At 35.5% G+C, this 119,536-nt stretch overlaps 4 protein-coding genes and 1 pseudogene across 4 annotated transcripts; 1 reads left to right on the top strand and 4 right to left on the bottom strand.

The window, feature by feature from the left end:
* Positions 1-2,546: 2,546 nt before the first annotated feature.
* LOC136797631 (uncharacterized) lies at positions 2,547-51,234 on the bottom strand. The gene is made up of 7 exons (XM_067054217.1): positions 51,175-51,234; positions 50,877-50,897; positions 46,196-46,296; positions 24,234-24,353; positions 5,045-5,412; positions 4,126-4,229; positions 2,547-3,196 (listed from the first exon to the last, which is right to left on the bottom strand). Exons 1-7 carry the CDS (start codon positions 51,232-51,234, stop codon positions 2,951-2,953), a joined length of 1,020 nt encoding a protein of 339 aa, XP_066910318.1. The 3' UTR covers positions 2,547-2,950.
* Positions 50,992-67,502, bottom strand: LOC136797630 (protein transport protein Sec24C-like). The gene is made up of 20 exons (XM_067054216.1): positions 67,094-67,502; positions 60,716-60,757; positions 59,920-60,429; positions 59,371-59,752; positions 59,021-59,181; positions 58,618-58,729; positions 58,084-58,211; positions 57,671-57,809; positions 57,371-57,486; positions 56,754-57,070; positions 55,810-55,903; positions 55,380-55,496; positions 54,768-54,938; positions 54,294-54,473; positions 53,616-53,936; positions 53,241-53,420; positions 52,799-52,892; positions 52,247-52,350; positions 51,761-51,850; positions 50,992-51,404 (listed from the first exon to the last, which is right to left on the bottom strand). Exons 1-20 carry the CDS (start codon positions 67,340-67,342, stop codon positions 51,261-51,263), a joined length of 3,651 nt encoding a protein of 1,216 aa, XP_066910317.1. The 5' UTR covers positions 67,343-67,502; the 3' UTR covers positions 50,992-51,260.
* Positions 67,503-69,723: 2,221 nt separating this feature from the next.
* On the bottom strand, positions 69,724-70,734 carry LOC136797629 (adenosine deaminase-like). The gene has a single exon (XM_067054215.1). The coding sequence runs from the start codon at positions 70,732-70,734 to the stop codon at positions 69,724-69,726; it is 1,011 nt and encodes a 336-aa protein (XP_066910316.1).
* Positions 70,735-82,612: 11,878 nt separating this feature from the next.
* LOC136797655 (zinc finger CCCH domain-containing protein 13-like) lies at positions 82,613-93,780 on the bottom strand. The gene is made up of 4 exons (XM_067054239.1): positions 93,569-93,780; positions 92,889-93,157; positions 91,842-92,048; positions 82,613-86,201 (listed from the first exon to the last, which is right to left on the bottom strand). The coding sequence occupies exons 1-4, from the start codon at positions 93,735-93,737 to the stop codon at positions 82,695-82,697; spliced, it is 4,152 nt and encodes a 1,383-aa protein (XP_066910340.1). The 5' UTR covers positions 93,738-93,780; the 3' UTR covers positions 82,613-82,694.
* Positions 93,781-98,929: 5,149 nt separating this feature from the next.
* LOC136797654 (heme transporter FLVCR2-like) lies at positions 98,930-106,805 on the top strand (annotated as a pseudogene).
* Positions 106,806-119,536: the final 12,731 nt, after the last annotated feature.

The following is a 119,536-nucleotide window of genomic DNA, read 5'->3' as shown; positions in this document are numbered from 1 at the left end:
GCCATGCAAACTACTTTGTATATAAATTTTACGCGGCCTCAAGAAACTTGTTTTTCCAAATCAAAATATAATTGGGACACACCACATTCTTGAAATGATTTCGAAATAAATCATAGAAAGCATTACAAAACAGATTCGCCACAAAGACGTGTTATAATGCCAAGTATCTTATCAACAAAAAATCAAACCAAAACATGTTTTGCACTTCTAAGCAGAATTTAAAAGATGACTTAATATTTTAAACTAAGTAGAACTTTGAACTACCTTTAAACGTTACTGTGGTTAGTAGTTAGCCATGCCCACGCCAAGTTTCTATAAAGTGACCGTTAAATCACTCAGAAAAATTATATTCCATCTTTTCAACCAAGTTAAAAAGTGGAAAAGTTAAAGAAAACGTAGTATTTGTTTGATTGATTTACCCCCATCGCTAAGAAGGCCTTCCTCGCTTAGAGGGGAGAGGAGCGTACGGTTTTTTGCCTTTTTTCCGGTATGTCGGTGCCATTCCTACGGTGACAAAATAAGGGTGATTTGAAAAATGTGTTGGTATCCCTTTGTTCGAAATCCCTTACCGTACATAACAATCTAAAAGCTCCCTCAACAATCAAGTGCGCAGAAACGAAAAGACGAAAAAGACGAAGTTCGGGTGGTGCTGCGGTACAAAACCAGATTGGCGCTCTATTCACGATAAAGTTCTTGCAGAGTTTTTTTCTTTTAGCCAGCCAGCTTGGCTCGTCTCTCGATTTTTTTAGAAATTTTAATTTTTAGCGGAAATGTTTTCATTTGATTGTTAAGGGAACTTTTGGATTATCATAAGTAACTCAAAACTTTATACCCCATGTCTCACCAATTTGATCTGGCTTTAAAACCGATATTTCGGACTCAAATAGCCTGATTTCCCGCTTCGAAAAAGAACGTAATTTCTGAAATTCGATACAAATTTGCATGGGTAAACGCACTATTGAAAGATTCAAAAATAAAATATTCAAGATGATATATGTTTTGAAAAGTGTATTTTAAAATTTTGTATTAACCGTATTCCTTTCTAAATTTCTGTCTTATAAATTAGAATTCCACAAAAAATGTCCTTTATTTTTAATATATATCTTACAAAAATAAGAAAAAATTGAAAAAGATATTGAAACCTAAAGTTTTAAATTTTTTTAGCTTCAATAAAGATCGTATTTACAAATTGATTGATAAAATTTTTTAAGGTTGCTGTTTTCTACAATAATCTGTCCTCTTCTACAACGTGAAAAATTGCGATATTTTTGCTAACGTCAGCAATTAGGAAATAAAGCCTCAGACCATGTTCGCACGTGACCGTTCCGTTTCGCTCCGAATCGAAATGAAGCCATTCTATTGGTTACATTCAAGTGTTACGTCACTTCTAACCATAATAGAATGGCTTCATTCCGTTTTGGAGTGAAACGGAACTGTCACGTGCGAACATAGTCTCAAATATTTAAAGTCTGTCCAAATATAATTGGCAGTGGAAACAAGAATGCCTGTAACTTTTGATAGTGAAATATAATTATGGAAATTTTTCTGCTTGTTTTAGAGAATTAAAAGCGCTATATTTGAATGTATTTTTGGTTGAAAAATTCGCGTTTTTTAGCGGTTAAATTTGCGATTGCAAAAATTGAGCTTTTTTTCTACTTATGCTGTAACTTTCATTTTTACACCAGTGGTAGTTCAACCTTAGGTTAAGAAGTTTGTTAAATTTCAAGGCAAACAGAAAAGTCCTTCGGAAGATATGGGACCCGAAATACCCCTTGGTAGCACTTTTCTGTGAAATATCAAATCTCCAACTTATTACTAAAAACGGGGGTTATGTTATCTTTTTTGAACAGTGCAATTAAAAGTTGGAAGGTTGGAAAATGTTAAGTGTTGGTACATTGGTATTATTGGTATCATTGATTATTTCAAAACGAAGTGAAATCACAGTATAATTGTTTTTATTGAAAAGATAAGCATGAACTTATATTGCCTTGTTTTAAGTCCAGAAAGAACTTTGCTAATTCCCAAAACACCAAACATAGTTTGGCTATGAGGTCATTAAAGAGATCGTAAAATGTGTTATGATCGAAAAACTGTTTTATCAATCATATCACTACCCCCGTTTTTAGTAATAAGTTGGATATTTGATATTTCACAGAAAAGTGCTACCAAGGGATATTTCGGGTCCCATATCTTCCGAAGGACTTTTCTGTTTGCCTTGAAATTTAACAAACTTCTTAACCTAAGGTTGAACTACCACTGGTGTAAAAATGAAAGTTACAGCATAAGTAGAAAAAAAGCTCAATTTTTGCAATCGCAAATTTAACCGCTAAAAAACGCGAATTTTTCAACCAAAAATACATTCAAATATAGCGCTTTTAATTCTCTAAAACAAGCAAAAAAAATTTCCATAATTATATTTCACTATCAAAAGTTACAGGGATTCTTGTTTCCACTGCCAATTATATCTGGACAGACTTTAGTTTAGGTTTGAAAGCTGGAAAGCAAAAAAAAAGGTTCTCTAACCAACTGAGAGTCCTAACCAATGCCCCCTCCACATATTGGAGTGGAAATTCGGTCTCGTATCCTGACGTTAACAATGCAAAAAATAACATAAAATCCTGTTACTGATTACCACAATTCCAAATAAAATGAGATTTTAAAAATGTTCATTTCTTTAAATCTTTATTTGTAATATTAATCTTGTGTTTGTGTCCCCAAAGTGACAAATGTTTAAAATAGTTTTTTGCCAAACGGCGCGGCAATGGATCAAAAATTCAAAATGGTACCATCTTCACCAGGTGTGTCTAGATGGTTTCCAACGGTAACGATTCCAAACAAATCGCACCAAATCAAAGCTCCATTCCTTTCATTTTAAACCCATAAACACTTCTCTCCATCAAGAAGGTTTCAATGAAATCCCCTGCTCTCAATTCTCACTTTTCCGCGCTCATCAAATAGAGCTGACGCGACTATCATCACTATCGCATGCGGATGAGGTTGAAGCTCTTCGCTGTACAATCTCAATCATAAAAGAAGTGTCTTTTGCAGGTTTCGGTTTCCGATAAAAACTCCTGGTTTGTTGTTTATTACGTAATCCTATGCACCATCTTTTATTCAAATACATAGCTGAGTAGTAGACATTGAAAAAGTTTTCTGTTAACGTTTCTTCGAAGATACATTCCGCGCTATCAACATCCTGAAAAATGAAAAATTGAAAATCTCAAAAAAAGTTCTTTAAAATGAGCTCTTTGCAATCTAACAAGAGTCTTAAAATAACGCATATCTAAGGGGGCCCCATCTAAGGGCTGGTTTACATGGCAATCTCATACTGATTTTAACTTTTTGGTGTCGCTCATTTAAAATGGTAATCGCATTTCGGGAGAACTTTCGACCCTGTATTGAGATTTCGGTTATTTACAGAGAATGGAAATTACATTTTAAAAAGTCAAAATCAGCACGGTCTGTTCATGTAAAGTCCCGAGTGTTTTGGTGAGGTCTTGCAGCCTATTATGTTCAATGAATAAAGTCATCGCCGGTCATTTTCTTAGGTTTTTTTTCATATTTTTAAACCGATAAACACCTCATGGAATAAACCCATTACGCATTAGCAAGTTTACAACTTTGAAAAGAAAGCCTATTAAAAAAAGGGAACAAAATTTCCACGATGAGTGCAGTCTTTGTAACTTAATGTAATTAATTGAAGGAGGCAATTCATTTTGATTTTTGATACGATCAAGGAATTATGTAACACCAAAATTCTTAATTTAAAAATCTTGTTATTATAGAGATAAAATGTAAAGAGATTTGTGGGAAAAATCAGTTTTCACAAAACACCATCCCACACCACAAGGCTGAGGGTACCACAAAACCGTTTGAAGTCATAGGTGGTTTTGGACTAAGTCGACCTTATCAGAGGAAGAGATTTTTGATTGTAATTTAACATTGTCTTTTAACGAGCGTTGGACTCCTTCGCATGTTTCCGACGCACTTCCTCTATTATCTTAAATCCACCAGTGTGCAGCATTAGGATTGTATCACTGTACTTTCTTAATTAATTCCATCGATTTTTGTATATCATTGGATAAAGAAGGGCACTAAAATGCAAAAAAAAACAAAAATACTTACAGTGCCTCTCATTTGTCCTTGATCGTCAATCATAAGAAATAGCTCTGATTCCACACCCCATACTTTGACCAAATCTGCACCTACTGGTATCACGTCTATATCAACTTTAAAATAGAGAAAAAAAGAGAGATTAGAAGGTCATTATATGCAGAGCTATAAGGTGACAGTCAAAAATGGACGAAATCTATGATTTCGTGAACTTTGCTTTATAGAATGAATAATTTGGAGTTTGGAATTTTTAGTGATTTCTTTTTCGTAGTCTTAAAGCAAAGGTAGTTACAGGCAATACATTTTAGTAATTATTGGAGTATTTTGCTTTAAAAGAATGCAAGCTCATGGTAACGGTTCAAAAATTTTCCTTTTTTTTAGAAGAGGGTACTCAAAAGAAAGAATTTCAGAAAAAATGCTTTTGTTTCATAAAAGATTCAAGTGAAAATACTTGAAGTAAGATTGAGAAGGGTCCACTTAGAAGCTCCACAGTTCTTTCTGTAATGGCAGCAAGTAAACATTATGTCATAAGCATCAAGTGTTAAGGGAGTATGACAACATTTTAATGACAGATTGTCAAAGATCGTCTTATTTTTCTTTTATGCTATGCTTTTGAGTACATTGACTGTTCTTTTCCGTTGCATTGTGCGTGTTTCAAGGGGCTAGATTTCCGCTAGCAAGCATCTTGTTTCACAATACGAACGTTGAGAAATCATCGTTTTTATTTTGGAAAGAATTTATGTCAAATAAAATTCTTTTAATATCATTTTAGAGAACTTTGCCAAAAATCAGAGTCGCTAATTTAAAAATGATGACCCAAGACAAACTCCACAAAGATTTTTAACATATTATAACGAATTTACTACTCCAATTGACTTTTCACCAAAAAAATACTGAAAGAGAATACAGTAGAAAATGATAGGGGACTTACTGTAAGGGCTGTTTTTATCTTTGATCCCCATTATCTGTCCATTGGGCATTATTGCCAAATAGTATCCTGATTGGCTCTTAAAACGTCTCCTTCTTGCTGTTTTTGAATGTTTCATACAATAACACGAAGCTGAACATGGTTCCGCCGTAGCAACGTCCGCCATCTTGGAATCTTGGTATCCATGCGTGTTAAAGGAAGATGAACGCTCACAACAACGTGTTGCTTTACCAGGTTTCTCGTTTAACATGAACACTTTCCAGAATCCATCTTGATAATCATTTTCACCACCTTGATCGTGAAATCGCATCCCTGATTCGTATTCATGACAATGATCTATTAAATCATACATTGTAGCTGGTGTTGATCTCCTACGGGGTGAAGGATTGGAAAATAAATTCGTAACCGCTGCTTTCATTTTCTATTTTTGACCACGTTTCCAGATAAATTTTTTAATATGTTTTCTGGCAACCGCCTCTATCTGAAGTCCTTATTCAAATGACAAGTGTAGCTTCTCTCTCTATTTAATTTGAGACGAATTTTTGTGTTCGTTGATTGTATACTGTAAAAATACCTCAAAGTCAATTATCAAAACAAAGCGCAAAAACCACAAGTAATCAGTACAGACAATAGCGCAAAAAGAGACAAATATCTACTCATTAAGAAAAGTTATGATTTTGACATCTCATAATAAAGGTCCAAGAGGTAGACTGACATTTTCATTAGATTGACAGATTGTCAAAAAATTTGGTGATTCTTTTTTAAATGTGGACTGAAATGAAATGAAATGATATCATTATTCATTTTTAGAAATTTTTAAAAGGCTAAATAAAATGCTACTACGATATCATCTATGAATAAGGCACATATATTCAAATCAACGGTGTTTTTGTAGAATGATTTCTAGTGAATGTGCGCGAATCAGAAAATCACGACAATAAAACCCCGAACAAAAATATATCATTTAAAATCCGGTCAATTCTTTATATTAACCAAAAAAATCCTAAAAACTAACTACGTTAGTTTTAAAAGCTGCTCAAGACTGACTTATATATGGTAAAGATTTAATTTTCAAAAACTAGAGGTTTTTTCACCTTCACTCACTAACATAACATACTGAGGTCAAACATATCAGTATTTTTGGACACAGTCATTTTCCATCAAACTCTCTCACACCTCACATACTATACACATAAAAAGCGATTAGTTCATCAAAAAAAATTTATATCATGAGAGAAGCTCAGGTAATTTCAACGAAACTGTTGAGTAGTTAATGAGGCTTTCGTTTAAAACAAAAAAAAATCCAAAATAGAGTTTTATTGGCAATCTTCCAATAATTAAGGATCCAAAGAACATAAAATAGCCTGTATCAAGAAAAAGAAGAATATTGAATCAAACCAATTCTATCCGCTACAGGATACTCACGACATAAACGAGAGCCCATCAACGTTGGCAGAAAGATTCAAAACGAACTAAGCCAAAAGCTGAAACTAACAATCTAATCCTTTAGAGAAAGACCATCTTTAGACTATAGCAAAGATAAAAACTTCGGAAAAAAACATTTTTCAACAACAGTTATTCTTTTCATCTACTAAGGAACAGATTAGCAATGTAAGGAACTAAATTTTGATCTGAAAATCCACCAGGATAAGCTGGTGAAGAAAACCACCATTTTTTGACTTTAGCTCATCTATGAAAACCAGAAATCTTCTTTTATATAGTTTAATACTTTGTACAAAAAGTTTAAAGTCCTAGGATTGGCAAAAAAAGATTCAAACTCAACAACAGAGGAAAGCTTATGTTTAAAAAAGGTGTTAGTTCCTAGGACTAATCTTGTAGGTTGTAAAGACTAGTTGAAAATGTATATAGTAGGACTCTAACTAAAAAGGAAAGGAATTTCCCAAATCCAAAGCCAATCAACAATATAAAACACATCAACAATAAAACATTTAGAAAAGCCTAGTTGCTGCTTTGTTTTGAAAAGTCGTGTTCTAGACCAAAACCTCATCAAAAAATTCAAATTCATCCAAAAATACTTTTGAAAAGTCAAATGAAAAATAGGTACCATAATATTCAATTTCATAAAACATTGAAGACAGAAATTTTAAGCATACACAGCCATAAAGGTTTTCAAAACAAAACCTTCAAAGCTGAGTTTTAACCCTGCTAGCAAAATATACGGCTTCTATACAAGCAAATGCTGACGATGTCTCTCAATGATATAACACAACCCTCTTAATTGGCATCATGGTATTATAAAATGGTGTGTTGATCATATAATCTCATTAACGAATATTATGATCTCCCCCCTGTTTCTTTTAATTGATGTCAAATCATCAGGTGGCAAAGATTTCATTAATTGCACAGAAAATGTAAATTTGAAAAAAAAAAAAGACATTTTAAAATGCATCATAGAGTTTAAGGACAATATAAAAGTTTTTTGAAGTCATCCGAATTATCATAATAATATTAAAAGCGAATACTAAAGTTTCCCCAGTTAAAGATTTACCATTTCTCATGTTTTCCTAAGAACCATACAGTCAAATACTCAATGGTTAAGGAACTAGATAAAATTGCAGCTATCGGTCTGTATTTTGATGAACATTTTGTCAAAACATACAAAATAAAATGATCTTCCTTCCCCGACCAGAAATCAAAAACCTGAATGATGCCTCCGGATCATCAAAACGGTTTACAATTCAAATATTTTGATTTCTATCTTTTTATTTTCCTTCCGAGCTTTTAATATGTCTACGATTAGATATCCAATCCAGAGAAAAGGAAATTATCAACTTTTGATTTAACGTCGTAGAAGGGAAATCAAAAACTTCAGAATGTTCGGCTACACGTTTTTTTTCTCATAAGAACAAACTATAAGAACACAAGGCTTCAATGGCCGAAATGTTAAGATCAAGTTAAGAACATTTTAAGGCTTAGTGGACTCAAAAACACCCTATTTCTTAGGAAAATGGTCAAAAATAGTTCGCAAATTGGTCAAAATAAGAACATGTTAAGAACATCCGAAGGCTTCAAAAATTTGAATTTCCAATTAAAAAAAAAAACGTATATAAAGGAAAATATAGGCTGAAAAGAAGAAATTTCCTGATCTAAATGTATTCTTGAGGGATTGGAAATGAGTTAAACATAAACATTGGAGATTAACAATCTGTAAAATTCTTTGAAAACATTCCGATCGACCAATTTTATTAAGAAATCATCCATTCACCAAATCACTTTGCTGGCCGCTATGTATAAATTTTTTACCGGACAATACCACAGTTAACCATACCATCCTAAGCTTTCTAGTAAATACAACTTAAACTTAAGTTTGAGTTTATCGACCCAGTAATATTCATATTAGAAGTCTTTTGTGGCTTGGATCACACGATTTACGTTTGGCTTTCAACCAAGTTTGATTTTAAGTGAAACGTAAATCACACAATAAACTTCCAATACAACTTAAACTTGTATACGAATAACAACTAATCTTGTTGATTACAATGTGGAATACTTTGTATCTCGTCGTTCTTATCGAATATGTCCATCATCGAGCTACAGGTAACCTGAGATCAGATTGTGAATGTTTTCTGCACACCACGCTGAAGCTCTAAAGGGATGTGTGAAAACAAACAATCTGACGAATATGCAATCTCGAAATCGTAAGGACCGCGTTCGTCTAAAAGGACTGGGAATGACAACAAAGTTGCGCGATTGTGTTTATGAATAGGGCGCCGTATTAGTTTTTATTTTTTCCGGCGCACAACAAAATTCTTGTTGTAGAATTTTCCGCGGGAGGACTATTTTCCTCAGATGTATAATTTTCAAGTGCCTTTAGAGGTTTACCGTGCGCGTAAGAAAATTATGAACATCTGTTATCAGGTTAGCTACAGGCTAATAAGAGTGTGTATAACAAACAAACGTATAATGATGACACAATCAGCAAGTCATTGACAAATGAGTCACATTATCAGAAAGTTTGTTTTGAACTGGTGATGAATAACCTTATTGTTTTGCGAAATAAGAACGATGAGCTAAAATATTTGTTATCGAGAATTGCTAATTGGTCTAGTCGTTTAAAGTATGAAAAATATCCTAGTCCTAAAAGTTGAATTTGGACCTAAGTAAAACAAGAAGCCCGTAGGGCGTGAATGCCAAGCGACTCAAAAGTGAGCAAGGCGCCATTTCTTCTAAAATAAACTTGAATCGACAAAGCGCTACTTCATCAAAAACGGACATACAGCACAATGGGCAGCGACATGTTAAAATACCAAAAAGGACAGCAGGACTTCAAAATACTAGTCTTTATTAGTTTAAAATGTAACATCAAAGTTCTTGTAGACTGGAACTGTCAATCCAGGTAGAGACAATTTTGTTGTGGCATTATTATGTATCAAACTCATCAAATATTTTTTACTAAAGAAGCGGTTCAAATCAAAGAGGTAGACTTGACGACATTTTGATACCATTAACTTTTTAAGTATTGGAAATTATTACAAACCAAACCAAAACAAACACAAAAAAGGAAAGAAAAATATGGAATTAAAAGCTATTAGAAGGTATTGTATGGAATTTTTAATCGACTGGTCATTTTATGATAAAAGCTCACCGATTTGACCGCAATCATTTTAAAGAGAAATAAAATGGTTTACCAGATGGAATATTAAAAAATTCCATAGAAGTTTAACTATGAAGTAATCCCAGTAAAAGACATTTGGTGATTGGTGCAATGCTGAAGACATTAAGAAAAGGATAAAGGGTAAGGGTAATCCAGGGAAAAATGGTGGCACCCTCCCCTTTTTTCGGGTAGATATCGATCGAAAAAGGAGCCTTCGTGTCGTCTTTTGACTGCTGTCGTAGATTCACCTACTTAACGGCCTAAAATCGTAAATTTACGATCATTTATTTTTAAATTTATTTATGCACTTTTAAAACAGAAGATGACAGAAGCATTTTTTAAGAAAGTACTCAAATTATTAAAAGGTGATCAACCGACGAACCGCCAAATTTTTTGGCCCTGAAAGAAACCCTGTATCACTGATCCAATTGGACCAACTATTCATGATATTCATGACGTAATGTTTTCTACGGAAATACCCCGGTTTTCAGCGGTTTTAGCCAGTAGTGGCAACTTCAAACTAGACAAAAGTTGTATAAAGTTAGCCACTACTGGCATAAACCGGGGTCTTTCCGTAGAAAACATTACGTCATGAATATCATGAATACTTATCATTGAAACACCCTTTAATATCACTATCCACTTACTCTCTTCAATCTTAGTTCTAAGCTTTCAAGTACCGTTAGTTAATTTTTTAAAAAGGGACGTAAAATTCTGTATTTTAAAACCGGCATCCGGAAAACTCACCGGAACTCCATTTCGAACGGTATGTAATACACACTTTATATTGATTTGAGATTTAAAAACGAAAGTTCTTGAGAAAGTAAAGTATTTACTTACCCTAAATAATACGTTTTGGGTCTTTTACTATTCCGATTACGATAACTTGACATTTTGTATTTAAAATTTATAAAGTCCTGTACGTAAAGTAAAACAGTCTCTGTGGGCTCTCAAATCCAAAATGAATGTAAACTGGACGATCCCAGCTCTCAGCAATCACAATTAATCAGAATGAAGTGTAATTATCCCAATACCACTTAAGGAATGTGTGCTATTTTTCTTTCAACAATTTTCCTCTCTCTCTCTCTCCCTCCTATCTGTACAAATGTCTATACCAAATTAATATGAAATTTCTTCTTGTATAGTGTTATAGATACCTTTTTATATCATAAGGTTCGTTGCTAAGGGTTACTGAAGATGTCATAGAATGATAAGACTCCATTCAGACACTCAAAAAAAGACGTACTTTGATATAAGGATTAGATGACGTCACTGCTTCAAATGAAACTTAGGGCCAGAATATTGACAAATCAATGCATTGTCAATGATTTATCGTTGATACTATTTTTAATTGAGAAATCTTTTTCTTAATGGTATTGAATCATACGTAATCTAAGTTTTAAAAAATTTAAAGAAAAGAAAAAATTTCGACATGTAAAAAAGCTTTTGGACATTGATTTTAGCAAAGTAAGCAGCTTTTGATGATGATTCGAAAAAGGTGGCTTCATCAACGTCCGAAACTAAAATGTTCAATAGAACATTTCTCATTTTGCAATAATACTATTCCAGAATTTTTAACAATTGAAATCGACAGTAAGAATTGTATGCTAGTCCATATGTCCCAAATTAAAATACATTTTAAACTTAACAAGCTAGATGCTGAATGGACCTACCTGATGATGAAAGTTAGGTAGCAATGCGAGGAGAAAAAAATCAGTCAGAAAATATATCGTTTAGCGAAAATGCATAACGCAATAAATTCATCATTGATTGTTGATGGGGGGAGAGGGAAGGGTTGTAGGGAAAAATTAATAGAAAGTTCTGGTCGCAAAAATCAGTTTTATTGACAATTGAATCATGCTTGATGGTGAGCATTGTTATCAATAATGTTTTTGTGTGAAAAAACAACGAAATATAAGGAAAAAGTCCGATGAAAATCTGCAAAAACGGCGATTTCCGGGATATTTCCGGCATTTTCAGCCGCAATAGAATTTTTCTCAAAAATCGGACTAGGCCATGTTTTAGACATTGTTAATACGCATCTTTGTGCAAAAAATCAGAAAAAACTAATGATGAAATCTCGAGAAAATGCCAAAAAACCGGTTTTTCCGGCATATTTCCGGCATTTTCGGCCGGAAAAGTACGTTAATTGAAAATCAGGCTCTGTCATATTTTAGGTATTGCCATTTTGCATCAGTGTGCAAAATTTCATGAAAAAATATAAAGTACAGCTCGAGAAATTCAAGAAATACCGTTTTTCCGGCGAAAATAGGCTGTTCCGGCGATTTTTAGAAAATAGGCTGTTCCGGCTTCAAAAATCACTTTTATTGACAATTAAACCATGCTTGATGGTGGGCATTGCTACAAATAATGTTTTTGTGTGAAAAAACAACGAAATATAAGGAAAAAGTCCAATGAAAATCTGCAGAAACGGCGATTTCCGGGATATTTCCGGCATTTTCAGCCGGAATAGAATTTTTCTCAAAAATCGGACTAATCCATGTTTTAGGCATTGCTAATACGCATCTTTGTGCAAAAAAACAGAAAAAACTAATGATGAAATCTCCAGAAAATGCCAAAAAACCGGTTTTTCCGGCATATTTCCGGCATTTTCGGCCGTAAATGAATTTTTTTCGAAAATCGGGCTCCGTCACATTTTGGGCATTACCATTTTGCATCTTTGTGCCAAAAATTAGGAAAAACTAATGAGCCAATCCCGAGAAAAGCTAGTAACGAACGGACGAACGGACGAACAGAGGTTAATTTATAGGACCTACAGCCCACCGGGGTAGGTCCAAAAATGAAAATCAGAGTTTGGCCCTTGGTTCTTCGAACTCGAGCGACAAAACTCATGTCTTCGAATCATTTAGTCTGAATCACAGACCTCCACAAAACCGCAGAAAGTATATAAGGAGTACGAACCCGTTAGTAAATACCAGCAGCCTAAATCACTGAGAAATTCTAATAATAAAAAGTATCAATTAACAAGAGTCTATTCCTCTGGAAAAAAGTTTTAAAATATTACCTGCGATAAACAACAATGGCTTTGTTTCGATTAAATTGCCAAAAAGTCAACAACAGGCTTCGTTTTTATACCAAAAAAATCTTATCTCTGACACGTCGTGACAAAAAGCAATCAAGAAATGAAACTCTGTATAACATCGTTTGGAGGGGTGGTTAGTTAGTTTAAGTAGTAAACATTGAAAAAAGCACATTTTTCATCTAATTGTCAATTCCTTCTTAATTGATCGAGCGATATTAGTTAAGTAGTTTCGGAAATCTATCAACACTAATTTAGTTTGTTGATGTTATAAAACGAAGCGATAAGAATTTCTTCGATCTAAGCCCTAGCCAGGGAAATGATTTGTCCGATTTCAATTTCTTGTTTAAGACAATGATTTCTTTGAATTAAAAATTGCACTCCAAAATCTCAAAAAATTTTAACCTCAGAATAATAGAATTTTTATCCCCATTGGGTTTTCAATATAAAATTTTACCCCCACTGTGGGAAAAAGTTTCACCGGGGCTGCGAGACAGGGGTGTGAAGAACGAAACTTTTTGTTGGATAATAATGTTAAAAGTTCATGTTGTAGAGAGAGAACAATCGCTAATTCGACTCTCAATTACTGACTGGACAATTCAGTCTTAAGGCTGTGAAAATGTACACGGAATGGTCGAGAATTCGCACGCGGTGTTAAGGTTACCAGGGCTAGAAGGACCAACCTTTCTTGGAATGAATTCTCTCACTTGAAAGCAACCGCAAAAGAAAATCTAAAAATACTTTTAAACCTCTTTTCTCGTTGGCAGGTCAGCTTTTAGTACGTCAAAAGGAACAGAGTGCAATATTTTTAAGTGCGCCGAAGAGAAAAATGAGAGAAACAAAAATACAAGATAGATAAGAAAAATAAAAGCGCTTAGTATGAACGGAAGAACGTTATTGGCCTTAAAAAATCAAAACCTCTCGTAAAAGTCAATTTGATGACGTATGTTAACGACATATATGACGTAGCCGTTTCTGATTTATGAAAAATGATTGGTCATGATGAAGATATATCACGTTTTTAATGACAAATGATGCAGTGATAAAAGTTAAGATTGATTCGTCAAAATTATCATGTGCACAAATTAGAATGGATGAAAACTTGGCAAAATCACCAACTTTTTCTATTTGATTATGTTAGGAACTGGTTCACGCCTGATCAACACATGTGATCCAAAAAAAGCTGCTTGTCAGTGTCTTACAAGCTGGTTGGCAGTATAAACTACAGCGTAAGAAGGTACTAACGAGATGACTCCCTAGACCACTCAATACAGAGCCATCCTCTGTAAGGAGAAGCCATTAATCATCATGTTAGAAACTGCTATCATGAGATGTGTCGTTCGAAACTCTCACAAGCAAAGTCTTCAGCCCTTTTTTCTACTACTCAAACTTTAACCCTAGCACCAACTGTACATATAAAACATTAGATTTTTTATGTTTTTGCTTAAAATGATACTTGCTTTAGTCTTTTTGCTTTAGGTAACAAATAATTTCCATACTAGACAAGTATAGTTGAATGTAAACGAATTTGACATTTTACATAAATCTTGACAGTTATTTATTCATGCACCATCACTTTAAATGAATCGACCATCCCCCTTTCGCAAAACGGTTTTAGGTATGATAGTTACAGTTTCTGTACATTGCACAATACTTAATCTTTTGGATCGATTGAAATTTTAATGGCAATCAAAACCTCCATAATTGATTTGAGTTTCATTACATAAACATTCAGAAATTACAGTTGAACGCATCATCACGCCACTTGTGACGTTTTATATAGAAGAATGGTTTAAAGAGGTGGCAAGGGCGTTGAAGGGCGTTTAGAATTTGCTGATGCATTTCATACTTTCAACTGAAGTCTCGATAGTGAGGTTAAGTATCGAGGGATAAATCACGACGACGGACGAAATTTCTCTAGCCTTCATTCGCGCCACGGCACTTTTTTACATGCTGATCGGAAAGCAACCTAGACTTATCCCGTGCATTCTATCCGCTATGCTTATAGAACGGAAAATCAAGCGGAAAATCAAGCGGAAATTCGCTCTGGAAGCAAAGTTGATTTCATTGCGGGGTAAGTCTAGCTTGCTTTGAATGAAGGCTAGAGAAAATTCCTCCGTCGTCGTGTTTTATCTATAGATACTTAACCTCACCAATAAGTTATATTGTTCGCATTACTGAAAAATTCTTTTGATAAAGCTTCAAAGCTGAAGGAACTGTTGTTTTTTGAATTTAAGATTCTAGAAGTAAAGCTTCGAATTATAAGAGAGTGAATTATTAGGCATATCAAATTTTAGGATAAGACAAACACAATATCAGGTATCGCTTTTCTCTTTGTGATGTCATGACAGAATAATCAGCTTTGATAGTTTTCAAAAACGATATTGGTGTTAATCTAAAGTGATCCCAAAAAAAGGAAGGAAAAAGGTAGGCGATTTACATTAAAATCCTTCATTGATTCTCAAGTCCGATTTACAAATACACTAAACTATACTAAACTTTTTTTAAGAACGTGAGAATGATTTTTACCCCGAAATCTAAGAACAAGTTAAGAACAATCTGCGCCTCAAATTCAAATAAACGATTCTAAAAAATTTGTATATTAAGCCCTTTCTATAAAAAGCAAGATGTTCTAAGAGTATGAAGTCTGAATATTTTGATCAAACAAGAGAAACTGAGGTCCTTGCAAATTTTTTTACAAGCTCTAATAAAAAAAATACAAACGACCTTTATATCCTTGTTGATTTAAATCGTGCTCCTTGGTGAAATGAAAAGAAGGATTTAAGAAAAGCCGGAAGAAAAACATCAATCCAAAGATTTCGCTTTGAAAATGTTTAGTAAGTGCTTAAGGGACATGCCATAAGAAGACTTAAAGATTTAACGTTTGAAAGCTTAAAAGAAATGTATGGTAAGATGGGATGAGATTTAAAATGAAGTGAGTAAAAACAAAACAACATGCTTCGGGAAAGGTATCTTTCCTATGTTTGAGCCAAAACCAAGGAAAATAGCACAGATTTCTGTAAAGCAACAATATTTTTTTCGATATTCACTTTATTTGCTTGGAAAAGCCTAACGCACTCTATCTAGCCCTTCGGGCTTTACAGAAATCTGTGGAAAATAGATTCCAGAATCCTGTTACCGCTGTCAAAAGGAATTCCTCTTCAAGTCAGACAGCATACAAACTTTAGCCTTGGTTCTTAAAATTCATTCTTCGGTTACGCTCTATATGTTGTTGTAAAAAAGCGTACATTAGATTTTGAAGAGTCCGAAGAAGAGAAGGCGGGTACAAAATCTAATGGATCTAATGGACACAACATCATTAAAAGCGCAACCAAGTAACCGCATATAGAATTAATTGAAACATAATAAACCAGTAACTATAACTCTGCCGATACAACGACCAAAAATTGCTAAACATTTAAAAAGGGATTTCCTATCTCCAGCCTACAATAATCTGTTGAAATTTCACAAACCATTTCCGTTGAAGTGTGGTGTAATTAAAATGCGATTGTTGAAAAGTGAAGAGATTTTAATCAGTAATAAGATGTCTAGCCTCACCACCGCAAATGGACACAGTCAGGAGGATTTTGTTTTCTTTGGTGTCAGATAGGGCTTCCGCTGACCACACTAAAAAGTGCCGTTAATGTAATATATGAATTTGCGCCAGAGGATTGTCAAGCAAGTTTGCCGACACCAACATATATAGAATTAAGAATTTATGAATTCAGATTTTAGTGCCCCTGCTGGTTTGACCTGTAAAAAACTGCCTTGTGAATTGAGATTTTCCTTAAAATACTTTGTCTACTTAGTGTCATCCCAGCCGGCACACAACGTCGTTTTTCTAATATATTCACAACGTCCATATAACGTTGAATTAACGTCGAAACAACGTTGTGTGTCAGCTGGGATGTTAAGTTTCTCAAGATGACGGAGGAAATCAGACGAATTCCCTTGAATCAGTCATCCACGTGATTTACAAATAAATGAAGACCTGTGCTCTCAACTTTACCCCCGTGTATCCCAGACTTTAGTACTTTAGTTTAGTATCTTTACGCCAGAGAATACCCTGGTGTTGCCTCAGGTCAGTTTCCCCTCTAAGGAGCGCTATTAGTACGCGTGAAAAAGCCGATAATACACAGGGAACGAGGTTGTTGTTACTCTCTCCTATGAACAGAGAAGTGAAAAAACAAACAAGAACTATGGCATGCAATTTTAGGTATGTCAATAATTTACAGAGTATACATAGATCGCGGCTGAAATAAAGAAACTCAAAAAGTGGGTGGGTAACAGAGTTTTTAACAGAGCGGTTTTAATAACAGACAACTATTTAACCAAATGCCTCTTAAATATACCCTTTTTGATATGAACATATACCGCCATTTTGTATTTAAAAATGCCGTTGCAATTGAGTCAATATCTTATTATAAAACAGCAGTCCGCAATAGAAAGAGCCATCCACGGTATCAAATAGTTCGGTCCTTTTCAGCTGACCAAGAACCCATTTAATTTGTTTATTCGACTGCTGATGACAAACATTGATTTTTCGATGAGAATTATGTAAGATTTAGCAAAGCTAGCCATATGTGTATTATTCGTCACAAGGCTTCTTTTAGCGTTGTTTGAAAAGCTTTATAGCATAATCTAGTACGTTAGGTAGCATGTTTCGCACCGTCAAATGCATTCATTCATTCATTCATTCATTCATTCATTCATTCATTCATTCATTCATTCATTCATTCATTCATTCATTCATTCATTCATTCATTCATTCATTCATTCATTCATTCATTCATGTTACCACCTACGAGATGGGTTAGTCGGTAAGAAAATCTGGCCTAAAACTGATAATTATCAACCGACATATGTTAATAATCATAAAAAGCTGAGCATAGAGCTACTTCCAAAAAATTTAAAGGCTTCAGTGAAATATTTATGAGTAACCACGTTTTTCTTGAAAGCGTCTGATAATCTGTCATCACTATGAAAGGAATCAAGTGATTAAAGGGGCGGTCCTTACGGTCTGACGAAAAGTAATCGAACACCTAACCCTACTAACACTGTCTTATCGAAAACTTTCTTCTTTAGGGCGGTAAGGTGACATCATAATCAAGAAAATTCAATATTCTTTGTAAGTTTTATCAAGAATCATTTGGTAACCAAAACCTTTTCTTTTCGGAAATCATTGAAAAACAACTCTATATGTTAAGGGTCTCCTTTGATGATACCCATTAGATGGTGAAATTATGAGTTTTTTTCCATTTCAATGAATTAAGTCAAAAATTAATCCAGTGTGATTGGGAGGAATTCGAAATTTCATCATCATCAAGTGATATATTCCCTTTTCTCTCAGATTATAACGTTTTGCGACTTTCATAATGGCGGAATTTATGAAGTAATATAATTTTCTTCGTCACGACTTTTAAAAATCTAGCTTTTTAGCAGAAAAGTGAAGGCAGATCTGGATAGAATTTACTAACAAGGAAGTCAAGTGACACCATAACACAAAGCCCTTCAAATGTGCCAGGCCAATATTATCAGCTAATGGAAAAGATAATGCTGTCAAAGATCTACTGCAAAAATAGACAACTTTTTATTATCCAATTCTCCTGTTCCTAGTTTTTCCGTTTAGTTTTTGCTCAATTTAAGGCGAAAATATCCCAAAGAAACGACAGGGAACAAAGCATATGGCAAACATTTAATAGTGGGAAGAAGGCAAGGATTTTAACATCTCATGCTTCTACAGTTTCACTTAAACGCTAAGCCCAATGTTCTTGATGACTCACACAAAAATAATAAAACATATAGTCTTATAACCTGATCTCGAAATTTCTCCTTATTTTTTCTTCCACAAACATAAAAAAGGATTGTCTGAACTGATTGTCTAATTCATCAATCAAACAAACGGTTCAAATTACACCACAGTGTAAGGTCATCCGTTGCTTAATCAAGCTGAATCAAGTCCATCTCATATGTTTAATTAAAACTTAGTACAGTTGCCTTACATTACATTACAGTTCTCATATTCTTATTAAGATTATTAAGAGACAAAAGAGACTCAGGCTTTTCTTCGAATTAGAGAAAAATTGGAAACATGAAAAAGATTGTATACGACTTTCCAGCGGAGAGGACCAATTTCTTTGCTCGAATTACAGAAAAATCGAACTATATTGACACAAGTTTCGTGTCAGAGTGAGTGAGTGAGTTAGTGGAATGTATGAGAAAAAGGTACACCTAGTGTCATCTAATTATACAGCTTACCCCGAGCTTACCCTTAAACCGAAAATTTCTTGTTTAAATAAATGAAAATGAAGAAGCTTTTGATGAGTTTGATATGAACAAAACCCAATAAAGTGCAGATAAAACACCACAAAGTCTACAAAGCCTCTGTTTATTCCACCCATTTTCCTCAGATGATGTATCAGTTGTCGAGCACTACATTAGTGTAGCAAAAAATTCAAAACTTACTTACTTACTATATATGCAAAATACAGTAGAATTTATCTCACCTTTTTAGTTCCATCTCCATAATATCTCATCTAAAAGGTTTGCAAAATATCGAGAAAAAAATTTCAAACGGTCTTCATTCACATCACCGTTCTAAAACAGCGAAAACAAATCATATCTTCAAATAAAATCAAAAAACACATTTCTTTATCAATTAGACGAGCAAAACAAAATTAAACCCCAGACCTCCTCCCTTTATATCTCTCTCTCACTCTCTTCTGATATCTTTATCACTTTAATCACCGTTACTTTTCAAACTTTATCTGTAAATCCAATCAAAAAACGGGTTTTTAATAAAAACGTCTCTTGGCGATCGGTTCTTATCCTTTCAAACATCCAAGAAAATTGACATGACCCCCTGATCGTAATTTACTGTGGCAGTGTTGAGTCTCACATATCATTGAAAATACGGGGGTAACACAGTTTGAAATTCCCTCTAAATCTTGCCTTTATTTGGACGATTTTTGAGTGTATTTTTAACCTTTTCAACTTTAAATCTCCACCCCTCGAAACAAATCATGGTTCGCATTCAAGGTACGGTGGCAAAAGTTCTAAAAGTTAAACTAGCTAGCAAGCTATGAAAAATAAAATATGTCTTATTGAAAAAACTTTCCCGTTATAAAAAAATCCTTATAAGCGATTCCCAGTCTATGACAAAGTTGATAACGAACACAACAGTCTAGACAAATTTGACGGATTAGCGTAAAGTAATGAAGGGATTTCAAGAAAATCGCATGTTTTGTATACGTTTTACTGTTATCAAAAAATGAGATCACATGCAAATCGTTAAGTAATCAGAAAGTGATTTACTCTTTAAATTCGAATTCGAAATTATCATTCGAGAAGTATATCGAAGTAAAGATTTCGTTAAAATTCTTGAGGTAGCCTGAACTAAGTGGTATGGTTATGCTCAAGTCAAAGGGTGGAAACAAATACTGCGGGCTCTCACTAATTCGAACTTCTATTACTCGAATTTTTCTATAATTCGAATCAATCATTAGTGTCCCGTAAAGGGGGGACGTAAAATATTCTCTCTGTAACTGATATAGAGTGGACTTCCCGTTCGAATTCGAATTACCGAACGTTAACTGTGTAAAAAAACCGAAAAACCCTTACACCTTTTAAAACTAACATCCTGGACCTATAAGGTTGGTAGATATGTAGCATAACAAATTACGTAGCTATTACAGTTGCCTCTCTCTCTAACTCTCTAACTCGATTTTTAAGGGACTCAGACTTTTCTTCGAATTAGAGAATGATTATACGACTTTCCAGTTGAGAGGACCAATCTTTTGTTCGAATTACAGAAAGAATGGAATTATAGGTTTTCGAATTGGAGAGAATGTACTGTATGTCAGTCAGAAATGCAAAGTTGCAAGCTACCATGTGTAAACAATCTGATCGCACCGCGTGAGAATTTTATCAAACCTTGTACAATCTTGCAAATTAGGTTAGAAGCTTTTGAGCTTACGACGATACATCAATTCTAACGGTGAGGAAGTGACACTTTGTAGAAAATTGGAATTGGATTCCAGGGCCTCTGAATCCATCAATTTTCATTCTTGTATAAAAATATTTCGCCTCCTTAGTAATTCTATCGAGAGTGTTAAACCGAGTAGCACTTTTTCGTTATTCCGTACTATGCAGCTTGAAGAAAAAAGTTTGGATTTGTAGTTTCAACTTGACAATAAGTCCATCGTAGAGGTAGCAAGTTTTAGTCTACAAGACAAATTAGTCTGTTTTACAATGATCTTTAATCAAGACATGACCATCCCCTCTAATCCTTAATCTATACTAACATACTTAAAAAAGACCTCCAAAAGGTCTTATCGAGGTATTTTGTATGTTGCGATTTCAAACACAAGGTCATGAACTCACGAGAGAGCTCGCGTTTGGCGACAGGACTTCAAAATGTGATCCATTAACTAAACAAAGGAGGGCAATTGATAGACAAAATATGAGACATGAAAATTGATAGATTTTTGCACCAGGCTTTACCAACCCCCTTAACACGCAATGTGGATTAAACATAAGCCCTTTAAAAATATCTACTGTATCGGACTATTTTCATTTTACTGAGGGTTTAAACATGACCTATTGCAGATAATCTGAGAAAAAAAAGTTTGGTACAGTCTAAATGTTTTGATTGACGTTTTTTAATATGTTACATAGACGAATTTAATTTGATACCTTCAAAAGATTATAAAACCTCAGTCTGTGATAGACCTCTAACGTGATTTACGACTTCAAAAGGGAGGGCTGTGTCAGGCAGGCCTTGGAAAAGTTATGATATAACTTCAAAATATCAACATCCTCACCATCACCAATTTGAGATTTAACCAATATCGATACAGTGGGTAAAACCTAAGCAAACTACTAGGCAAACTACGAATCTCCCATTTCAAGGTCTAAATGAATCATGGATATAAGGACTGACTGCGCCCCCGTAACGGCTTCCCGCTGGTAAGAAATCTCGTACCCTGAGGCACTTGCACCACTTTTTGTTGATTTTACTGATAATTAATCAATTAAACAGAAAGTGTTTATCAAAGCGAAGTGGACCTGATTACTCATGATTCCTTTGCACCATGAAACGGCCTATGGGTGAAAGTCAAAATGCTGTTATCAGAGTTAAAGTTTTCTAAAAACAAATGTTGGTATCCTAAGAAAAAGCGTTGTCTAGCAAGGCGAAATATTTCTCTAGATATTTAAGTAAGATATAAATTTCGAAATTTCAAAACTATCAGTAGAAAACTTGCACGAAATGAGTAATAGTAATATCTATTGCGAAATAAATCGCATACCTCTCGATGATTTCTGATAGACACGAAGATAGATAATGAAACACAAAGGAGACTAAAAATAATCTAGCATGACGTAGTAAGAGTGATAAGGTGATCTGGTATAATTAACAAACTCTTTAAAAAAAAATAAAGTTAATTAAAATAACATAAACAAAGAGTGAGCCCTGGATTAGCAAAGGTGGCGTCGCCAATATGCGATTTTGGTAATCTCCAAGACTTTAGATTTTAGTCAGAATGATGAATTGAGATATCAATGGTTTTTGTTTCCATCGGTCATCAGTTTTTGATTTTGTGATTGCATATCGATTGATTTCTTTAAACTTATTATTCACGATTCACCAGCTTAAAGCAATCTAATACCGAGACTACACTCAATTATTATCTACAGCTCCCCACACCTTTTCAATACAGTTTGGGTGAAGAAACAGACTGACTTTCCTAAGCTGAAAGCAGTAAGTTTAAACAATCTTGGCAGTCCAAGGCCACTTTAAGGAGCCTCTTCCTTAAAACAGGTATTGCTATTTTCTAAAACCTTCAGTTTCTGTTAACTACACCACAACATGTAAAAAACCAAACTAGAAAACAAATTCTTTAAGGCATTACAAAACCCGTGTCAAACGAGAATAATCATATCCCTTTATTCCTAAAAATTCATATCCTGTATCAAACTTCAAATAAAGGTTTAAAACATACAGAACATTGGAAAAGGGTATGTAAAGGCCTGTCTGTACCTTTACGAAACAGGATATATCTTTCGCAAATCACCAAATGGGTTTTTCGCACTATTTGATAACGGTCTTAACATTATTTGTTCCTTTTCCATCCCTAAGTCACTTAGCTGGTGTACATAAAGACCCTCTTAAGCCGGAAAGGACTTTTAGGAAAACATTTTGACGTATGGCTTGACAAGGCTTTGTATATGGACGAAGACTTTTAGAATGCATGCAAATTCCCGTTGCTCTGCCAATGCAATTGAGCTTGTTATTTAAAAAGATTATCAAAATCATGAGATAAAATGCCATGCAATGGCGACAGGTCCATAAAATGATTTTTTCTATTAGAGCAAGAAATCTCTGGGGCTGAATCGAACTCAATTGGTTCTAAAATATATAGCGCTTGGCTCTAAAAGCCCTCTGTCACGTGCGAAGTAGAGCTTGAAATTTTTCTTCCAAATGGCGGGTTATTTTTTCAAAAAAACCTAACAGCTAAGTACCCAATTCTGGACCATATTCTAGACTAGATTTATTGTTCATATTACAAGCGACATGTTACTGTTAAATTACTGTTAAATTACCATTTTGATAATCGCATTGGTGCCTCCAAATTAGATTTAGGGAATTATCAACAAAAATTACTACAGCAACGCTATCAGTATAAAAATAATTCATCTTAGAAATTAACTAAAAATTTGACATTTTGACAATTTGTTTTAGTCAGTGATAATTAATGAGGAGATTTTCTAGGGTCTAAGTCTCAAACGTAACGCCTTAACCTGGTTAAGAATACATTCACGTGAGGCGAGCAATAAATATCAAAAAATTAGATTTTTGTTTTGTCGTTTGTAAAGAGATTTATGGATATTCATGATAATAAGATTCTGATAGACATACATCATCGATTCGGAAAACCAACGAAAAGAAAATATCAAAAAAAGTATTAAAGCAAAATTAATACCTAAATTCCGAAAGAAATAATTTTTTTGTTTTTTGGATTTTTTAGCCAGGTAAGTGGCATTGTTCTTTGTAAAGAGATTTCTTAATTTAACCAGTGTTTCATTAAAAAATTCAAGAAATTAAGTATTTGGATAAAGAATAGCTCAAACTAGGCCCTTAGTTCCCTTTTTATGATTCTGATAGCGCTCACAAAAGGTTATTGTAGTACTAGTACGCATATCAGTAAAATCAGAAAGTGATGCATGTGGCCTTGAGTAGGAGATTGGAATATTTTCACTTCACCACACACCATTTACTGATTTGAAACCTTCTAAACAATTTATTCCCACCGGTCTTCAGTTTTGGACTTAATTTTTTACCCTTTTGATTTTCATAAATAATATTCCCAAACCTTTTTTACATTTTTGCCAAGTCTGTGCACATGATTTTTTAAATTTTTCCATGTCAGTCGAACTCCGAGAATCAGACACTTCTAATTAGCTGATAAAGGTATTTCCACTAAATAGATTCGAAGCAACGTATATCCGAAGATTTCGAAAATAATAAACGAGCATACCTTTTGTGTCGGATTTTGAATTTCTTGATGATATCCATTTTCTTTAGTTTGATCAAATGTATAAATGTTTCTTTTCCACAATGTGTTGTTATGCCAACCAAATTTTCTTTCTTATTTTGTCTGTAGAGATATAAAAAAAACAAAAATTTGGTTACTTAAAAATAAAATGCTAAACCTCGGAATATTGAGAATCTTTCACACAGCTCTTAGCCAAAGTGTAGGATCTAGTCTGTTTGAAACCATCCAGTCAGGTTTCGAAAGCAAAAAAACTAGTCTTTCCACAAGTTTTGAGATTGTCTCTTCACAGATTTTACCAGAATTGAAAACAAGAAGATGAAAAAATGATGATTAATACCATCTTGAATAGAAATATAAAAGTTAATATTGATTGAGAAATGCACACAATTCGTCATGGCAGATATATCAAAAGAAAGCGATTTACGTCCAGCATGTGCCTGTATGGAAACCTGCTTTTTCATGCAAGCCGCGTAAAAAATAAATATTTGGAAAGTGAAATTTGTAAAATTCACTTTCAAGCGATTTTAATGAAAAGAAAAGAAAACTGAATAAAAGATCACCAAGGAATATAAAAGGGGGATTCCGAGAATCTGGCGCTGACCGGTATTCCGGTACTGTGCTTGTCGGAGGAATTTTGACCTATACGAGACCGGTATTAGAGAAACTTCTGGCCAGAACGCCGGTATTTATTTGTACCCTCGGAAGCCCCCTTCTCCCCTTGAAATATCGAATGTTGAAAAATTTAAACTATGCCGACAAATCCCCTTACCAGCCCAACCACACCCAAGTTGATTGTTTTCATCTATATAACCCAAAAAGTGATAAAAGCTGAAGCCGCATCGTATTAATAAGTACCTAAAATTTGAAAAAGGTAACAGTCCAGTATCCCATACTCTTCGGGTTTTTTTCAATTCTAAAAATGTCGACTTATTTTACCTCGCGAGGAATCATTTCATCCACGTAAAAATTTGTGAAGTTCTAGAAAAAATTGAGAATTATGATCCACTTCCCTCTTTTCCTTCTTCCTTTTTGAAAAACCTGAAAATCTTCACAATTTCATGAAAAGAAATATTCAGATTATTACAAATCTATTTTCTTTTTCAAATATTTCTATTTGTTATCCCAGGTTATCAAAAAATAATTACTGTATTTTTCAGTTTTTCAACTACAATCTTCAATTTCCCTCATCTTCAAAAGAGATGAAAATCTTCATGTCTAGTCTTTTCATAATATTAATTTAAATTTCATTTCAATTTCAATCTCTTCGGATCTTTACAAGCTAGTGCTATTCCAAAAAGAATCACAGACCAAAACAAAACTACAATGAAAAGGAGGATAATACGCTAACTAAATAAAAGTAAAACTGTCTTATTTGAAAAGCTCACTAAAATTCCACCCATGGGGCTAAACTAGGTCACAGTGTGGATGTAAACCACACTAAAAACGACCGCTTTCCATCACGCATCACGCTCGCGAAAGAGCGCGCGCACATTATTAACGCCTACATGTCATCTCCAGTACATTTTAGATTTTACATTGAAAACAGATTACAATTATTCAATTCCGAATAAAAGCCATTCAGGGAAAAAAAAGAGAAACACCTGGGTAATCTAGTAAAAAAAACCGAAAGTAAATGGTAGACAAAGTAATGAGTAAAGGCAAAACGACCGCTTTCCATCACGCATCACGCTCGCGAAAGAGCGCGCGCACATTATTAACGCCTACATGTCATCTCCAGTACATTTTAGATTTTACATTGAAAACAGATTACAATTATTCAATTCCGAATAAAAGCCATTCAGGGAAAAAAAAGAGAAACACCTGGGTAATCTAGTAAAAAAAAACGAAAGTAAATGGTAGACAAAGTAATGAGTAAAGGCAAAACGAGATTAGCGTACCACTGAAAGAAACCCCCTCCGGCGGTCGAAAACGCCAAACAATAACAGCAATTTAAGAGCAATGCTTAGCCTAGGATGGTCGATTTTAGGGTCAACTAAGTAAAAGCAGGGGATTAAACCACTACCTCAGTTTTACCGTAGAAATAAGAACAAGATAAGATAAATTTTAGGCTCAAAGTGCCAAAAGATAAGAACAGCTGAGTTCCATAAAATATTCAGTTTTTATAAAAAGAGTGTTCCACAACTTCTAAGGTATTCGCAACTGATCAGATTCTAATACACCTTTCAGTATCCGAATTATCACGAAACGAAACTTAAGCTCATACATTGTCGCCTTCATCTGAAAAACGTCCACACAGTATTTCCGAAAATATCATCAAAAATTTCAATATAATTCACGCACTAATGACAAAAAAAGTTAGAAAAACAACTTGAGAAGCAACTTGATGATAACCAGAAAAACATAGCGAATGAAATGACGTCATACGGCAATATACCAAAAATAATACCACAATTTAAAAATAGTCAGGAAATGAAAGAGGTTGTCCGTTACACGTTGGCGATTTCAAAGGTAATATTAATGAGAACAGAAACATTTTTCAATACTCACAATTTTCCATCATTTATAGCAAAGCTACGAAAACTATGAATTTCTAGATAGTTCAATCAACATCAGGCCCGTCTCTGTGGACCTATGGGATCCAACCAAATAAACATACGGCAGCCCAATGTAAACTCTTTCCAAAAAAATTGCTCAAATGCAGTCTTAAAATGGTCACTTAAATGGTCAAATGAAAAGCCACATACCACGCAAGTACCCCATAAAATTTTCACATCAAATGTTCTTTAACTAGCTTCTCCGCCTAAAGTTGCCAAAGCAGCGAAATTCAAGAGGTGTTCGGTCTTTACACCGAGTGAAATTGGTTCATACAGCTACAGATTCCCTAAACCCTATACTTAACACTGACCTTTATATACCCTGGACCAAGTTTCTCAATCCCGGCCAAGCAAAATCTTTGATCGGAGTTTTTTGAAAAGCGGTACCCTAATGGCGGCACTAATCAATAGCGGTGTAAATGCATCGACAGCGCTAGATCTACTTTCCCTCGGAAACCTTTGATGATGTAGGTACATGTAGCGCCGCAAGACGTTAATTTTTAACACTGCAATGTCTTATTTACGTGTACCAATTCAAAAGAAACTTCGATCAAAGATGGTGGATATAGCTTGGTCCTAAAGGTCAGTAATACTTAACCATTCTTCTTCAAAGAAAAAGCAACAAGTAAATTTGAAAGCTTTAGCTAGAAATATCGATCACAACTACGTGCCTCAAGCGTTTTAAACTAAATATTACTTTATACAATGTATTCTTTCATTCCCTCTCTTTCTACTTTCATAATCTTAAAGCCAATATGACGGAAAGGATTAAAACCAACGCTTTTTAGTCGAAGGAACAGTACTTCTTTCGATCTTTCTCACGAGATTTGCGATCTGAATTCTGACACTAGCTTCGCAAAATATCCGGTTGATCAATCGCTAGCATACCAGTTGGTATAAAGTAGAATTTATTTGTGGCGTGTAACGATTTTCCGGATAAAATATATGGAACCTGCCAAGATAATGACGTCATCCAATGTATAGCTTTCCAGCAAAGATAATCGAAAATTCAAACTCATAAATTATCTAGAGAATGAAAGTAAATCAAGCTTGCCCCATGCCAAAAGAAATTTTCCTCGCTATCCGGTAAAATCATTTAGCTCGGTGATGATCGATTTATTGATTGATTGCTTGAATGTTACCTTTTCTTTGAAAGAACTTTAGCCGATATTATTTTACCAAAGCTTCCCAGTCTTGCCGAATAAACCGGGGCCGAAAAAAAAAACGAATATATTTCACGTCAATTCACTAACAAAGGAATAAACTGCGGGGAGAATAAACAATCTACCCCGCACTGGTTGACTTAAGAATTGACATACACGTTTTTTTATGAGAACAAACTATATAAAAACAAAAGGCTTCGATGGCAGAAATATTAAGAACGAGTGAACATTTGAAGGCTTTGCAGACTCGAAAATTTCTTAGGAAAATGGACAAAAATACATAAAAAATAGGGAAAATAAGAACATGTTGAGAACATTTTTAGTTTGGCAGTCCGATCACAGCTAATATTACATCAATTTAGGTTCAGGAATTCTCTACAATAAATCAAACCTTACCCTTACTGCGGTCAACCGGTCAACAATACAAGGTGAGAACACTATCTTCCATTTCAAGAAAATCACAAAAAAAAGTAAAAAACCATAATTCAAGCGTTCCTTTCCCGGACGATTTCTCTTGGATGTAAGTAATATTTAATGAATTCGCGCAACCCCGTCAAGAAAAAGGGATCAAAACAAAATTTTATACATTCATCAATCAAAGAGAGAAAAGGAAATATAGGAATATGAAATTTAAACATTGACGTATGAATCTGGCAGAAATCAAACACTTTTGTTCTATGAGATATGAACTACCGCTGTTTCAGATCGATGGAAAATTTACATTTCATGAAAAATATAATGTTTATCAGCTCGGCTTGATAGCAGTGCAATATGTATAAAATATGACTTTCTACTTTTTTCTTTTCTTCAGCAGCAGTTACAAATGTCTTGATGATATAGATGTCCTTTTAAACTTCCATTTTTGTACTCTCTGCATAAAGTATACATACGCGTTTTTATATAAGAACAAACTATATAAGAGCACTAGGCTTCGATGGCCGAAATATTAAGAACAAGTTAAGAACATTATTAAGGCTTTGCAGACCCTAAAACACCCAATTGACAAAAACACTCACAAAAATGGGGAAAATAAGAACATGTTAGAAACATTCTAAGGCTTCAAACTCAAAAAGTTAAATACATCCCAAAGCTTAAAATTTTTGGATGTTCTTAAAAAAGAAAACGTGTATATCAAGAGTTAAATCATGTCTCAACGCAAAATTGAATACTGTACTTTCATTTCGTGATTTTTTGTTTATCACAGTAAGTTTATACTTTCTTTCTGATGATGAAAATTGAAATGATGACATCATGCCTAAGTAGAGAATCATGCAAGAAAATTTAATTTGAAATATATAGCCTTTTGAGAAGTCTACAGTACAGTAGTAATCAGTTTGCCCCCACAATACATTAGCTAACCTGACCTCTAAACAAACAGAAACTAAAAGTTTTTACTTGAAGGTCAAGGTCACAAGGATGGTTTACATTTAATAGTTTATTTTAGATTATTAGTAATTATTTACTAATTTTAACTTTTTAATCTTTTTTCTCAACAGAAAATTTTCAGGAGGATATTTGGGATATAGACCCTTTTGACCCCTATTAGAGTACAAGTTTGACCTCATTTAGCTTTAAAGAATATTACTAGAATATTCTAATACCCCTTTCATTCAAAAATTGTTCTGCAACGTTTAACCCAAAGGTGCTATACACGTTGTTTTTTTTATAAGGAACCTTAACTTTGCTCTGAGCCTGGAGTTCCTTATTTTTACAGAGAATTTCAGTCTCAAAGTTCCTTATCGAGTTCCTTACTACATAGGAAATTTTGAACTTTTTGCCCCTTGAAAGATCAAAATTTGGTCAAATTAGTCCCAATAAGGTACATTATTTTCAAATCCACTTATTCTCAGCCTGAGCAGTTCCTTAACCATTCCTTATTTTTTGAACCATTTTCAGCCTCGAGTTCCTTATAAACGTGTTCCTTATAAAAAAAAAACGTGTACCTCATGTTATGTAATTTTTTTTTACCATTTCAATCTATTAAAATGACTTTGCCTTCGGTTTATTTTGTAGGGTGTGACAAGACCGAACTGACAAAAACCGTTAGAACGACGTTCATCTACTTAAGATTACGAGCGCTGGAAAAACGTTGTGTGTTTAGATTTGCCGGTTGACGTGCGGATGTCCTTTCCCACGGCAAATAACCCTAGATTTGCCTGAATTTTTTAGACACGGGTTAAAATTCAAGAACCCACGACGGATAAACCCCGATTAAACATTTAGAACATTACTTAACAATTACTCAACATTTATTTCTCCAGGCAAAAATTTTGCAATAAATTTTCAAAAACCAAGGTAAAGGTTTAAAAACACATAATACCTTGTCTGACCCCAATTCTTAGACTTTCTAAGCCAACACTAAGAAAAAAAACATGTCTCTGTGAATTTTAGTTTTTCTAAGCTATTTATTTGTTTGACTATAGTGTAGGTAATCTTTTTCTACTTTACGCAAATGAAAGCTAAGTTATAAGTCATGCTCACCTTCCAGTCACCTGATTGAAGTTGACTCTCTCTCTAATTCGATTATTAATAGACCAAATGTTTCCCTAGAATTAGAGAAAGATTCGAATCAAAGAGAGTCTTTCTATACAGTATAACTTAAATGTCGACTTTCAACTTTTTCTGGGGATCGAATGATTAATTTTTTACTTTGCTACAGAAGCGAAATTACAGAAGCATTAAATTTTAAACTTCAGGGAATCTTTAAAATATTGATTGCCAAAGATGCCAGAACAAGACTGTCTCATGAAAAAACAGATAGATAAAAACCACGACAAGCAATACGGGAGCCCAGACATGTGAAGAAATATCTAAAAAATCTTTGAGAATCAAAGCAATGAACTCGGCAAAAAGCAACGCAAACATAGACAGACAGAACAGACATCCACAGCATCAAATTGAGATGCAAAAATTTCAGCAACAAGGAAAATATGGAAACATTGTATAAGTAGAGATCAATACATCCAGTATAATGTATCAGTCGTCATCACAGCCGTTTCCAACTGTGTCATACTGTCACAAAATGGATCAGCAACAATAACACTGTCTATTTTTCTCATAATTTTGCATTATAATGGTATCATTTTTACCGTAATAATATTCGATTTATAAATACGATAGGGTCCTATGGGAGGACAATCAAAAGATGGTCTAATTAAAACCTCCTCCTTGCAGAATGATGTCATTAAAGTATGTGGTGAAACGGAACAAAAGAATTAATGATTCAATAATGAGATGAAAGAATTATGTACTGTACAAAAAGTGTGTGATTAAAAAAACCCCGAACTTTGGCAATAAATATCGAACGTCTAGATCTAGCCTGGGAATTCAGAAAAGGGAATTAAAGCTACATATTATTTTCGTATTGATGGAAGCCGTCAGATTCAATCTGTTTCATTTTTTGCCAGGGAAAGATTGAAGATCCATTCACATCTAGGCCCCCCGGCTCTTTAAAAACCTTTGAGCAGTTCACTGGTGAAGGCAACTGTTTCATCGTTTATCTAACCACAAAACTCGATGTAGAGTTTTTTGTTTCTTGTGCTCCTGTAGGCCTAGTCTTCTGAAGTCAATTTGAATTCAGAATTCGTAGTACAGCACAGGATTTACAATCAATCAATCAATCAATCAATCAATCAATCAATCAATCAATCAATCAATCAATCAATCAATCAATCAATCAATCAATCAATCAATCAATCAATCAATCAATCAATCAATCAATCAATCAATCAATCAATCAATCAATCAATCAATCAATCAATCAATCAATCAATCAATCAATCAATCAATCAATCAATCAATCAATCAATCAATCAGCTATTTTCCAGAAAAACAGAAAAATCCCCTTTAAAAAAACGGTCGAACGTTTCGTTTCATAAATCAAAACCATTAAGTTAAAAGTCAACGGTTATCAACTCTTCTAGAAAAACCACTACATTGAATCCGCGCGAGACGATTTACTTAAAACAGAAACACACAGAACATACTTATGCCAAGTCCTCTTTTTGTATAACGTAAGCTAAATAAACACTTCTTTCCTTTCTCTCTTTCTCTCCCTCTCTCTGTTCGTCCTCTTCAAGTGTCAATACACTCTTCTCGAGATGCATAAATTTATTGTTGTCCTCGTTTTCAAACAGATTTCATTGCTATGAAGTTATACATTTAAACCAATTTAAATTCCCAAAAGGCAAACATTAACTCTAAAACAAAAGTATATACTTGAGATTCAAAATGTCTCATGAGACATGAGGTGTAAACAACACAATTATCATTGTGAATATGTAATTTTATAGCAATGAAATCTGTTTGAAAACGAGGACAACAATAAATTTATGCATCTCGAGAAGAGTGTATTGCAGTGTCTTGTTACATAAAAAAATAACCTGGCGAACTAAGGCAGGATCTGTGCAATATTTTCATCAAAGTATTATAAACCAGCAAAAATACTTTGTCCATTTTTTTGGTAATGTGAAATTTTTTTATTATCAACCCCAGATTATCCATTAAATTCCCAAAATTACATACTCTCGGGTACCGAATAGCCGTCCCCCACTTAAGTTTTGAGATTTCTAACACCCCCCGGCTATTAGGTACCCGAAAGTACTTAACGATACTCTACTCAGAAGCGGAAAACTTGAAGAAAACTAGATACTAATATATTCGAGACAAAAAACCCATACGACAATGCCATTTGTGACAACTACGATCTTCCTTCTTCGCCAAAAGATATCACTGCTTTCTATCTAAACTAAATATACTTTGAACATCATTATCGAAAGTGTAATTAAAAGCATAGCAATACAACATTTTCGAAAACAAGAGAAAATGAAAAAGAAATCTTATCATTAGTTCAATGAAAAATGCGTCAGTCAATTTTGACAGATTAAACCACTTTACATAATAAGTCCGCTATAAAAAGTGCTTACGACTGCAAAATAAATAATAATTTTACAATTTTACTTAAAACTAGGTTTAAGATTTTTTCTTGTGGCAAAAGTCGTGTAAGTAAAACCACGCCACGATAGAAGAGTAAGAAATCTAAAACTCCTGATTTGTAATCATTTACGGACAAGAAACAATACACCAGTCTAATGTTATTTCCCTACCGTTAACTACAATCTCCCCCTCAAGAACTCTTCGATTGTTCTAGCAATGTTGTTTTACTACTCAAGTATCATTTCCTTATTTTATGCAACTGTAAACAAAAATATTGACAGAACACCAACATGAAGCGTGTACTTCAACTTTCTCTAACAAATATACCACTATACCACTCAACAAGTGGCTTTTCAAGAGGGAATTTTCTTGTTGAAATTCGTGGCACGCGAAAATTATTATTGATCATTTTCTTAGAAAGATACCAAAAAATAGGCCCTTTTTCCTAAAAAAGTGCCAGAAAATCAATATACACATTTTTTCCACACAGTGACGTATGCATCCAAGATAACCAAAACAGAACCAAAACCCATTTTAAGTTTTTAAGTAAAGGAACTAAGCGTATTAAGAACATCGTAAGAACATTTAAACCTGGAAATTAAAAAAATAAGAACAACCCAGCCTGAGCCAAGATTTAATGGCTCTTATTAAAAAAGCAAGTAGAGTGACTAAATTGAAATCAGTGGCAAAATCAAAATGCAGCGACGATTTTAATTTAAGAATACGTCATTGAAGCATACACGAATGAACAAGCTGATGACAAATAGCTATCAATCAAATGTTTCTAAATGATGGTGATTTATATTCTGGCATTAAGCCAACTAATGCATTGCTCTGGACACCAACCTAATTTGCTATTTGAAACACCCCTGTGTCACAGACCCGGTGGACCCCCCACCCCGGTGGAAAAATAGGCCAAAAAATTGTCCCCGGTGGAAAAAATACCCTACATTTTCAACCCCACTGGGAAATTGCCCTATGATCTTATCCCCATTGAAAATTGAATGGAAAAAATTGGACTCCAAAAACCATCCCCACTGGAATTTTTGAGCTGGAAACAATAGATTTTCTATCCCCATTGGGATTTCGATAGAAATTTTCATCCCCACTGTGGGAACAGGTTCCACCGGGGCACTGAGACAGGGGTGTTTTGAAGAAGTCTCTGAAGCTCTTGCCCAAAGTTCTTAAATGAAGACTAAGAGAGCCTAACTATTTTTAATTTCTGACACTTTGAATAAGAGACCCTTTTACAAACGTAACTTGCTCAGTGCCCGTACCCGGTACAAACTTTACCTTTTCTTATAGAAAAATCTAAAAATATCTGTTTCGGCAATTATTTTGGTCTTTGACCTAAAAAGTGTGCATTTCGGACTGAAACAATTCGGATATATAAAAAACAAAACTTTTACGGTCGCATCAAGAAAATCTACACTAGCATGTTGATGTTTTCTTTATTTTCTTTGCTTAACACTTCATCGAAGCTTCACCTTGCGTGGAGAAAACTTCCGTGGAGAGTTTACAAAGCGGAGATTGAGGAAATGAATTCCCCAACTTCTTCAAGAAATCTTCTATTTTGAGGGCAAACTTAACAGGCTCATACCAAAAATCTGCGCGAATAAAAATTTAGACTTTCCTTTTATTTAGTTGGTCTACCTGTCAAATGCAACGCCCAAGAGTAGTATAGCTTAAAAGAAGACATTTGTTTAAAGATGGACCAAATGACAAAAAAGATTTTAGATACATTGCAAAATCTTATGCTGAAAAAGTAAAGAAAAGGTATTATTAATGAAGAGCCCCGATCGAGTATATTGTTTTTGAAAGCAGGCGCTTAATAATTAACTCCACAAAACACTCCAAACTCAAAACACAAGAAGATATAGATGCGTAGAATAAATCCTGAGAAGTAAATCAAACCTTTTCTGAAATTCAATAATCAGACATGTAAATCAACTTTAAAGGAAAATTTGACCCTCTAATAAAGAATTTGAGACCGTTAAAAGAAAAAAAGTTACGATGACGTCATTTTGTTTGAATCTTAGTGTTTTTTATCAACATAAACATGAGAAGCCTCGATTCCGTCTTTTTGCTCGATAAAACAAACAATCAAGGCCTTTTGATCAAAGTTAAAATTTTACCTTAATCTCGGAAGGATTAATAAGGCCTTTACATGTTCTACAAAATACACACAAAACTTGGAACGCTAATAGCTTTGACATTTAAAAGATGGAATTTTGTTTCCTTAGTGGATAAACAAGAATGCCAGGGCAGAAGATCTTTCTGTTAAAAATTTCTAGGATTTTTTCTTTTTAGTGCTATTGTCGAATTCATTTCATAGAACCCAAAGTTCACCACTTTGGTCCGCCAGCGTAGACATAGATTTTTAGCTGCAATACGAGCAACACATTGATCTGGTACGCTGGATGAAAAGTCTCAAGTTAAGTATGCAGCTGGCAAAGTCAAATCGTAATCGCAAACCAACCTGAAATCCTTTCATTACTTCTCAATATTAAAATCAAAATATTCGTATCAGCTGCTGGGACAAATTATGAATATCATATTTTTTGGAAATAGTTTAATATAAAATGTTATAATATTGATTCAAATGTCACATTCAAGACATTTGAGTGTCAAAAATATCGTAAACATTACACTGGTTGCAAGATCCTTTGAGACCTATTTGAAAGATGTCATTGAAGTTGACTGTTCCTTTGCCCTGTTATCAATTTCGTATCTTATGTTACTTTCTTCGTTTGTCTAATAATCCTTCACCGTGTCACAGCTCCGGTGGAACCTTCTACTTATTTGACCAATCAGCCACCGAAAAATGTTCCGGTAAGAAAAATACCCTGAGATTCTACTCCAACTAGAAACAAACTCTTAGATTCCTTCTGGGCTTTGGTACTATAAACAATTCCACTTCTATCACTATAGATATTATAACATTTAGCTATGCCAATTTATCTAACCACGTACATAAATTTCTCACTAGCTCATGTACTATACATCACTCATGCATCTATATTCCGCCCGAAAACGAAAATGCCTTATCGATGATTGGACCAAAATAGAGCTTTAGTAATGATATCTGAAAACTCCTCTATGCTTCTTCACCAGCGATGGTCAAAGCCTTACATTGGCGTTCCCAAAGTTGTATGTACAGTCACGAAAATGATGCAGAACCTACCAGGGCGCTTTTGAAATTAACGGGCTGGGTTTTAGCAGCATCACTTAAAATTCTAATCTGAATATGTTAATTAAAACCAGCCATGTAAGACGTTTTTACATAAAGTTATATCAGCTTAAACGTTATTGCTCAGAAGGTTACTCTTTAACTTCAAATCCATTTAAGAAACCCAGTTTAATTAATTCCATTAAAACCTTTCATGTATAAGAGAGAACAACCTCACTATTGAGAGGGGGACATTTCACTTAGACATGTTAAACCCTGCTCATCAAAAAACAACAATGTTATAGAAATGTAATATCCTTTAGATATCAAAGCCTCAAAGCATCTCGGCATTTACAAATGTTCAATTCCCTTATAGTTAAGAAGCAATGGTGCAACATAAACAATGTTTGCATATGAAGTCTTTGTTGTGTTTTCTTGAAAACTTGAGAACTGTCATTTGTGAACAGGAGCACAATGTGATTAAAAAGCATACAAACTGCCGCCAAATATGACCTTTTGTGAGTCCTTCATATATCTTTGCTGCTATTGCTAGTACTGCCAAACTTTTTAACTGCATGTGTCACCTTTTTCATGGAAACTATTCCCAGGCCCGTGTATGTACATGTATTTCTTTATAGGAACAAACTATATAACAACACAAGGCTACAATATCCAGAATATTAAGAACAGATTGAGAATATTTAAGCCTTGAAGACTCTAAAATACCTAATTCCTTCAAAAATTACACAAAAAACTCAAACGGCCAACGGCTTAAAACTCAAAAATTTAAGAACATCAGAAGGCTTTAAGAATTTAGGACGTAGGACAGCTAGGAAAGCATCTAAATTTTCCATTCATACCCCTCCATTACCATTAGTAATGTCAAGACTATATTGCAAGTATAAACACACTTTTACGAACTGGATGATGAGTGACCATTAGCCAAGCTTCGCACATAGATCGCTCCACACATCACTTGTACTCTTCCAATTTGAAGTTAATCACCACTTGATTAAACACTGGTTTTCGTTACAAATTGAAATCAAATTATCTTGTAATTAAGTCTGAACAATACTTCACAAATTTAATCTCATTTATTGCAAATAGATACATAGCTTAAGAAGATCTTTTGAACTGACCGCCGTAATGCAGAAGTTCATCAATTGAACACCTGAGCAAAATATAATTTGATTTCTGCAATAATTAGTATCTATCTTGCCATTCGAAATGACTGTCCCAGCAGTTCCAAGATGGACCAGAAACTCGATTAAGATTCAAGACTAAAAATCATCCTCAAGCTACCTTCTCCCTTCACGTTCAAATTCAAGCTTTAGGCAATATTACCAAGCATAAAATGATGCCCACTTATAATATAACATCATAAACCACGTAGAAGCACGTACTAAACTTCAATTACGTTATTCAAACAAAATGACGACGAGTTATTTTATCTTAGAGTTTTTAGGCTAATTCACATAATTGACGTAAAAAACAAACACAGTCTATAAAAAAATCTTGGCTTGTTTTTAATTCTTTTTGAAAATTTTGAATGAAAACATGATGATGATACGATGATATCACTATTTTGTGACAAAAATATTGACTCGACCTAAAAAACCTTGATCATCGAAAATAAACTCAAAGTTTGACAACAAAAATGCTGAAGAAACTTTTTCGCAAAAAGGGACTTCTGCTAGTGGTATGGATTTGCTACGTTCTCAAGCAATCCAGAAATGAAACTGTTATGCAACATCGGACCACTTATCAGCGCCATCCAGTCTATCAAAAAAAAACGATAAGCGGCCCCGGGCTATAGTAGTACCGACTACTTTAAGCAATGCACGATATATCTATTTCAAAAAAGAAACCGCTAAACAATAAAAAAATAGAGGGTTTCCTGGGTATGACAATAAATATCTTGCGCAATGTATGATATTCAAGGTGACCACAATACTGGCAATTTTCGTCAATCTAGTGTTTGGAGATAAGAATTACAGGAAGTTGGGTCGATCCTCTTTCTGAAGTTTCTTGTGGATCAATCACTCTTAAAAGGCATCATTTAACGTACCATTCTTACCATTTATTTACACCAAGTCCTTTCGTACACAGAATTCTTAAACAAAAGAAAGAAAAACTTTTACACCCTACCGCACGCGACGACAAATTTTGAGAGATTCTGTTGCTAGTTTCTCCTTTGCCAGGACAAAAATATTTTTAATACTGGCTCCCAGTATTCTGTCCCAAAAGAAAAACGTTGCAAAAGTAACGAACAGCATCAATTGGGTATAAACGTTTTTACGATGTCTTGAATCGCTATTATCAAGCTTTTTAGTGTATTCGCATGGCTGTAACATTTTAGTGTATTCGCATGGCTGTAACATTTTAGTGTAGGCGCACGACTGTAACATTTTAGTGCAGGCGCATGGCTGTAACATTTTAGTGTAGGCGCATGGCTGTAACATTTTAGTGTAGGCGCACGGCTGTAACATTTTAGTGCAGGCGCATGGCTGTAACATTTTAGTGTATTCGCATGGCTGTAACATTTTAGTGTAGGCGCACGACTGTAACATTTTAGTGCAGGCGCATGGCTGTAACATTTTAGTGTAGGCGCACGGCTGTAACATTTTAGTGCAGGCGCATGGCTGTAACATTTTAGTGTATTCGCATGGCTGTAACATTTTAGTGTAGGCGCATGACTGTAACATTTTAGTGCAGGCGCTCGGCTGTAAGATTTTAACCAATGGAGGTTGATAACCAATGATAAGGATTTCCTCATGGCTGAAATGCTGTAACAAGAATCGTCAGCGAATTCAACTCATCTATTGATACTGCTTCCTTCTTATAATAATATTGACCTCTTGGAACATTCCAGATTTCCAGCATTTCTTTTCGTGAGAAAGAGAAAGAGAGACTACTATAGCATATAACCCAGCTTATATCCTTAGATATTGCGCTTTTTAATCTACGAGAAGCAAAGAATCCTAGTCTACATGCTAGACGATTAGAAATTCAGACATAGTAGAAAATAAGCAAAAAATAACACTAAGGCTAAATTGTGGTATACACGACAGGTATACACACTGATATTATCCCATAGCAATTATCATATAACGCCCATATTATTGTATTACACGTATTATAAATGACTTATCCAGTTTACAAGAATACTGAATCATGTATTAACACAAACACCGCAACCGAAACAAACGATTTTTTGAGTGAGTTCTGCTTTAAGAGAAAATTGACAAAAAGCCACAACATAGAAACATACAGTAATTAATGAATTTGTGCCGGGCAAATTGTTCATGGTTACAGAGATAATTGATTTCGAAATAAATCGTTTCGTTAACAACAAGTGCCCATAAATGTCATACCTGAATTTAGGGGGCATTTACTGAAAGATTCCTCTCCTCAAACTTCCAGTTCCCGAGTTAGTAAAATCTATCTTGTAGTTCTCCCACTTTTTGTAACTCAAGTGCTCACTGGAAACGGAGAACTGTTCATACTATAGAGATTGCGAGTAGAGTCTGTCTCAATATAACTCATTGTACCGGCACCAAAAAATGCATGTGGCTTGTGATACAATTCGAATTATAGAAGACCGTTTTGTGCTCGTTGGAAAGATATTCAGAATGACAAAAAATCAAAAGTATTGCAGACGAATGATGAAGAATAACAATACACCTTTTGAACCGTAGCCGCCAATTGCCGTGCGGGCGTTTTTTTGTGCGTTTTACCACCCTAAAACCGTTCAAGTCTTTTTTTCGCACCTATAGACAATAGAAAAAGGTGTAAAAAAAGGATTGGATCGAGTTTATGGTGGTAAAACGGACAAAAAATGCCCGCGCGGCAATTGGCGGCTACGGTCGAAAAAGTGTATTGAAGGCATGGTTTAAAAGACAGGCTGCAAACGCCATATCTTCCAGAAATTTAATTAAAAATGAAAATTTACCACACAAAAGCCAGCACCAAAGATTCAAAGTTAAAAGTTCAAATCATGCTTTGTCAATACGATGGAAAAGTTTTAGAATTACAAAATCACGAACGTTATGAAATGCTTGGCTAAAAAACAAGAGTGAACTCGTTTAAGATAAGAGGAAACAGCTATATCAACAAGCATTATAAACATCATACTAATCTAAAATATCAATATGAATTACTGGCAGTTTCAAAAGAATAAATCTTTTTCGAAGACAATCCGATATCCTTATTTATCATGTGACATTGTTAGAAGACAGAAAGCGACCTTTGATGACGCATCTTACTGAAATCTGTTCAGGTGGTTAAAGGTGTCCTGCTGTGCTGACTAAAGAGAAAGTAAGTTTTATGTCTAAGTCACCCAACTCAGGGGATTATTGGGTTGATAGATGAAAGTCACCCGATTTGTGGATATCGGGAAAAAATTGGGTCAAAAATCGAGGAAAAAAGCCGAAATCCAATTAGTGGGATTTTGAAGGTCGAAAAAAAGGGAAACCTTAAGGGTGGAACATACCCGTACCCTCAATTTACCCAGAAACGTATTCAAAAGTAAGTTTTATGTCTAAGAAAGTTTAGTTCAATCAACTTAAGGGGTAGCCCGATCACGTAAGTGCCGCCCGATTTTCAAAAATCTGAAAAACTTTGGGTCAAAAATCCCTTAGTGGGTCGAAAAAAAGGCACCCTTAAAGGGTGGCACATACCCGTACCCTGCATTTACCTAGAACCTTCTTTGAAACTAACTGCAAGTTTGCCAGAAAGAAATCGGCAATTCGGCATCAACCCGATTATCAAATTGATACACACAACTTCAAACGTATAAATCCAAGAAGTACTGATTCATTTAAACCGATTATTTGAAATCAAATATCAACCGTTGATAACATTTAACCAATCAAATCAATTTCCTCTTTTTTACAGTGTGGTAATATGATTAGCAAGAAAAAAAAATTAATTTTTTGAGACGTTTCAAATAATATTTCCAATAAACTGTGTAAACGTTTTTTTAAAAAGAGCATCCAAATTTTTTGAAGCTTTTGGATGTTCTTAACTTTTTGGGTTTCAAGCCTAAGAATGTTCTTAACATGTTCTTATTTTCACCATTTTGTGAGTGTTTTTGTCTATTTTTCTAAGAAAATAGGTGTTTTAGAGTCCACAAAATCTTAAAATGTTATTGACTTGTTCTTAAAATGTTGGTCATCGAAGCCTTACGTTCTTATGTAGTTTGGTCTTATAAAAAATAAACGTGTGTACATCCTTATAACTGTACTGTAAATCTACTTAGCTTTGATGACGCACTTTTTCTTTTTTTTCTCAAAATTTAAATTAATAAAATTTAGCTTGCAGGTTATATAATTCTGTATTTGTTCAAAAGTCTGACGATGATCCGTTATCAGACTATTTGCCTTGATTATTAACATGTTTGTCAAAATTTGAATTTGAAAATTCGCCAATCGACGAGGCGAATCTACCTTAAAGTAAACGTACTTAATCATAAAAAAAACGCATTCGACTATGAGAAAAAATGGAAGATACTGTCAAATAAATGTTTAAACTTTACGGAAAGCACTTACTAATTGTAATCTGCCGGTATCGAAAACTATTACACTTTCACAACATCATAACAAACAAAATCTATCAGACCCCTGGCATCGACTATGAGGCTCTTCCAGGCATTGAGTTCAAAGCCCTGAAGGGGTTAGAGTTGAAACTATTGGATGGTAAATGAAGCAACATATTTCCCATTTAAAAGGCGTAACCCGAATGGTTTTTACACAAACATCAGATTGAAAGTAAAATCCATCACCACATTTAGCCATCACCATGTCTCGTGAAAACAAAGAAAGTGCTAGATTTAATCCAAAAATCCAAAAGCGGCTTCACTTTTTCTTGATTGAAGAGGGTTGAAGATTCCTCTCTAGCCTTACGGGCTTTAAACTCAATGAAACAACGAAACAAACAAAACATAGAAATAAACATAAACAAGAAGGCTTGCAACAAAATTTCCAACATCAAACATAAAGCATTATAAAGCATGATTCACTGTACCACATAATAATACTATAACTGCATGTTTTCAACTTGCTAAAGAGATTACAATCAATATACTTTAAAAGTATATATTGATACCTTCGCTAGACAAATGAATTGGCTTTTAAGAAGACTACATACTTTTTAATGATATTAAAGAAAAGATACTGTATGTTTAAATACCTTGTCAATTAATTAAGCTATTATATGATTAAAACTATTTTGTTTTCTTAGGGCTTGTTTATGTATGCCGAACAATTGTGTCAATTTTTTTCATGTTCCTTTGAAATCTTTGTAAGAAATCCTTCCAATAAAAGGTCTCTCATGATCATTTTCGTAGCCAGCAGCCAAGGAACAATGAGTGAATTGAAGTCAATATACCTTGAATCATACCTCCCAAAAAACCTTGTTAGTGAGTATTCAGGATATACACCAATGCTGTTTTTCTACAGCATTCAGGGTAGAAAAAAGAAAGAAAGTCATTGCAGTTACCGTGAACACCACAGCTTCTCTGAAATTAAGCTGTGCAGACAAAGATAGTTTCTAGAGGGGTCAAGACCCCCCTTAGGTAAGAGGACCCCCCCCCCCTTAAGTGCTAACCCCCCCTTGGGAAATTCATTTAAAATTTCACACCCCCCTTTAGAAAATCAGTATAAACGATTGTACAAGAGGCATAATTAAAGGAAGATCCCCCTTATCTAAGAAGATCCCCCCCTTAACTGGCCTTAGGAAAGTCATACTTTTAACACCCCCCCCCTTGCTTTTGGTTCATCAAAACCCAAGACCCCCCTAAATGTAGGGGGGAAGAAACTATGACAAACTGTAAAAATGAAATTAAATTGGTATTTGTCTTCACAGCATGATATGTAATATCCATTCGCGGTGATACGGTGATCATAGAAAGCATCATAAATTACCGTCTACACCTCTTCGCCATACCTTCTAAAACTCAGGCCTTCTCTTCTATAGCCCTGGATAAATCAACATCATCGATTCCAAAATAAACGGCTATCATTACTTGCCAAACAACATCAATTATTATTCACCAACATCATACCATACTACTAATTCACATTAGCATTCACTTCCTTATGAAGTTAAAAAAATTGTATTCTACTTGTGTCTCGTACAAAACTCAATCAGTGAAAGATTTAAATTTTTCCTGTTGTTTCATTGGTATAAAGAAAAACAGTGTTTCAACGAAAATAGAGACAAGAAAAACTTGATGGCATCCGTCCGCCTGTTTGTTCGCGAAAATAAAAACAATCTTTCATCCTCTGGCAAGATTTAGCATGATTTTTTTGTTTAATCTTTTATTGATTGACTTTAATTTTGATTGATCGAAAATGAAATGATATGATTTTTGAGCAAGTGCTATCAGACGGCGTTATCCTACCAACAATACACCTTTTCGACCGTAGCCACCAATTGTCGCGCGGGCATTTTTTGTCCGCTTTATCCCACTAAAACCGTCCCAGTCCTTTTTTGACACATTTTTCTACTGTCTATAGGTGCGAAAAAAGGACTGGGGCGGTTTTAATGGGATAAAAATGCCCGCGCGGGAACTGGCGGCTACGGTCGAAAAGGTGTATATTGCGAAGAATGATACAAGAGTACTAGATATTTTTCTTCCAAGCTCTATTGGTCAAAGAAATAATGGTTTAAGATCGTTGGAAAGGGAGTTAAAAGTCTCTCTCACTGTTATGTCAATTAATCAATCAAAATGTTCCATCATATACTAATATATGATACACTAATCATATCGAGATTTCATCAAGAATCCTTTCTAGGGGAAGATTTTATTGTTCCGGTACTCAATGTTAAAGTGACGATTCCAAAAAAAAAAAGATTTACAAACACAGAAGGACTAAATAGATAAGGATTCGGAAAAATCCAGCGAGGGACTGTTTTCAACCAAAACTCAAGCAAGCTGTCTGTGCCTAACTGAAAAACAAACTAAAACCTATGCAAAGGTGCGTACGGAAAATATTTACAATCTTGTGCCAAGCAAGTTGTAACTAAATCCTGTACATATCTTTTCTGCTATTCCTCAATAAAATGGGTGATGGTGAAGTCACGCAGATTCGATCTATTGAATTGAATTTCGTTGTAATGAAGTTGTTTTATTACAGGATTTGAATACTACGCATGCGTATTAGGATATTAGTAGGCTAAATGATCGTAAATATTCTAAGAGACGAATCACTGGGTTTTCCTGACAAAACAAGCCATTTTTTCACACGTGCTAAGATTTTTGGGGTTAACCGACTTGATAACAAGATTTAACAATGTAACATGTATATAAAAGAATTTTGTTGCGGTAAAGATTAATCTGAAAATAAAACGATGTTACAAAATATGAACTCTGTAAAGAAACCAGCTAGAAATATTGAATATCAACCTTTTCATTTTGACCGCCAGTTTTACTCAAGTGTTAGGAAAAACCGGGAATCCTATTTGAGCTAAAATATTTATACGTTAGCGTGTGAAACAAACCGACCTTCCAAGCACTGTAAAATAAGATGATTATAAGATAGTTTGGAATTTGAACATCGCTCTTATAAGAGAGCCTTTCAAAGCCATGTCTAAATTCAAAAAAGGAGGTTGTTGTTGGATGTTTAATATGTCGAATGAAACAATATTTTTTAAAGATGTGGTTTACGCGGTTTTTTATCATTGAGAATTTCTATTGGTTGGTTAGCTTATCATGTGCAACTTAAAATGAAAATGTATTGAAAACGATCTGTAATACATAAGGCAAGTGGAAACAAAACAAAATCTAAGGTCTATTTTACCACCTGTATCAGCCTTTGGACAAATTCTATCCTTGGGGTGATATGTTCACTTATTTGGGTGCCCCAAGGGTAGACGTTCAACACGCTGAAAACACAAATCCTCAAAATCAATAGTCTATTACGCGCCTTTTTTATTATAAGAACACACTTTATAAGAATGTCCATAATGAAAATGGCCAAAAAATTAAGAATATGCTAAGAATATCACCATCATAAAATTTAGCTACTCAACGAGCTAAGAATGCCATTTTTAGACCATTTTAAATTATAAATTGTCAATTAGGATCCTAAGAATGCTGTAAGAATATTTAAGGATGATTTTCCCAAAAAAGTTAAGGATATCCATGATGAAATACAGAAATGGATTTACACCATTCTTATAAAAAAAAGCGCGTACGAGGGACAGTCAAAGAAGACTCAATATCACAACATAAGGAAAACACTGAATATTAAGGTTTACAATTAGGTATACGATAAATTCTCAATATATCTATTTGAGCCGTAAAAAAACAGATAAGATATAACTTAAAATGGAATGTACATTACTTATACTAACCAAAAATCCAGTATTTTTATCATATACAGACAAAACCACGTTCTATTAGAGACATCAAGAATAATCCATCACCATTAAAAAACTCGACGGATTGATGAATTGCATACAGAAATAACACACAAAAAAAAGTTTCGGTCAGACACAAAAAAAGAACGGAAACCAGAAAAACGGAAATATGAAGTCACACGCGCCAATCAAATCAACATTTTTATCTTTTTACGTAATGCTCTGTAAAGAACTATATGCTCGTTAAGAAAAGCGTTTAATCAGGTTTAATTCTTAATGAGTCGCTAAGTATCCGGTAGAGAAGATCTCCATGAAAATCAACATAATTCAACATAGTACCTGATGAAAAACAAAGTAGGGGTTCCCAGCTAGACCACTTTTTACATTGCACATACTAGACATAGGTAAATGAATGAAATCGTACACGGTGCTATATCGTCCGTTAGAGGGATAATAGGCACGGTAATGTATACGCGCGAAGTTTACAGCCATGATGGCAGTATACTGAAAAATAGCGGGGCGGTACTGTTTAGAAAAGCGGTATTGTTAAAATTACGATCAGCAACAAAGCAAGCCTAAGCTACAACGCAATGGATGTCCAAACTATATTGGGAATGCATCGAACCAAATATTTTGAACGTTGAATGCGTTAATAAAAGCGGTGCTCGTCTTGTGCAGGCTAGGACACATACAGACTAAAGATAGCCATAAGACAGACTAGTTTGAAGGAAGGTCACAAAAAATGAAATCACATCTTACCTGTCTAGCATGCTTGTGTAATCTTTCTGCTTACCAAATTCTCCAACGTTGTATTTTGTTGTAGGGGAGTGTTGTTCAATAGTATGTCTTAGACAACCGATCTACAAATAAGAAAGTTGATAAAGAGATATTACGAAAAAACGACGGTTACAAAACCACTAGAATTTTTACAACCACAAAATTAAAATCATAGTTTTAAAAGAAGTTCTTGTTTTCAACAGAATATAGCATTTCATGGAACGATGTCAGGATCCTGAACTATGACGTTCTTCCTTGGTTTTACCAGAAACGTATTAACCTAAAGTTTATTGGTCTCTAATGGAAATTGTCATCAATAAGAGCGAATAGCCTCCTTAGGGCCTTCCTAGCCTTCAATACTGGATTTCAAAACTACTCCAAATCATCAAATCTTTCCGAACTTCTATGATTTCAAACGTCGGTCAAACTTGATTGAATTCCAAATTGCCAAAGTCTATAAAGGTCAGATAAGGGAGAAATCATATATTATTATTTGTCTATGGTGAATTCAAATATGTTTCCATGTAGAGATAGATAGGACTTTGTTTATCGTTTGTGTGTTTTATTAAAGCTTGCTGACACAGTAAAATAATTTCAACATCGATCGGTCGATCATGTAAAAAAATTCTCAAAAATCACATGGTAGAATACGGAAGAGACAAATTCCTTCTCAGTTGACAGTCCGAGGCGTATTGACTTTTTAGATAATTTTTCAATCTGATTACATCATCATCATTTCTCAGTTTATTATCTAACTCAATCTATGGATCAAAATATAGATTTTGTCTACAAAGTTTTGATTTCTTAATATAACTTCACCTCTTAACATCTTTAGGTCACACCATTTTTCTATGATGAAATTTATTTTTAGAAGCCTCCGGTTTTCAATTCTCCATTTTTGGTCTGAATCAAAAACAAAATGGCGGGGAAAGATGGAATCCGCCTGACCTTTGTTTCCTTCCTTTAAGTCTATATGTAAGTAAAATTCATTTTACTTAAACTTTCATTCATTAAGAGTGGAGCATACGAGGGTTGACAACACAGAAATAGCGACAGATTTTTAAGAATTACCGATAAGACCGATATATTTTTAACTCCTAAAATCCTTATTTGTGTGTCATCGCAAAGCGTATTCAACACCAAATTACCGATACTTTTTTCTCTAAACACTGAAACACCGACAGAAAAAGGGTTGACACCGACAAAGTCAAATCAGAGTCTTTGTCTTGAGCTTGAACAAATAGGAATACTGCGGGAATATAGTATAAGAATCATTTATAAGGACGCAACGAGAGTTGGAAAGACGAGTGAAAAACAGGCATTATCATCACTACCTTAACGTATAGTTCTTTCTCTCGTGTTCCATTCCAAAAAATCTACCAAAATGTTTGAACAAAATGATCTTTGAAAAAATGTTTGATTTTTGATGGGGATTTAACCCTGGCTTTCGATTCTTTCCATCACCCCCGGCAACATGTAAATGGATAACCAACCAATCATTTAACAGCGGAATTTCGTTTTCCATCATTTCATATTTTCATTTTATTGTATTTTTCACAAAGTTCTGTAAAAATAAAAAATAAATTCACACAGAAAAAGGTAACAGAATACAATCAACTTTATATCCCAGTTTATTTAGTCTCGGTAAGAATTTGCTCTAAAAGGACCTAACCTTTCGATGGTTAGATCGCAAAATGGCTTGTGTGTAGACCAAATAAAGGATGACACCTGAACCTTGATGACGGAAAAGGTCTCAAGTAAGCAGCATATCCTCGTACTCTTTTCTTCTGAGTACTCCAAGGTTTATATCGGATGGAAGGGTATCAAGTTAATTAATAAATACCTTAAGAAAGTCCGCCAAATTATATAAGTTCCCGTCAAAATGTTTTTTTTGGTCATCCCCCGAATTTAATGTTTTGAAAACCATCCGCTAAATTTAAGTTATTTTATTCATTCCCCCAAATGTATGCTTTTTCAGGCCTTGAAACAGGTTTTTTCTTATTTAATAGCATTTTTTGACCAAAAGTATTCTTCATCCGTATAATTTAATCTCTACCAAATTTTCTTTTTCAAGCTATCCACCAAATTAAATTCCCACAATTTTCCACAATTTTCCAAAAATTTTTCTGCAATCCGCAAAATTGAATTCCCAACGAGAAAACTTTTTCGACCATCCTCAAAATTATATACCTTATCGGGGAAAACTTCGTCGGGGAAAATATTCGTCGGGGAAAAATATTCGTCGGGGAAAAATATTCGTCACTTGCTGGTTTTGGTAAACGCATTAAGGCCGGGGAAAATTTTCGTCGGGGAAAAATATTCGTCACTTGGCCGAAATTTCGTCACTTTTCCCCGATAAGGTATCCGTCAAAAGACAAGATTAGATGACATAGAAGCATATGTTTTATAGTCTAGAGCAAATCAGTTTGAGGTTTTTGATTAATTAAGTCTGACTTGTGTGAAAAAATATATGGTAAGGGCTGGAAGACCTGGGCTACCAAATAAAACGTGAACGTGAAATGCGTGAACATTGTCAAGGGTTGGAAAATATTTAACGAGAAGAAAATATATTGTTTGTATTGACCGTTGTTAAGTCGACTTTTTGAGATCTGCATAAAAAGCGTTTACAGCAAACCCATCGCCCTCGATTTGTTCTCTTCTATGCTTAATTGTAGGGCGGCGGGGGGGGGGCTTCATTTTTCGGAAAAAACGATAGCATTTTACAATGAAAAAATCAAAAAGATCAATTGTGGCATTGAGTAATTTCTCTTTAGATATTTCAAGGAATAGGGAATTCCTTAATCAAGGTTCTCTCTCATCTGCCCATAAAGTTCAAGAATCAAACTATGATGTTTTATACAGGAAATTACCCCATAATCTCACAAGTGGTCTAAAGACAACCCCTCTCGGAAACACAACTTGGCTTATCAAAATAATTTGTATGTTTTGACATATGAGTCAACACAAAACAGGGATCTGTTGCAACTGTTTCAGCTTCACGAGGGATGTATTGTTTTCAAGGAAGAATGGTATTTTGTTTCCATCATAAGCTAATGGAAATTTCAGTATAGATATAGATATTAGCCCTCAGAATGCATTCGGGACGGGTTCTACTCACAAAGGAGTATGAATGACGGCGCTGACAGACACTGCGACTTGATAGACGCGAGCTGCCAAACCATGGCGTGTACTATGACACTCGAACAGTCGAACGACACTGGGAGAGCGATGCTCACGCGAGTCCGAACCTTATGAGTGCCACCGGTACGTCACAATGTCTGTCCATTTTGGTATATGAAATTTTAAAATGTATTTCCTTAAGTTTACTCTCTGATCAGTGAACTTTTTGAATCTAAATTTTCAAATTGTACCGGACAGGACCCTCTCAAAATGCATACCATACCAGGTTACCGACGTCAAATAGTTATTATTATCGATCGTGTTATAGAGGTCTACATACGATTCAAATTTTGTTCATATGTGAAATTGCTAAAAAGTCCAAGAAGAGGCTAACTAGGATTTATGCGTCGAGTTTAAAGGCCGAAGGGCTACAGTAGAATATCTAATCTTTCCCAGGCAAGAAAAAGTGATGCCGCTTATTTCCCATCCAGAACGCGTCTAGAACGGGGAACAATCATGACGGCAGATTGTATCTAGCAGTTCCTTTGTTTTTGAGGACTGCATTTTTTGAAATCTAGCGATAGATTTTACTTTCAATCCGGCGTTTGTATTAAACCACACGCGGAAGTTCTGAATGGGAAACAAGTGGCTTCATTTCCTATCCAGGAGTCTCGAATCTAGCCCTTTGGGCATGGAAGTCAATGGAATTATGTAAATTGAGAAAAAGAAGGCTGGTCCATTGTAATTTCTATTTGAAACGCAAGAGATAAACAAATGAAAGAAAAAGGGTTGGAGAAAGATAAAACGAGACATTGTTCTGAACACTAAAGGAAAGTTTTGTCATAAGCCTTCTACAGGGATATTCCCTTTGGCGTTTGAAGTATATTGGACGCCGTCTCTTCGTTTAAGGGCTCAGACAAAACTAAAATGATAATTTAAGGATGCAAACGCACTTAAATTATATTAAAAGAAGGCGGTTCAGTATTTGTTTCTGATGAATGTATATTTTTTCTAAACTAAAGTTAATGCATTTGTCAAAATGCATCTTCTAAAACTAGACGTGGGATTTTCTAACCCATTAATTAGCCTGTCTTCCAAAGAGAGAAATTAGCCTCTTCTCCTCATTCTATCCCCAAATATTCATAAAGAACAAAACAAAAATAACAAACAAACAAACAAACAAAAAATGTTAAAAATAGTAAATATAGATAAATTGTGAAAATAGAAATTTTTAATATTCATTAATTATAATTTTTGAGCTTAAAAACTTTTAAAGCTTATGTTTTTATTCAAAAAAAAAATTTCAAATAATATAATAATTTTTAAAAAACAATTTGCATCTTGGTAAATGTCCGGAAAAATCCGCTACTAAACAAAATAGTGTTGTATTCCGGACACTTCAGAGACATAACATTTATGAGACGGCTTAATAAATTCAATACTAGCTGGAACCAATATGCAAATATCGTTTTTATAGGAAAGAAAGGTGCCATCTTGAAAGACGACAGTTTCAGATAAATTTCACATTCTTATTTCGACTTACAATTTCTGTAACCGAGAGAAGCTAAAAGAATACAAGAGATTACATTATGCTTGTTCAACTCTTTTCAATGTAAAAGGGTAGAGATTACATTATGATTGTTCAACTCTTTTCAATGTAAAAGGGTGTAGGTAGTTCTATCTTCTAAAAAATTCTATTCCTAAAAGCTTTGTTAATAAATACATTTTGTAAGGCAGAGGCTTGTACGGTACCATGTCAGCATAATTTTCAACCAATTCAAGGCTTATCCACGAAAGCATACGTCTGACTGATCCACTCGGACCATCTCGGACGAACTCACATTTTCCGCGTTTGGGATGGGTATTCGATTCAAGTATGATACAATCCAGAAATTGGACATATTATAAAAATCACCAAATTTTTCATTTAACTTAGAAGATTCCTGATTTCTTTATGAACATGACATAAAAAGTCTACATAACTCATTTGACCAGCATTGAATCCTTTATCTTCAACAATATAATGTTTAAACCAGGGCTCTAATTTGTCGCGTTGACGAACGATAGTTAACTAAAAGGAAGAAAATGATCCAAGTAAATTTCCTATAACAGAGGTAACTGAGATGGCCGGTAGAATGAAAGAAAGAACAGGTATAAAAGAACTTATCTTCTGTCCGACACAATATTCAAGAACTCTGTCTTAAGTGCAGTCAAATCTCTCTAATTCGAACCTCTATCTTACTCAAATCTTTCTGTAATTCGAACTAAAACATTGGTCCCCTCAGCTGTGAAAAATGTTTAAAATGCTCTCTATCATTCAAATCTTACTCTAATTCTTAGCCCCTTGAAGATAGAATTAGAGAGAGGCAACTGTAGGTTCAACATTACAAGAGTGGTGGTGGCTGACCAATAACAGAAAATATTTACCTTAAGATATCGTTGTCGTTCACTTTGAATGCTATCGATGATTTCACGAACTCTCGTTGATAGTGGTGTCTCTAGTGCTGGTAACGAAGTCTGGAGAAAGAGAAAGATATTTACGTCATAAAAAATGTCAAAATCAGCTACATTTGGTCATACAAAGTTTTATCTAAAGATTAAAACTTTTTGAGAATTTGGCTCGCCTACCAAGCCGTCTAACAACCGATCTATTGACTCTGGACCTTTTTTTTTCTTCTGAAAACTCAAAAAGGGCTGAAGACAACATTTAACACTGTAAAGAAAGATTTTTGGCTAAAGTCTAGTCAACGACACGATAAATCGAATTGCTTCGGACCATTTTGGGCTTTACGCATCCTTCGAAATGAATGCCTTCTGTCTCTATGGGTTTGATATGAAGCGAAGACACTTGTAATAAATATTTGATTACTCAAAATAATAGCATAATAATAGCCATTAGATAAAATACCATACCATTTCGATATCAATTTGACCCATACTGTTGACACCAAACACTTGACTGATGAACGATTGATCGGCGTGTAAACCGATCCATAAAAACATGGAAATGGTATTTTCTGAAATAAAGACATATGAAACGTAACAATCTCTTAGCAGACTGAAAAATCTGAAAAAGAATAACAACTTTCTTTCTTGTTTTTCTACCTAAACTACTGAGATGGATTAGCGACCGTAGCTTGAAGGTAGAGCATCCAGCTACGGTGCGCAAGGTCGCGGATTCAAACCCTGGCCGGGTCATACCAAGGACTTCTTAAAAATGAAACTTGATGCCTCTCTACTTGATGCTCAGCAATTAAGGGAAGGATCAACGGTAAGTGGAGCAATCCATGGAGAAAGAGTGGCGCCCTCCCCTACCTTCGGGTAGACAGCTATCGAAAGAGGACCCTTCGAGTTGCCTCCGACTGCAGACTTACTACTGAGATGGATAACAATTGACCAGCTTATAAGTTGGAATAATGTTGATTCCACACATTTGAAAGCTACCACCAATGCAAAGAGACATACCTAATAAATAAACACCAGATTCTTCGAACTTTTCACCCAAACACCTCATTTGCGGTGGGATGGTATCGTCGTCGTGATCAGTGTCCAATGTATGCTGAAAATGAGTAAGGAAAAGTGCGTTAAATATTGTATTTAGTCACATGTACATGTGACATGTTTCACCAAAACCAAACTACCAGAAAAGTCGCTTAAATAATTTCCATTGATATGATTTATATGCAATATGCATTATGCAGACTCAACTCAACTCAAACAAGTGTTCTCGTCCCTTCAGTTAACAATGCCTTTTAAGCCTCGATTACTCCATGACTCGATATTCTCATAACTCATAACTCGAACAAATTTGTGTTCTCCGTGCGTGTTCGAGTTATGGAGACTCCACAGCAATAATGAAATTTTTTGATTTTTCAAAAACACCAACAACAATATTTTCATAACTTACCAGAGAAATAACGCGAGGATAAAGATAAGACGAAGTGAAAGAGGGCGGCATTGAAAGACATGCTTGCATCAGGAATGCACGATCGTCCGAACTGATTTCTGAGCCACCTGACAGAACATCACTCTTGATCAAACAGTTCATGTAGAGCGGTAACAATTTCATACATTCCGGTAAGATAAGCTGTAAGAAGAAAAAGAATTCATCAAAAAAAGGCGGCAATGTACTGTAGCCGAGATACGACTTAATTATACGGTAATATGCTTTGAATGGGCTCTACTACCTCTGTTTTGAGCTGAAGTGAAGTTATCAATTGAGAGACACGCGAAGAGAATACAAAGTTAATCAAAATAATGAATTTAAAGGAAATCAACTAACCTGGCCTGAAGTTGAAGGCGTCGCACAATGTTGACGATAACATGCTAAAATCTGTACACATTTCTGTACCAAGTTTTCGCGAATGGATTGAGGATTCGAAGACAAAACCTGTCGCAGAGCGTATTTCGTGAAGTAGTTGACAGCGGTGTCAAGCTCACAGCATCGATACAGATCGGCCAGTTGTGAACAGGTTGCGAACGCCAAGTTATGGATACGGAGGCGACGTTGTCCGGAGGCAGACGTGTATAAGAGAGCGTTCTGTACGTAAGCGACACCATCCTCGGGTATCTTGTCATCGTGCTTGATTTCAATGACTATCGCCTGAAAGAAATATGATATTGAGTTATAGACTAAATTATTCCAAACTCGAAAATACTAACAAAAAAACAGATTCTCAATGGTAAACTCCAATAAAAGATCGTTGAACTGTTTAGGTTTTTCACAAATCTCAAATTGACTATATTCAATAGTGATGAAGGCGCAGGGGGGGGGGGGCAACCCATAGGATACGCGTTTGAGAGATGCAACCACATGCTCAATGCTCAACCAGCTCAAAAGACTTTGATTTTGAAACTTTTTAAAGAAGTGATGTTACTATGGATGGTCTCAAAAGGTTTAGAGCCATTGACATTAAATGGTTGAAAAAATTGGTGAAAAATTGTGAATAACAAGACTAACTTTGTCTGAGTCGATGGTGGCGAGTTCAACATCTGTCGTATTGTTCATGACAAAGCTACCGAAGAATTCGACAGGCCGTAGACCAGTGCTACATCGCAAACGCATGATAGCATCGAAACCAATCTCCCTCTTGAAGTTCTTGTACAAATCGTTCACGAACTGTTGACCGTGTGTATTCTCCTGGATAAGTAAAATGAAGAAATCATTGTCGACTTTCCTTTTACGTTATAATTATATTTCTCTAGATTTAAAAAACTCATTGATTCTTTCACTAAACTTGCAGAATAACAGTTAATAATTTAAAGAGAGATGGAGTTAAATCATTCTGGTTAAGTTTATAAAAATGGCTTAGTATTTAACATGGCAAAGTATATCTGAATCATTCTAATTTTCAAGCCAACTAGTAGTAAACACTATAAATACAATGAAAATAGCCTATTCTTTTAGCGAGCAGTATGATTTCAATAAACTCACCTTGAAATAGGAATATCTGTAGACTTGACCACCGGTTTGAGTGACCATGAGTCCGATGGTAGCCACATCAACGTATGAGTTTGGGAACAAGAACAAGTCTATTGAGACACCGTTGTTGACGCACTCTTTTGCCATGTTCATGTAATAGTTTCCTTGTGGTACCAAAATGGTCTAAACACGAAATGAAGACATATAAATACACAATGTAAGAATAATACAAGTAGAAATAAACACGTCAAGCATTATAACATTTTATTGAAAAAATTCGAAGCAAGGTTTTTCGTCTGAGATGGAAAATGGATCTTACACAAGCAAATAGGCACACATTTTTGAAAATTTGGGGAGTCATGCAGAATTTCGAGACAAAAAAAGCCTATATACTTTGCTGAGACGGGAATACTTCTTGAGAAAGAAGAACTCTCAACAATGGATTGATAATGGTGAAAAGTTTTTTAGGGAAATTTGTTAGAAAAGCAGAGGTCCACTAGCAAGAAGATAAATTAGAATTTATTTAGTAGCTATATTTAACATCGGCATTGTTAGGTCTGTAGTAAAGAATCATATAGAAAAAGAAAATTCTGCATCTTAGTTGCAACACAATTAATGATTCACCTTTTCTTTATCGGTGTTCAGTAACTTTCTGTCTTCACGATTTTTCAGTTTACCAGGAGCTTCAGTGATGGGAAGTGATGAGTGGAAGATGTACAGCTTGCCAGAAATACCAGCGCTCTGAAAATAATCAACACCGTGTTCTTTATAAGCACACCGCTAACTAACCATAGCGACTAATACTCAGAGCGGTTCCTATTTGAGATTTTTTTTCCACATTTCAACATGGCTAACAGGCTATAAAGTTTCATGAAAAGCTAACTCTTTCCAAAACTTTAGGCAAACTACCTTAAAGGAAGAAATTTTAGCGGGAATTTAATTTGGCGTTAAGTTCCTGGCAAAATTTCTTCCCTTAAGGTAATTGAGATCTTTAAAAACTCCTTCCTCGTGTCAATGCATAGTTAGCATACAAATTAAGTGGTTGTAATAATACCTTTAGTGCTTCAAGACCAGCAGCGACAACAGGACCAAGTACTACATCAGTTTCACGTGTGTCCTTGAACATCTCTGGCAACATCTCCAATAAACTAATATCGAAAAGGGAAAAATCAATTCATAAAATCAATTGAGTAGAATCTATGTTATAGAGTATCATAATAAATTCAGCCTAAGGAATGACCTTCTTAAGAACAACCAGGGCCACCTTCTTCATCAACAAGACGGTCTTGGTCTTTGGTGTGCTTGTTCAGTGTTCAATTACCCATTAAAGTACCATCACATCATAACAAATTCTCAATTTTTTTCAAATGCGCATACACACCCAACCTCTTCTCATTTCTTAATACACCGTTTAGGAGTGTCGACTGCGCACGCGTCAATCCAATTTTCCATTGTTTTGATTTTAGCGATCACGGAAAATTCACTCTCCTCCGCAAAAAAACGGTAGGTAAACATCTGGTTCTCATAAGGAAACATAGCAGAAAAACGGTAGGTAAAGAACTCCATTTAATCATAACTTCTTTTCCTCTTGATGAATTTTTGTGAAATTTTCAGGAGAGACTTATAAGATTATCATTGATATCATGTTCAAATATCTAAATCATTCTCTTTAAAGGAGAGAAAAAAATTCACAATGTTTACATTCCTCTAACCTTACACGGTACTAAAGTGCGCATTTTTACCTACCATTTTTACCGGGCCTCTGCAATGGAGTAGCGTGAAATAGCGAGACTCCTAAACGGTGTATTTGAGTTGGATAAAAAAGCGCGGCATGCGTGGCGCTCCAATCAAAGAAATTGAAGTAATTTCATATGAGGCTAGTGACACTTAATGCTTTAACAGGCTTTTTAAAGTGACTCTTACTTTCAAAATTTTTTAAAATCAGTTAAACAAAATTGTAGAAATATCATCGTCTATGAAATAATCCAAGAAACCTACCTATCAACAACAGCTTTAGCTTCTCTATAATCTACCAAGAAACCATCCAATAAAGGAACAAAGCTGTCTTCCAAATCGGCAACCACCATCATCTGAGGTTGAGCTAAGTTTGCTTTGACGTTGTAAAAGTGTAATTGAGTGCTGTATGTGACAAAACCAACTTTGATGACGCTTTCATTCATCCCGATATCTTTGGGTAGTTCATCTAAGAGTTTGTGTAGCTCGCTTGATAGGATGCGAACCATGCCTTGTTGCATGCTTTGATATGATACGTCGATCATGAAGATAAAAGCTGGCGGTTGCGGTAATTTGCTATCCTGAAATCATAAAAATGGATAAGTCATTTAAGGGACATTTTCATCTAATGAATTGAATGATAATCGACTTTTAGGGTTTCCAAAAGATATTTTTATTTTTTGTTTTAAAACAGAGCAACAGAATAAATCATGGTGAAAATTTGAAACGTTCGATTATTTTTTTAGTCATAATGGAATGACTGTGAATCATGCTAGCCATAAGATTTTGCTATACTAAACAACCAGCTGTACATATATGGATAAATTAATTATGGTCCAAAAACACTAAGCTCAATAAATAAATATTTCAATATACTTCACCTTGCAGTAATCAGCGGTAGCGATATATTCGTATGATCCAAAACACAGTTCAGGCCGTTCATACATATCCACTCTTCGCCCCTGGTGGTCCAAGTGACAAAAGTATTCTGCAGGAACTATAATGAAAAAAAAAAAAAAAAAATAGAAAAAAAGAAGACACTGACACATTTATAATAATAAATTTCAAATAATTTCAGGATTTTTGTTAAAAGCTTTGGGTATTCGTCCAAAGGAAAAAATATAAAAAAGTTTTTAAATTCGACCGACCGTTTGAAGAAGTCACAAGAAAATAATACATACCTTCAGAAGAATGACTACAAATATTACAAACGAATCTTCGTCCGCCATCGATAAATTGCATGAAAGGATTCATGTAGGCTTTACAACGATTACACCTGATAGGTCCAGTTGGTCCTTGGTCAACGTATCGTAATTGGTGCTGAAATGACAAACATTTTGAATCAACGGTTGTAATATTGGTTTATCATCTTATATTCAGTCTCAAAACCTTTTTTGGAAGTAAAATCCTAAGGTTCTACCTGAATATGTATAGGTTTAAGAAGATTATAATAATACAATGATGACTGGTCAGTGAGGGCCGTACTGAGAAATATTGCCCGTGGTCAAGAACGACCAGTAAAATTATAGTACTAAAAACAGGCTACGTGCCAAAAGAATAAGTTTATGATAGATAATAGATAGGAGGTAAGTACCTCGTCTTCAGGGATTTTAGCGAAAGGTGTGGTGACAATAGCCATTGGTATACCACTTTCTTTCAACATATCTTGATTGCATGGGATGGAATAAACAGACGACCGCATGTATCTTGGACTACAGTTACCTATAAACATCATCAAATTGTAAGACATTATTTTGATTTTAATTTAATTAAAACTAGCCCTAACTAATTTAGACGACCGACTTTCTATTTTCTTCCCATTCAATGTGAAGGCAGAGGGTCGACGACTTCTGTAGTTAGTTTCAAACCTTTTCTTGTAATAAAGCATTAGAATAACAGAATAAGAAGATGAATAGCATTAAAACAGTTAGGTGTCGACTTTTGTCGAAATTGAGGGAAGGGAAGGGAAGGGAAGGCGGAAAGAAACGTTGGCAGTCTAATAGAGTTGATATATTACGTGAAAAGTTAATGTTCCTTGAACAGAAAAAAAAACGAAGGGTTTTCTGCAACAACATTGCAATACCTAGTGACAAAACTAAACACAAAGAAAAAGGGAAAAACTACTAACCATCATCTTGGATTCTACATTTAGTACTGACAAGTGGGGGGACTTTTCCCCTGCTACTCGTTTGAAAGATTTCGTTATCAAATGAGGCTTGGTCCTCACTCATCACTTGGATCTAAAAAAGAATACAACCAATGCTACATTTGAATTCGTTAACTATTATAACAAAAATTAAGGGCTAGATTTACAAAAATTTAAAAGACTAACTACAGACTGTTTCACGCTTACGTTATTGTCGGCGTCATTTATATGAACAAACGTTTTAAAAACATGGGAAATGCTTAGGGTGTATCTAGAGTGGTTATGAAAATTTTAGTAAAATTAAGGGCTGGATTCACTGGATATTCTGGCTATTGTTAGGGTTACTTTCAACCTTAGTAAGGGACGCTGTATGAAAAAGACTTACCGGGTTAGGCATTTGGTTAGGGTCGATTTTTCTTTGTTGACCACCCATGGGGCCTGACATTGGACCTGGAGTCATACCCATTGGCTGTCCAGGGCCAGGAGGACCTGGTCGTTGACCAGATCCCATTGGTGGAGCTGGATATCCCCCTCTGTTCATCATGCCTGTGAATGAAATTCAATCATAGGTTAGGGAAATCCAAACCAATTGGGCTCTTATTTGAAAAAGCAAATCTCTCACTAAAGCATTTTAAAGCAATTATTTGCAGCGAAATCTTCTTTCTGCTGATTTCAAGAAATTTGTTATAGATCACAGTGCGGATGAAGTTTGAGAGTTAAAAAAAAAATACAAACCTCCAGGCTGTCCACCCATTCCTGGTTGTCCTGGTGGCGGATGCATTCCTGGACCTGATGGAGGACCTGTCATCCCTGGTTGTCCAGGAACCATGCCTGGCTGTCCAGGACCCATGCCTGGCTGTCCAGGACCCATGCCTGGCTGTCCAGGAACCATACCTGGCTGTCCAGGAACCATACCTGGCTGTCCAGGGCCCATTCCTGGTGGTCCAGATGGGGGACCCATACGTCCTGGTTGGTTAGGTGGAGCCATCATATTAGGTGGTTGGTTTGATGAAGGAGGCATCGTTCCTGGTGGTCCTGAAGGAGGTCCTGACATTCCTTGACGTGAATTCATTCCTGGCTGAGAGTTCATAAAATTCATTTGTCCCAACCTTGGTGGCTACAAAATAAGATTTTTGAATTAAGAGACTACTTAAAGGTAAAAGACAACAATAATTTTTTGTCAAATAATCAAAACATAAATATGTTATATAATAGCTAGTACTTGAAATTCAAACCGAGAGTAGTTCAATTTTATTTGAAAACATCAATCAAAGACTATTCTACCTGGTTAGGCTGTCCAGGTTGTGTCATGCTTGTTGGTGGCATCCCTGGAGCATTTCCAATATTGCCCTGTGGACCAGGAGGTCCTGGATGACCTGCCATCATATTACTTCTTGGTTGGTTTGTTGGTCCAGCTTGAGAAGTCATTGGTGGTCCAGCTTGAGAAGTCATTGGTGGTCCAGCTTGAGAAGTCATTGGTGGTCCAGCAAAAGGTGGTCCAGAGCCGGGTGGCCTTGATGGTGCTCCACTCATCTGGCCTGGTGGAGCTTGCATTCCTTTTGGAGGACCACCCATTACTGGTCCTGGAGGAGCCCCCATACTTGGTGGAGGAGAAGGTCCTGTCAAACTTGAGGGACCACTTGGTGGTCTGTTTGTTGGTGGTGGACTAAATGAGTTTGGCAGAGCACCCATCGATGGCGGACCTGAAGGTCTTGGTGGACCAGGTTGTTGAGGGCGGGTCATTCCACCTGGTGGAGCCATACCAATTGGTGGAGCCATACCACTTGAAGGTTTCTAAATATTGGAAATAGGAGTTATAACTTAAACTTAGATCAATTTGCATTTTTGTATTTTTAATTACTTTTATTTTCAATATCATGATAATGTAGGTATTATGTGATTAATTAATAGAACTAGAACTAGAACTTGCATCTTTTGAATTTCTTCCAATCAAAAATAATTAGAGAAATAAAAAATAAAAAATTCCCTTTAATATGTCTAACAGCTATAAATCATTCAACATTACAATTGTATCACATAATCAACTCTTGCCCAGTAATTGTAAAAATATAAAACTTACCACATGTTGGTTGAGCTGCATTCCTCCCATCTGTTGATTGATCTATAGAATAAAAGAATGAATAAATTGATTGAACTTTGCATATTTTTAGCCCAATCTGCAAAAGCTCCAAAGATGTCAGTGAAAATATACAACCTGAAGAATATGGTTGTTGATTTGTACACAGACCACATAGAACGTGCAACTTTGATAGAGAAGAGTGTCATGGCCGACAACTTTTGGGTTAAAAGAATTCACCAAGCTCTCTCAAATAAAAGTAAATTTAAATACAAAACTAAAAAAGAAGAGTAAGCAAAAATACTAATTGTTTTCTGCTTTAAACTGGTCACACAAGAGATTTCTCTCCGGAAATTTAGAATAACAAATTATCCACTGGAAATTTGGGTTGGAACACCCTGGAAGTTGGAATTTTGTGAAAATGGGGCTGAAAAACAACTATGTAACCCTGCAGATGCACCAGACTGTCCAGTGTTTATAAGTATTACATTACGCAAATCCTTGACACCAGACATACACCAGACTTCTTTAGGGTTTTAGTGTGCTGGAATCAGTGAGGATCTTTCTCATTCAATATCAGATATTTTGCGTCTGGTCCCTCTGTAAGTCGGTTGTTGTATTGGCAGGGTTGTACAACTATTGCTGTTGTCTCATGATGAGGAGAGAACCCTTGAAATCCTGGAAATGACCCCCTTGGAAAGTCTGAAAAATTAACTAAATTCCCTTGAAAAATCAAAGATTTGACCCACCCTGGAAACGTTTGTCAATCAGTGCCAATATCCCTGTATCCTGGAATCCTCAACTTGAATAATTTAAAACATTTTTACTTACATTTTGATATAAAAATATTCATCCAAACAGTTTTTTAATTTCCTTATAAATTACAAATATTTTACCCATAATTCTTATTATATACTTAAGCTAGACATCCTCTTGTCTTTGCCCCATTCATGACCTTCAATATCTTGAGATCAATATGCCAAAAACATTTTGTTCAACCACCTTCACTTACCATGACCACCACCAGGCCACCATAGAATGAACTTCCTTTTATAGGATGAACCATATTCATGTAGCTTTCAGCCTTGCACTCCATCGCAGAGGCTAATCAATTTTAATGACTTTTTTTAACTAATGACCAAGTTAAAAATGTTTTTTCTTTTTTATATTTGATTATTAAAAAGGCATGCATTCAAATAATAAAAGTTTAAAATTTTTCTCTGGGCTAGTTAGTAAAATATCTCAAATAGGCTCTGTGATGGAGTGCAAGGCTGAATGCCACATGAAAATGGTTCATCCTATAAAAATAAGTTCATTCTATGGTGGCCTATCTTGAAGTGAAGGTGGTTGAACAAAATGTTTTTGGCATATTGATGGAACTGATAGATGTGAGATCAGGGAACTTGCATCAGTGGAGGCTAACCTGCATAGCCCTGGAATGCCTGATCAACCAAAGTAAAAAAAATTCAAAACAAATGTAACAGTGAAAGAACTTTTACTCTCCGATTTTAAAATCTCATATTTATTGCGCGAAGAGTGGCGGGTAAATAAATCAACATGGTTGGACAATAAAAAATCATTCAAGATCATAAATTTAGGATGGCGAGAGTTCAGATGTCTCTCGATGGCTGCTGGGCATGTAGTAGATATTAAACATAATTATTTCTATTTCTATTATTTGATTAGCAAAAACTTTATACAAAGTTATTCTCGCCAATGTAACAAAAAATATGATTAATAAAATGAAAAATATTAAGAATGTAGCCTAAATTTATAATATATAAAATATAGAAATAATAAAATAATAAGTAATAAATAGGAGATATACATTTTACAATCCATAAATTTTGTAAATCAGGTTCGCTTGAATTAACTTTTGTATTTTAATGACCAACCAGGTCATTCATTTGAGGGCTATGCAAATCACTCTAAGGCGAAAATAAAAAAATCTAGTGTTTCTTGAAACGGGCAATCTCTCCTAACTAGGAGAGCTGTATCCTAATTTGGAGATTTAGGTATCCTAGATAGGAGAGCAGACACTTTGACCTGAATTTTTTAGGTTACTGCTTCGATCTGCGTTTGGAAAACTATGCAGACCTTTCTTCATCGAGATTTGCACCACTGACCAAAATTTCAAGTAATTTCTCTGGCGGGTTCCTCGAAAATTAACATCCTTAATAATCTGCCATTCAGAGCCTAAAATTTTGCGAACACAAGCTAAAGATTTGTTTTTCTTTTTACGGAACGACGCGCTACGGTCCGAATTTCAAAATGGTAGCCATAAAGAAGGAAGGGGCCTGGGTGATTTTTGCGCAAAAAAAGTGTTCGCGTATGCTAGTAAGCACATTTGGGCTTTAGTTTTGCATTCCACCAGCCAAATTCGATGAAATTCAGTACACAATCTCATTTGCTTATCATTTACATCTTGGAAGTGGTAAGATGGCGCGGATGTCTCTGGTTGGTGAAAAATACAGGTTTTCTGGTTTTTAGTATCCAAACTAGGATGTTGATTGCTATTTTAGATACTCTTTTGTATCCAATTTAAGATATTCTCCTTAGTACCGTGAACTGCTCTAACTTGGGACGATTGGTTGAAACAAGGGACTCGTTGATATCTGGCCTGTATACCGTGAGAGGTCCTAAATCCGATTGGGTCTTTCAAAGATACAAACTAAAATAAAAACAAACCTTTCACTGTGACGCAACGAAGATACCAAAGTGTCAACTAAACTGAGAGATTTGATACACTGAACCAATTGAACCAAATAACAATAATTGCTTCTTATAACAAAACATATTTTTTTATTGCCATTATGCACAACGTCATAAATGACAACAGTAATAACAGCATCATAAAAAGTAATGAGATGTTTTGATTTTCCAAAGCACACGGAAATATAAAAGAGGTCTGTGTACGGGCGTGCTCTTTATGAAACATTACGTAATGAAGCCTGGTTTTTATTACTTTACATTGGCACTTGCCTTGAATGCAGGCCTTCCGTAAATAAACATCCAGACTTATGGCTGGTAAAGAGGGCGTTGATAGTTGCCGCCTCATTGATTCGATGTTTGTTATTCAAATTAAGTGCTACCGCATCTGCCCTTTTTTCGCGCCATTTTTGCAATTTAGTCTGTTTGTTTCTTGATGGAAACCAGCCTAAGTTGTTTCGTATTTTTCCCGCACAAGTCACTTTTATTATACAAAACTGTTATCCTTTTAAACAAGAGCAACTGATTCAGAATAAAAGGTAATTATTTTTACAACTCACACTTTTTAATTACATTAATTGTCATCTTGACATTACAGATATCTTGTTAGATGTTTTGTTTCAAGAGTTCTAGCAATAGTTTATCGTTCAACTTGGAGAGGGAATGTTTGTAAACATAGAATTTTTTTTCATAACAGTTATTTGGAGGGTCGGAATTAGGCAGTGGCACTTACTGTTAAATCTCTTTGACAACAAATTTTTTTTGATAACTCCACCAAGTTTATCAATTATACTTTCTGTCTAACATGTCACGATAACTTTCACTGATAGCGTGCCCTCACATGTTTTACACTTTTTTTTCATATTTTGATTTAAAAGTTTACTCAGTGCGAAAGAGAAATCAGTGTCATTCATTCATCAGCCGTTCATTAGCTCAAATCAAATGACTTTTCAATGAGGTTTGGTGAAATGGTCGAATTGCCGTCCCATGTTTTGTCAGATAGTCCTATCTAAGTTAGAGCAGTTAGGAATACATGTTTTTTTTTATAAGCAAGTGTATGCACCTTGGTCAGGCTCGTGTATGCTTAAGTTCCCAAAGCATCCAGGCATAGTTTATGCTTATGATATGCTTATGAATCATGCTTATGATTCACCTCAAGCCAAGTTTTTAATGAAATTTCAGAAATTTTGTAAAAATTTGTTCAGATTTTGGGAGCAGTGGAATGTCTTATTTTTACTTGACCTCTACCAAACCTTTTTTAAACAGATAAAAATGACCACTTGAAAAATATTTTAGGCTGACATATCGCCGTGTCAATTCAAGACAGACTTAAGTCCATTTTTTCGAAAATTGACTTGAGACCATAACCCCCTATTTCAGCATTCACGCTTTCCAAAAACGGCCTTAAGTCCACAGAATTCTAATGGGAAAGAGGTGTATTTTGCAGTTCAAAAAAAATAAGAATTTAGAATGTTCCATAATATATCAACCATAAACAGCCTTAAGTCCTAAATTTTAGTGCAAATTTTATTTTCTTTGAAGCATATTGACATGAAATGAGTAGCCTTAAGTCCAACACATCTCAACCTTTAATGTCAATTATCTCAAAATGGAAAAAATGGACTTAAGGCTGTCTTGAATTGACACGGCGATATATGCTCATGTTATGCTTAGGAATAGACCTTTTCGCCTTTCCATCTGCCATATTGAATTGTATGCAAAAATTATGGTGGCCGAATTGCCGTGGTGAAATTCCCTTAGAAAGTATGCAAAACATATGCAAAAAGAAAGTATTAATATAAAACTTACATGCATAATTGGCATTATATTAAAGTGTAATCTTGTAGAAGAAAGATTAAATTTGCTTCTCTTGAAAACTAAAAATAATTATATTCGCTCATCTCTTACAGTTAGGAACATTTGGCGAGTTCCTGTACGCGGCCGCAATCAAAGAAATCATAACAACACTCATTAAAATAAGGCGTTCGTGTCTTTTCTCACTTTTTTTAGCCTAGACAATGTAGCAAACAAAGTAAGTATAAGCACACTGTGCTTTTAATTGGCTGAAATTTTTTTTCGCGTCGGAAAAACTTTTTCAAACTTTCAGCAATGATTGACCAAACTATTATAATGAAAATTATCCAGCGCATTTTTTATCTTCTTACCTTCTTCATCTTCATTGAAGCACTCGAGGTTTACTGAAGTTAAGCACATAAGATATTCTTATAATTATTGATATTCACTGAAACACCACTCTTTGTGCGCTGAGGTGGAGTGCGTGACGTAACTCACTCGGCAACTAACTCGCCTTCTGTTGGAAGATCATATTGGGCGTTTTGACGTTACCACCTATTGAAGCAGCGGGCGCCTCTGTCTTTCCGCAACTCTTTCCACCATTTTAGATGGTTTTAACAATAGATCCAAAAGGGCGCCATAATCTTGGAAGATGATTTGTTTTGGTCTCCGGCTTTGGGAAGTAGCAATGTTTTTGGTTGTTTTCGATGGGAAATGGTAAGAAACTTAAGTTTACAAGTGTCATTTAGTTTTTGTTGGTTTAAAGAATGGCAGGATCCTGGATGGTTTCCCTAACTGTCTTAGAACAAGCACTTCAAAAATCAATAACATTAGACATAAATTCAAACTGAAAAATCATCAGCGAAGGTAAAAAATAATCCTTATTCGGCTTCGAATAGAGCCGCCAAATGATCAAATCAAAACATTGATAATGTGTGACGTCATAATTACTGCTTTTCAGTTTGCGTGTTTTGAAAGTTTGATGTGTGTACTCCGTCTTAGTGGAATTTCTTAATGGCATGAAAACAGAATATGCTATGTCTTTAAGAACAAATTTCTAAAAGGCTTTTGTTGTTCTGTGAATATTTCTTTTTGGATTGAGAAATTCCATCTTTTATTGTTCTAATGATTATAATATTTATTTATAAGATGCTTTGTTGTCTTTTTAATCTTTGTGTAAACTTGCATATGTTTTGCATACTTTCCAACTAAATCCAACCCATAGCTGTCAACTCTCCCGCATTGAGCGGGATTTCTCCCGCGTGAAGAAAATTCTGCCAAATCTCCCGCATTTTTGGGATTTTCTCCCGCATCTCCCGCATCTCCAAAAATTTTCTGATTTTGGAAAAACCAAACGGCGAAATTTCTGGATTTTGAAAGATCGGAACGAAAAATTCCCCAATTTCCCGAAAAAAATTTCCAATAAAATCGGATTTTACGAGAAAATTTCCCCGATTTCCCGATTTCCCGATTTTGAAAAAACGGATTATCGGGGAAAGATTTTCCGACTTGGAGCTCTCCCGCATTTTTGTGAGGCGAAGTTGACAGCTATGCCAACCACGGCTTTTTCGTTCCTCTATTTTTGCATACAATTCAAGATGGCGGATGGAAAGGCGAAAAGGTCTATCAGCAAATCTGAGCCTTCGTATGCTTATAAGCGTTATGCTTATAAAAAAAACATGTATTTGGCGAGTTTGTGTACGCGGTTGCAATAAAAAAAATCAAAGATTTTTTCCAGCCGGCCGCATGAGAGCTTTTTTCTCTCACCCACATTCCAGAAACATTACATCTTTTTATTTTCGCCTAACTACTACTTTGAAGATCAATTAAATACCCCTCAAATTTTTAAAACCCTTTAAAGACCCTTTTTGTATATACCTGGTTCATTTGGTTTGGATTTGAAGTCATCGAAGATGGAGGAGACACGCCATTTTGGTGTTGAGGAGGAAAACCATTTGAAAAATTTGGTGGTTGTTGCATGGTGCCAGGTGGCTTCATCATTGGGGGTTGTTGCATGGCTAGGGGTGCTTGCATGGAAGGTGGGCGTTGCATGGTTGGAGGCTGTTGCATTGTTGGTGGACCTCCTGGCCTTGGAGCTTGCATAGGGTTGAACATAGGTGGTTGCATTTTTGTAAACAAACTGCAACGATTTTTTTTGTATTTTAAATTTTATCAGCAAATCATTTGTCTCCTGTAATTCACCCTACCAAAACCATGTACTTTATATTCTCTAAAAAGTAAACAGTACTTTACAATCAAGACGAGGTTTCATACAGCCATTTACTAACAAATGATAATGAAAATTTCACCTATAAAATCATCAACACTTCCGCGATTTATTTCTGCCACGATAATATTTCCAGCACTGCAAGCGGTTACCATCTTGATCCACGTCAAACAAATTAGACAGCGAGCGAGTCGTAGCGGAAAAAGCCGATCTGGCGCTTTTTTGGCAGTGCGCTTTTACTGCGATATCGGCGATATGATATTGATTCGTTGATTGATGACCACAAAAGTAACCTGCAAATATTATGACAACAATCTCAAGTACTCTTAGAATTTTGAATAAGATAAGTAGCAAATAATGTGGAGATACCGTTCAAGAGAGACCGGGTTGGGTACCGTGACATCAACATATCAACAATCCTGGCCAAAAGTAAATGGAATTCCACCTGTTTTTATGGCTCCTCTCCCCCTTCACCCTCTCTAAAATGTTGCTGAGTCAAGTTGGACTGGGATGGAGGGAACTTGTGAATTCCGAAAAGTGAGGAATTCCATTACTTTTGGCCAGTATTGAAGTTTTCTTCTTGATTTGATTGGTACGGCCTTATTCATCGAAGATCCTGGATTATTGCCATGGTTCCGGGCCATGGTTACTTTTTTTTCGCTGAATACAATCATTACATCCATACTGTCACAGTTAAGTAATATGTATTCATGCATACAATGCGATACTCACGTTAACCTATGGGGATGGAATTAAAAATTAAGAGACCGAGGGAGGGAGCATAGACCATAGAAAGAAGCCTATCAAAGCAGCTGTTTTTTAACGGGAAGAGTTACGGAGTTATTCAAAAAAGTAGAGGTATGGTTGCCTTCAATCAGGGTCAAAATGTATTTTAACGTTTGAATTCTAGTACTTCTATTTTATTTCATTCGATATTTCGAAAACTTAAAGGAACTGGTCTTGTTGGATCAATTGGGTCTTGATCAAACTTCTACTTTAGCTATTTTCAGAAGACACCCAGCTTAACTGATTTTAACCGATTTAATTAGCGTAAGATTTAACTAATAGTTCGAAGATAAAATGTAATGAGCGATAATTATTGTCTCTAAGATAAATAACGAAATATAGATGATGGGATAATTAACTTGGAATGTTCCTAGTAGCAGCACAGCACCATAACATGGAGGTATAAAGAAAACAGGAGATGTATGTTATTATATATACCCTGGCCCTACGGTTAGAATTTTCAGAGCAAACTCGAGTTCTACTAAAAAGTCTTATTTCATCGGACGAGCCTAAGAATTTATTTTGGTACATTTTATAAAAGAAATCAAAAGGTTTTAACGACCAATTTGCCGACAAATTAAACTCCTGTTTTTCTTTATACCTTCATGATCACATCATATCGTCTTAAGGGCTCTGACCATAGTCAGAAAATTGATTTTAGTATCTGAGCATAAAAGTTATGTTTTAGATTCTTTAACACTTTTAACAAAGAATTGTCTTTATAAATTGCTTTTTAATCAAACCCCTTAAAAGTAATTAAGAACTTAATTGCAAAAATGACGTTATGAACTTTAAAAAGACGTTAATAATATGTTGCATCACCTTCTTTTATAAAAAGTGCTAAGTTTTAATGGGTAATTAACCTTTTTGTTTCGAACTTTTTTCAAACTGTCCGCAAAGAATTAAACTATTTTAAATTTTGCGGAAAACTTTTCTAAAAAGATGTGTCAAAAGTTATGACTGTTTTTTTAAGCAAAATCCAGATAAAAAATTGATGAAAAACCACTATTTTGAAGATTTCGAGACAAAGAAGCATTTACAAAAATTTTCCGCAAAAATTTTTATTGTTCGGTAAAAGATACACCATCTACTGCGAAAAATTTTTCAAAATGTTTTTTCTTCGCCGAAACTAAGCTCTTCAAAGTTGAAATACTCTTCCTCGCAAAAGTCTTCATTTTCTTCTTCATCAAATTTTTTCAATACAATTTTTGAATTTTCAGATTCAGGAATAGTTTGTCTAACAGAAAATGTACAACATGCCATAGTTTTGTTGGTTACATCAGTCAGAAAACACATTTTAAACACGGCAATTATGAAAAATTCACTATGGTCAGAGCCCTTAAGTCGAGTTTACGGAATAAATCTCAAGCTTGGTTCGAGATAATGTGTCATATAAAAAGATATCTTTGCATAGTAAAAACGAAGATTTATCAAAATAAATATACCAAGTAAACACAAGAGAAAATGAAAGGTTATATATATAGAATTTTAATTTTTATTGTAAAGCTTGCGAAACAATGTCATATTTCGATAGCAAATCTTCAATTTTCGGTAAATAAATCGTTCTCCATTTGTTTAGAGCGTTTTCAATGAACGACTGATCAATAGTAGCAAAACCTGCTTTGTAACCGTTCTCGATAATCTCGAGTAAATCTCGTGAAGATAAACCACAATCGAGTATAGCTCTTACACATTCATTGGTAGGGTCTGGAGCACCAATATCCAAGCTTCCAGAAAGTAACAAATTATCAACATTTAGTGCAGAAACTTTTAATCCTTTTCGAATGAATTTTTTAATAGGATGTTTGGCAAATGACTCGCATTTCGTTTTATTGCCGCAGTTACTAGTCAAACAGACTTCAATACTAATGTCTTTAAGACGGTATTCCTCGTAAATAGACTCGTCACAAGATCGTAAAGCTAGCCCGTGTCCTATTCGTTGTACACCGATATCAGCGGCTAGATTCACATTATCAATAATGGTAGCGTTAGTGTGTTCGTTCCATTCTCCAGCATGAACCGTGATCGGAATTTGACGTCTCCGAGCTTCAACCAAAACGTCCTTGAAAAGCTCCAGGGGATAACTCCCCTCGTCTCCGGCTACGTCTATGGCAAGAACATCATTACTCTGCGAATATAAGTCAAGCGTTTCGAAAGCTTTTTTAGGCGGGTACGATCGTAAAATACAAAGAATGATTCCACCTTTTATCTCGACGTTTTGGTTATCTTTAAAATGTTTCACTGCATTTTTGAACCCCTCTACAACAGCCCGAACGGCTTCTAACTCAGTTAAGTTCTTAAGTGTATGTAAAACGGGCGCAAATCGTATTTCGATATAATTCACTCCATGATCGTTAAACAAATTATTTACTAATTGATACGTCATTGAAGAAAGGTCTTCTCTAGTTTGTAGGAATTGGTTACAAAAATCAAAAACTTTCCAATTCGAATTTTGTTTCTGTTTTGAACCACCTGCAATTTGAGTTTTCTTCATAATTTTACACATTTTTTATAAGAATTCTTTTTAAGATAATCCTAAGGGTCAAACTTGTAGAATTTTAAGAATTTCTTATTCAACCGTTTCCGGACGTTTGAAATTGAAAATTAATATTTCTTAGTCTCCTTCGTATTATCTTTCTCATTTTTGAGACAATACTTGAACGTACTTTAATGGAAAATAGATTTTTAACCCTAAATTTCATTACTCATCTTTTAAAATTTTAGAATCACTTAAGAATACCTTAAGGATCACAAGGCTCATTTCGTTTCATGTAATTCTTATAAAAAATGTGTAAATATCCATTTAACGGTGTCCGACCTCTCATGAAAATCAAAGCATTTCAATTGGTCATATTTAACTTTGTCAGTTTGAAATATTTCCAATTTAGATTTGGAAATCACGAGACATCTAGACTTGGGGGTACAAATTTGTGCTAATATACATAAAGAGTTTTCCCCAGCATCGGGCTTTTCACTAGCATGTTGCTGTCCCTGGTGTGCTGTATATCCGTTTTGGGAAGAAACAGCACCTTCTGGTATGAAGTGTACGCAAATATTCTGTTGCTATGTCGCTGGGCCTTAATACCACTTCGACTTCTTGTTGACACTAAGTGTTCCTATGGAATATACTTATTATTTCAAAAAGTTCTATTCACAATTTCAATCTCATAAAATCTTAACTTCATTCGTAAAATTAAAAATAATCTGATAGTGATAATCTTATCAAAAGGATCAAATGATCAGCTCCTTTCAAAATTATGACGTCATTAAATAAAAAATTGATTAACGGACGTCAAATATAATTTTCCAACTTTTATAATCGAAATAAATATACTCAGATTAAGAAGAAGGAAGCGAGCACAATATCAGGATGCAAGGTAATGCTTCATTATACACTGCAATGCCTTTTTTCTTTTTTAGATTCGACCCAATGTCAAGCATGTTAGGGGTTTTCAGAAGAAAAAAAGGGGATAGAGGTGGGTAAAGTGAGTGAGTTTAAAAATGCTCTTTCACAGCAAAAAGCGTTTGTGCACATCAATTTTGGTTAGTCTTTTCTTCTCCCTCTTACGTAGTTTGAAAGGAAGACCTGAGAAGACAGAGGTCATAAGAACTGCAAGAGGGAGAAGAAAATGGGGCAGAGGTGGGTAAAGTGAGTGAGTTTAAACATTCTTTCACAGCAAAAACGTTTTTGAAATACGATTTTGGATGCCTTTTCTTCTTTTTTGTACTCGACTCAGGTTCGAGGAGGGCCTCAAAGTAGAGGCTTTCGGAAGAAGAAAAGGGGGCAGAGTTGGGTAAAGTGAGTGAGTTTAAAAATACTCTTTCACAGCAAAAAGCGTTCGTGCACATCAATTTTGGTTAGTCTTCTCTTCTCCCTCTTAAGTAGTTTGAAAGGAAGACCTGAGAAGACAGAGGTCGTAAGAACTGCAAGAGGGAGAAGAAAAGGGGACAGAGGTGGGTAAATTGAGAGAGTTCAAATATATTCTTTCACAGCAAAAAGCGTTCGTGCACATCAATTTTGGTTAGTCTTTTTTTTTCCCTCTTACGTAGTTTGAAAGGAAGACCTGAGAAGACAGAGGTCATAAGAACTGCAAGAGGGAGAAGAAAATGGGGCAGAGGTGGGTAAAGTGAGTGAGTTTAAACATTCTTTCACAGCAAAAACGTTTTTGAAATACGATTTTGGATGCCTTATCTTCTTTTTTGTACTCGACTCAGGTTCGAGGAGGGCCTCAAAGTAGAGGCTTTCGGAAGAAGAAAAGGGGGCAGAGTTGGGTAAAGTGAGTGAGTTTAAAAATACTCTTTCACAGCAAAAAGCGTTCGTGCACATCAATTTTGGTTAGTATTTACTTTTCCCTCTTAAGTAGTTTGGAAGGAAGACCTGGGAAGACAGAAGTCATAAGAACTGCAAGAGGGAGAAGAAAACGGGTCAGAGGTGGATAAAGTGAGTGAGTTTAAAAATGCTCTTTCACAATAAACAGCGTTCGTGCACATCAATTTTGGTTAGTCTTTTCTTCTCCCTCTTAAGTAGTTTGAAAGGAACCTGTCCAGAGAAGACAGAGATCGTAAGAACTGCAAGAAGGAGGAGAAAAGGGGGCAGAGGTGGGTAAAGTGAAAGAGTTTAAAAATACTCTTTCACAGCAAAAAGTGTTCGTGCACATCAATTTTGGTTAGTCTTCTCTTCTTCCTATTGAGTAGTTTGAAAGGAAGACCTGAGAAGACAGAGGTCGTAAGAACTGCGAGAAGGAGGAGAAAAGGGGGCAGAGGTGGATAAAGTGAAAGAGTTTAAAAATACTCTTTCACAGCAAAAAGCGTTCGTGAACATCAATTTTGGTTAGTCTTTTCTTCTCCCTCTTAAGCAGTTTGAAAGGAAGACCTGAGAAGACAGAGGTCTTAAGAACTGCGAGAAGGAGGAGAAAAGGGGGCCGAGGTGGATAAAGTGAAAGAGTTTAAAAATACTCTTTCACAGCAAAAAGCGTTCGTGCACATCAATTTTGGTTAGTCTTTTCTTTTCCCTCTTAAGTAGTTTGAAAGGAAGACCTGAGAAGACAGAGGTCGTAAGAACTACAAGAAGGAGGAGAAAAGAGGACAGAGGTGGGTAAAGTGAGTGAGTTTAAAAATACTCTTTCACAGCAAAAAGCGTTCGTGCACATCAATTTTGGTTAGTCTTTACTTTTCCCTCATAAGTAGTTTGGAAGGAAGACCTGGGAAGACAGAGGTCATAAGAACTGCAAGAGGGAGAAGAAAATGGGGCAGAGGTGGGTAAAGTGAGTGAGTTTAAAAATGCTCTTTCACAGCAAAAAGCGTTCGTGCACATCAATTTTGGTTAGTCTTTTCTTTTCCCTCTTAAGTAGTTTGAAAGGAAGACCTGAGAAGACAGAGGTCGTAAGAACTGCAAGAAGGAGGAGAAAAGGGGGCAGAGGTGGGTAAAGTGAGAGAGTTTAAAAATACTCTTTCACATCAAAAAGCGTTCGTGCACATCAATTTTGGATAGTCTTTTCTTTTCCCTCTTAAGTAGTTTGAAAGGAAGACCTGAGAAGACAGAGGTCGTAAGAACTGCAAGAAGGAGGAGAAAAGGGGGCAGAGGTGGGTAAAGTGAGTGAGTTTAAACATAATCTTTCACAGCAAAAAGCGTTCGTGCACATCAATTTTGGTTAGTCTTTTCTTCTCCCTCTTAAGCAGTTTGAAAGGAAGAGCTGAGAAGACAAAAGTCGTAAGAACTGCAAGAAGGAGGAGAAAAGGGGGCAGAGGTGGGTAAAGTGAGAGAGTTCAAACATACTCTTTTACAGCAAAAACGTTTTTGAAATGCGATTTTGAATGCCTTTTCTTCTTTCTTCTACTCGACTCGGTTACGAGGAGGGCCTCAAAGTAGAGGTTTTCAGAAGAAAAAAGGGGATAGAGGTGGATAAAGTGAGTGAGTTTAAAAATGCTCTTTCACAGCAAACAGCGTTCGTGAACATCAATTTTGGTTAGTCTTTTCTTCTCCCTCTTAAGTAGTTTGAAAGGAACCTGTCCAGAGAAGACAGAGGTCATAAGAACTGCAAGAAGGAGGAGAAAAGGGGGCAGATGTGGATAAAGTGAGAGAATTTAAACATACTCTTTCACAGCAAAAAGCGTTCGTTCATATCAATTTTAGTTAGTCTTTTCTTCTCCCTCTTAAGTAGTTTGAAAGGAAGACCTGAGAAGACAGAGGTCGTAAGAACTGCAAGAAGGAGGAGAAAAGGGGTCAGAGGGTGGGTAAAGTGAGTGAGTTTAAAAATTCAAAGAGTTCAAAAAGCGTTCGTGTACATCAATTTTGGATGCCTTTTCTTCTTTCTTGTACTCGACTCAGTTTCGAGGAGGGCCTCAAGTCAAAGTAGAGGCTTTCGGAAGAAGAAAAGGGAACAGAGGTGGGTAAAGTGAGTGATTTAAAAAATACTCTTTCACATCAAAAAGCGTTTTTGAAATGCGATTTTGGATGGCTTTTCTTTATTTTTGTACTCAACTCAGTTTCGAGGAGGGCCTCAAAGAAGAGGCTTTCAGAAAAAGAAAAGGGGACAGATGTACTCTAAGGGTAGAGAATTTAAGTTAAGCAGATATAAATCATTTATGGTGAAATGTCGGTGAGATTCCTTCACGGTTGAAAAAGTTTAGTTCAGTTACCGCTTGGTCGAATGATTCGTCTTTATCTAGATTTCTTTTTTGCTCATTTCTACGGGAGGGAAGTTTTGAGGCTAAAACGCAAACGTCCATATTTTCTCGATGAAATATGCGGTAGCTTGGTTATCAACTTATGGCAAATCGATCATAATAGTTAGCATAACTTGTGCAGTCTGTGTTTCCATAATAAATCACGGGTTTCACTTAAAAAATATTTCCACTTTGAAACTGTAATCGATTTCAAATTATAGAGAGATTTTTCTCTGATTATTTTCAACGTTTTAAAGTCATGATTTGATTGGTTCCAGCTTCATCGAAGTTCTTAGAATATTGATCAGTAATTGCAGGGTGATACTCGGCCGGATACTCACAGTACAAATTTAAGCCTCTGTTCCATTATAAGAACTCTGAATAAAGAAGAATCCTCCGACTATAAGAGAATCTTTTCACCGAGCTTAAAGCACCAAATTTTCAAAGTCTTCAAGACCATGAAGGAATCTTACGACCGTTCAAGTGTAAAAAAGATTGCTTATGGCGACCGATAATTAATCAAATATTTGAGAAAAACAGCAGTAAGAAAGTTAGGGTTTAAGATAACTCACAGTATTTCACTTTTGCAGTGGAGATGTGTGTTCTGAACCGAACGAAGTTGAAAGGAAGTCAATCTAGAATGAAAAGAAAACAGGGTTAAGTTAGGAGAGTTAAGGGAGGAGAATGCTAATTTTTGTATAATATATTAACCATGGTCCAATCTGATAGGACCAAATAACATCCATTCTAGTCTACTTGATAAACACAAAAGAAATACAACACAGTACAGGGTAGGATAATAACAATAGTTACCTGAAGCTAGCAGAATCAATCGTGCAGGATAAAGGATAAAGGAAAGGTTGAGCCAAGAGTCTCCTCGTCAGGTCAAATCTGTAAAGAGAAAAACCAGTTTTAGAAAAAGTAATTCGAAAAAAAAAAGGATTTCGCGGCTCCTTATAGCGACATCAGTGCTTTGTTCGTCGTGTGGAAAAGTTTATAAGGAAAAATAGAAAGAATATGCTAGTACGTAGGTAACGTACGCATCGATTTAATTGAAAAAATCGAAAGGTTACTCAAATAAAAAATTGTCTCAAGGGGAACAGGATTGTTGCGACCAAATCGATTTGTATATGACTTTCTTTACCAGATTTTCATCATGCTCTTTCCTATCGCATATAAAGATATTTGATATTTTTTATTTTAAATTCCATGGTAAGCAACGAATTTACTTTCTATTATGGTGACCAGAATTCTGTAAACAAATATTTTTGATGTCATCAAAACAGGGGGGGGTCGGTAGTAAAATCTCAGACATATATGAGTAGTAAAAGGATTTTTATGAATTTTTACATACCACCACCCAGACTCTTGGAAGAGGTATTTTACTACCCTGGTAGTAAAAGTTTTTGGGACAATTTGTCATGGAGACCACCTACTTTTTGGTTGCTTTTAGGACTGATTTTGCAAAAAAAGCTAAAAAATGATTATTTTTGTGACACATTTGTTACTTAGTGCAAAAATTAATGTTTTGCCCTTAGAATGAAAGTCTTTTTTATATTGACAAAAAATTTCGAGGATTTTTTGTTTGCAGCAAACAACTTTCCAACAGAAAATTTTTTCAAATTATAAAAATCTTCAGATTTTTTCGGAAAAGTCATCCAAAAAATTGAGAGAATTACAATAATATAGCTAAAATTTGCTAATTTTACCAGTTTAACTACCCAGGTAGTAAAATTTTTTCAACATTTAACACATAGATACCACCCATTTTAGTATTTAACTACCCTGGGTAGTAAAAGTTTTTTTCGATTTTTCGTCACACCACCACCGTAGTAAACGTCATTATGTCTGAGATTTTACTACCGACCCCCCCCTGATCAAAAAATATCATACCAAATACCATATCAAGAATTAGTTTGTTAGCAATGTAATAAGCTAGTGCGCATGACAAGGTTTTTGATATTTAAACCTCTACATTAGTTTACTAACCGACAATAACAATACAGAAGAGAGGATTTTAGTCATAGGAAATATTCCCGAATGTTCGAGGAAAAAACAATACGAATGCTTCAAAACCAGCAACACTGCAACAAGTTATCCAATTTGTATCAATAGCGAGTTTATATATTGGCACTTTTGAGGACGGTAAAGGGACCGAAGCGATTTGGAATATTTGACCCGCAAAATCGAGGACGGCGAAAGTGCTGATTTACCATCGTCCTCAGTCAGTCAGGATTTAGACAAATTAGAACCTTACCGCCTTCGTCGCAGAAAAACACACATACATAAACTCGGTAATAGACTACATTCCAAAGAAGATGTTCCAGATTTTGGGACAAGCTGGAGTTTTAACAAGCTCTTATTTGATTTGGTTGGTCGTTAAGATGTAATAAAAGAATCTTATTACTTTTTCTAAAGAACGCGTCATTTCTATCACTTTAAATGACCAATTAGTGAAGTATCTTGTAAAAACTCCAGCTCATCCCCAGATTTCAACTTATACAGGCTTCTTTTTTATAAGAATAATTTTTTTTGCTGAGGGTGTGAAAGTATTCTTAGGAAATTTCCGAATCCGAGGGCAAGATATTCTTAACACGCTCTTATTTTGAGAAGGAGATCTTAAAGAGAGGGAATCTTCGAATTTTTTTGCGATGTTAGTTTGAATGTTAACGAGAACATTTTACGCGTAATAAACGCAACAAGTCATCTCCTGCTGAAAATTATGCCTCCTTTGATTTTTGCCACCCTATTATCTTGTCAATTCACAAAATCTCACTCTTAAGATATTCTTATAAGCACTATTCAGATGAAAAGGCGTGTAGTTCAATATGTAATAGTTATCGGACAGTTACAAGTACAATATGAAAAATATCTTACGAGTTCCGAGATTTTTCCATACAATAATTTCCGAGCTTTTAGGCGAGGAAAATAAACGGAAAATCCGTAACGAGTGAAATATTTCTCATATTGTACGAGCAAAATGATAACTGGTTTATCGGTAACCCAAAAAATGCACTTTTTGTGTTGGAAAAAAGCGCAGGGCACTTTTAGTAGAGGGCATTTTGTAAAATCGCTCGACTGTTTTGTTAGAAGCACTTGTTATACATTTTTGGAAAGCTAAGGGGTAGGGGAATCGAAATTACTATGTTTCCAATTTTTTTTCGGACACTTTGGTGTGATTTTCGGACAAATATGACGGTCTCAGGCAAAAATCATAGGGTTAAAAATTAATGAAAGTTTTAGCTCGAGAAAACGGAGACCTGTTGTATATTTTTGGAAAGCTCTCAAAAAATTAGGATGAGAGATATATTGCAACTATAGGTGATTTCAGTACCTAACTCGAGATATTGAGCTTCAAAAAGCGCAAAAACTGGACAAAATAGCTGTTTCTGGCTGAAAAACACGGTTTTCAAGGGTTAATATCTCGAGTTAGGTACAGAAATCACCTATACTTGCAATATATCTCTAATCTTAATTTTTTGAGAGCTTTCCAAAAATATACAACAGGTCTCCGTTTTCTCAAGCTAAAATTTTCATTAATTTTTAACCCTATGATTTTTGCCTGAGACCGTCATATTTGTCCGAAAATCACACCAAAGTATCCGAAAAAAAATTGGAAACATAGTAATTTCGATTCCCCTACCCCTTAGCTTTCCAAAAATGTATAACAAGTGCTTCTAGCAAAACAGTCAAGCGATTCCCAAAAATCTAACAAAATTCCCCCTACTATTTTGTAGAAAAGCGACGTTAGATTGCTTCTACCGCTACAATGCAACAACATCTTTTCGTTAATTTATATTTTGTACATGTAAAATACAAGATATATTGTACTCTTCTTAACCAATCAGATTGCAGATATTTTTTGGATCGCCGATAAAGTGGTTCTCAACAAAGGTCATAGTGATCAAGAGGATATTTGTCTGATTGAAGAATCAAGAAACGAAGCAATGTTAACAGCGAGTTGACAGCCTTATGGAGCTAAGGATAAAATATGAATCTAGGTGAATTTCTGTTTTTTTTATTTGTTTACACGTTATTGTAGAGATTTTTGCAGAAATTGACAGTCTGCACGTTTTGATACACTGTTCTTGAAGGGAAAAAGACATACCAAAATATAATACCGTTTTGGGATTATATTAAGGCTTTTAAATTTTCCAAAAAATTCGATAATGAATCCACTCAACTCTTTCTAAAAAGGTATTAATTTAATCATATTTTGTCCTTTAAAAAAATAATGTATTAAACGAGCGGAGGGACTACCATTTAAATTTTAAAAATTAATTTAGAATTTCAAGCAAATCATGATTTCGTGAAATTATGAGCAACTCCATTCGCTGCAATAATCATACGTGAAAAATAATCATTTCCGTGAAAAAATATTTTCAACGGTATTTTATTTTGTTAAAATTGAAGCATTAAAATGACATGCAAATTATGAATTACAGTTAAACCAATGTTATTCGAACGCCTTCATTTCTGATCAAGATGGGGAAAGATCAACGAAGTAACTTTGGAAGTAAAATATGAAGCTCTCCTGGTCGGCAGTATTTCACTTTTGAAGATGGAAAATAAAAATGTGAGCAAAAGTAAACTTGTGAAAGTCATTTTCATTAAATAAGGCCAAAAAGAATGAAAACTCACTTAATTCGAACGAAATTCTCGTTCCCTCGAAAATTCGAATTACATGGGTTTAATTGTAGCGTTCACTGAAGCAAATCGACTTTATCATTTATTTTGAGTCAGCATTGGGCAAGCTTCTTGCGATTAAAAATGTTTCGTGATCTGGTCATATCTCATACCATTTCAACAGTAATTCCCAGGAGTACGCTTTACTGTAGTTATCTTCTGATTCAGGTTACTTTGATGTCATCATGACTAGGCAGATTCTGGGATATTTCGGACTTTTTGAACCTAACAGAGGCTAAATATTACACATGACCACGTTTTTTTATCTTTTTTTTCCTAATTTTTCAGATAATGCATGAAAAGAGACGAATTTTTCATTTTAGATTCGTTTTGATTTTTATGCTATGTTGAAAAAAATGTGGTTTCAATTTAAAGTTGAAACATCAAAAGTCATAATACAGAGTGTCCAAAAAAAATGCTGATAAAAATTTATAAAAAGAAAAGTGTAATTATTTTTTTTTCTCTTTCTTGATTCGTTGAAATGAAATTAAATTAATGTTAGGAACCTGTCATAATTTTTTTCAGTAGTTTGTCACTTTTCATCAACATTTTGGAGTGGAGAGCTCTGCATGGGAAACAGAAAAAACGGCCCAGTGTCGTCCAGGGTTTCTGTATATTTCGGCACTAATTCGAATTTCAATCCTAAATAAGGTTAGAGTACTGTTATGCAAAAAAAAACTTGCACTCTTCACAAAATGAACATTTGACAACAAAGTTGCGTGATTGTGTTTAAAGATAGGGCACCTATAACAGGAAAAAGTTCAATTTCTGACATCGTGGCACGTAACAAGATTCTTGTTGTAGAATTTTCCGCGGGAGGACTATTCTCCTCAGACGGTTAATTTTCAAGCGCCTTCAGAGGTTTACCCTGCGCGTAGGAAGATTGTGGCCAGTTGAATACAAGAGGTCGTAGCATGGTTTTAGTGTGCGATAGTTAAATCTGACTTGGCGTTCGAACTTTCGTCAGAGTTCAGAGGAAATTAAATTTTACAAGGTTGAGAAATCGCGAAATCTACGACATTAATTTTCGAGAATTTAAGGAAACTAGCAAAACTTTGTAAACCGTAAGTAATTGGTAACAGGCCAACCACCGAACTGAATTAATTAGTTAATAGTTTTTCAATTTTTTTTCGAATCACAAAATAAAATCAACGAAATTCAAATGAATTGACCAATTCGACAAAATTTTCTTATAAAGTTGAATTTTTACTGTAGAAATATTAATTTATTTTACAAACAGAAAATTGTAGGCAAGGGTCAAAGTTTTATGTTTCTGAGCATATTTGTGTAGTTCTTAAAGGTTTCTAGGACATTTTCAATTTAATTTTAAATTCAACGTACGCTTTCACCTCTCCCCCCTTCACTGCGTACGTACTATGCGGATGGTCCCTAATGGCAATCAGTATTGATGGTAATACTCGTAGCTCTAACTTAACATGCAGATGCTTGCTAGCTTCTGACTAGTATGAATTTTGTACATATCCAATCTATATATCAAATACAGCTGATTATTTCTATCCACCATCATAAGAACTGGATGCAATAAGGATTTTTCATCTCAAAGTAATTTGCTATTGTAGGTAACTTTGAAATGATAAAGTCCTAATTTCTGCACGCTAAGTGTAGGCTAAGTCAACAAATTTGACTTCGAAGTTTAATATTTATCAGAAAATATTATAAGAAATCAAATTATGTTCTCCAAAGGATTAAAAACAAAGGGGGTGAAATTCAATATTCCAGTCCGGAGAGAAAATTGAACGTGACAGGTGGTCATCAAACATAATAGATACAAAGATTACAGGCAAAAGCGTGAAGCTAAATATAAATGATACATGGGATACCTGACTACTGATCGACATTTGATTTACTTGAATTGTGAGGTGTGAGGTGACACTTGAGGTGTGAGTGGTTGAGCCAAGTGGTGATTTTGTTGATAGCAAATTCTTCGCCAGTCTTCCAGTTGATGTTGTATTTTAGTTCTTTGTACTTTTAATTGCTATTGTAAGACTTTCTTTATCATGAAAATAAGTTTAAAGTATAGTATGAATGGATCAAAGTATTTTTGATTAAAGTTTCAGCATAAGTGTCTCGCTGGTTCTGAACGTGGCGATGAACTATGACTAGGGTTTTCTTATTTTTCATCACTGATCTAAAATACAATGATAGATGTTGACGATTGATAGTATTAGCCCGAATATAGTGATCATTTTACAAGCGAAGAGCTTCTTAACATAGTATGGCTGGCATTTCGAGATGAATTTTAATGTTAACTACGGCTATGATTACGATAGAATCATCTAATGGATAGTTTGGAGGGCAGAGTTGAATAAAGCTAACAAAATTATGATCTATTTATTACCATAAAATGACAATAAAGCTATCTGATTAAATGTAGATAATAAAATGACATTTGTTAAAAATAAAAAGTATAAAACCCACATGTAATACAAACAAACGCCTCCATGGAAAAACCTTAGGTTTACATGATAACCTTGAGGGCTTTCTCTTTATTCTCAAGAATTGCCTGTTAGAAAAAGCTCTCATTTAATTGCCCACAGAAATGAAGTATGAATTTTTAAGTCTTCGCTCATTGCCCAAAATCAATCGACACTTGACCATCGTTGTCAAACCTTACTAATATGTTAAAAGATTTTATTTTACTTATAATCGGACCCTTCAAAAGAGACGCGGACAAGCTATGTCTAATAAAATATACATCTGTACATAATGTGATATGATTAAAGGTCAGGACATATCCTATTGAAATGATTGTAATCAAGGCATTGTCGGTATTTAAAAATCGAAAATTTTCGAATATTTCTCAAAGTTTCGAATTAAAACCATCCACTTCGAAAAAAGTCAGCAAAGTTTTCATAGTGAAAATCTTGTAACAAAAGACCCAAAGACTCTTGAGACGCTATTCGTCGACACACTGCACTACAGCTAAAATCTTTATAGTAATCCTAATTAAAAAGCAACGAAAAAGAACGAATCATGAGAGATACTCTCGAAGGTAGTTTAGTTAAGTACCAATGTTTTGTATCTCATGTTTGACAGGGTTTTGACGTTTTTAAAAACAGTTATACTACTGTTGCTCAAGACAGTGACATTTATTCACTTTTTGTCTTGTTCCGAGAGGGCAGCGAAAGCTTGCGCATAATTCTGATACCATTGACTGTAAGCTTTCTGGTAATCCTCCTGTTGCTTTTCATACGATTGTGTTCCGCGGTCAGCAGGATTGGGCTGGGCGGGCGGTGGCGGTCCGCGCTCTCTATCAAATCCACGGAAACGCTCTTCATCACGTGGCGGAGGCTTAGGGCGGTCATCACGCGACGTGATAGCTTCATTACGCAAGTAGCTTTCTGAAGTGGATGTTGTGTGACCATAGTTAGCTGTTGAGGTTGTCATTTGTGTTTGGTAGCTGCTTCGTTCCCGATTCATCCGGTTGTAGCTCTCGTTAGTATCTCCATGTCGGCTGTCCCCTTCCTTAGGGGGGTTTTCCTGGTGGTATCGTGAGTCTTGATCATATCGACGATCATCTGCTTGATGTGGGTAATCCCGAGGTTCGTGGGATGGAGGATAACGACCACGGTGGTAGTCGTCAGCTGGAGCGGACTGTTGGTAGTCGCGCTCGTTTCGACCGTAAGGTGGAGCATCTCTTGCCTGGTGAGGCGGAGGAGCACGGCGGTCATCATACTCATCACGGCGAGGATACTGACCGTCTTGCTCATAGTATGGACGCCTCTCTGGCGTTCGGTGATCGTATCTCTCATCATAGGCAGGTCGTGGTGGATCTTCCCGTCTGTAGTCGTCTCTCGGTGGGTACTCGTCTCTTCTTGGAGGGTATTCGTCTGTTTTCGGTGGGAAGTCGTCTCTTCTTTTTGGCGGATCACCATGTCTTGAGGGTACGGCATCACGTCGTGGAGGCGGGATCTCGTCACGTCGAGGAGGCAAACCTTCTTCTCTTTTAGGGAAGGCTTCCTCTCTTTTAGGGAAGCCTTCTTCTCTTTTAACTGGAAACTCGTCTCTCCTGGGTGGAAATTCTTCTCGGCGTGGTGGAAACTCGTCACGCCTGGGTGGGAATTCTTCCCGTCTGCCATAATAATCATCTCGAGGAGGTTGTTGACCTTCATAAGCTTCTCTTCGAGGGGGTTGCGCACCGTAACGGTCGTTTTCAACGTATGGTGCAGCAGCTTCTGCAGGTCTGCGGTAGGCATCCTCCGGACGGTTCTGAGGAGGACGATCAAAGTATTGGTCTCCTTCCTTCGGTGGATACGCATCTCGAGGACGATCATCATAATGACGGTTCGCATCTGCTGGGTACCGTTCATCCCGGCGTTCGTATAGGGGTTGATCACGAGGTGGCGGCTGGTCTCGTTGAGGAGGTTGGTCAACAGGTCTTCGGCCATACGGTGTGGTGTCAACTGCTTGAGGTGGTGGATACTCTCGGTCATATTGAGAGGGTTGATTCCTTGGTGGGAGGTCACTTCTGCTTGCAGGAGGCTGTTCAGGTCTGGCAGCTGGTACGTCACTTCGTGGAGGATAAGCGTCGTTGTAAGGCTCAAGGTGCCGATCATAGGGCGGGCGATGGCTGTCAACAGCAGGTGGTCGGCGAACATCAACAGCAGGTGGTCGGCGGCCATCACCAGGAAGTGGGCGGCGGTCCTCACTAGGGGGAGGGGGAGGGCGATGGGTATCTGTAGCATATCGTGGATCCTGATAGATGGGTGTGCTGCGATGTGAATCATCGTTCACGCGTGCGTCTTGTGCGCGGTTGGTTTCAGCATGAGGTGGAGCAGCTCTATCTCGGGGCGGAGGAGCATCACGTGAGCGGGCGTCTGGATACGAATCTTTAGGGCGGTCGATGCGATCACGGAAACTGTCTGCTCTAGACGACGAACGATCGTTGAATCGATCACGTGATGGGTCACGGCGATCGTCGAGTCGACCGGAGCTCGTTTTTCGGTCGTTGCTGTCAAAACGAGGTAGGTCATCACGACGGGTGCTACTCGGACGACTGCGATCATTTCTACTATCGTCACGACGTTGGTAGCTTCTCGAGTCACGATCCCGACCGTCTCTGCTGTCTCGGTCACGAGTATCCCGACTACTGCTACGATGCTCGTCTTTAGGATAGCGGCCATCTCCACGACTTCCCTCAATGCGAGTTGACGGTCTTCCTTCACGATAGCTTGAGGATGACGACTCTTCGCGACGGCTTTCATGTCGGTGGTGTCGGTCATCATCACGCCGATCACTCCTCGAGTCGTCCGATCTTCCCATACGATCAGATGATCCTGGTGTTCGTTGAGGTGGCCCGGTAGAGCCAGGGGTACGGCTAAGTGCCGGCCCAGCAGAACCAGGGGTTCGACTTGGTGGTGGTCCAGCAGATCCTGGAGTGCGGTTTGGTGGTGGTCCGGCGGATACTGGAGTACGGTTAGTCGGAGTCCGAGAGTCTGATGAAGCTGGTCCTCTGGTTGGTGTTCTGTCGGAAGGAGGCTCGAGCTTTGGGCGTTTCTCTTGTTCGGGATGGCGTGGTGGTGACGATCTCTTGGATCCAGCGGGCATCGGCGATTTACCAGGAGTGGTTTGCTCCTTCTTGAAATTTTCACCCTCTTTACGGATCTGTTGGACGATTTCACGGGCAGTTGGTAGTTGTTCGTCAACGTACAGGATTTCATCGAATGACGGACCGCATTCAGGAAGAGTGAAATTTTTCTTCATCTCCATAATAGCTTGATCGGGCACGACTTTCCCCTCCAGTTGACGTTGTTTCTCGATACGTTGTGCTAACACAGGCGGCTTATTGACCACGACGACGGCCTTACGTTTGTAGTTACGGAAGGCTTCCATCTTGCGACGACGAGCAGTGAAGTACACGTTGGTTTGATCGAGAATATAGTTTCGCGGGTTTGCTTTGGTGACTGTGAACAACTTGTTCAATACACCAGAGGCACGTTTGATCAACTCTTCCCAGCGACCGTGGTAGTTACGTTTACGTGTTAAACCAGAAACTTTCATACGGTCGATAATCAAATTGGTACCAAGGATGTAATATTTCTTGTCAGGATGTTCTCGCTTGTAATTCTCGCACCAGTACGATTTACCAGATCCTGGAAGACCAACCATGACAATAACTTCGGCTTCTTTCTCTAACTTCGGGCCGGGTGGCGGGGAGACGACGTCAGGCTCCGGTAAGGTGCCAATCATCTTGAAGCCATTTGTTAAGGGATACTTGGGTGGCTCTTTAGCAAAGTTGACCCTGAATGTGACATTCTTGACAGTGATGTGTGGGTATAATGCCTTATCACCAAGTTCGTTAGTGAAACGGAACGCCACGCCAAGATATTCCCCGTTTAAAGCAAAGAAGATTGCTTTGGGAACTTTGTTAAGGTCGACGTAACACGTTATAACGTCTCCTGCACCGAACGGTTTGCCGTAATCACGGAATTTCGAATCAACTGATGATTTTCCCGTGCCACCGTATCCCCAAGAGAGTTTGTCTTCACCTAGTTGAAAGTCGGAGCCGTCAACAGACCATCCAACACGAGCGACACATGGGTTTTTCTCATTGGGTAGGTCCACTTTGTTGTACTCGAGAATATGAACCTCGTAACAGACCTAAGACGTTAATCAAGATGAAATCTCGTGAAAGGAGAGACATTATTATAGACCTATTGATCAGTGAATAAGACATGGATTGTGCAAATGATATATTCAAAATTGTATTCTACGACTTACTGTACTGGGTCAATCTTGTGGTTCAAACCTATATGTATTGAATATGTATTAAATCATACACATATTTTATAAGACGGTGTAGAAATGAGTTCAAGTTTGAGTGAGCGAGTGGTAAGCAAACTTGCAATAAATTAAATACAACATCTTTCTGAAGAATCACGTGAGATTACTATCAAGTAATTAGAGATGCATTTTTCCAAGGACCACCTAGGATAGAAAAGCAATCCGAAGCCTAGAAATTTAAGAAATTTAACAAATCTAAATTCATCTACACTAAGGATGGATGACAAACTGGTATTTGCTTCTTGCCAAGCAAATCCCTCTAAGTGGTTATAATTATGAAGGCTATGGCAAGTTGTGGTGTTTGGAAGATATAGTCAGGATGTATCGTGATAATCTGAGTAAAACATGAAATTAAAAGACATTCCGTGAGCTATGGCTAGCTTTGTTGTCCTTGAAGTCATTTTTCATACACATTATCAACTATTCTATATTGGACGGAGGATTGAGACAAATATACCATTAGATACCAAAGATTTCAAACGTGAGCCGTAGACGGCCTTAATATCCTTTTAATCATCCAATATGTATTATCAACTTTTCTAAGTAGTAGTAGTAGATTAATGATACATGTTCCTTTTGGTGACATGATAACTACAGCTAGTATTATCATATGATTTTCCAGACATGTTTCGAACTAAATGTAGCTAATTTGTTCGTAATCCACCGTGGTTTGTATAAAATCTCCAACAAACGATAAAAGTTATACGCCAATTTTCATTATAGTTGAAGATCGTCTAGCATAGTGAGTATCTAAGTGCAGAAAACCGTGACCGAAGTATCTTTTAAGGGAATAAGAAAAGAATTTGATATTCAAATGCTATAATGTGTAATGTAATGACATTCTGTAGGTAGGTAGGTGTACTTTCGCAAGCCTTCTCGAAGCCCGATCCCACTTGAAGTCATTTTTGAGCCTAATTATTAATTTCCTAAGTGACAGAAAAACGTATACATTGTAAGGGCGGATTGATAACAGCTCATTTAGCTCAGTTGCGAATATTTCTCGTTTAGACCTGTATACAATTTTGAGAATTGGGAAAATGTGAATTTCATGTCGATTCGGAACAGGCATTTTCCATGATTGTCTGGTCTAAGATCCTTTAACTACTGAATTTCGCATAATCGGTCTACAGGGGCGAGATCTCATTTTGCGCCTACTTTGTATGTTGAAAAATTGATTTTGGACATTCTTTGGGTCTTCATTCAAGCCCATATTTCATTTTATAGACGGTGTAAAGAAGAGTTATTTTTACGCTTACTGAAAAAGAACATCGCGAGTGGACTATCTCATAATGAAACATTTCATGGATGAAAAACGAAAATGGATCGAAAAATCAATTCCTTAGAAAATTATCCCACTATAAATGAATCTTCAATCTTGGCTAATCGTCACTGTGAAGAAAGTAAGCCTAAAGATTTTGAAGTAGTTCTGAGTAGTCATTTGCTTACAACTGAATGAACCTCGCCGTGAAAACAAAATGGAAGTCTGTCTCAAAAATACGTGGATACTTAAGTTTTTTTGAGCATTTTCTCAGCATCCATTAAAATGTTATACACCGTTGGAAAAAACTTGCTGATTTCAAATCTCTGTTCGGATTTTTTTTGTACCTTTCTTAGAAAAAAAAGTTGTGAAGTTGGTCATTTTTGCTGTTTTTGGTCATTTTTGCTGTTTTTGGTCATTTTTGGCTGTTTTAGACCTTCTTCAAAGGGCTCTAACTTTTTCTCCAAAAAAGATATGCAAAATCTGAGCACAGATTTGAAATCAGCAAGCTTCAACTAAAAAATTTCATGTCATAATTTCTAAAACAGTAGAAAATATCTTCATTTTTTTCATCTTCATTTTTCAACTTCTTAAAAATCTTTTATCCTTTCGATTCCTCTCCTTGGAAATATCTTTTCAACGATGTATAACTTTCTAACATAGCATGAGTGGGTGCTGAGAAAATGTCAAAAAACTAAAGTATCCACAAACTTTTGAGACAGACTTTAATTTCGTGGATAATATTATTGTGCCTTTTTACGCCAAATCATGCATATTGCTTGTCAAAATACGCATTCTTAACGCTTCTTTAATTCCAGTAAACATTTTAAAAGAGGTTTTTTGAATTTTTCTGAGTTTTTCTCAAAAATATTTGGCAGATAAGGCCTTCTAAATTTTCATTAGGACTTAATTTCGCGGATGACACCCAAATCCGCGAAATCCGCGAAATCCGCGAAATTTAATCCCCACGAAAACTCATCCAATTAAAGTACATTATCTTTTCCACGACTACAAAATCGCTCAAAGATTTATCAAAAGTCCACAAACATGTCAAATTTTACTGCTATTTGTATAAGAAACTGATTGGCTTGAAATCTGTTTTCAAATTCCCTTTAAATAATAAGGCCACAGTTTTCTACAGTGTGGAATTTCACAAAAGTAATTATTATTGATTGTCCGTAATTTGTTGCAGTAATTCAGTATCGAGTGGAAGGTCTGCCAATAATAATTAGATGTATCCAGCATTAGCCTCGACGGCTTTTTGTTACCATAATAATTGTCGTATCAAGTTCTTGGCTTTTTATCGCATGAGAACATACGATATAATCTTCCAGAATGGCAAAACAGCGAAATTGACGTACAATTGGAATTTAGAAAAAGAGGGTTGTTTCGTTTTCTAAAAGGAGGGGTTGGGGAGCAACAAGGGATGGAGTTATTATATATTAATCTTGGTTTTTCAATTTTAGGGTGATTGGCCAAAGTGTAATGGGTGCTATTTTATTAGGTACTGAACATGAAGAACGAAAAAATGGTCGTTCTATTCTTCGGAAAACAATGGGGCTGGATCACAGAAAGCCAATTTACTAATCATAGTGTTAGGAATGTTCAGAAAACTTTTTGGAAAGAGCTTGACCGTTTTTTAAAATTCATTTTCTTTGAAGAGGGTGGCTGAAGCAAAAGGGGTTGGGGGGCTCCTGAGGATATTCATCAAAGATGAATTGGGGGGGGGGGGCTATATCCATCTACTCATTCCAGCATTGGAAACAGCAAAGTTTAACTTGAATTTTAAGCTATCTTAAATCAAATTTAGTTCAACCGTTCAAAAGTTATAAAAAGTTACCATTTTTAAAAAGAATTGTATTAAATTTCGAACTTATCATCACCTAGAGTAATAAAGCTCTATATTTTAGTAATAAAATATACCAGTGACTTTCGAATGTATGAAATATTTTTGAACGAATTCGAATATGAGATAGTTCAAAATTTAAGCTTTTCCTCTTTCCAGGGATGTCAACATTAGATTGATTACATGTCAATTCAAACTTAATAATTAAACTTCTTTTTGAAACAACTGGTAATATTATCAGATTTAGGTCTTGGCTTTGGGTCGTCCGACTCCTTGAATTTGAGCTCTTTGGTATTTTTACCACCTTTTAAAGCGGTATTTCCATTCGCATAACAGAGGTGGGGCAGGGTTGCATTTGATTGATTGTCCTTTGTTATTGAATTTTTGAAAAAATGAGTTTTCTATCAACCATTTGAATAATAATTAAAGTTTTTTATTTTACATAAGTTTTCCTGTTACATATCAGGTACATATTTCATATAGGACAGTGTCTGCCTATTGTTATATTATGCTGATATAAGCAAAAAAGAAATTTCTTTTCCTCTTTCTGACCAATCCTACTCCACATCCGTGTCAATCCAATATGAAAAAGCTTGTAAACTAAAATTGATGAGTAAGCAAACGATATCACTCTTATTAAAAAAACAAAACCTTTAATGAAGATTTTAACAATTTGAGGCATAAGGAGTTAAACTGAAGGGATTCTTAGGCAAAAATAGTTGTTCGGTGTGTGCCGACGGTAAGGTCCGGTCTTTTGACCTTTCCAAGGCTCTCCTTAAAGGTTTTGTCTTGAAATATGTTGATATTGTTTGCTTACTCATGAATTTTAACTTACAAGCTTTTTTCCATTGAACTGTAACGGATGTGGAGCAAGATTGGTCAGAAAGAGAAAAATTCTTTGTTTATTGAGTACAATATAACAATATTTAGGAGACACCGGTCTGATTTAAAACATTGTGTATGATATGAAACAGGAACACGTCTATGTAAAACTAGATAAAACCTTGAAGGATTACAAAAGCAATGAAAGTCAAAATAGTTTCTGCTAAGGATCTGAATTTTCCCCTTTTTGGGTCGTTTTAAGGGTCAAAAAGATCTCTAAAAAGTAAATTTTTCTAGAATTGTCCTTCTAAGGGTCACTTTTTCGCCCATTTTGTCTTTCTAAGGTTAACTTTTTCGCAAAAATTTACTCTCTTGGGGTCAACAATTAACATTCTCCAATGCTTAGTAATGTCTTAGGGAATCTAGTTGAAAGAATAGATCAAATTTCAGTCTCAGTAATATTTTTGGAAATTGGTTATATTAGGGCAACAAGTAGTGGAGTATGGGTATAAAAATAATTTTGCTTTGCTTGTATTTTATATTTATATTTCAGTCTCAGTGATATTTTGGGAAATTGGTTATTAGGGCATTTTTGAAGCTAGTTTTACTAGCAACCAGTAGGGCAGGGATATCAAAATATTTTTGCTTGGCTCGTATTTTTAAGTTAAATTTTAGTCAAGGTGTTCTAGGAATTTGGTTGAAAAGTCATTTTCAAACAAATTTTAGCGATGGGGTATAAATTTTTTTTCTTGGCTAATATTTTATAGGTCAAATTTTAGTCAAGGTGATATTTTGGGACTTCGGTTAATGAGGCATCTTTGTTGTATATTTCAGTAAACTGAAGGGTGCGGATATTTTCGATTTGGGGATCTTATTGATTGATACCAGTGACATGTTTTCAATTCCTTGAGGCTGTTCTCTCATCTTAGTCGACAAATTTCAACCAATCAAAAAATAATATCGGGAATATTATCCAAAGGTATCAATTCTAATGATTCTGACTATTTTGTTGAATTGGCTCGAGGGAACGATTGGAACTAGAAATTCCAATGTACTAATGTAGCTTAGAAACTACTATTATTTTCGAGATTTAGTCGCGTATTTCATGGCAGCCATCACAATCATTTCTTATATCTAAAATTATGTTCCTTTGAATGTCAGTTCAAAGCTGTATGCTAATGTTTCACATGGGCCAAATATTTCAAATCAATCTATCATCTGCATGTCAAGAGTAGTTAAGTCTATGATGTTTGACAAAATCACTTAGAACTAACATCTTATCGCATACACTATGCCTGTATTTTTTATATCCATCAACAACATACAAATGAATGTATTCCATCAATTGTAAAACCACGTTTACGATAGTTGAATAGTTTTAAGAATCAGAAGAAAACGTCAAAACTGAACATTCTTTCATCCCATTCTGATGAAGGAAACCAATTGCAAATTAAAGAAGCTAAAGATAAAGTAATTGCAATGTACAATGCAATCATAAACTTCCCCTATACAAATAAAGATATGGTCTTACCATTCCTCGTTTAACTCCATGGGTACCGCGGACACCTCCCCACATGTACTGGAAACCGTCCCCTTTCAATATCTCGCCCACCAGATTGTCTTGAGATAACTTGACGTGTAGCTCACTGTTGTAACGATCCAATTCCATTTTTGGTGTTGGTTTGATATCCTCCTGTTTGATTTCCTCTTTCACTTCGACTTTTGATACTTCTTCTTTCTATAAAAAAAATATTGAGAAAAAAGTTTTTAGATCACATTCCAAATTGGTCTCAAAGCCATTTGGATTACCAGAGAGCCATTATTATTTGAAAAGAAAATATTATTTATTTATTATTTAATTATTTAAATATAACTTATTATTTACATTGGCTTCTAAACACTTTAAAGCAAGTACTGTAACAGATCGAAAAAACGATTTCAAAGTTCTTTTTCTTTGTTTCTTCAAAATTATTCATTATGGAAAATTATAGTTTCGAATGTTTTTATAAGTTTCGAAAAGAATAGCGATTGAGTGTTCTTCAATTCTTTTTTTGACCATATAATTAACGCGGAATAACATGGTTTAGATAACATATAACATCGTTTCCTCGGGGTTATTAATCCCAAATCACCCAAGAATACCATGTTATTCCGCGTTAATTATATGGTCAAAAAAAGAATTGAAGAACACTCAATCGCTATTCTTTTCGAAACTTATAAAAACATTCGAAACTATAAAAAAACATTCGACTGACACTCTTATTATTTTGATTGGCTTAAAAATTTTGTACAATATTTTGTTAACCAATTAAAATACCGTACGATACTTTTCTTTCAACCAATAGAAATTTTTGTTTACATCAGGGCGATTACAAAAAAGCGGGGCTATTACGGATTTATCGCCCGCTCGTCCTTTACAAATCTAAGCTAAATGTAATCAACCATATAATTAGAATTTTAAGGATAGGCTTATCTAATCTAAATTTAGCACAACAATTTAAGATTTTTTACCCAATTCTTATTTTTTAGGATTTTAGTTTCTATCTATAAAAGACAGATCAGACACCGGCAATTATACCTTCGGTTCTTCTGCCGATTGGGGTTGCTTAGACTCTGTTACTTCAGATTTAGATATATTTGGTGTAATGGTATCAACTGCAGGTTTGGTTTCGATTATTTCAGTCATGTCAACATCTTTGGTAAAGTCTTCTGTATTACCAGGTGGTTGTTGATCAGGTTTGATTGTTCGATTGTAACTCATATTGTGCGGTGGTCTTGGCCCCCTCATTCTGAATGAATCGTCTCTACCTGGTGATCTAAATCGATGCTGGTTTGGACCATGATTTCCTGGTAAAAGATGAAAATGAATGTAGTGAAATTAATAAGTAAAGCATGGGATGCAGGGGCTGAAGGTCCCAAAAAATTTAGAATACGTAGATAATATTAGTTATTTTGCTTATATGCAACAAAAGAAATTAAATTTTGCTAGAAAATATATTTTCTTCAGTTTCAAAAATTGCAATCTTGCATCAATGAGTATTTTGGCTGGTGTACGAACATAAAAAAGTACTTAGAAAAATCCCTGCACAAAGTACTCCAAAAAGGTTATTGCAAATGCAATTTGAGAAAAGGAGTCCTCAAAAAAATTTAAAAAGTACATGGTAAAACTCTGAATCTGACTGCTAGAAGATTTGGAGTAGCAATTGTAAGCTAGTTCTTTATTCTTTTATCTATATATTATAGAAAACGTTTCTATACCTCCTCTGAATGGTGGTCGGCCACCTCTTGGACTCATCCCCATTCTTGGTCGTTGTTGATTATTTGGTCTCATCAAGGGTGCAATTCCAAACCTTGCATTTTGGTGACGAGGCCGAGGAAATCCCCCACCTCTACCATTGTAATTGTTATAGCCACCAAAAAATGACATCTTGATTATTTTTATTTTTTCTTGAAGAAAGTTTTGTTCAAAACGAATTACCATCACAAAATTGGACATTTTCTCAAAAAGAACTACTTATCTTATCAATTTGACAATGACAAACTATTTTCTTTAACCAGCTTTAATTGTAAAAATTTATATATGTATTTTAACGAAAACGCTTTGCAGATTCTATCAGCGAGATGAATATTTTTTCTACCTGTTTCATTAAATATTCGCCAATTTTAGCGCAGTTTGGCAGAATTTATTTTGGTCATTTAAAAAAATTTCTAAATTTGGCAAAATTTTGGCAAATTTGGCAACAATTTTTTGGCAATTCGCCAAAATTTCTTCCCTTAAGGTAAATAAAGCCCACCTTTATCTCACTCCTCATCTCTGACTTAAAATCGGCAGCGGCAAGTGCGCAGGACCAAACAGGCAACAGTTTTTTTCTCAATTTAGACTATTTTTCATGCCTTGCCCTCTTCATTGTTCTGTCATCAGACACTCAGTGTAGGTGGAAGTTCAATAGTCCTTTGTTAGAAAAAGCTACCTTAAGGGAAGAAATTTTCGTGAGAAGAAATTTTCGCGGAATTCAATTTCGCGAATTTGGGCGTGATTCCCGAAAGTAAATTCCGCGAAACACACCAAAACGGCTAAACCACGAAATCAAATTCCGCGAAACACGAATATTCTCACAAAAAAATCACCCCTAAAATTGGTCTTTTTAGGGCAAAATAGGGCTTTTCGTTGACAAATAATTCCCTCAACCGCGAAATTAAATTCCGTGAAACTTTTGAAATCAGCTCATTCGCGAAATTAAATTGTGCGAAATTTGCCATTTTGAAACTCTGATTCGCGAAATTAAATTCCGTGAAAATTTCTTCTAGCGAAAATTTTTCCCTTAAGGTATTCTCTTTAAGGCGTGGTTAAATTATATACATTAATTTATTTCTAAATTTTTGAAATTTTTTAATTAAGTCTTTATGATTAAAAAATTTACTGTCTTTTAAAGAAAATAAAGACGTATAAATTCTTGAAAAAGAAATTATTTCTTGCAATTCTTTACCATTTTTTTGGTAAAGAGTTTAAAGTTTTTTTCTTCACTTCTCTTGAGATCAAAGCCACCGACATGGTAGTTCTGTACATTTTTTTCAATGAATGGATTTTCTAGCGTTTGGGATTTTTAAAACGTAATATGAGATAGGGGTGAAAGATAGGATAAGTTCTAAATAAGATCTAAATTCTTCTTGGTCACGTAGACGAAGTTCAGCAAACATGTTGTTGTAGCCACTTTTTTCGTTTCTCAACTTTAACCAGTAGGCGTACCCAGCAAGACCTTTCAGCTCGACTTTTCTTTTTCAAATATTTCCTCTCAAATTTCCATTTCAAAAGAATTAGCACAATACGTGCTACTGCCTTCCTACTTCCACTCATGTCGTTTGTTGAGTGAGAAAATGAGTTGAGAAAAAACTATTGCAGATTTGATACAACATACAAAAATTTCAAAAAGACTTAAAAGAAAATAGTTAATTTCTTTAATGTATTTTTGATTAAAAAATTTCAAAATTTTTAAAGATATTAATGTAGTGTAACCACAGCTTTACAGAATCAACAAACCATCAAAATAACACATTTCCTCATCAGAAGCTTTTTAATTATCTGACATTATGACTTTTTTGAAACCGTTTCGAATTTAACCAGTCAGGTTATGTATCGGAATTCCTATGGGAGTTCTTTTCCAAGAAGCTAAAGTTGTGAAAAATAATCATAAAAACAGCCCATGACCCTGCTGAAGCACCAGACGAACACTGGACGCGCAAAGTCCGATGTCGGACAGTGTCGGATATTTTTTAACACTGGACAATCTCAACACTTCTGTTTTTGGTTTGGGACCGCGAACTAAGCAAAAAGACGTGCTTTTTTTGCCGCTATCTTGTTTTAGAATGAGAATTATTTTTCGTGTCAGTTCACATTGAAATTTTCTCATCCAATCAGATCGTACAATTTCACTTTTGCTTTCTCTTGTCTAATAAGACGGGGGATTGAGTCATGTGACATCTCTATTGAAAAACCCGCGCGGAATAAAAAAGAAATACAGGGGGTCACACTACTGGCTACAGGAATTGAAAGCAAACGATCAAGTAAGGCCAATATTTTTGGTTTTTCTAAAGGACTAAAGGTATAGGAAGCTTTACTGAAGGCGACATAAGGCTGGGACTATTTATTTAAAAGATATGATGGACAAAAAAAGGCACTTTTTTGGGTGATAATTTTAAGATTTTACTTAGAAACTTGAATTCTCTTACACTCCAACCCCCGCCCCACACCGCCTTGATATGAGCAAGGGAACCATGTTGGCCACCTCTACTGAAAATTTCAGATCAAAACAAACAAGGAATAAATTCCTGTAGCTCGATGAAAATTGGAAAAAGCTGGTTTTTGACTGTTTCTGATTCTAAAGTGCTATTTTTTGGTAAAAGCTATGCAATTTATGTTTGGATTTCTAGAAAAAAAATAGTAGAACAGGTCCACGAGCCGATAAACATTCTATTTTGAAAATCACAAACATTTTAACATACCCAGACGATGTCAATCGAACGAATCGAACGCCGAATCAATTGAATGCAATCGACACAATCGAATGCCAATCGAATATTACTGCAATTTTCTCGATTGATTCGATTGCGTTCAATTAATACCTGGATTCGATTGATTCGATTATTGATTCGATTGTGTTTGATTGATTCGATTGCGTTCGATTGACTATTGATGTATACATGTTTACTGCAGGTTATGTGTCAAAGCCTGTTTGTTGCGTTGATTTATCTATCGTATCGATACTTAACCTCCCTAATAAGAAGAGGCGCTCGAAATTGAAAGGAATTGAGGTAAATTGGAATCTAATTTAATCGACCACCCGTCGAACGCAGTCAAACGTAATCAAACATCAATCGAACGTAATCGAACATCAATCGAACGTAATCGAACATCAATCGAACGTAATCGAATATCAATAGAACGTAATCGAATATCAATCGAATCAATCGAATCAATCGAATTTTTCCCAGAATTTTACGTTCGATTGATATTCGATTGCGTTCGATTGATTCGATTGGAATTTTCGTTCGATTCCGTTCGATTGACATCATCTGTTGCTGTTGGACATATAGCCTGGTCTCCCTAGAGCGATTTGCATTCTCTTTAAGAGAATGCAGTCCGCTTGCTTGCGCTCACTTCGCTAAAGCCGTAAGGGCCAATCTACACAGCGCGGAGTTCTAAAGAAAAAAGAGGATAGTCCTCCAGTTGCTAGTGAAGATAGGGCTTTCTGTTACATGAAAACATGAAAAAGAAGAAAACAGTGGCAAGTTCATTTTCCAAGAAAACATGGTTTGTCATGATAATGCATACAAACTTTTTTATGGACTTTGGTGTAATCTTTGGATGTTTTAAATAGTTGTAGATCTTGTAAGACTGCTTTTTATTAATTTCTGTTTTGCTGCCCTGGGTTGGCTAGGAAACATGGGTTTTCACTTTCATTCTCTAGGGAGACCAAGCTCTATAATTTTAGAACTTTGTATATATGTTGAGGTAATTTTTGTTTTTTCTAAAATTTTGAGCTTGGATATCCAGGCTATTGGACATACAGTATAGACCTAACTCTTCATACAAAAATTACGGGAAACACATGTTTGGACTTTGTACCCTATGCTGCACTCAAGCACTTTAAGCCAAAGTCCCGCAAAGGCGGGACAAAAATCAGTTTTTTGAAGTTTGCAAAAAAACGCAACATAGAAGATGTTTCAAATTCAGTATGTGAATAGAGCAGTAAAAAATACAAATTTTCTATTTTTCCTTTTTTTTGCAAAAGTTCTAGAAATGAAAATAAAGGGATAATGATGATTGAATACTATCCATTGATGTCCCGCGGCACTATCGTAAAGCTAGAATCGCTTCGCGTACTCTTCGCTTGAGAAAATGATTGACAGATTGAAGTTTTTCATCCCCGCAGTGCTCGGGCGCTCTGGCGCTCTGCGAGAGTTCTCGGCTCAATCCTCAGACCGCGCTAAAATGGTAGACTGAGCTGTGATAGATCATTTCGATGGAAGTTGTTGGAATGTTTACAAGGCTCTTGACAGAAAATCGTTTGTTTTATTGTCAATGATGGCAGTGCCGTTATTAATTTTGTTAGATCTGACAAATTGATGCTTGTAAGTGCACTTTATAGTTTTGATTCCCATTGAAGAATCATATTCTGGTTTTCATGTTATTAGATGCTGTTTTAGAGCTTTAGGTCTACACTGACACATAGCTGTCAACTTCGCCTCACAAAAATGCGGGAGAGCTCCAAGTCCAAAAAAATTTTCCCCGATAATCCGATTTTTCAAAATCGGAAAATCGGAAAATCGGGAAATCGGGGAAATTTTCTTGTAAAATCCGATTTTATTGGAATTTTTTTTCGGGAAATCGGGGTATTTTTCGTTCCGATCTTTCAAAATCCAGAAATTTTGCCGTTTGGTTTTTCCAAAATCGGAAAATTTTTGGAAATGCGGGAGATGCGGGAGAAAATCCCAAAAATGCGGGAGATTTGGCAGAATTTTCTTCACGCGGGAGAAATCGTTGACATGCGGGAGTCTCCCGCTCAATGCGGGAGAGTTGTCAGTTGACAGCTATGCTGACATACTGCATGCAAGTTTTTTCTCTCACTTTCTAAATCAAAGAAAACTTTTTTGAAGCTCGAAAACCATACCTAGCAAACATTCTCAAATTCTAATTAAAAACTATCAAACTATAATACCTGCCTTGTCTGCTTAAGAATTCCATCTGCTTTATTCAGTTATCTGGTTATTGTACACAAGTTTTGTGCAAAAGCACGCATGTCTGCTCTGGAGAGGGCTTGTACACGTCGACGTCTCTAGATTAAAGAGCGCATTTTATGGCGCTAAAGTAGCTAAAGGCGCAAATTTCTGGGACGTCTTTCGTCGTTTTTCTATCTAAAGACGTCTCTTAAAAAGAGTAAGTGAACCTCGCTGTCACTCGCTTGTTCTTTCTCATTTTCACTTGGTGATAAAATACAGACCACAATCTGCAAAATTCACCTGTAGAAAGAATTCACTCTTTTCTGGTCTGTAATTTGATGTGATTGAAACCGAATATTTTAAACGGGAAACGATCGGATTAATTCCGATTATCAATAAATTTTCACTTTCGTTTTCAAAATATACAAAAAATGCATTTTTCTGCAATCTAATCTACACAACACTGGACAACATCAACTGATCACTGCAGACAACAAGCAAGATTTTGAGGACAAGGAAGTGTAGAAAAAGGAGAGGTTAATCTATCTTTGCTGTATCTCAAAAACCAAAAGGTAGCTATGGGATTTTATGTATTCTTTTCTCATTATAAACAGAACAACAACAGGAAGGAAAAAAAAAGATTCCACGTCCTGGACTAAGAAAGATTCCATGTGATTCCACTGACTTTACTAGAATGTTTCCCCTGTCTTTTGAGAGAGGACAGAGAGCCAGCTAAAAGATGAATAACTTACTACCGTGAGATTGGGTAACTTGCATCAGTTGGGCCATTCCAGTTTTTATTCGTTACCCCCCAATGGACGACATGGAATTTCCGTAGCAAATTGCTTTCAAGAAAGTCTGGAATTTCCGTAACAAATTTACAAAATACCTATCAAAACAGTGGAATTCCGTTACTGTAACCTAAAAAAATCATGGAATTCCAATACTTTATAATGCAAAATTAAGTAAAATTCATGGAATTCCGATACTTTCTCTTTAAAGTTTGCCTGGAATTCCGTGCCAAAATTTATTTCAAAAATTGATGTCATCCATTAGGGGGTAATTTTTTTTTTCTGGAATGGCCCAGTGGAGGCTAACATGCATAGCCCTCAAATGAAAGACCTGGCTGGTCATTAAAATACAACTACGCAGCTCCTCTCGCAGCTCTAGTCTACCATTTTTGTTTTGACTTAACTTTGTATTTTAATGACCAGCTAGGTCTTTCGTTTGAGGGCTATGCATGTTCCAGTATGGATTCCACAAAATCTCGCGCCGAAGATATTTTCGGTACAGCAAGCCTCACGCCAAGCAAAATTTCTTTTGTACCAACATTCAATTTTTCAATAAGGGTGCAAGATGGGAAAAGAGGCGCATGCGCCAACATGATTAATAAATTGACGCGAGCGTAAGCAAATTTAGCCAAATGAAAGCTAAAAATCGATTGATTATGGAGTCATTCGCGCCGAGCTGGAATTATTACTTTACGCCAAATGAAAATCAAACAATCTTTGTAAGTACCCTTACGCCAATGCGCCAAAAACGTTTTAGTTGTACGCCGAAGATCTTCGGCGTTAGTTACACGAAATCCATACTGGACACTGTCATTTAAATGGTACAAAAAATAGCTGTTTTTTCACCATCTTTACACCCCTGACTAGTTTTGAAAATTAAAGACTCGTAAATGTCTACTAGGCCCTACACTGATACCTGTGGTTAAGTTAAAACGTTCGTTTTTGGACCCATGCTGGTCCCGTAACTGTAAAAGGTATACTTAAAGAGATATAAGCTTTTGAACTGCGGTCCTAAAAAGGACAATGAATTGTCCTAATTGAAAGGATAATGAGTTATCCAAGATCAATAAGTCTTGATAGGGTGCTCCGATCAAGTCGAAATTTGGTACACATGAAGAACCTTATCCTACAACAAGATTCCAATTATAAAATCTTGTAAAAAGGTCCAAAAATGGACAATAAATTGTCCTAGATGTTGTAAAGTATGGGCAATTAATTGTCATCAAAATCAACTTTAAAATAAAAATTCATTCAAGATCCTCTCAGATCAGGCTCTAAATATCTCAAACATAAGATGATTAAAATGAAAATCGTTGAACGGCCCCTCTGATGGACAATCTGTTGTCCTAAAGGCAAATGTATTTAAATTAACCACTTTTTGTGCTCTAACGCTAGGGATTCAACCATTTTTATCTTTTCCAAAATAGTGCCAAAACTATTAGCTTATATAAGCTAAAATTTTGCACAAAACTGTATGAATGGTTTACAATTAGTGTCCAGATAACAAATTTTGCTTATTCGGTCCCGAAAAGGACAATAAATTGTCCTTTTTGTAAAATATAACAGTTAAAGTATGGACAATTAATTGTCCTAAATATGGACCATTTAACCTATATCTGACTCTAAAACAGCTACAGCTGGTACTATTATACCCCAAATCATGATAAAAACATGAGGGATAAGTCAAAACGAGCCATTAAATGGACAAAATGTTGTCTTGTAGTTGCGGTGAAAATAGATAGACTATGGAGCTTTTAGATATCATTTGCAGGACAATTTTTTGTCTAACTTATGGACCCTTTTACATTCAAACTAATTTAGTATTTCTTAGTTTATATTCTTACAGTATAAATTAGGAGAGTTGTTCCACTCTTTTTTTATTATAGCTCTACCTTTTCTAAAGATAAAAGAAAAAATTCCTCTTTTGAAGAGCTAAAAGACAACAATTTGTCCAAAAATGGACCTTTTATCTGCCCATTTTACTTTTCACATTACAGGTTTTATGTTTAACCATAGTGTTTTTGTGTTAAAGATCACTTGATAGTTTCAGTTTTGACCACTTTCATAATTTAGATACTAAAACTAATGTAAAATTAAGGACAAGTTTATTGTCCTATTTTGGGACCCAAATACGTAAAAAGTGGGCCTTTTTACTATTAGGAGTTAAAACAACCATTCAGCTTTAGTTTAAACTAGGTTTGGTATAGACTAAGCTTAAATGGCCCTTTTTAGGACAATCTTTTTGTCTGGACAACAAATTAGCCATATTTGGGCCATTTAACCCCCTGGAGTGATTTTAACCATCTTTTATCCTTTCTAATGTTAATATAGAGGTTTTCTGAGATTTTCTCTAATTTTTGATGTAATTTGGGCAAGTTATTACAAAAACCTTATTTTAAGCCATTTTTGGCATGGTGCATGATTTGTACCATTTAAATGACAGTGTCCTACTGGTGCATGTTAGCCTCCACTGATGCAAGTTACCCAATCTCACGGTACTACAGTATAAATTTTGTTACTCCAAGCCTGCTCCAAGCTGCTGCCGGCCATACATACAAGCTGCCAGTTACATCAAAATGCCAAAAACATTCCAGTTAGGAACATTTGACCTGAACATACTCCAAACATTAAGAGCCAGTTTTTCTAAGAGCGGGGCAGGTCCAATAGTTTGAAACTTAGATTTTTTTTCATCTTTGGATATGTTTTATTAAGTATAATGGGCTATTCCATTTTAAACCATACAGGGGTATTTATTGACAAACTTTTCCAGGGGGGACTGAGCCTTGATTTTCCAAGGGGCTTTTGGTCATTTTCAGATTTTCCAAGGGGGTTATTAAAGGTTTCCAGGGGGTTCTCTCCTCCTAAACTAGCATCAATAGTCACTTTCCAGGCCCTTTTTCTCAAAATTTCACTTTCCAGGGGTGTTGACTCCTAATTTCCAGGGGATAGTTTGTTATCCAAAATTTCCAAGGGGGTTAGTGAAAAAAGTTCGTCAATACCCCTGTACAATTTTTTTTTGGAATCATAGCCCAATGAATTGTTAGTTTGCTGTCGCCCGACCCTAGATTTTGAAGGTGGGTCGGTCGGTCGGAAATTTATTTTATGTTGACGATTTATGAAATTTTCGAACATGGAAGGGTTAAAACAGTTTGTTTACATTTAGGTAATAGTCTGGCAGCAATAAAAGTTGACCTTGAAAAAAATTCTGCGTAAACTTTCTTGGTATCATTGGAAGCGGAATTTTAGCATAGTTAGCAAGTTTTAACATACTCAGAGCTTCACGTTGAGGCCCTCAGAGCCTCACGTTGAGGCCCTTGGGGAAAAAAATTGGTGAAATAAAACACTAAGGACCCATTTTCGATATAAAATGCCTTGAAAAGTGCTATCCTTGCAATGGTAGGTGCCTTTTAAAACACTCAATGTATACCCCTGTCTCAAAATTTGGGGGTGGGGGGATTTCCCAACAAAGATTTCTGGAGAACACAAGCAATTAAACAGTGTCATCCATGACAGTGTAGCTCTAAAGCTCTAAAACAGCATCTAATAACATGAAAACCAGAATATGATTCTTCAATGGGAATCAAAACTATAAAGTGCACTTACAAACATCAATTTGTCAGATCTAACAAAATTTATAACGGCACTGTCATCATTGACAATAAAACAAACAATATTCTGTCAAGAGCCTTGTAAACATTCCAACAACTTCCATCGAAATGATCTATCACAGCTCAGTCTACCATTTTAGCGCGGTTCGAGGATTGAACCGAGAACTCGCAGAGCGCCAGAGCTCCCGCGCGGCGCGCACCGCGCAGGGATGAAAAACTTCAATCTGTCAATCATTTTCTCAAGCGAAGAGTACGCGAAGCGGTTCTAGCTTTACGATAGTGCCGCGGATCATCAATGGATAGTATTCAATTATCATTATGCCTTTATTTTCATTACTAGAACTTTAGCAAAAAAAAGGAAAAATAGAAAAGTTGTATTTTTTACTGCTCTATTCACATACTGAATTTGAAACATCTTCTATGTGGCGTTTTTTTGCAAACTTCAAAAAACTGATTTTTGTCCTGCCTTTGCGGGATTTTGGCCCAAGTGCTTGAGTGCAGCATAGGGTACAAAGTCCAAATATGCGTTTCCCGTAATTTTTGTATGAAGAGTGAGGTCTACACTGCATGATATGAAATGGGTCAAGTGCAAGGCGAAAGCCCTTGGGCGAAAGCACATGGGGATAGCGCTGACTTTCAAAGACTGTACCAACGGTACCAAGAAAGTTTACGCGGAATTTTTTTCTACGTTCACCCCTGTTTTGTTGTATTTCGGCCAGACTATAATTTTGAATGGAAAACAGAAGAGCGCTATCAGGGAATTCACAATTCTTATGCTTGAGACAGACAAGATACGAGTTTTGATTTGATTGTTTTAAGTTTTTGAAGAAAAAAAATTTCTTCTTTAAAATGGCAATAAAATTTTTTGGGTCGGCAGGTTTTAAGGTAGGGTCGGTCGGGTGACGGCAAACCAACAATTTTTTAAGTCCAGCCTGAATCATAATACACTTAATACATTAGTATATTTTCATGAATTTAAACAATAAGGATAGGTAATCAAACAAAATTATCATTTAAATTATTGTAGTCAGGCCACTTTTTACTTTAATTGGATTAAATTTCGCGAAAAAAATTTTCTGTATTTAATATTGTGAATAAGCCTGAAAATGTATTGAAATTTTAATGGGACAATTAAGAGGAGCTTCTTAAAACAATACATCATAAAAAAATTTGACATTGCCAGGATGAAGAGTGTAATGTTTTCCCAATCCACGAGCAAATTAGATCTTTCATTTTGTTCTCAGATTATGTAATCCTTGTTTAAAACCAGACAAGATACCAGGGTAGTAAAAAAACTGATAATCCAGGGGGGGGGTCAGTACTAAAATGTAAGACATACATGAGTACTAAAAGTATTTTCGCTAATTTTTGACATACCCCCACCTATTTTTCGAAAATGTTATTTTAGTACACATGTACTAAAATTATTTTGAGCAATCTAACATAGATACCACCCATTTTTTGCCCTTTTACGGCTTTAAATTTACCAAACCTAGTCGAATTTTGTGCATCAATCTGCAAATGATATAATTTTATTACTAAACTGTGCTGAACATAAAAATATTTTTAAAAAATATTTAAAAAATTGGAAAAATTCTGAAAGATAATTCTGAAGATTTTTTCGAAAATTCCTGAAAAAAAATAATCAAATTTTGTCCAAAATTGTTAAAAAAAATGCTCCATTTTGGCTGATTTTAGAACAAAATACTAAGATTTTTCAAAAATTTCTTTAAGGGACCACCCTTTTTGGTATTTAAGTACACATGGTACTAAAATTATTTTTGAGCTTTTTTGCAGTACCACCACGTCACTAAATGTCATGATGTCTGAGATTTTAGTACCGACCCCCCCCCCCCCTGGATAATCTGCATTGAATGAGTAAAACCAATAGTATTGCCCAAACCTTTTCAGGCCACTAGGTAATTTGAACTTGAAAAAGTCCTGAACATGACCCCGAACCGACCCACGTGTATTTTCAGGGTGTGTTCCAGACCAGGTTTTCAGAGGCAAAAATCAAAAAATTGTGGCCTGAACTTGGCCTGAACATTCTGACAGAAAGAATGGTTTGCTATTTGGGCCAGCCGAAAAAGTTTGGGGCATGTTCAGGCCATACCGTTGATCGTGAATGAGGCTGACTGTTTTTACTAAAACGAGCCATAAAATGCTGGTAAAGTTTAAAAAAACGTAATAAATTTTCGATATAGATTCTATTTTTTATATTTTCAGAGTGCAAATGGAGGTTCGATTCACTTCAAACAATTCAATTGATTCAATTGGGATGGCTAATGATGACGAAATTCTAATCCAATCATCAAAAGAGTTCACAGTGCACATTTACAAATACAGATGGTTTATATTGGTACTTTATAGTTTAACAGCTTTTTCAAACACTCTGGTTTGGTTAAGTTTATTTACTGTCACTGATGCAACTTCAATTTTCTATGGTGTAAAAGAAGAATATTTGATTTGGTCTTCGGCTTCATCAACTGTCATTCAGTGTTTTATTGCTATTCCATTTTCATTTCTACCATCTCGACTTGGATTGAGAACCTCGATGATCATAGCAGCTGCTTTAAATTCTGTTGGTGCTTGTATCATGATTGCTGGTGCCCATCGTGGAGGCTTTGCATATTTTATTGCAGGACAAGCAATTGTGGCTATTGCAGCCAGTATTTTACCGCAACTTGCTCCAGAAGTATCAGCTGTTTGGTTTGGTAAAAACGAACAAGCCATCAGTACTGGAATAGGAGTCACAGTTGGTAATGCAGGTGCTGCATTTGGATTTCTTCAACCAGCTTTATTTTTAAAAGATGTTGACCCTCGAACGGATATTGATAAACTGAGCATGAAAATTAAACAACTGATTTACGTACAAGCTGGATTATGTGTTATTTTGACTGTCATTGTTTTCATTTTCTTTAAACAACGCCCTGCAAAACCTCCATCCGTTTCACAAGCTGTACGTCCAGGCCCTGGATCCCTTAATTTCCAAGAATTTTCACGTTGTTGTAAAGAAGTGTTATCAAACTGTCAATTTCATATCATTGGTAATCACTTTTGCTTTGATGAATATGGTCACTTTTGTAGTACCCGTTGTTTTAAACCAGATTATGGGGTGGAAATTTCCAGGTAAGGATGCAATGTTTGGTTGGATGGGGTTTGCTGGTATAGTTTCTGGAATTCTTGGAAGTGTTGTGTTTAGTTTAATATTGGACAAAACAAAAGCCTTCAAAGCGATGAATGTTGTCATTGCTTTTATTTCTGTCATCATGTGGGTGGCTTTTGTAGATCTGTTGAAACGCGTTGCAAACCTTGCAGTTTCGATGATCGTTTTTATTGTAGCTTTACTTCTATTTATTCCTATGAGTCCTATATTGGTTGATACCATGGCTGAAATTACGTATCCTTTACCTGAGAGTATCCCATTTGCTGTTGCAATCACTGGAGCTAGACTTTACAGTATACCGATAACATTTTTAGCTGGATACTTGGTTGACCAGAAGAAATATTATGGTGTTGCGCACATGTTTACTGGAGTGTTGGCTTTTTGTTTACTTCTAGTGATTGTAATGAGAGTGGATCGTAAAAGGACTTTAGCAGGACTTGAAAGTAATACAGTTGTTGATGATGAGTTGATGGTTGGTGGGCCGATCATCATTGGCGACCACGATGAAGAGGATGACGAATAAGACAAACGTACAAACCACGATCTTTGGTGAAAGTCTCTGTTTGCGAAACGTCTAACTTAATGATATTAAACATTATTGCGCATTTTTTTACGACCAAGGATTTTTTCTAATGAAATGCTCGTCTTTGATATTTGGATTTACATTGATAATTCTGAGTTATAAACACTACCTTGAAAGTCTAACTTATCGTAAGTTGAATAGTGAGTTAACTTAGTTTCCCTGGGGTTTTAGCCAAGGACTAAATTTCGCGAAAGTCGCGAAGAACTAATTAAAGTGAATAGCTCTTCGCGATTTTTAGTCCAGTGGACTGGTACAAGAATTTTGCAGTGTTAATACTTTTTTGTTTAAAAATTATCGTTTTTTTTTTATATTTTTGATATTGTTGGTGTTTTTTAAAGGAAGTTATATGGGGATTTAAAAAAGATAAAATTTAAAGTTCATGTAAAGATAAAAATTTGTTTATAATATTGAACTTTTTGAGAAAAAATATCTAGCCTCTAGGATCATTTTTCTTGGTATAGTAAAAAATAAGAATTTTTGAACTAGCGTAATACACCCCTGTCTCACAGCTCCGGTGGGACCTTTTTCCTCAGTGGGGATAAAAAATCCTATTGAAATCCCAATGGAGAAATTCTTTTGTATCAAGGTTAAAAAATCCAGTGGGGATGATTTTGGAGTGCAATATTTTAACATAGAATTTCGAGTGGGGGATGAAATCAAAGTAATTTTCCCAGTAGGGCTGAAAATTTAAGGGTACTTTTCCACCAGGGACAAAATGCTTGCTAAATTTTCCATTGGGGCTTGGGTCAGCAGGTCTGTGACACGGATGTCGTAATTAAGGAAGAGTTCTTACGAAAAATCAGATAGGCTAAAAGAAAGGTCAAATCGGCCAAAGTTGTTTCTTCGAGAATAGACGATATCGGCTTTCCGAATTCTCCCCGAATGATTACCCACGATGCATTGCGCAAAAAAATTCACGGACAATATTGACTTACTGAATTTTTTTGCGCAATGCATCATGGGTAATCATTCGGGGAGAATTTCGTTAAGCCGATATCGTTTATACTTAGAAGAAGTTCAAAAACACGCAAAACTATTTTTAGTATTTTCTTAGTATTTTTGTATTAGTATTTGGATAAAAGGAATCAAAGGAAAAGCTGTGCCTAGCTATAGGACATATTCACTGATATTTAGCTATTTTTGCCTATAATTATGTATTTTAACACTTAACTTGTCTTCGCCGAATCGCGTTGAGAATCTAAAATCCTATCAATTCCTTTGTTACACCAGCAAAGAAACTTCATTTTTTATCTATAGAGACTGTCGTAAACAAAAAAAACTGAAAGTAGTTTAAAACTATTACATAGTTGGACAATCGAATTAGGTCCTTCGGCCCTAGTTGAACCATCTTAAAAAAAAGAATACTAAATGTCTTCCTTTCCTGGCTTTAAGATCAGTAAGTAAAGATTTTTTAAAATGTATCAATTTTTTTTAGATATTAGTTTCAACGTTGAAAATAGCATAATTTTTTAACAGCATTTCTTTTTCACTTTATATAAATAGTTCAAGATAACGATTACACTCAAAGATAACAAATGATTTCAAAACAATCATCATATTTCCGCAATACTATATTTTTTTGGGCGAAGTAAAAATGGGCTTGGAAATGATCCACTTGTTTCTGCTGGGAAAATCTGAAGAAAAGTCTATTCGGGGTCTCATTTTAATAAATTTTGGCAAAAGAATAAATCCTTTCGGCGTTTTTCTTACTTTACCCCCAGACGTTTTAAATTTCGGTATCCATAGTAACAACAGTCTGAGAGCGTGGTCTTCTTGTCCCTCCGAAATTTTCATCCGCACTTTTCTTCTTAAATTGCATTGACAACGTTCTTCTCATTTCTTTATTCCAAATCATGTAAATCAAAACATCAATGATAGGATTCAAGTAAGCTAGAAAACTTATAAAATGATAATACATCAAGAGTTCTTTATTCGTTTCCAGTATAAAAGTAAAAGCAATATAAGGGACCCAAAGGAAAACGTAGGTTAGAGTCATCAAAGCGCATATTTTGAAGGATCGATTTTGAATTTTCCGGCGTCTGTCTTTTTCCTCTTTCTCTTTAATACTGCAACCGTGTACCATTGTTGAGTCTATGTGTTTGTTTTGTTTATTGACGATGTTGTAAAGTAATAAATTACAGACCAGAATGACTAAGATTCCAAGAACGATGACTGCAAACGGTAGTAGAAATCCTGTATAGAACATGGTCAGCCCATAAAAAGCTGTCAAGAATAAAGGTAGTAAAATGAAATAGATTTTTCGGTATAAGTTTTCCTTTAAAGTCGAGTGGAAAGGGAAACGTATGTTTAAGTACCGTTCCACTGGTATGATGGTCGTGTACAAAACCTCAAGCCCACATGACAAGACCATAGCAGCTGAAAAAACTCGAGGTGTCTTCTTAGTCTTATCATAAAGGCTTGAAAAATGATACCCAAGTCGCATTAAGCCGACCATAAAATGAGCGCAAAACAAGACTAAAACCAGCAATTGGTTGACGGAGAATCGTTTTGAAGTAAAATCTTGATTTTGAACACGTTTCTTTGTTTTGAAAATGATCCATATTCCGAATGATGTAAAAATAAGAATTAGAAATGATTCGCTTAAAGCCATGTATCTGTGAAACATGATTTCTGATCTGTCGCTCGCGAAATGAAATACACCTTTAAACTTTTTCTGATATGTATGAGAGCTATAGGCCTTTCTTTTTGGTTATTAATTGAATAAAAAACCACGGGCCTATGCTAATAATCAATTTGTTTAGAAATGAGTTTTAGGCCTTTGAACAATTCCAAAAAGATAGTGATATATTATATTGTGAAGAAAGGTTTCCAGGAAAATTGGACAGGTGATTTTGTTGTTGTTTTTATAAGACTTTCTCGAATTCGATATTTTCCGCGAATAACATTTTCTTACCGTCACATCAACCAAGTCATTATAACACTTCTCATGACCCGGGAAAAGTCCGTTAGTAAACACTTTTTTACCACCTGAAAATAATGTAGCTTTTCACTTGAATTAATGTGACCGTGTATGCTTTATTATTTCCTAAGCCAAAAGCCCGAGGGGTACTAGATTTGCGAGATGACGGGTATGTCCGAGCATGGATTTATTATAGAGACTCTGGATAAACATCGAATGAAACGGTGGAGAGCGAAGTATTGTATTTCCATTGTTTCAGAAAACAATCGATGTACAGGCTTTGTCCGCAAAGGACAACTGTCATGGCGGCTCGAAGGGCTCTGATTTTGAAAAATGATTAATACTCTTATTTCTTAAATGTTCTCTAACTTTATCTATTCGTACTTTTGCTGGCGAAAAGTTTGAAAATAAATGCTAGTATACCAAGCAGATACATTTATGAAATCTGGTGTGAGAAAAACATCACCAAGTAAAATCAAACAAAATACTTATAATGACACGAAATTTTCAATTGGGAAAATTTTTCTTATATTTCTCCGAGAAGAGCTGAGATTGACATATATTAGACGTGAGTCTCACAGCTCCAATGTGGTATGAAAATCTTTTGGTGGCACGTGGTGGCACGGTGGATTTTTTGAGGTTGGAGTTTAAAAAATTCTGGTGTCAATATTCAATTTCTTATACATAGTATGTTTTTGCATCTTTCTCGCAATTTCAAACGTCATAACGACCTATAATTAGCAATTAACTAGAAGAGTTTAAATCTCAGAGGAGAACTAAAAGTCTCATTTGGGAATTGGATAAGTGTATTTTGATGAGAAATGCAATTAAAATGCTATGAAGAATCATGTTAATGGTGGAAGGAGGGTGAACAATACTGTCATTGCTGCGGACAAGACTTGTACATGATAAATTGGCAAAAATCAGCCAGTTGTTTTTCCAGTGTCTATAATAATTCCTTGGTTCGAGCTAAAGTTCGAAAATCGACTCTTAGGGACTGAATTTCAAAACTTTTGTAAATTTTTTGGCGTTTTTGCCACCCTTAGAGAGACTATTTTCCCAAAATTTCAATCAAAATTTTCAAATTTTAGTCCAATCTTCAAGGATTTAAGACCCTTTGAGGGAGTTGATTTATGATTTTGGTAATTTTGTACCCCTTACCCTACAGAAACTAAATTGCTTTTTAATGGCTTTTGTACCCCTTTGAGAGACTTTCGAGAGTGTGTTAAAGGGACCCTTATGGCTCGCCCATACCCGACACCCATTTTGCCTGAGTACCCCCCGGGGCCAAAAGTTGGCTAATAAACAATAATACAATCGGAAGCGCTGAATCATAAAAAAGCGAAGTAATGTATGAACCGGGGACGAGAACTTGGGGAAGCAAACTCTGCTGAAGCATAATGTTCGTCCACCCCCTGTATGGATATAAAATAGAATGGCCAATCTAGTTGGTTTAAAATTTCTATGAAAAATAGGATACTTACAAGTACGTTTGAAAAATCTTACAGTTAAAAAATACAAGAAGGGCAAGAAATTATTTACATATTTGCTAAAAGTATTTTTTCGATAATGACATTGAGCAAAGCGAGCTTTATTATTATGGTAAGAGCCGTCGTCCCGTCGATGCCGGGACGGCTAGTTTAAAATAAGTGGCTTCATTTCCCTTCCAGGAGTTGTTTATCTAGCCGCTTTGGGGTTTTGAACAACTTTTTGAATGAAAGAAAATAAGGCGTTTCGTTTCTTTTCATTCATTCATTCGTCCTTTTTATGGCTTTTTTTCAGTGAGGCTTTGTTGGTGTATTATTGGTGTGGGAGGCAGCATGACTGAGTTTAAAAACTGAATTGGCGTAAAATAACACTTTGAATTTCATTTTTTGGACGCCTCTCACGCTTTTTCCATAATTTTTTCAGTATATTATCCGTGATATCATCAAATTCAATTTCGGCGCCCTTTCGAAATATTTATTTGGCGTACGTAAATTTTTCTGAGGCCAGACCGCTACTGTTCTTTAATTCCCAAGCCAATTGATTGATTACAGAAATCAATCTTTTTCAACCCCTTTCTCAAAGGCAAATCTGCACAGATTTGCGCATTTTCCCCCTTTAAATTAAATAGAAAATAGCATGTAATGTAGGGTAATAAAGGTATATGTTTTGTATACAACGACACCTAAAACCGAGAGATAAAATTACTCGAAAAAATCACGTCCACCTTTCTAAAAGATCACATGAAAATAAATCACAAAAATCACGAAAAAATCACAATGAAAAATAACGAAAAAATCACAATGAAAAATAACGAAAAATAAAAAAAAGTCACGAAAAATAAAAAAAATCACAAGGAAAATCATAAAATCAAAAATCTCGTACACCTTTTTTCGAGAAACTTACCCCTAGCCTAAAACAGCCGATTGGCAGAGTTTTCACATTATGACGATCCAACTTTTGGAATATTAGTTGTTAGTTGAGTAAAATGAGTACGTCTCAGTATCCCTAACACTGACAAATACTTTTTAATTTCAATCAACCAGACATATAATGACTCAGAGTAAATTCAATATTCTGCATTTCTTGCAGGAACCAGGAATTAACAGGTAATAATGTATTCAGGAGTTTTTCAAACGGCATGAAAATGGATAGTATGATCAAAATTTAAGAAAAAAGCCATTTATCTCTCATTTGGAGCAGCAATATTGTGTAGAAGATGGAAAATGATAACGACATAACGTGGTATCAGTAACAATAACGAGACAAAATGGCCACGCAGGAGCCAGGAATCGACAGAAAATAACGTATTCAGTTTTTCCAACAGATGACATAACGTAACGTGGTAACAGTAGAAGAACGAGGCAAATATTGTGTGTGTTGTCAATATAAGTGAATGCTCGTCCATAAAATAAGCTTTAAATGTTTCCTCTTTTGGTTTGCCGCAACAATTTTCAAAGAGACAAGGAGCTTTCTTCCTTACAAAATATAATACGATTTTCTTTCCAAAAGACATGAAACGATTTATCTTCAGAACTACAAAACACAATTTTCCTTTCAAAATACAGAGAGTAATGATTGTCATTCAGAAATAAAAAACAGCTTTCTTTTAAGATAAAAAGACACTTTTCCTTAATTTTCCTCCTGTTTGTTAATACAGAAAACAGAAAATAGCTTTCTTTAATAATCAATTTGTTTAGAAATGAGTTTCAGGTCTTTGAACAATTCCAAAAAGATAGTGAGATATTATATTGAAGAAAGTTTTCCAGGAAAATTGGGCAGGTGATTTTGTTGTTGTTTTTATGAGATTTTCTCGAATTCGATATTTTCCGGGAATAACATTTTCTTACCGTCACATCAACCCAGTCATTATAAAACTCTTCTCTTCCCGGGAAAAGTCAGTGATCCCTTTTTTACCGTGTCCGGACAATTCCCCCCCTGGTGAATTCCCCCCAGTAAATCCCCCCTGGTGAATTCCCCCCGGAAAATTCCCACCCGGTGAATTCCCCCCTGGTGAATTCCCACCCATATATTTTCATTTGTGTTTTTAAGTTTCGAAATCATGGACTGTAAGTTTTCTTATAAAAGAGTAGATCCATTCCCCTTCCATTGATAATATTTCATTTTTTGTATAAGAAAAGTCCGGTGATAATAATGTTCTTATTACAGAACATTCGTTCTAGTGGGATATTGTTTTCTAAATCCGCTATTTTATTATACAGCTTGTATTGTAGTAGTCTCGAAACAAATTTTTCTTTGTTCTTTTTTCTTTAAAATTTGATTTTTAAATATCGATACGGCGGATACAATGCGTTTAAAATCGAAACAAACCTCCAATTTTAGGGTCAAGGATTTTTACATGATAGTCTACAAAGTTTTAAGAATCACAACGCCCATGTTTTTTGATTCTGAGAAAAGAACTGAAAGATTTTTACATGATAGTCGTCAACACAGATTTTTATAAGATAAATAGTAAAATCGCTTATTTCAAATGTCCCAAAGTCCATAGTCTAATCAAAAAGCAATGTTGTGGGCAATAAGCTCTCAAATATGGTACTGTTACAACGATTTGGTAATCTCAACAATGGTCATGGCACTTATTGATTTAATTACATAATAAAAACTTAAGATCATTGAATAACTGACGCAAACGATAATTTCTTCCTCTCTTTTCAATTTATAGCTTATTGCAAAAAGCATCAAGAGTATAAATTTCAATTTCCTTTCACTCTATTTTTTAAAGTTCTCTTTGTAAATTTACATGATTTTTTAGTTCACCAGGGGGGAAATTCACCAGGGGGGAATTGTCCGGGAATCCTTTTTTACCCACTGAAAATAATGTAGCTTTTCACTTGAATTAATGTGACCGTGTATGCTTTATTATTTCCTAAGCCAAAAGCCCGAGGGGTACCAGGTTTGCGAAATGACGGGTATGTCCGAGCCAAAGTTCAAAATTCGACCCTTAGACTGAATTTCAAAAATTTTGTTTATTTTTTGACGTTTTTGCCACTCTTAGAGAGATTATTCCCCCAAAATTTCAGCCAAAATATTCAGATTTTAGTCCAATCTTCAAGGATTTATGACCCTTTGAGGGAGTTGATTTATGATTTTGGTAATTTTGTACCCCTTTGCCTACAGAGACTAAACTGCTTTTTAATGGGCTTTTCCAGAAAAGATTGTATACCCCCTGAGGAGTCTATTTCCGTTCCAAAGGGGTAAGGTTTGATATGTGGCGGAATTCCATAGGGAGATACAAAAAATCTGTCGAAAATAACTGGGAATTCCATGAGGGTAGCTTTTAAAATCCTACAAAAATTCAGAATTCCAGAGGGGTGTAAACCTGAAATTGCATTCATTGCATTACAGCGTTTCCAGCCACAGATGGACGGACCTCCTCAACAGGGGGTATAAAGTTTTTTTCTGGAAAAGCCAAATGGTTTTTGTACCCCTTTGAGGGACTTTTGCCAATACCCGACACCCATTTTGCCTGAGTACCCCCCGGGGCCAAAAGTTGGCTAATAAACAATAATACAATCGTAAGCGCTGAATCGTAAAAATTACTATGACTAAACTCTTGATGCCGAGATTGTGTTTGTAATTTGGAAGCTTTCTTTGTTGTCTACTACTCTCGGTTCGGGCTTTCCAAAAATTGTTTGTAGAGTCTTCCTTGTGTCAGAGTTCCATAAAAGATAAATCAACACATCAATGATTGGATTCAAATAGGAAAATGTTCCTACAATACTAAAATAAACTCCATATAGACTCTCGTTCACGCTTTGATAAAGAAAGTTGAGGATGAAATACGGGACCCAAAGGATTACATAGGTTAGAGTCATCAAAGCGCATATTTTCAACGATCTTTTTTGGAGTCTTCGACGTCTGTCACTTTCACTGTTGTGGCTTGGTTTGTTTCTGCGAATCGACTTTTCAATTTTGTTTGCTAATGTTGGTGTACTCTTAGGTTCCAAATAAACGGGGGGGTTCGAATAAACGGGGGGGTTGGAAAATTTTCTTGATTTTAATAAACGGGGGGGACCTAATTGCCGGGGGGGTTGGAAATTGTACTTCTGAAACCCAAAAATAAGGGAAAAATAGACTAAAATCAGGCTATATAGAGCAAAATAAGGGGCCCTCCCTTTGACAGCTGAAAATATTCTTAGAGATTAATAAACGGGGGAGGGGTCCTAATAAGGTCCAGGGGGGTTGGAAAATTTTCGAAAAATTAACAAGCGGGGGGGGGCCCGTTTATTTGGAACCTAAGAGTACATATTGCTGTTGCAACGATTTTCTTCGTCTGTTTTCGAACGACTCGGAAGAGAAGGCAGTTACACACCAATATTGTTAGAATTCCTAATACACTGAACACAATTGGTATGATAAAGCCAAACAAATATTTCAAAACAGTAGCAAGTACTGTAAATGAGACTGGGATAATAACGAGATAAAATTTCCGATAAAATGTTTCGTTGGAGGTGGAATGAAACGGAAATTGGATAGTAAAATATCGTTCAATTGGTATAAAAGTTGTAAATAACATTTCAATACCAAGTGAAGACATTAATACGATTTCGAAGATGCGAGCCAGCGTTTTATATCCCGTACAAACAACAATAGTATGGTATGAAAATCGTGAAAATCCAACCGCAAGATGAGAAAAAAACAAAGCAAGAATCAACAGTTGATTAATTGAGAATCGTTTGGATGAATGATCCTGCTTTTGAATTCGTTTCTTTGTCTTGAGATTTATCCAGATCCCAAATAGCGTAGAAAGAAATATAAAAAATGATTGGCTGATAGCAATATAACGGAAAATCATTTTCTCTGTGAAACACACGTAAGGTTTTCAGCAAATCTTATTGAAGCAAGAAAGTAATGATGATTTGGGCTTGGTTTTTTTTCATGATCGATTTATATCTTTCTTTTTATCTTTGCAAGTCTCGTTATCAAACAAGTGTTTCTTACACCTATCCAATCTGCTAATAAAAGTTTCATTAGTAAACCTTAATTCTAATTTTGAAAATCTTTTTATCGTCCGATTGCTGAGTCCCCCCCTGGGTCCTAATTCTTTAGACTTGATTTCATATTCAAATTATTGTTTCGTAACTATAGTTACTGTAATCATGTTTGTAAATAGGACTAAAACCTACTTCTATTTATCGAGCTTGATCACCATCTGGTCTTCCTTCCTTTACAGACCAGAATTAAAATTAAATATAAAATCAAAATTACAGACCAGACTATTTTTTTGATTAAAAGTACAGGATATTTTTGAATCCCCAACATTCTAACAGAGATTAAAAATGAAAATCAGTACAATGGGTAATCTCGTAGCATCAAAGGATAATTTCCCTCACACTTCTGGTAACTTAGGGATTTACAACTCGTAAGAAAAGTTCTTGGTCCTTGGTCTATACCTCCTCCAAATTCATGAATGAAAAAGGAGCCGTCTAGTGAATTTACTAATATCCATTCAATTAACACTTTTAAATTCTCGATTGGGCTGTTTCATTAAAAAACCATACAGAGGGGGGATGACAAACCTTTTCAAGTAAAAAAGAAATATTGAAAATGTGTGGATACCCCCTGGAAAATGGCAAAATTTGCAAAAATACCCTTGGAAAGATTCTTTTCATACCATAAAGTGAAGGCGGACGAGCTAAAATCAGTCTTTTACACCCTGGAAAATTAAGAATAGCTTTTTACCCCTCTTTAAAAATGAAAAGACAGCCCCTGGAAATTTTTCTCGGATAAACCTGTTCGTCCACCCCCCCCCTGTATGGATATGGTTTAAAATTTCTATGAAAAAATAGGATACTTAAAAGTAAGTTTGAAAAATGTTCATAGCAGGGATATTTGTTTATAGGCCTATTTGTTTCCCAGTCCATTATCATTTTGCTATTGATATGATAACGATGATGGAGTAGATATAGATACTCAGTGAGTTAGTGTGGAGAAAATGATAGTATGATATGATGATAAAGTGTTTATTTCAAATCAGCTATTGGAGGGAGGCTTATTGAATTTCATTTTCACCTGCTTTGATATTTCGTATAATAATATTCGTATCGCAAAGAATTCCCTTCAAAATCTTACAAAGCGAGGGAAAGGAAAGTGGGTCAGATAATTTCACATTTTTCAAAAAAAAATGATAGCTTATCCTATCGTAGCTGTCCTACAATCTTTCTTCATTTCAATTCTGGCTTTATTTGGAATATGGATCATTTTTAAAGCAAAGAAACGTATTCGAAATCAAGATTTCACTTCAAAGCGATTCTCCGTCAACCAATTGTTGATTTTGGTGTTATTTGGAGTACATTTTTGTCTCGGTTTCACTAGATTGTGCCATCACGCCACAGTTTTGATATATGGTAAACAGGCTAAAGTGGTTAAATACTGTTTTCTGGCGCAACAACTTATATCTTCGGTAGAAATAATTTATACAACTGTGATACCGATCGAAAGATTCGTGACAATTCGCTTTCCATTTCATGCAAGAACACACGAACAGCGAAACCAGAAAATTTATCTTTTCGCTTTTCCCTTGGTTATGATAAGCTTGTTCATACTGTCCATCACTTACGCTGGGTTTGGTATCATTCTACCCTTCGTACTAATCGTATTTGGTATATCAACAATCATAGTATGTAATCTGTTACTATACAGGATAGTGAGGCGACAAGCGAAACAAATTGCAATGACACGTTGCAGTCTCCCAGAAAAGTTTCCAGAAAACTACAAGTCGCAGGAAGTACAAGACCGGCGTCGAGGAATTCAAAGACGGTCATTTACAATATGCGCCTTAATGACACTGACGTACGTTTTGCTCTGGGTACCGTTTCTTTCATCGTTTTATTTAGCCAAATTTGAAGTTTACGAATCGATATTATTGACCAATATTTTAGGATTTTTGGCATATTTAAATCCAATTATAGATGTTTTGATTTATTTGTTTTGGTCAAAAGACGAGAAAAACAGTAAGATGTATATTTGGGTTTGATTTGAAAGGATATAGCGATAGAGAACGCACTAAAACTGAAGTTACAATAGTGGAGGTCGAACTATGATAAAATACAACCAACCCTCCTTGTTGTAATTTGAATTCTTCTATTATTCAAACTAAAAATGGAAATAACATATGAAATACGTACTCTCCGTTATCGTACTATTCTCTATTACCGAAATTTCTTATCAGGTATTGTACGGTATAGCGTTTTCCTCAACGTCAAAAAGAAATTTGCAAACGAGAAATATGAAATTCCAGGAAATTTTGGTTGGCAGGTGTAATTTGATATGAAATTAAAATTTTTATCAAATTAGCCTTTTGGACTAGCTTCATTGTTTTAATGTTTTTTTTATTAAAATTAGATTCCATGAAAGTTTTTTTGAAACCGATTAAAAGAGGATTGGATATCAACACACCCCTTCCTCACAGACCCGGTAGGATTTTTTTAGCTAGTGGGGATAAAAATATCGGACTGAAACTCGATGGTGATTGATTGATATTCCCTGGGTTTTTATGGCTGGGGATTTAGATATTTTTTTTCAAGTCGGAAAATCTAGTGGGAAAAATAGCACAATATTTTACAGTGAGGATTGGTTTATTTAATTATATTTAGTCTAGATATTAATGGTCAAAACTTGGAAAAGCTTGCACTCTTCTCAGTGCCCCATTTTTAGCCTTGATGCCAGATGCTAAAAAAGAAAACTACATCATAATAGATGTTTTAACTCCCTGTGTACCTTTCCATACGTTCCCTGTGTACTCTTTACGCTCCCCCTGTACTTTTTTGTACGCTCCCTGTGTACATTTTCATACGTTCCCTGTGTACTTTTTACGCACCTTTTTTTACGCTCCCCCCCCCCGACGCTCCCCTCCCTGTATCTTAATTGTGTGCTCTCTGTGATCCTTTTGTACGTTTTGTGTGGTCCTTTTTGTACACTACCCATGGTCCTTTTTGAATGCTTTCAGGGTACCTTTTGTACGCTCTTCGTTGATCCTTTTTGTGTGTTCCCGGGTACCTTTTTGTACGCTCCCCGTGTACCTTATTGTTTGTTCCCGGTGTACCTTATTGTACGTCCCCCCGTGTACCTTTTTGTACGCTCCCCGTGTACACCTTACTGTACGTTCCCAGTGTACGTTCCCAGTGTACCTTATTGTACGTTCCCCGTGTACCTTATTGTACGTTCCCCGTGTACCTTATAGTACGTTCCCCGTGTACCTTATTGTACGTTCCTCGTGTACCTTTATGTATGCTCCCCACCCGTGTACCTTTTGTAGGCTCCCCATGGACCTTCTTGTAGGCTCCTGTGGCCCTTTTTGTACGTTCCCTGTACATGTTTTTTTTATAAGCATAACGCTTATAAGCATATGAAGGCTCAGCTTTGTAGAATTCCCAAGCATAACATAAGCATATATGTCAGCCTGAAATGTTTTTCAAGTTGTCATTTTTATCTGT

Source organism: Clytia hemisphaerica, unplaced genomic scaffold (assembly GCF_902728285.1).
Source record: "Clytia hemisphaerica strain Z4C2 unplaced genomic scaffold, Clytia hemisphaerica genome assembly, whole genome shotgun sequence".
Lineage (NCBI taxonomy): Eukaryota > Metazoa > Cnidaria > Hydrozoa > Leptothecata > Clytiidae > Clytia > Clytia hemisphaerica.
The sequence above is the reverse complement of the archived record's forward strand: the minus strand, read 5'-3'. Positions and strand labels throughout refer to the sequence as shown.

Bases quoted from the DNA above. Each gene is read 5' to 3' on its own strand.
- LOC136797630 (XM_067054216.1), bottom strand. From the start codon at position 67,342: ATGCAACCACCTATGTTCAACCCTATGCAAGCTCCAAGGCCAGGAGGT. The intron at 60,430-60,715 runs GTAAGTTTTATA...TCCAATATTTAG, and splicing joins TGCAGCTCAACCAACATGTG to AAACCTTCAAGTGGTATGGC. The intron at 53,421-53,615 runs GTTAGTTGATTT...TTCTTCTTACAG, and splicing joins CGCCTTCAACTTCAGGCCAG to CTTATCTTACCGGAATGTAT.
- LOC136797655 (XM_067054239.1), bottom strand. From the start codon at position 93,737: ATGTCATTTTTTGGTGGCTATAACAATTACAATGGTAGAGGTGGGGGA. The intron at 92,049-92,888 runs GTATAATTGCCG...TTTTTTTTATAG, and splicing joins AATCGGCAGAAGAACCGAAG to AAAGAAGAAGTATCAAAAGT. The intron at 86,202-91,841 runs GTAAGACCATAT...TTAACGTCTTAG, and splicing joins ATGGAGTTAAACGAGGAATG to GTCTGTTACGAGGTTCATAT.
- LOC136797629 (XM_067054215.1), bottom strand. From the start codon at position 70,734: ATGTGTAAAATTATGAAGAAAACTCAAATTGCAGGTGGTTCAAAACAG.
- LOC136797631 (XM_067054217.1), bottom strand. From the start codon at position 51,234: ATGTCCAATTTCTGGATTGTATCATACTTGAATCGAATACCCATCCCA. The intron at 5,413-24,233 runs GTATGCTCGTTT...TTCACCCCGTAG, and splicing joins TTCAAAATCCGACACAAAAG to GAGATCAACACCAGCTACAA. The intron at 4,230-5,044 runs GTAAGTCCCCTA...TCTATTTTAAAG, and splicing joins AGATAAAAACAGCCCTTACA to TTGATATAGACGTGATACCA.